The sequence below is a fragment of the Chenopodium album genome, chromosome 21 (assembly GCF_948465745.1).
Source record: "Chenopodium album chromosome 21, dcCheAlbu1.1, whole genome shotgun sequence".
NCBI classification, from domain to species: domain Eukaryota; kingdom Viridiplantae; phylum Streptophyta; class Magnoliopsida; order Caryophyllales; family Amaranthaceae; genus Chenopodium; species Chenopodium album.
The window spans coordinates 32,120,629-32,249,826 of record NC_137854.1 but is presented as its reverse complement, the minus strand read 5'-3'; the positions used below and the strand labels follow the sequence as shown (position 1 = coordinate 32,249,826).

The 129,198-nt window shown below is 35.6% G+C and overlaps 8 protein-coding genes across 9 annotated transcripts in view; 3 read left to right on the top strand and 5 right to left on the bottom strand.

The window, feature by feature from the left end:
- Positions 1–10,173: 10,173 nt before the first annotated feature.
- LOC145603131 (uncharacterized) lies at positions 10,174–11,775 on the bottom strand. Its single transcript, XM_081659264.1, has 2 exons — positions 10,887–11,775; positions 10,174–10,599 (listed from the first exon to the last, which is right to left on the bottom strand). The coding sequence occupies exons 1-2, from the start codon at positions 11,746–11,748 to the stop codon at positions 10,565–10,567; spliced, it is 897 nt and encodes a 298-aa protein (XP_081515390.1). The 5' UTR covers positions 11,749–11,775; the 3' UTR covers positions 10,174–10,564.
- Positions 11,776–12,621: 846 nt separating this feature from the next.
- Positions 12,622–19,167, top strand: LOC145600661 (beta-glucosidase 24-like). Its single transcript, XM_081656544.1, has 11 exons — positions 12,622–12,930; positions 15,558–15,662; positions 16,638–16,713; positions 16,962–17,042; positions 17,248–17,335; positions 17,549–17,765; positions 17,907–18,022; positions 18,202–18,413; positions 18,513–18,650; positions 18,740–18,884; positions 18,984–19,167. Exons 1-11 carry the CDS (start codon positions 12,622–12,624, stop codon positions 19,165–19,167), a joined length of 1,671 nt encoding a protein of 556 aa, XP_081512670.1.
- A 13,115-nt stretch (positions 19,168–32,282) lies between these two features.
- Positions 32,283–43,756, top strand: LOC145602831 (beta-glucosidase 24-like). Its single transcript, XM_081658990.1, has 11 exons — positions 32,283–32,594; positions 35,202–35,306; positions 39,611–39,686; positions 41,378–41,458; positions 41,653–41,740; positions 42,006–42,219; positions 42,346–42,461; positions 42,741–42,952; positions 43,055–43,192; positions 43,301–43,445; positions 43,573–43,756. Exons 1-11 carry the CDS (start codon positions 32,283–32,285, stop codon positions 43,754–43,756), a joined length of 1,671 nt encoding a protein of 556 aa, XP_081515116.1.
- A 3,270-nt stretch (positions 43,757–47,026) lies between these two features.
- LOC145602830 (cation/H(+) antiporter 2-like) lies at positions 47,027–50,110 on the bottom strand. The gene is made up of 4 exons (XM_081658989.1): positions 49,958–50,110; positions 48,528–49,529; positions 47,437–48,353; positions 47,027–47,294 (listed from the first exon to the last, which is right to left on the bottom strand). Exons 1-4 carry the CDS (start codon positions 50,108–50,110, stop codon positions 47,027–47,029), a joined length of 2,340 nt encoding a protein of 779 aa, XP_081515115.1.
- A 7,236-nt stretch (positions 50,111–57,346) lies between these two features.
- Positions 57,347–68,775, top strand: LOC145601172 (protein S-acyltransferase 10-like). Its single transcript, XM_081657123.1, has 11 exons — positions 57,347–57,653; positions 57,738–57,855; positions 59,824–59,898; positions 59,987–60,055; positions 60,304–60,441; positions 60,871–60,904; positions 61,772–61,881; positions 63,275–63,361; positions 63,691–63,774; positions 64,739–64,804; positions 68,037–68,775. Exons 1-11 carry the CDS (start codon positions 57,566–57,568, stop codon positions 68,209–68,211), a joined length of 1,044 nt encoding a protein of 347 aa, XP_081513249.1. The 5' UTR covers positions 57,347–57,565; the 3' UTR covers positions 68,212–68,775.
- Positions 68,776–69,308: 533 nt separating this feature from the next.
- Positions 69,309–84,676, bottom strand: LOC145600109 (ribonuclease E/G-like protein, chloroplastic). Of its 2 annotated transcripts, XM_081655993.1 has the most exons (12): positions 84,506–84,676; positions 83,717–83,954; positions 82,308–83,629; positions 81,841–82,158; positions 81,622–81,663; positions 80,909–81,033; positions 77,468–77,615; positions 75,894–75,966; positions 74,387–74,499; positions 73,441–73,560; positions 73,023–73,178; positions 69,310–70,225 (listed from the first exon to the last, which is right to left on the bottom strand). In XM_081655993.1, exons 2-12 carry the CDS (start codon positions 83,952–83,954, stop codon positions 70,046–70,048), a joined length of 2,835 nt encoding a protein of 944 aa, XP_081512119.1. In that variant the 5' UTR covers positions 84,506–84,676; the 3' UTR covers positions 69,310–70,045. The 2 variants fall into 2 exon arrangements, with proteins under 2 accessions (XP_081512120.1, XP_081512119.1); XM_081655994.1 differs by lacking the exon at positions 84,506–84,676 and having other exon boundaries at positions 69,309–70,225; positions 82,308–83,640; positions 83,717–83,856.
- Positions 84,677–109,111: 24,435 nt separating this feature from the next.
- On the bottom strand, positions 109,112–120,404 carry LOC145602473 (uncharacterized). Its single transcript, XM_081658662.1, has 7 exons — positions 120,099–120,404; positions 119,853–119,985; positions 112,493–112,596; positions 112,237–112,408; positions 111,788–111,928; positions 109,975–110,066; positions 109,112–109,874 (listed from the first exon to the last, which is right to left on the bottom strand). Exons 1-7 carry the CDS (start codon positions 120,185–120,187, stop codon positions 109,370–109,372), a joined length of 1,236 nt encoding a protein of 411 aa, XP_081514788.1. The 5' UTR covers positions 120,188–120,404; the 3' UTR covers positions 109,112–109,369.
- A 7,192-nt stretch (positions 120,405–127,596) lies between these two features.
- Positions 127,597–129,198, bottom strand: part of LOC145602930 (uncharacterized) — a 1,776-nt gene continuing 174 nt past the window's right edge. The window contains exon 2 of the mRNA XM_081659074.1: positions 127,597–128,565. Within this exon, the coding sequence (XP_081515200.1) occupies positions 127,736–128,565 (830 nt within the window). The 3' untranslated portion in view covers positions 127,597–127,735. The remainder of the gene's footprint in view (positions 128,566–129,198) is intronic.

The following is a 129,198-nucleotide window of genomic DNA, read 5'->3' as shown; positions in this document are numbered from 1 at the left end:
TTGGGGGAATTAGAGAAGGATGCTATTGCGTTCCTGAAGCTGGTTCAGGCGTTCGCTAAGACTCAGGATATTGGTGCTCGTGCGGCAGCTCACATCTTCAGCAGGATCGGATTCGCTATAGCTAGAGGGGTGGGGGCCCAGATTGTATCTCGGCTCCCCACTAATTCTTGTAAATTGATTGACTTTGTAGGTTTTTTTTTATAATAATAATAATAATAATGATAATGATAATAAAAATAAAAATAATAATAATAATATGTAATTTATATCTCTTAAAAATTAAAAATATTTTTAAAAAAAATCAAATTAAGTTGTCAAACCAATCAGAAAATGACACATGTTCCACATACCTATAGGTCATAACTTGTTTAAAGCAGATACCCATCAAAGTTAGTATCATTTTGAAAAAATCGCAAGTTCGACTTGTGTTTAGCGGAAGGATGAAAGTTTGTATTATTTTTGTCAATTTTTCATATATGAATAGCTTTTACGATATTTAACTTATTTCTCTTTATTAGTGGACCCAATAGAATTATGTTTTACTCCCTCCGTCCCTAAATTACATTCCTTTTTGGAAATTTACATGGGAATTAAAGAGGGAAAAATAAGAAAAATAACAATAATTAGATAATGCAATGGGAAATACAAAATTGATTAGTTATTACTCATGACAAGTCATTAATCCTTTGCAAAAAAAAGGACCAATCACATGCTCCTAATTAAAAATTTTTAACCAATCATATTCATTGTAATTTGGCACAAGGATTATGAGTGAGATTAGGTAAGGATGAGTGAGAAAGCATTAAATATAAAACAAAAAAGAGAGTTGATTTACTAAAAAAAAACTTACCAAAAATAAAAAGGAGGAATGTAATTTTAGAATACCAAAAATAGAAAGGAAGAATGTAATTTAAGGACGGAGTGAGTATTACCTTTAGATTTTGTCTCTTCTAATTTACCTTCCACCAATCCCACTACCTCATATTTTATTATTTTCTCCAATTTTTTCTAAAACTCCGCGTACGAAAAAATGGAGCAAGTATTAAATCGGAGAGGGTATTCAACCATTAGATTGGTGGTGATAATTTGAGTAGTAACGCAATAATTGAATACTCCGTAATTTAGATCTTATTGCATTTACTAAAATTTAAATTATACAAGTATCTGACATCTAATCAGACAAGAAAATAATTGGTAAGATTAGACTACCGGCAAATTCAGGTTAATCTCTTTGATTGCTATAAGATGTTAATCTAGGGGCTCTATAGGTATTTCAACCTGTTTAATGGAGGACAGAATTGTAACTTCTTGCTCGTGACATGTACAAGTAGCCACGTATAAGGTGACTACTCAGCAAACCTGACTAACGGCTTTAAACCTTGATGTAACGCCATCTCTTGGCTGTAAATTATCTCTACATTAACATCTCAACCTCCAAAGTCCAAACATCTTTCTCTGATTCTCTCTCCTTCGAAATTCTCAAGCTTCACCTGATAATGGGGCAAATTGATTTGATAATGGGACATTCTCAAGCTTTACCTTGACCATCTTGCGGCCAGAACTCTCCGATCTCGACCACCGCGCGCCCAGAACCCCCCGACCTCGATTACCGCTCCGTTCAGGTTAATCCACCATTGATGAGTTGCTCAAACTTTTCCTGTTTCAATGGAGATTGGAGAAAGATATTTGAGTTTTTCGGGGGAGGAGTTTGGGGGATTTGATTTTGGAGCTATGGACAGTGATGCTCCGATGATTTGGGGTCGTCGGAGGCCGACAGCGAAGGGGGAGGGGAATAGGTTGGCTGACTGGTGCAAGTGGTGGTGTGGGTGGCTGGTTGGTGGCTATTATTTATTGAAGTGTTTTTCTTTTTTTTTTTAAATTTATTTATTGAACTCTTTTTTAAAAAAATTAAGTATTAAATGAAATAGCTTTAATCTTTCAAAAAAAAAAAAAAAAGAAATAGCTTTAAAATATATATATATATATATATATATATATATATATATATATATATATATATATATATATATATATATATATATATATTAAATGAGGTCATCATTTAAGGATTGATGAACCTATTAGACATAAAGTATCGAAAAAAACATCACCAAAATAAAGTACACAAAAAAAATAAAAAAAATAAAAAAAAATGAAACACAATATTGAAACAAAGATAATTGAATAAATTAAAAGTGAAAACAATCAAACAAAGCTATCAATTAAATTGAAGTTGAAACACATTCGAACAAAGCGTGTTGAATCTATTTAAATTCAAATGCATTCTAAGTGAATTAAATAAAAGGCTAATCTTCTATACTATATACTAAATAATCACCATATATATTTCCAAAAATACTATATACTAAATAATCACCATATATATTTCCAAAGTACACGTGTCGTATTTGTATTAAAAAAAATATCCTACCCAAATTTTTTTTTTCTTTTTCTTAAAAAATAACGTTTTTTTATATTTTTTTATTATTATTTTTTTATGAATAACAACTTATTTACAATAATTTATATATTTAAAAAAAAAAAAAACTATTCTAAACAATGTATATCTAACAAGAGAGTTTTAAGGATAGACATTAAATGATTCAAATTTCAAATAAAAAAATGGTATATATAAGTCTGTTCATTTAAACTAAATCCATTTTAATTGTTATTATTTTCAAGTCTTATTATAAATCCGTGCATTTACGCAAGGCAAAAACTAGTTGAACATAAAGAAACTCATAACATTCAAACAAAACAAATTGAATAAAATGAAAGTCAAATGCATCTAAAAAATCAAATTGACTTATTATAAAAGTCAAATTCATTCAACAAAGCTAACTAAATCAAATGGAAGTGAAATACATTAAAGAAAACTAAAATAATCAAATGAAAGTCTGACACTTTCAAACAAAGGTAATGAAAGTCAAATAAATTCAATAAAGCTAATTAAATCATATGAAAGTTAAAAACACTATACTCATTGTATCAATTTGGTTTCGGTATTTCTTGTTTTATGGTGTTTTTTTTAGTTCATATTATTGGTCAAGTACATACAATCCGAGTTTATATGACGAGTTTGAGTTTGGGGTGGATCTAATCCACTCGTAAACGTATTGATTTGAGCTGTAACGGGTTTAGTTTTGACCGAGTCAATATCGAGTAGATTGTTCTTTTTCCCACTTTTTCTCTTTAACTTTTGTATATATATATAGTGTACTTTTCACCTTTTGTTTTAATGTAATTCATGCACTTTCTCCTCCCATTTCTTAAATACTCCTTTTATTCTACAATGATGTTCATATTTGGAATCTTTTCCTTTTAAAAAATAAGAGAGAATCTTCTAAATTTATCTCAATCTATAAGAACAAATATAGTCCTATAGGATCTTATTTGATTTGTCTTGGTGAGTACATTGTTACGGAGTACTATCTTAACTTTTATTCCCTTTGTGTTTTAATAAGTGTTACACTTTCACTGACACATAATTTTAGACAAATTAATTGACTTAAATAAAATAAGAGGTAAGTGAGGTAGTTAGAGTATTAAAAAAAAAATTGTAAAAGAAAGATAGTGAGGTAAAGTGGTAGTGGATTTAGGTGAGAATCATAGGAGAAGAGAAATATAATATTAAAATGTAGGTTTTTGTCAAAGAAGAAAATGTAACACCTATTAATCCTGATTGCATTTACTAAGACACTTTTCTGTTCACCTTATTTTTACTTATTTTAAGAAAAATAAGTTTAGATAAGTTCAGATTAGGGTTAATAAGTTCAAATAAGATAAGTTCAGGAAAAATAAATTTAGATAAGTTAATATAAGTTGTGATAAGGGTTAATCAAGGCTACTCAAGTTCAATTTATAACTAAAATAAGTTCTAATAATTTCAATAAGTTTAGATAAGATCAGATAAGTTCAAATAAGTAAAAATTAGGTGAATAGAACACACTTTAAATGTAGCACTTATTAGAACATAAAAGATGTATGTATAATTTTTTCTAGTGTGAAATTAAAGATATTTACGACCAAAGATGGATAAAAACTTGCATCGATTTATGTAAATAGGAACATCATTTTGAAACGAAGGAGTATGAAAAAACATAAATATAAACTATAATGAAAAAAAGAAGATAAAAATAAAAGTCATCATTATTAGCTAATGTATCATGTATGTGTTGCAGAAAAAAAAATTAAAAAGAAATACTAGCTTTCACATAGGAGAGTGGGACTGTGGGAACTGGGAGAGCAGTAGGTAGTAGTAATATTTAAAGTATTTTTATCAAAAAAAAAAAAAAAAAATTAAAGTTTAAATTTTTTTTTAATTTATAAAATTTTTTATTAGCTGGCAACAATTACGTCTTCTTCCTATTCTCTTTCCTCTCACGCTACAGCCCGTAACACAAACCAGAAGACCACCAATGTCGGTGATATATAACTATGGCTGGAGAATATCAGAATACATCGACCGACTCACATGACTTAGGCGAGAAAAGCCCCTATATATTTGGGCTTCGTAGATGTCTCATGAATCTCTAACTGCAGATTGAGGGATTTTTTTTGGTTTCGTAGATGTCTCATAAATCTCATATCAACGAACGACGGGATCCTTAAAGCAACCCAACTCGGAGATGAACAGTTCAAGAAATACGATTTTGTTATTTTTTATCTCTAGAAAAGGAAAGCAGATGTAATCGCTACCAACACCATATTCACAGTATACTTGGAACAAATGAGGTAAATTCAACCCTTCATTAAATTCACACAACAACTACCAAGTACGGAATAATTAATAATCGCTACCGAAATATCGTAACCCAAAACTAACGTCGTCTACCAGGTTAATAGATGGTGTTGTGACGGTAGAGTACACTTAATTTGCATTCATAGTGACTTGGCAGATGACTATGATTACTTTTGTGCTGGCAATATTTAATGTTCACCAATATTACGAAATGTGCCATTAGATTAACAACTCTCGTTGATCAAAAAGATCAACTGGGGCTGCCCCACTTAGACGGCCCGAAATCTTAATGGGTGCCAACCTATCCATCCAAGTCTCCAAGCTAAGGTTCATGTAATGGTTTCGTGAAAATATGGTTATAATAGGAGGCAATTAATACTTAAAATATAATTGTTATCATTAAAGCCATTTGATCTTTTATATTAATTAATGTCTTTGCCAAGTTGAGGTTGCTTTATGGCTCAGTTTTCTTAATATAACAGGGCTTTAATCAATGTTCATTGTTGAAAATTTGAAAGGATATGTTACAGAAAAATGACATGGTAAGGTGTTTTTCAATTTTCATGGTTGTCATTGTGTCGACGGCCTTACTAGAATAGGCGTGTGATAGTGTAAATGTGTGATACACATACACCGTAGTCGCAGCCTCATAGGTGTATAGCAGAGGGTTAGTTTATGGGGATGGTAGTTTTTGGTTACTAGCAGGATCTCGATACATTAGCTCAGTCCAAAATTTTCACATACGACACTTGATCGATCTAAACTCTAAAGTGCTCGCTGTTGCACGTATTCTGTTTTTTTAGTTGACGCATTTTTATTATTACGCTTGTCAATTTATGTTTTTTTATTGACAAGTAATATCTTTAATTATTAACATTATAAAATTATAAAAAGTGGATAGTTAATAAAATAAACATCAGACGATTTAAACAAGATCCCACGTGATTATATTTAATCTTTATCCATAAATCACAAAAGCTAATCAAAGTGTAGTGTATGAATAACGTAAAAGCCAAATAAAAACGGAGGAAGTATATGGCTATATGGTAACTTTTGGTCTAAAGTCAGATACTACCTCCGGTTCGATTTACTCACAACATATTCCATTTTGGGGTGGTTCAAATTACTCGCAACAAATTTTTTTCTTTCCTTTTTTAAGTATGTTTTTGGGTGGTAATTGACCAATATACCCTTACTTTTTTTTTAAACAACCTTATTAAATTACAAATCTGATTATATTATATTAAAACCCAAGCTTAATTAATTAAACCCTCATCCCCTTTAATTTTCTCTCTCCTCCTCCAACCCCATTTTCATGGTGGCTTTGTGGTGTTAAGAGCGGCGCCGTCATGAGATCGGAGGCGTTGTGGGTTTGAATCGTGGGTCGGGTTGCTGGTGGTCGGGTTTCCTGGGTTTTGGTTTCGTGGGTAGGCGTCGTTGGTTTCGTGAGTTGGTGGGTCGACGTTGCTGGCCTGGGTTCATGGTTGCAGATCGATGGTGCTGGGTTCGTGGTTGCAGATCGGCGGTGCTGGGTTCGTGGATTGCTGGGTGAGTAGGGTGGTGGTGGGTCGACGGGCTCCTGGCCTCCTGGGTTTGTGGGGTGGCTGGGTTCTTGGGTTGCTGGTGGTGGGTTGGTGGGTTGCTGAGTGCGTGATGAGTTGGTGGTGGTGCGTCGACGGTGCTGGGTGTTGGTGTGTGGTTTGGGTGATGGTTAGTGGTGGTGGGTTATTTAATTTAATTAAAGTTGCTTTTTTTTTATTTTATTTTTTTTAAAGGTTGGATTAATAGTTAAGCATATACCCTTATTTTTCCATTATCAAGTTTTCAATCTTTTGCCTTGGTTTCCGAAAAGTTGTACTTTGTTGCGAGTAAATCGAATTAGAGGTAGTACTAGTATTATGTTTGAAAGTGCTCAATGTTACAAGTATGTGCTAAGTTGGATGGAACTCAAGGAAGCATCAGGCGTAGATTAATGTCAAGAATGTGTATTCTCGTGTTTGTATTGATTGTTAATGTGGTATATATACACAACCTAAGCAAGGGCCTTAAACTAAGCCCATAACTAAATACAATAAATTATATACGGGCTCAACACCCCCCCTCAAGTTGGAGCATGCAAATCACAAATGCCCAACTTGCCAAGTAAATACAAAAATTGGTTCTTGCTTAATGCTTTTGTGAAGATGTCCGCTAGTTGATCAGTCGTCTTCACATAAGAAGGTCTAATAACCCCCTCCTGAATGGCATCACGAACATAATGACAATCAACCTCAATGTGCTTAGTGCGCTCATGAAAGACCGGATTCTGCGCAATATACAACGCAGATTGACTATCACAAAATAAACTCATCGCCTGCGGATGCGAAACTCCTAAGCTGTCAAGAAGAGCCTTCAACCATTTCAACTCATCGGTGGCCTTAGACATTGTACGGTACTCGGATTCTGCAGAAGATTTAGCAACAGTATCCTGCTTCTTAGTCTTCCAAGAAATAGGAGAATTTCCAAGAAACACCAAATAACCTGTAATCGATCGTCTCGTAAGAGGGCAACTAGCCCAATCCGCGTCACACCTAGGGGTGAGCAAACCGGGTACCCGGTCAAAATTTTAGGACCCGGACTTGGAATTGGTTGGAACCGGGTCCTAAAATTCGGAACCGGAATTGGAATTGGTTTAACCGGGTCCTAAAGTTTAGGAATTGGAATTGGAACCACCGGGTACCGGTTCCGGTTCCAGGTACCCACTTATGTATGTAATTGTTAAAATATAATACAAATTACAATTCTTATTTTAATTAGGTTCATTTTTAGCGTTTAATACTTATATTTATGATGCATTAAGCTATTTGTATTTATGTTAGGTATTAACAATACTTTTTTATTTTACAAATTATATGCATTCAACATATTTTAATTATTTAAAATTTATTTAGTTTATAATATATTGGGTAACCGGGTACCCAACCGGTTCCGGTTCCAAAAAGTTGAGAATTGGAATTGGAATTGGTTATAACCGGGTCCTTAATTTACTACCCGGAATTGGAACCACCGGGTCCAATTTCAGTTCCGGACCCGCCAGTTCCTAACCGGTTCCAATTCCAATTCCGGGTACCCAGAATTTTTGCTCACCCCTAGTCACACCAACCTGTCAACTGTAAATCACAATCTGTGCGCAATAAAATTCCCTGACCAGGACTACCCTTCAAGTAGCGTACCGTTCGAAGAGCGGCCTCCCAATGATCACGACGGGGCTGGTGCATAAATTGGGACAGAATATGAACTGTGTATGCTAAATCAGGTCTAGTGAAAGACAAATAGATCAAACGTCCAACAAGACGCCGATACATCTCGGGGTCATCAATAAAAGGTGCCTCTGATTTTGCCAGAGTATGATTTTGCTCAATCGGAGTACCCGCCGGACGTGCCCCTAATAAACCAGACTCTGTAATAATATCAAGAGTATATTTCCGTTGGCACAAAAATATGCCTTCCGGACTACGAGCAACCTCAATACCCAGAAAATATTTCAACACCCCCAAATCTTTCATATGAAAACAATCACTCAGATATGCCTTAAAAGCAGAAATCGCAGAAGTAGAGTTGCCAGAAATCAATAAATCATCGACATACACCAGAACACTAAGATGGACATTCCCTTGATTCAGAGTAAATAGAGAATAATCAGAGTACGACTGTTTGAAGCCATACCTTGTGAGTGATCCGGCTAGTTTGGCAAACCAACAACGGGGTGCCTGTCGAAGACCATAGAGCGACTTTTGAAGACGAAATACCATTCCTGGTTTGCTACCATGGAACCCGGGAGGTGGCTTCATGTATACCTCCTCATCAAGGTCACCGTGGAGAAATGCATTGTGGACATCCATTTGATGCAATTCCCAATTCTTCGCAGCAGCTACAGCTAAGAAAGTCCGAACTGTGACCATTTTAGCCACGGGAGCGAACGTCTCATTATAGTCAATGCCTTCAACCTGATGATTACCAAATATGACCAGACGAGCTTTTAATCGTTCAACAGTGCCATCAGAATGATACTTGATTTTATAAACCCATCTGCACCCTAAGGCCTTTTTCCCTGGAGGTAACGGTTCCATTACCCAAGTCTGATTGTCTTCCAATGCTGCAATTTCTTTTTGCATTGCCTCTCTCCACCCTGCATCTTTCATAGCCTCTTTGAAATTACGGGGTTCAGTGCCTGCAAGTACAGCTGCAAGAAATATACGATGTCGTGCGGAAAAATGATCACAATTCACATAGTGTGCTATAGGATAAGGAGTACCTGAGGAGCTTGGAGTAGGTGAACTAGGAGTACTCGTTGCTTGTACAGTATGTGCCACATAATCTTTATGCCAACCCGGTGGACGTCGCACACGACCCCCACGATCAATGTCAAGTGAAGAAGAGCCACCCCCGCTGCTAGCAGCCCCTGCCCCCTGCCCAAGGCCGCTGCCAGCAGCTTCTGCTTGCTGCACAAAGCTGCTGCCGTGGCCAGCAGCTGCTGTCTGCTGCTCAAGACTGCTGCCACGGCCAGCAGCTTCTGCTTGGTGCTGAAGGCTGCTGCTAGCAGCGTCTGGATGCTGCCCAAGACTGCTGCCAGCAGCAGCGTTGCTGTCCAGACCAGCAGAGCCAGCCACAGCCTGGCTGCTGCCAGTGCCACCTGCCACAGGTGGGTTGTGGACTGTACTGCTAGCAGCAGCAGTCCCTGTCCTGACCTCGGCAGTGGTCTGATATTCTCTGTCACGGCTTACTTCACTCACCTCTAAAACCGCTTCCAAGTCATCCAAAAAATCAAGATCGACTCCCACACCATCCGCATTCGAATTTTCTTTGACAAAATTAGTTTCGGAGCCAGCATTCAAGGTTTTGTCACAAGCGAAAGGAAATTCGTTCTCAAAGAACTTCACATCACGTGACACAAAAATCTCACCCGTTTCAAGGTCGTATAATTTCCAACCCTTCTTACCATGAGGATATCCTAAAAACACACACCGCCGACTTCTAGGAGCAAACTTATCCCCCTTGGATTTTTGATTATGTGCAAAGCAAAGGGAGCCAAAAACACGTAACTCATCAAAACTAGGTTCTTTGTCAAATAGAATCTCATATGGTGTTTTGTTTTGTAGCAAACGAGAAGGAGTACGATTAATCAAATAAACCGCCCCAAGAATGCACTCCCCCCAAAAACCAATAGGCAAATTCCCTTGAAACATTAATGCACGTCCCACATTCAAAATATGTTGATGTTTGCGTTCAACACGTCCATTTTGTTGGGGTGTCCCAACACAAGATGTTTGAAATAAAATGCCATGTTCCGTAAAGTACGGAACCATACAATTGAACTCAGTGCCATTGTCACTTCTCACCAATTTCACAGACACACCAAATTGACGATCAATCATAGCAAAGAAAGAACAAAATGCGGAATAAACCTCGGTTTTATTATTTAATAAATAAACCCAAACACCTCTAGAATAATCATCAACCAAAGTCAAAAAATAATGTGCACCACAAGTAGAGGGAGTTTTATACGGTCCCCATAAATCACAATGAATTAATTCAAAGATACGAGTAGCTTTGCTATCACTATTTGGAAAACTATCCCTATGTTGTTTGGCTTGAGGACACACACCACAAGCTTTAGTCAAAAATTTATTTGCAGAACTACTACTAAGAGGTGGAAGCAACTTAACCACTCTATCCGACGGATGCCCAAGTCTTCTATGCCACAACTCAAATTCTGACACCGCAGGAGCTTGAACCGCACATACTGTAGGAATACGCCGAAAAAAGTAGAGTCCGTCCCTCCGTTCACCGGCTCCAATCAGGCTCCCCGAACGTTGGTCCTGTATAGCACACAAAGAATCAGTGAATCGTACAAAACAATTTGATTGATCAATCAATTTAGACACCGATATTAAATTGCATTGTAAATTGGGAACAAATAAGACATGCTCCAATGTTATAGTGTCTGCCAAAAGAACTCGACCCTCCTTCAAGGCCATAGCTTGTTCCCCATTCGGAAGTCCCACAGGTGAAGGAGAAATCAAATGAACATCCACCAAGCAATGTTCATTTCCGGTAACATGATGCGATGCCCCCGTATCAATAATCCAAGAAGACAAACACTCACCTTGCATACGGTCTTGTTGAAGAGAAGCCATATTAAGTAAAACCCGAATGTCCTCGGGTTTGAGATCTTGTAGGGAAAGATTATCCCCACTGCCAGAGGCTGCCCCTGTCGAAGCAACAACCCCTGTCACAGCATTGGCACGAGCAGACCCCTTCCCGGAAGCCGTGTTAGAAGAAGTAGCAGCAGGAGGTGTGGAAGAAGAACGAGCAGACCCCTTCCCACGCTTGAGTTCATGCCACCAGTCAGGATACCCATGAAGAACAAAGCAGCCCTCCACATCGTGCCCTGTTTTCTTGCAATGCGAGCAAAATAGCTTGGATTTATCTCGACGATCGGGTCCCTTCGAACGCCCAGCAGAGACAGCAAAAGCATGAGCATCTCTTGCTGCCTCGGTTTGTGCTCTGCCTTGAGCTATGCCCCGTGATTCTTCTTCTTGAAGCAGTGCTTGATAAGCACGAGTCAAGTCAATGGGTGGCTGCTGCGATAACAAATTGGTTCGCACAGCCGCATACTTCGAGTCATCCAAGCCAATTAGAAATTGATGCAGCACTTCCTCCTCCCTGTCTTTTGCGAATTTGCCCGCAACATTGCAAGTACAAAGCCCACATTCACAGCCATGTAAGGGTTTGAGTCTCGTGAGATCATCAAACAAGCACATCAAAGTAGTGTAATAGTCCTCAACCGACATACTACCAGTTTGTCGACAATCAGTAATTTTCGACCGTAGTTGTTGCAACCTTGGTCCATTAGAAACACAAAACCGTTGCTCCAAGTAAGTCCACAAGAGTTTTGCTTCTTCAAAATAAGGCAGTGATGCCGCTAATTTAGGTTCCATAGACCTCAAAATCCACGAGACGATCATTGAATTAACCGTCTCCCAGTCCAAGAGCTTCTTCTTTTCTGGGGGTTTCGTGATTGTACCATCAACGAATCCAAATTTTCGACAAGATCGGAGAGACAACGTGATTGCCCTCGACCAAGCCAAGTAGTTGTCGCCTTTCAAAATCACGTGAGTGATGAGGTTTCCCGGTTGATCTCCAGCACCGAGATAGAAAGGAGATGAAGGATCAAGCTTCCCGTCTTCCATGGTTGATGCGTGAGCAAGAGAAGAAAGAAAGCAAGGGTTTTAATTTTAGGTTAGGCCTGATACCATGTCAAGAATGTGTATTCTCGTGTTTGTATTGATTGTTAATGTGGTATATATACACAACCTAAGCAAGGGCCTTAAACTAAGCCCATAACTAAATACAATAAATTATATACGGGCTCAACAATTAAAAATCAATAAATCATGAAGTACAATATACAAGCAAGTGAAGCAACTAAGCAAGTAGAACAAAAACGAATAAAAGAAGTATTTTCCCTATTTTCCTCAATCGCTTTCCCTAAGATAACAGGTTCAATACAATTAAGTTTATGACAACCATTTCTCCGGTAAAATTATTTAATACTCGTATTGAATTAGGTAAAAGGAAACAATTATATGGAGCAATTTGCATCATAAAGAAGTCAAGAAAATACATGATCGACCCACTAATCTAGCTAAGATAAATAATTAATAAATAATTAAATATGTATTGTAATAGTGTATTAACCAAATGAACATGAAAACACGTGATTGCAATTAAATCATTTTCCAATAACAACTCATACTATTATTTTAGTTGACCAAATTTGGCTATAAATAGAAACCTTTCTCAATCTCCTAAACACACAAAAGCATACACTAAACAAAATGGCCCTTTCTTATTCAGTAGCATCAATGTGTGCTGCACCATGCAATTACCAAAGGAATACTAAGTTTCCTACATTATTAGGGGCTAACAAGTTTTACACTAATCAAATAAATGTGCTTGCTAATAGAGGGTCACAATATAGGGTGGCCTCACCTTCTTCTCTCACTGTGATTAGTAAGAAGGTGGAACCAATGAAGGTTGTCTTGGTTGATGGTTTCGAACCGGCGTCCATCGATCCACCTAAAGACTTGAAACGATCTGACTTTCCTCCTTGCTTCAAATTTGGCGCCTCCACTTCCGCTATTCAGGTTTTTTATTTTTTTATTTTTTTTTTCTCTCTCTCTCTCAAGACCTCATTTAACTGCCTCAGCATCATAGGAATACTGTATTATTTTTTGCAAAACTTAATGTATATATAATAAAATCATTAGCTTAATCATTTACCTTTGTTAATCTATTTTATTTTATTTATTTATAATTAATTAATTTATTATTATTTATATACGGAGTATTAAAAAGTGTTTCTTATACATAATATATGCCATATGGCACCCTTCATATGTATTAAAAATTTGTCACAAAATCCTAGTAATAATATGCCACATCATCCATTCTACTATGTATAAACATGTGCCAATGACAATAAAAATGTTTATCCTAAAGTTTGAACACAAAACTAATTAGAAATGAAATAAATTTCTTATTGTCTTTACTATCTTTTAATTATGTTTTTATTCAATTATAACCTATACTAAATACTTCATATAAAACATCAATTTGAGAACTTATTTAGTTTCATTGGTTATTATTATTGGTTTTTTTAATAGTAGTTTATTATTTATAGCCCAAATAATAATTATTAATATTCAAAGTCAAACTCGGTGCATAGCCAGGGTCACACGCTAGTTGCTTTCTTAAAATATGTGCGATAATCAATTTTAGTAGTAGCAAAAAATGGCAAAATTATGAATAGTGGTAGACGGTCAAAATATAGCTTCACTTCATAAATAGGTATCCCTATTCCTACTGCACTTTATTTTATTTATTACTCCGTATAAAAGTTTGAGGCATATGACTCTAAAGAATATTATTTAGACAATTATATCCTTTGAAATATATATACTTATTTATTGAAATTAATTGTCTCTTTTACAAAACTTTTAAGAATAATGTGATGATATTTATACCTCTAAAAATAATTTATTTACATATTTTCCCTAATTAAAGTTGTCAACAATTATTGTTTCAAAAAAAAAAAAAAGTTGTAGCTATGGTTATGAAAGGGATAAATCACTTGATATTTTCAACATTGTAAAGAGACTAGTATTGTTTAAATCCTTAAAATTTCATTTAATTACGTTACAATATATTATTATTTTCTAAAATTAACGAAACATGTACTTTTTGAACAAGTTGTTTCCTGTTAGCTTCTAGCAATCTTTGACTTTTTTTTTTCTTTTTTATGTTGAAATGACGGATACATTAAAAAATTCTCAAACTTTTATATGTTGTTGAGTTGTTGACCGTACATCATGTAGCCAGCCATCATGAGCATTACTTCGTTAGTTACTCAATCAGTGTGACAGTGTTACATGGGTTAACTAGATTCAGTGCCCGTGCGTGGACGCAGGCAGTAATATATATTTTTTTTTACATAATATATGTGTGACATAATATAAAAATGGTTCAACTCATATGGAATAAACAAATGCAATGCATATAAGAAAAATGAAATTTTAAGGCAAAAATTATTAAAGCTACGACAATTGAGAAAAAAATACATTATATTTACATTAATAATGCATGTTATTCCCAATAAAACTACACAATATAGAAGAAAAAAAAAATGCAACTCATGTGGAATAAACAAATGCAATGCAAAAATTATTGTTGATTAGCTGTGTTGAAAATATTTAAAAGCATTACATTGTATTGCATTAATAATGCATGTTATTCCCAATAAAAAAATACAATACAGATGTCGTATTTTTTTATTAATAAATTTATTTGGTTAAAAAAAAAATCTATATACTGTACTTCTAAAAAATAAGCTAATTAAATAGCTAGAATAATTTTCTTAAAAAAAAAAACATAAACCTAACATCAAATATTATATTGGTTGGAAATTTTTTAATCATAGTTTGACATATGTCCAAAAATGATCGATGTAGGCTTAGCCTGTTTAGTAAAAGTTAATAGATTTTTTAAAACTAACTCATTATATTGGTTCATAAGATTTCAAATCAACACCATAAATATAAATATTTTTTCCCCTATTGAACCCACAATTCTACAACTATATATATAATGGTAATTTAAATAATAATATTGTATTTTTGGTTTCGTTATTTTATACTCGTCACCATATTTCAACCTTCTAATTTATAGCTTATTCTCCCTTAATTAAAAGGTCTCAAAATATTGTGTAACTATTTTAAGTAAATAATAGAGCACGAAATAAAAAGGAATACAATTATTATGAAGATGATATATAAGATTAAATTAGGAATAATATTATTACAGTTGATTATACAAATTTCCAAAAAAAAAATAAAATATTTTTGCTAAAAAGTGAGGGGGGGAGTTTTGGAGGGAAAAAACAGCACCAGGAAGTGACACGTGTCATTCCTGGTGTCTGTTTTAGAATTATGTTATTATTATTGATTTGTTAGTGTAATAGGAATTTCTCAGCTAGTGCCTAGTGTTTTCACTTTTATGGGTTATTCGACCAGTGTTACAGAGATTACTCACTCTGTGTTATATATGTTAATTTATTCTTTTGCAAGTGCACATATGATGTGGCCAGTCATATACAAAACGCTCGATAAATTTTAATTTATGTTTTTTTTTTTTTAAAAAAAAACAAGATTATTATCTAAAATGTTATATATATATATATATATATATATATATATATTTTTTTTTTTCGTAATAGACGGAGGGATCAGGCACTGAAGGTGGAAGAGGAAAAAGCACGTGGGACTTTATGATTCAAGCAGACCAAGGAAGGAAAGCAGTGGATTCTTACCATATGTATTTGGTAATTTTTTTTAAATATTTTTATTTTATTTTATTTTTTTGGAATAGTTTTACACCATATGTATTTGGTAATTTTTTAAAAAATTTTATTTTATTTTTTTGGAATAGTTTTACTACGTATATGTGGTCGTGCGGCTTTATTTGTTTACAATGGTAATTCTAATTTATGTACGAGTACTTGGTAATCAAGAGCTTAGTACAAGAATCATGTTCACATTTCAAAAAAAATAAAAATAAATAAATAAATAAATAAATAAATAATAATAGTAATAGTAATAGTAATAGTAATAACAATTGAACTAAATAACACACCACATATTACAATTAATATAAATATCCAATTAATTAACAACATAATTTTACTATATATATATGTATATGTGTATGTGTATGTGTATATGTATGTGTATTGGGATCGATTCTCACCTCCGCCCTTCTGGCTCTCTAAACACCAAAAAAAAAAAAAAAAAAAAAAAGGTCTAGCGGACATAGAAATTTGTTTTACATAAATTAACTTTGTAAAGTCCACAATTCATTATTTTCTCAACACCGGATAGTTCTCTTACTCTAATGAATACTATAATGCCAAATGTACCTTCAAAATGTGTATTTATATACATAATAATCTCATTAGTATGTACATGTTATTTTTAATGAATAGTGTTTGAACAGTTATACCCTCTAAAATATTTATGTATTTTTATGCTTTTATTAATATTAGTTGTCTTGGACATTCATACCACCTAAACATGGTTGTTTACATATTTTCTCTTATTGTTTTTTTTAAAACCTATTTTTACTTATTGTTAATTTAACTAAATTTGTGATTTAGAGGTCAAACTAAAAGAGCTTCTAGATATGACTAGCTATGACACACGCATCGCGCGCATTAGCTCCCTTAGTATAAATGTTAAGTAACACTTATGTGTATCTTGCTTGCATCTTGCCTTATTACATTTGTATTTGTACATTGCAGGAAGATGTAAAGCTATTAAAAGCAATGGGAATGAATTCTTATCGTTTTTCCATCGCTTGGCCCAGGATTCTCCCTAGTACTTTTCCTTCTCACCTATTTATTTAATTATTTTGTTGGTAACTTTTTTTTGAAGGTTAAACAATCTCTAGCTAGATACATACCCCGTATAGAGTTGCACATTTAGTTTAAGAAAATGTTGTGACGAATCAAGCTATTCGTTGCTATACGAAGAGCCAGTAATTAATAATGTACAACCATAATTATTTGAAATGTAAAATACCTATTAATTAAATATAATCATAAGTTATGTTTAATTATATTCAGAGGGTTCTGAAGAAGATGGTCCAATCAACCAAGAGGGAATTGATTTCTACAACAAATTCATTGATGCTTTGATAGCAGAAGGTATCATAACCTCTATGTATTTATTTATATAAATTATTTTCTATTGATTGATTCATTTAACATAGATATCTAGACCAGTTTATTCAAATAAAAAAGATGTATTGACCAATCTCTTTGGTAATACACCTAATGTTACGAACTTATATCAATACTCATTACAATATATAGGGTATCTAACTTTACAAATTATTTTTAACATTCATAGGAATCGAGCCTGTCGTTACATTATTCCACTTCGATCTTCCTGTTGCTCTTCAGGACAAGTATCATGGCTTTATGAACACTCAGATCGTGTAAGTTCTCATTTCAATATTGATCAAATTAAACATATGTTGATAGCATGATTGCCACATAACTATCTTCGCTTGGATTTAGTTGTCAAGCCACATGTTTAAATTATACTAACATCGTGACAATTGATTCAAAGTTAAGATAGTAATCCTTTCTTTTAAATCCACCCATCTTATTTACCACGACTAACATGTTATGTCATATCATATAAACAGAGAGGACTTCAAGAAGTATGCTGATATATGCTTTGCTAATTTTGGTGATCGAGTAAAGTTTTGGTCAACAATTAATGAACCATATGTGTTTGGGTCATTTGGGTACAAAATGGGGTTGCCTAATGATGGTAAGAGTGATCTTGGCCCATTCGTCGCCACTCACAATATTATCTTAGCTCATGCTGCAGCTGCTCAAATCTACCATGACAAGTACCAGGTACTTATAATTTTTACTTTGCTTCTTCATATGTCATGCCTTTCCTTCCTTCAAATAATATATGATAATATATGATATGATATATATTATTGTATATATATATATATCTCTAATTTTGTTTAACTTTCTATGTTTGAGTAGCAAAAGCAAAAAGGCAAAATTGGAATTTCACTACCATGTAAATGGTATGAGCCTCAGTCAACAAATCCTACGGATGTTTTTGCTGCTCAAATGCATTTGGACTTCATGTTGGGTTGGTAAGTTGCATATAAAACACCCTAACGTAAATATTAGTATAAGAGAATCAAGGAGTGGAGACTGGAGAGATGGTTTATCTCTCCATCTCTCCTAGGAGTGACCTGGTTTCGATCTTCACCCCATCCCACCCCTCCTGTGATAGGAGGAGTCTAATATTTCTCTTTAATAATGGATTAAGGTACATGGACCCATTTGTTAACGGCGATTATCCAGATTCTATGAAAGATTCTGTAAGAGAACTCCCTAAATTTACCAGGGAACAGAGGAAGATGGTGAAGAACTCATGTGATTTCATTGGTGTCAATTATTACACAGCGAGGTTTGCCAAGCAAATCACTACGGTAGATCCACAAAAAGGGAAGATCATTGTCGAGTACAACGAAGAATTAGGTCATTCACCTTTTGCTATGTCTTCCTCTTATCTCTTTGAACGAACATCAAAAGTTTCTTGTATTTTATTAAATTCATTATCATGTACTGTTAATGTAGTGAATGCTAATGGAACTATAATTGGAGAACAAGCGGAAGGACAAGCCGATATCTATGTAAATCCTGCCGGTCTAAGGAATTTGCTTCTTTACATCACACAAAAATATGATAAGCCTGAACTTTATGTAACTGAAAATGGTGAGTTTAGCTGCCATAAGTACAATAATACCCACTCTTATGAATAAATTCATGTATGTTAACCTATTTAATTTATATATCACTTACAGGTATTCCTGCAAAGCCTACGATCACAGGTTCTGTTATGGATTTAATCAAGCAAGGAAATGTTACAGAGTTGAAAGCTGCGTTTTTCGATGACAAGAGAGTCTCACATGTCGAAGATCACCTTACTGCAATTCGTGAGGCTAGAAGGTGAGAACTACACTTTCTCTTCTATTGTTTTTTGTCACATACAAATGCAAACAAAATTCGAAAGCAATAACTAAAGATTACTTATATGTTCGAGTGCAGGCAAGGGGCAAATGTGGGAGGATACTTTGTATGGTCACTTATGGACAATATGGAAGTGGGAGCAGGGTATGATGTTCGCTTTGGTCTCAACTACACAGATTACTATGACAACCTCAAAAGATACCCGAAGAAGTCTGCAAAATGGTTTACTAATTTCCTCGCGACACCTCCCAAGAAGAACTAACTCTGATCTAGAGCTATCTTGGTGTTGTTATTTGCAGTTGCCTTGTGCTGGAATGATCTTAATCGTCTGGATCATATATTCTTTTACGCTGCATAAATTATTTACTGAATTCAATTGTTTAGAAAGCTATTTGGTGATAATGTTGCAAATGTTTTGTTCTAAACTGATCTCAATTGTTTAGATCGTATTTATTTCCTTTTAAGGTTTATTGTTAATTAATCCGATCCTTTTGGCTTTCCTTATGTACATGGGACTATGGGAGTCTAAGATACTCATCTAAGTAGCAAAGGATACAGTGCTCTTACTACAACTTTATTCATTTTCATCTACCTTTACATTCATGTGTGCTTTCATTTCTACCTAGTTACATATTTCCATTATTGTTAGACTTGTGATTTTTTATACAAATATATGCGTATACTTTTGTATTGTACAGTGTTATTCTACCGCTTGAAATGTTTTTATTTTTATATAGATGGAATTATTTTTTTTAACATATAATAAGTAGTGTTTTAAAATAAATTTGTAAAGTCTTATCCTGGCCTTAAAAAAGTACTCTGTAACAAACTTTTCCATACAGGAAAATCATTTATTTGACATTTGTAGATGGACAATCCAAAATCAATTCATCTTCTAAGGAGAGCAGTTCATTTTTAGGGTTTCTAGAGGAAGTTTTACGAGAAGCTATGGGGGAGGGGGGGAGGGGAGAGGCGGTGAAGGGTGGAGGAGGTGCAGCAAAGGGTGGGGGATGGAGGAGCAGTAGTGTGGTGGACGGGTTTTTCCGGTGGTGAGGGTAGGCAATGGTGGTACGGTGGTGGCGGCTAAGTAATGGGAATGAAAATACCTAGGGGGTGCGTGGGAAATCAAATTTGAAGTATTTGGGGGAATGAAGAGGGTAAAGGGAATAGGAAAAATGGTCTAACAAACAATGGCAAAGAAAATAAGGGTAGTTAATTCCCTTTCCTTTTGATGAATACCCCCAACCAAATGGTCCCTAATTCCCAAAGTAGTAATAATGTAATATCATGCATAGATCTAAAATCTATGGCAGAATAAAGTACATATCCTAGTAACTGTAATTGGATCCTAACTAAACTACATTGACCTATTTGATATCTAGCTAATGTCTAAACAAACATATTCTCTATTTGAGCTAAGATATCTCCAAAACCTTATAGTGTACTTGAGTTCCATTTTTAAGTACTAAGAATGTGCCTCCTTCCGATCCATTTCTAGCACCCCAACTTTCAAATTACAACAACTAAACCAAGAAATCCTTCACCAAACTTGGAAATCCACCACTACCCAAATCACCAATCAAGTCAATCACCAATGACACAATTAGACCACCAACGTAACCAACGATTATGTAACGATGAACTCAACACCGACCTTGGAATCATCAATACCGTATTCCGATCCCCCCCCCCCCTAAGCTTAGAAGGGTAGAAAACTATTCAAAGCTTGAAGATGGATAGACAACTTACAAAACTACAAATGGAATATACGACAATAAACTGCATTGTATACGTACAAGTTTAACAAGTTAATTAAGAGCCTTGACTGAACTGAACTGAACTTATTGGAGCTGAACTGAACTGAACTGAATATTTTAAGAGAGAAGGAAATTAAGATAAGAACTGAACTTAACTAAACTGAACTTATTGAAGCTGAAGTGAACTGAACTAAAGTGAAAATAAGCTGAAGAGAACATACCCTAATATAAAATGTAGGTACTTGGGTTCTCATATTTGGGATGTTGCAAACTGGGTATCAAACTTTGCCCTTGCCTGAATTTCAACCTCTAATAACAAGTTACCAAGCATTAATAACTTTTTTTTTTTTTTTTTTTAAAAAAAAAAAAAAAAATCTTCAACAAAATTTTTTGAAACCATCTTAAACTAAATTAATTATCCAAAATTCATCTTCATTCATCTTTCGGTATTCTTTCCCCATATTTTCTCTCTCCTCTTTAACCTCTTTTAGCTCTTCTTTCTTTCTCTTCAACCTTGAAGAAACTTATTCAAGGTGGGTTTATTTCGTCAGATTTGTGGGGTTTTCGTAGTCGTTTCCGTCGAATTTTTGGAGGATTTCGTGGATGGGTTTCGTGATGATGGTGGTATGGGTTTTGTGAGGCTGGTTGGAATTATGAGGGTGTTTTCGCGAAGGTGTTAGCCTAGTTTTTGTGAGGGTGGTAGCCTTGGTTCGTGAGGGTGGTTGGATTTTTGAGGGCTTTCGTGGGGGTTGTTGAATCTGTGGGTTTCTCGTGAGGGTGGTCGGATCTATGGGCGTGGGTTTCATGGAGGTGGGTTCGTGGGCGTAGGAAATTTGTAAGGGTGGTGGCCTAAGGTTTTGTGAAGGTGGAAATTTCGTGGGGGTGTGGATGCATTGCTGGTAGTGAAGGCGGTGTGGGTGGTTGGGTGATAGTGGGTTGGGTGGTGGTGGTTAGATATTTTCGGAAGGGAGTTATTATAATTTTTTAACAAAAAGAAAAAATGTCATCATATTGCAGTGCAATTTCTTTCAAATAAAAATTTCCATAAGCTTGCAAATTACTGCTTGTAGCAAGTTTCTCACCGGAAAAGTAAACTCGGGCAGGTAATGTAATACCCCGTATTTTTATACGTATTTTATTTAAAATATGTATTTTGTGAAGTATTTAAATAATTTGAAATGTTTTTAATTAAGATATTTTAATTATTTGATTTAATAAGTTTGGAATATTTTATAAAAGGAAAGTTTATTTAATTAAATTTGGGGTTTATTTTAGGAAAGTTTTATTTTAACAAAGTTTTATTAGAAAAGGGATTAGGAAAGAGTAAAGAAGGAAAGTTTAGGTAAGGAGGGTTTCTAGAGAAAAAGGGTATAAATATTCAACACTTGAGGCAAATCAAACTTTGCCTAGAGTGGAGAAAACCCAAGGTAAAGTTTCTCTCCCTTCTCCTTTATTTTCTTTTCTTTTTCATTCTTTCTTTTTCCCCTTAGCTTCCCCTTCCTTTTTGGCACGGCCGGCCACGACCATCACACCACCGGCCACCACTACAGGCCATCGGTGCACGGCCAGCAGCCGCGGTAGCAGCCCAGCCGTGCCGTGGTGGCTGCTGCTGGCCGGTTTCCCCAAAAAAAAATTAATTTTTGTTTTAAATTCTTAATTAGTCTTGAATCTAATTTCTAATTATGGGTTTTGTGATTTATATTATGATTTTTTATTATGATTAATATGTAATTTAATTTTCAGATTTTAATTCTAATTAAAAAGCCCCAATTTTGAAACTCTAGATTCATAAATTGTTGATAATTGAAAGAATATGGTTTAGGGTGATTCAAACTTTTAATTTAAGTGTTCTAAAGTATACAACAAGTTTTCACTAATATATAATGCTGTAATTTTTGGTAGTATGCTAAAAGTTAAAGGAATTTTAATTACCCATTATTTGGAATTAAAGTATGAGGTTTAAAATAAAATTTCAGCATGTTTTTAATTAATTTTTGGTGGTTTTAAAAGAGTATATATTGCTGGGAATTTGTGAGGAGTAGATATTAATGCCTTCTTATGATTTTGGTTTGTAGGAAAATTCCAATTAAGTGATTTCACTTAGTCGTGGCGATTTTAAGATCATATTCAAGGTACGTTCGCGTACTTAGCATATTTATGGGTGACATAGTAGCATGCTAGGTTTGATTAATTGAATTACAAGTAGTATCATGCTAAGATTTATGTTTGGAATTGTAGATTGTTGATGTTGGTGATTGAATTGTGAAGCATGATTTATTTGTGATGAGATATGGATTGGAAATTATTGTTTGGCATGTTTTGTATAAACCACACTTTTATTTATGGCATGTTAGAATGCATGTTCAATTAAACTACATGTTTAATTTGGTTTGGAATATTAAAAGAGGATTTTATTATGGTTCATATAATTTTTATTGATGCTTTAAGCATGAGAAAATAGCTATTTAAGTGTCTATGTACACGAGGAATAAATTGAATGTTGGTGCCTTAGTGCACTTGAGGTTTTTTTAACACCAAGGGATAAGATTTGCGGTGCTTTATGCGTTTAAGGTGTCTTTGACAACACTGAGGTAGATTTAAAAATGGTTCAACATTAAATATTACGTGATCACTAATTATTCAAGAATTAAATTGGTATGTTTGATTGTTTTGAATAATTATTGTTGATTGAGTAATTGTGAATGAGAGTGATCACCAAGTCTAATAATCTGTTAATAACGTAAAGTGAAAGAGATTACGCACCAAAACTCTTGGAACGTATATACCTTGAGTATGAACACATGGGGGGGAGTTCTGGGGTTTTATATTTAACCATATATAACTTCTACTGGAGTACAGGACGCTGTACATTCCTTTTATTTATTATTATGCGCAGGAATTCCGCCACTTACGAGTGGTTATTTTTTTATGCTAGCACGGTTAGCTCCCGTGCTAGAAACCCTAATTATTGGGGGAGGTTGGTTGGGAAACTCTTTCTATGCGTAATCAATGCTAAATAAATTATTTAGTATCTAGTTGAAAAGTTTTGTTGAATGTTGTGTGCTTGTATACAGGTGCATTGAGGTAAGTGTGTGTTGATAGGTGAAAGCATGTTAGTGGGTTTAAATACGCTTATGTACTCAGCTTTGCTGATTGTGTGTTTTGTGAGTTTAATGACCTTGTCTTTACCTTGGCCTTATGATAACCCATTTTTAATGGAGAGTGGTGGAAATGAGTAGAGAAAAGCTTTTCAGGTGATTAAAGCATATTCATGACGGGGCATGAGTGAATAGCGAATCATGCTAGTTTCTAATAGTTTATGATATGTTTAATGCTTTTATTATTTATGATATTATTATTGTGTAGGACTAACGCAAAGTTTTGGATTTGGGTTTGGTTTTTAATAAGGGCCTACAATGGTTCCAAGTTGTAGGTTGATTTTATTTGACTTCGTTTGACTTTGGTTTTGACTTTACTTTCGTTTGGTTGACTTTTTAAGTTGACTTGTTTTGAATGGTTTTGAAATTTGTCTTCCGCTGTGTGTCTTTGATAGTTGCCTTAGTCGTTTTCACGGTGGCAGTAATGTCTTAGATTTTCCTAATTCGAGTTTTAAAGAGTAAAGCAGGTATTTTAAAGGAAATGAATTTCTAGGGTGTTACAAGTAAGATTACCCAATTTGCCATAACCCAAACATTGGTATCCAATTCGCAACAATCATAGAAGTTCATCAATACCTACATTTTATATTAACTCCAAGTGTAACTTAGTTTGTTTGGTTGACTATTATTCTATGTTTTTTTTAGGAATTTTTTTTTGTTTAGACAAACGGTGCTTAATATTAACATATCGAGGTTTTTCAGTGCGGCAGGCCACATGGTGCAGCAGGGGTTACTTGTAGGGTGTTACTTGTATTCTGGGGTTACTTGTATAGGTTACTTGTATTATGAGGTTATTTGTATGTGTTACTTGTATTATGGGATTACTTGTATTCTAGGGTTAATTGTATGGGTTTGAAAATAGTATAGTGCACCCGGGTGCACCATGCGCATGGTGCACCCGGAAAGAACATTAGACATATTTTAAAGAACATGGACAAAAAAAAGAACATGCTAGTCTTTGAAAAAGAACATACCTGTGTTTGGCAAAAGAACATGTTTGTGTTTGACAAGAACATGACATTACAAAGAACATAAAGTGTTTACAAAAAGAACATGTTATTTTTCATGGTTATTTGGGTGGTTAAACGTGTTTGAAAAAGAACATCATATTTGACAAAAAAGAACATGTTCGTATTTGACAAACATATAGGTGATCATTGGACGGACCGGGCCAAGGTTAAAAAATCAGCTCACTTCTCGAGTCCGGCCAAGTTTTGGCTGAAGTTTTTGTGCCCAAACTTGCCCAAAATGGTCCGGCCGTGCGGGCTTTTCGTGTTGAGTATAAAAAATCAACTAAAATGCATAATAATGCAATCCCAAATCCGCCCAAAAAGTAAAATTTACGGGCCGGGTCCGACCGAATTAGGGGGTGAAATTTTTTTGCCCAAACCCGTCCAAAATCAAGCCGGGTCGGTCTAACTTTGATCACCTCTAACCAAATAACATAAAGTCTTTACAAAAAGAACATAATAATACAATAAAGAACATGTTCTTTTTTCTAGTTACTCGGGTGATTGATTTTTTTTTTTTTTTTAATATACATACATTAAAGAACATATAGTTCAAACTCAAAGAACATATTAATCAAATTTAAAGAACATATTATGCTTACGTTCTTTATAAATATCTATAATGTTCTTTTTTTCGCCCATGTTCTTTTAAATATACCTAATGTTCTTTCTGGGTGCACCATGCGCATGGTGCACCCGGGTGCACCAACCATACATTAGTATGGGTTACTTGTATTCTGGGGTTACTAGTAGGCTTTAATTGTATTCTAAGTAACCCTTATAAGTAACCCCATACCAAACCAGTAACACCCTACAAGTAACCCATGACAAAAACCAGTAACACCCATACAACTATACAAGTAACCCCATAATACAAGTAACACCTGATAAAACCAGTAACACCCTAAAAGTAACCCATGCCGCACCACGTGGCTAGCCGCATACAAAAATTTGTGTAATATTAATTAATGGACGATTTTTTTAGGAAATTTTATTATGAGTTACTATGTAACCACAACCTAAATACGAGTAGTTTCTTACGAGTTTTAATTTTTCCTTTTTTGTCCTTTGTTATCCCTAATTTGAAAGCATCGCCGCCACTCATTGCATTGTGTGTGTGTGTATATATATATGTGTATATATACACACACACACACACACACACACACACACATATATACACACACACACACATACACACATACACACACACACACACACACACACACACACACACACATATATACACTACTAAAATTCGGTCAAATTGCGACCGTTTTTTTACGACCGTCATTAAAACGGTCACTATATAATATTTGCGACCGTTTTTAAGGCGGTCGCAGATTTGCGACCGTTTTTAAGGCGGTCGCAGATTTGCGACCGTTTTTAGGCTATTTAACAGTCGCAAAGGTATTTAAAATTTTTTAAAAAAATAATATACATGTTAAACATAATTCTAAATAAAAACAATTCTATTGCGACCGCCAAAAACGGTCGCAAATTGCGACCATTGCGACTGTCATAGAAACGGTCGCAATTTGCGAACATTTGCGACCGTTTTTGAGGCGGTCGTAATTAGTTTTTTGTTTTTTTTTTAAAAAAAGTGGTATAAAAAAGGATCCCACTCACCCCTAACCCTAATAATAGTTCACTCAGCCGTTTTCTTTCATTTTCATTTCTCTCTCTTCTCTTTCTTTCTCCTTTCTCTCTCCTCTCTACGCATCCCTCCATCATCTTCCTCTTCTCCATTTTTTCTTTATCTCTTCCATTTTTCCTTCTCTCCTTCATTTATTCTCTGACTTTACTTGCTGCAAATGAGAATGCTTTGCGAATTCTGTCACCGACACCAACCTTCAACCGTCACCTCCATTACCACCACCATCACAAGCACGAGCCCACTGCACCGCCACGATCTCCACCGTCACAAGCTCATGCTTAAACAAGTTAATGGTTTTTAGGGTCAAATTCGACCATGAAAAGGCTAGATCTAGACTTTTCATGGTCGAATTTGGCCTTATAAACCAAATTCGAGGTGAAATTCAAAGTCCATTCGGGGTTTGTGGTATGTTTTCGTTTTTATATATTTTTTTTTCTTGTTTGATTTTTCCGAATTTGAATTGGTTTGATTTTTTTTTTTCGAATTTTCATGTTCGAATGTTTGATAATTATGGTAGAATGTTTGATAATTATTTTTAATTTATGTTCGTTTTGATTTTTTGTTAATTTTTGGGTTTTATTTTTGTTAATTTTAGTTTTATTTTCGTTTTGATTTTGGGTTTGAGGTATGTTTTGCTAATTTTGATTTTGTGGTTTGATTTTGTGGTTTATTTTTGCTGGGTAATTTTGTGGGGTTTTTATTGTTAATTTTAATTTAAATTTTGTATTTTGGTTTAGTTTCAGGTTGTTTGGGTTAAGATTGGCGGTGGTGGTGCGTGGGTAGAGGTGGTTTTGGGAGGTTGGCAGTGGTGGTGCGTGGGTACGGTGTGAATGCAGGCTGGGTTGCATTTGTTTCTGTTTTTTTTTTATTTTTTTATAATTAATTAGCGACCGCCTTAAGCCGTCGCAAATATCGATTTTTGCGACCGCTGCTCTACCGGTCGCAATTTTTCATATTTGCGACCGTCGTAGTACTTGTCGTTGAAAATAGAATAAACGGTCGCAATATTTTTGCGACCGTCAACCGGTCGCAATTTTATTTTTTTGCGACCATCGAAATTGCAACCACCGCTTTGCGACCGTCGACGGTCGCAATAGTTTTTTGCGACCGTTTTTGATGTTTTTGCGACCGTTTGTGGCGGTCGCAAAAACCTTAATTTTTAGTAGTGATATATATATATATATATATATATATATATATATATATATATATATATATATATATATATATATATATATATATATATATATATGTTTAAATCAAATCTAAATTAATAAGTTTAGATATATTTTATCAATATGTGTATGATTTTTAATCGTTAAATATCTTTAGTTTTGAGATTAAAAAAATTATGAAAAGGTTTTACTTGATAAATAAATTTTTTCCACTAAAAAATGCTATAAAAAAGTTTATTCATGTAATTATGATAACAAGTGCCACCTCATAATAAAAATCTCTTTCTCTTTTGCTGTTGTAAAAAAAAATAATAAAATAAAATAAAATAAATCTCTCGCCTCTCCTGTCCTCTTCTTTCCTCCTCCGTTCAAGGGTTTCTCCAAAACCTTGGCCGTTTAGGCCGGAAGTATAGTCTAATTTCTTCGAAAATTATACTTTTTCTGACCCTTTTTCCTAAATTTTATTTAGTTTTGCTATTTAGGTTTCAATCAATCTACACAAGTAGTGTACATATTCGTCTGTCTCCCTATGGTGGATTGGTTAGTTTTTGTTAGTTTAGTTGTTTGTTAATGTTTGTTTAGGGTTTGTTAGTGTGTTAGGGTTTATCAAAAAGGTAATATCTTTTGCCCTATTGTCAGTTCTTTGGTAAAGATTTGTTCGGGATCGCAACGGTTGTCAAGTTTTCAAATGCGTTTAGGCGAATCAGATGAGAATCATCCTTACGCCTACAACAAATCGTTAGACTATCTCTTCGAACAGGTTGTATATTCCAGCGATGTGCGCGAGAGATGTACTACTTTATTTATCAGAATCGCGATCCGGATCGTAAAATTGCAAATACACCCAGTCGATCTGGATCGTCCATAAAATCGTTCTGTAGGATCAGCCATAGGATCGGTAGAATCGTATAGGATCGGTAGGATCGATAACGATTCTACGATCCTATGGTCGATTCTACCGATTCTACAAAATAAGCTTAAAAGGAACATTTTTATTTTAGTGGACTTAAGTATGGGCTTGCTCATCTGGTTTCTTTCCAATTTATTGTTTTTTCTTTATTTTTTTCCCCTTAATTTTTATTTATTTAATTAATTTTGTTTAAAATAAGCTAAATTGTGGGCCTATCATTGTTCTTGGTTGGTAGATACCGTGGTTCCAACCCTGTCCGATTTCACTCGAATTTCACTTGATTTATGTAGCTGATTATGTTACAATTAATTTAATTATCTAATTTCAATGCAAGCATGTAAAATTTATATAAAACTTTTAATAATCTTTATTCTTTAGTGAGTGGAAGCTAATTTCTTTGGATTTTGTAAATGTAAAGCATCATTTTTTTTCTCCTTTTTTTTTTCTTTTTTTAAATTTTTTTTTATTATATAGAGGTTAACTTTTTTTTTTTTTTTTATTAGAATTAGAATATAAAATTAACAAGTAGTATTATAAATTTAGATGGTGTATCTATACACTATTGTCATGTAATGTATTTAAGGAAATAACTTTTTTAAAAATAGATATATTATTATATACTTTATTTAGTTTAAATATGAATAAATATTTGATACAGTTTAGTAAAATTTTATGTTTGTTGCAATTTTTGTAGGATCGGTCGATCCTACGATCCGATTTTACGACTCGATCCTACCCCCATCTTCCGATCCAAAGTAGAATCCCGATCCTGATAACATTGTGTACTACAGTGCAAGATCTTTTCAACACCCTAATTTGATTCAGTTTTATGTATTTGTTAATTTAGATTTTATTTCTAGATGCTGGATGACTTTTTATTAATGAATTGATTTGTTTAAAATAAATAGATAAATAAATAAAAATGTGAACAAGTCATATTAATTGACATCCCTAATTAAATATTGATAAAATGTCCCTCGAGGTACACGAGAATAGCAATCTTTCATTTTTCATCTATTCATTTTTTTCTATCGCAACAATTTTGTTTATTGTTTATTGCCCATTTTTCTAGTTGACGCACGGGTCTATGAATTCCTTTTCCTCTTAGGTTCCTTATCTTTGTTCTAGCCTTCTAGGTATCCGTTTACCATAATTTAAAAATTTTCCCTTTCTCCGGTTTTCCGCTTTCTCGAGTAAAGCTACGAGTATAAAAATACTACCAGTTTATAAAGAACTATGCTAGAACCCGTGCGATGCACGATTTATATAAAGCTTATTTTAATTTGTATATTTTAATAATAAATCGCTATTATACATGAATATAAATAAAAATTACGTATATTTTGTAATTTTAAATTTTTTTATTTTAATTAAAATTATGATATAGTATCGGTTCAACGTTGTCTAATTCATAATTCAATGTTAGAGATCATTTATTAGTGTGATTTTTAAAATTGTTTTAATTTTCAACGATAAATTGATAGATTTTAGTTGTAATGTAGAAGCTTCCAATATTTAAATTTCAAAAATGTTAAATATGGTGGCTTTCCCAAAAAAAAGAAAAAAAGGAAAAAAAAGATGACATCAGCATTGCACTTAGGCAGGAAATTTTTTATTGAAAAAGCGACACGTGGGCAATGATGATGTCAGCGACTTCTGCTTTAGTAATAGTTAATAGATAGATTAAAGATGGTTACATTTCAAAGTTCGACACTGATTTCAAATTCCACTTTGACCTTTTGGTGACGCATTTACTTTGTAATGACTGTGTTTAACTTAAAATTATTCTAGGTTAGGTCCGTGTCATTCACGGTAATTTTACGACATCTAATAAAAATATACTTCCTCCGTTCAATTAATATTGCAATAAGGAGGAAATTACGCATCCCAGTGCACATTTTATATGCTAAATATCTATAATTGTGTCAGAGTAAAAATTATAAAAAGTTGATATTGTGAAAGTATTTTATGAGATGAATCCAACAAGATCACACGTGACTATATTTTGCTTAACGTATAAATCATATTATATGGTCAAACAAGAGTGATGAATAGTGCAAAAAGTCCATTGTTGCAATATTAACAGAATGGAGGAAGTACTAGATTACATCCCATGCTATGTACGGTATGAGTTAATTAGACAATGACTGAAAAGAGTGTATTAATATTACATCTTAATTAGACCACAGTGTTCAAAAAATTCGACGATAAATTTGTGCATTTATATACTTTGTGATAGTGAAAAACATAAATAAGTACTCCGTAATACATGAATAGTTGGGAATTAAAAAAAATAGAATTAGAATATTTTGAAATTTCTTAATGGAAAATATTAGAAGAATAAAATAAACAAATATTATTATAGTTATGTAAAAAAAAATATTATTATAGTTATGTAGTACCAATCATCTTACAATAAAGTGAATTTATGAAGTCACTTAGAGCATGTACACTTCAGCTTAATTCAGTTTATTTCAGCTCCAATCAGTTTAGTTCAGTTCAGTTCAGCTCCAATCAGTTCAGTTCAAATCATTTCAGTTCAACTCCTAATTTTCTTCTCTCATAAAATATTCATTTTAGCTCTATTCACTTCATTTCAGTTCAGTTCAGCTCAGCTCAGTGTAATAAATGTGAACAGGCCCTTTAGTTAAATAGATTTTTTTTTCTGTGAATTTTTCATTATAATTTTCCTACTTAAAAAGAAGAGTGTTCATCAAGAATATCTAAAAATGATTTGATATTAGAAAAAACCTAATTTGACTTTAAAATAATATTGATTCTAAAATGGTATTTATAATTGATTTAATTTTAATTTGTTTAACTCTAACGGTCTAACCTATTCATGAAAGAATTAATTATAATATGTGATTTGGCATACTTTTATTTTATTTATTTATTTATTTATTTATGTATTTATTTATTTTTATTTTTTGAGGGGGAATTTGGCATACTTTATATAAGAGGAAATATGTATTTAGAATTTTTATTTTTATAATAATAAATAAGGGAAGGGATTTGGAGGAAAAAAAATAGTCGTGATGAAAAGCTAGGTCGCTTATTTTTTTTTTTTTTTTTTGGAATTTTACAGCTAATGGCTAGTCAACAACTACTTACCAAATACTCATACTTAATTATTTATTTTCATAGCTAACAGCTACCTCTACAACTACATACATTTTGCCAAACACGCCCTAAGTTTTTCGTATTAATAACTATAATTAGCAAATATGGTCATTGAAGCTGATGCAATATATAAGTGCATAGGAAGAATTTTGTTCAAATCACCACCTTGTATATGGTAAAATTGTTTAACGTTGAATTAGGTGAAAGGAAATAGTTATAGGAGCAATTTGTATCATTTTTTTTTCCCAGCTTGTAAGATACGGGGGTGCCCCTCCTATCGCATGAGAATTGGGGTGAGGATCAAACCCTGGTCATTCCTAGAGGAGATGGAAAGAAGTCAAGAAAATACATAATCCACCCACAAATCTAGCTAAAATAAATAATCAATACATGTGTATCGCACTAACCAAATGAACATGAAAACACATGATTGTAAATTTGAAATTAGATCATTTCCCTATAAGAAGTTAACAACTCACCCTATTATTTTAATTGACCAATTTTGGCTATAAATGGAAACCTTTCTCAATCTCTTAAACACACATAAACAAACCCATTTTCTTTACACAAAACACTACTCACACAAAATGGCCCTCTCTAATGCAGTAGCACCAATACGTGCTGCACCATCCAATTACCAAAGGAATAACAAGTTTCCCACATTATTATTAGGGGCTAACAAGTTTTACACCAATCAAATAAATGTGCTTGCTAATAGAGGGTCACACTATAAGGCGGCCTCACCTTCTTCTCTCACTGTGATTAGTAAGAAGGTGGAACCATCAAAGGTTGTCTTGGTTGATGGTTTCGAACCGGCGTCCATCAACCCACCTAAAGACTTAAAACGATCTGACTTCCCTCCTTACTTCAAATTTGGCGCCTCCATTTCAGCTCTTCAGGTCTTTTTCTCTCCTTTTCTCACTCCGACTCATTTAACTGCCCCAACATCAGTAGTTGTATTATTGTATATAATATGTCCCTTTCGTTCCTAAAGTCAAATTAATCTCACTTCACATCTTGACACTATTCTTTTCTTTTTTTATTTTCGGGGTTTTTTTTTTCAACATTGTCTCAAACTCTCAACTCTAAAGTGATACATATTGTGGGATTCAAATATACAATATCAACAAATAAATTTGTTAAAATTTTACCTAACATCTTACCCCGGTGGCGGATCTAGAAATTTTAGCTTATGGGTTGAAAATTTCAAACGTAGCCAATTTGTAATACTAGTAAAAAAAAATTAATACAAGTAAATACATTTTTTTTTAAGTTCAAATCCAATCTCTTTCAATCATGTTACTGCTCACAATTACTTAGAAAAGAAAATGTTACTGCTCACAATTTAAAATAGATGAGTTTCTTTTTATATTTAGAAATTGAGCTTTGTGTGTCAAAAAAAAAAAAAAAAAAAAAAGAAATTGAGCTTTGTACCATTATTAGTTCTATTTGTTTGTACTTGAAACATCTTGACTTTTATAATATCGATTCCACTCTCATTTGACTGGATTTATTTTTGTGGTTTATAGCAGTATATTAGTAAATATTTATAGCAGTGTATTCTACAATATTAAATACTGTCAAAGTGTCAGCATTTACATATTCACATAAAAAACTAAACAAGTCAAGTATAGAAAAGCAGTGAATCAAATAAATCTACGATGTATGTAGTTTTAAGGTGTATGTTTGTGTGACTACATTTTATTCTTCTTTTCTTCTTATCCCAAAAAAAAAAAAAAAAAAAAAAAAAAAAAAGAAAGTTGAATGTTTCTGATAAAATTAAAAAATGGTAGGATGACAAGTTTTTGATAATTAGCATTTTTTTTTTTTTTAAGAAAAGATAGCTAGCAATTTGAAAGGCTAAAAAATAAAGGAAAATCTCACAGGTTTCCAACTCGTCCCACACCAAGTCAGTAATAAAAAAACAAAAATTACTTGGAATTGCCATCGATCTTGTCCAATGATTCTTGATTTTAGGATATTGTTAATCAATGCTCCGGGCGTTAGATAAGCATTTAAAATACTACTCCCTCCGTCTAAAAAAGAACGACCCATTTGGGTTGATTACGCGGGTTTTAAGGAAGTTAAGTAAAAAGAAGTAAAAGTATATTGGAAAGATAAATTTACATAGGGTTTGTAAAAAAATAAAGAGAGAAAGTAATAAAATAACATAGAAGATCAAATTTTTATATGGGGAAGCTAATTTTGCACAAATATTGTAGCAAATTGGTGGGTGTTTTAATGCAAATAGGTCATTCTTTTTGGGACAAAGTTTTGGCCAAATGGGTCGTTCTTTTTGGGACGGAGGGAGTAGTTTTTAAAGTGGTATTAATTTGAAAATGTATAGCAAAATGAATACAATATATTAATTTCCCCGGAGATACTACTTATTAGCTTTTGTCTTTTAATTAATATGAGAGAAAATGAATACAATATATTAGTTTTTCTTTTCTATAAATTTTGCAATTTTTCTCAAATTCCGCACTAAACCCATACTGGATCCGCCAGTTTTATCCTTACACTTTTAATTCAAATATTTTCTCTATTTTTTTAGTTGCATCACTTTATTTTTTTTACTCTGTATCTCTTACCACATGGGCCCCATTTATTTTTTCTCTCCAACTCTCTCTCCTCCAAAAATTGCCTAAAAGTTCATGAAAACAAAAGTGATGCAACTATAATAAAAACAGAGGAAATAATAGATTTTCCTAAAAAAAAAAAAAACACCATTGACCCATTGTAGTGTTAGCTAACTAAATAATATATTACCTAAAATAGTATTTATATTAAGTTTGCAATGCATATCAAATTATGCTTTTATACGTGCTATAACTTTTATTTTATATTAATATTTTCAATTTTAATTTTTCTTATTTAACACCTCATAACACTTATTAGCTTTTGCCTTAAGTAATTTATACATGGAGTAATATTAATCGTTACCTTTGTTAGTTGCTTCTTTAAATTGTGTGCCACAATCAATTCTAGAAATAAGAGAAAATGGTGAAAATATAAAGAGTGATAGACATCTCTATCTTACAATTAAACGTTACAATGTTTTCTGAAATTAACAGAACATGTAATTGTATATTTTTCTTATCTTATTAGTTATTAACAGCTAGTTGAGTGTTTATTTGACATTGTTGTGGTTTTCTATTTTTTGGTTTTTGTTTTTTAAAAGTATGTTACATATGTCACATAATAAATCAAAAATTATTTAGACTTATTAAAATCAGGATAATTTTAAAAACTGACAATAGAAAAGTGAAAACACCTTTTTCTTGTTTTTGGTTTTTTAGTTTTCAAAAAAACAACAAACTGAAAACCAACAATAATGTCAAACAAGCCCTGAACAAGTTGTTTCTTGTTAGTTTTAAGCAATCTTTGAAGGGACTAATAACGTATTTTTAATTTAATGTTTTTCTTTTTGTTCATTTTTTTTAAATATGATTATTAATTTATTATCCTTTACAATGTAAGCAAAATTTTTTTTTTGTGCGTAATAGACCGAGGGATCAGGCACTGAAGGTGGAAGAGGAAAAAGCACGTGGGACTTTATGATTCAAGCAGACCGAGGAGGGAAAGGAGTGGATTCTTACAATATGTACTTGGTAATTTTTTATATTTTTATTTTTTTGGATTGGGTTTATGTGTCGTATACTCGTACGGTAGACTTGGCAATCCTGACCCAATCCTGATGACCCGGCACATGACCCTAAATCGACCGAAAAACATCGACCTGAAACCCGAAATTGACCCAACCCGACCCATATCCGATTCGAAAATGGATTTGACCCAATCTTGACTTGACACCCGATTGTCCCCCACCGATTGTTCCCGACCTAAAGTTGACCAGATTCTCGAAATTGACCCGACCAAAAGTTGACTTGAAGTTTGACTCGAACAGACCCGATACTCGAAATGTCTTAAACTAAAAATACCTTATAATTTATAACTAAACTAAAAATCTTTCACTACTACATAAACGAGCAAATCCAACCCCTAAAACCCGTTACAATAGGGCAAAAAACCGTTGTTATAGACCTATTGCAACGGTTAAAGGACCGTAGCATTTGCGGCCATTGCATTAGGTTTAATGCAACGGTTCAATTTACCTGACGCAACGGTCTTATACGATCAACCATGGACCGTTGCATCAGGACCTAAAGCAACGGTTGATAAAACCTAATGCAACGGTTCTTTAGATTTCCTACAGACCGTTGCAACAGCCCTAATGCAATGGTCTTTTAGTTCTAGTGCAACACCAATTACTTTCTATAGAACCGTTGCATTATCATTATTATTATTTTTATTATTATTATTATTATTATGATTATTATTATGATTATTATTATTATTATTTATTATTATTTAATGCTTGCAGTAAATAAAACAATTCAAAAACTACAAAGAACAAATAATCTAAACGAAATTATATAACAACCATTTTATTTTTCCCTTGAAATATGTATATATATACATTAAGTAATTTTACATTGATATTTGACTTTGCAAAAAATTCCATAAAATAATAATAATATTGTCACAATAATCCCATCATCATTCTTGCTTCCTCCTCGATTTACATCATGTTGTTCTTCATCACATCACCATGTACCTATATATATAAAACAAACAAATAAATTACATTAGAGAATAAAATCTTTTAATCACATCACTCTACATTAAAAAAAAGTTGGTTTAAATTCTTATTAGATAAATTTGTTAGAAAAGGTAATAATACATATTTGTCATAATACAATGATATGTTGATACCAAGGAAGCTTATGTTGTAATTAATTTAAATGTCAAAAAAATTAAATAGAACCACAAACCCAAAAATAACATTTAAATTTAGAAACACCCATAAATAATAATCTAAAAACTAGATGAGGAAATTACATAAAATTCCCAAGAGAAAAATAAACTAAAAACATAATTAATAGAAGTAGAAGAGTTTAATGAAATAATAATTAAGAACTTGAAAAGAACTATATATCATGAACAACATAAATTAACTATAAAATTATTCAATACAACAAGGCATTAGCTAAATAATCATTGATTTGTAATAGCTAATTATAAACAAAAATTAAGTAAAATTGTACTACACACATTAATTAATACTTAATTTATGAAAAAATTTAAAGAAATAAAATTCACATCATAAAAACTTACAAAGAAGATGATAATGGAAAGTATTGAAGCTTGATGTTGGAAGTTTGGAACTTGAAGAGAGAGAGAGAGACAAGATAGATATAGAGAGAGAAAGAGAGTAGAGGATAAACAATAAGAGTATGTACATGATAAGAATTTATTTCAAAAATAATGATGTCCCGCCGATTAACGATTTTAAATTTTCGAAAAATGATGGGAGCGGGAAACAAGATGCGTTTTTGAATTTTCTCATTTTAACACCTAGTGCAACGGTCATTTTTGGACCGTTGCAGTAGCTTAAAATTCCGTTGCATTTGATAGGCTGATGCAACGGTTATGTTAGGACCGTTGTAATAGCCTACAAATACGTTGCATTAGCTTTATCCGTTGCTTTGACTCGTTGCATTAACTATCACCATTGCATCAGACCGTTGTACTAGTTTTAACCGTTGCATTTGACCATTGCTTTTGCTCGTTTATGTTGTAGTGTTTGTTGCCAAAAATGACCCAAAATGTTCGTCTCCGATCCAACCATAGCGAACCTAATAAACTGAATTGATAGTTCTTATTATACTAATAATAATATATTAAATGATCGATTTGAGCTTGATCCACAAATGGAACAACGAACATAACCCGACACGAATATGATCCGAATATTCTAGACCTGAGAATGGTATGACCCAAACATACCCGACCCAAATTCGATCCGATATCTAATGACCTAAGTCATTGGAAACCTAAATTGACCCGACCTGACCCGTACTTAGGCCAACCTGAATGTTAGCTGACCCAGAATGATCTGACCGGCCCGAAAGTGACTGTACCTAGATCCAAAATGACCTAACTTGACCCAAAATGACCCGACCCGGAGAAGTAATAATCTTGGAACAACCTGAATATGACCAGACCCAAAATGACCCAGACCCGAAAGTCACCCGACCCTAATCACTGAATAAGTAATTATCCTTTCAATATACAATCACTTGAATAAGTAACAACCTTATCAGAATGTTAATCTGAGTACAAAAATAATACAATGTCCACCCATACTTCAATTAGGATCATACTAATAAGGACCCTAAGGCGTAAGAAACAAATTAAAAAATTTTCTAAAATAGTATGCGGCGGAAAAGACTCGGCATTCAGGCGAGCCGCCTGATTTATCTTAATTTTAGAATGTATATCAAAATCACACATTGATCGGTGTAAATATTGTTTATTAATTTAATATATATACTTTTAGTCATCTTATATAACGCCCTAACACCCCCTGGTGGTTCTTTAGCCTACTCTTTCATCTCATTGCCTCTCTATAATAAAATCATATAAAAAGTAACCTAAAAAGATTAAAAGTTACCTTAAATTGGCTAAAAATTACCAGACTAAACTTGTTTAATCAATCAATACTATATACTAAAAGACACACCAGCAATGACACGTGTCATCTCCTGGTGTGTCCTTAGTTATTTTTTTTTCTTTTTACTAAAAAAAAAAATTCAATTAAGGAAACAAATCACTTACAAAAATCATATTATTTATTTTATTTTTTTTTAACATATTCCATATTAACATGTAGTAATTATTATATTTAAAATAAAAGATTTATTCACAAATCTTTCTAAAAAAAATAATCAATTATATACCAAAAATCAAAATTTTAAAATAATCTTACAATAAGAAAAAATATTGCTCAGATTTTTGCCTACTTTTGTTTTAGTTGTGTATTGGAAGCTACAATTAAATTTGCAAATACCAAATTAACATATTTCATACTTTTATTATTTCTCGACTAATTTATGATTATACTGAGTACAGTAATACTTCTCAATCAATACTATATAACTATATATATAACTAAAGATCACCGTGCATGGCACGGGATCTAACCTAGTTTATACTAATATTATCATAAACCTAGTGTATACAGCATTTTCTAATCCATATGTACAATTTTTTTATTTTTCCGTGAACGATAATTGTCACTCTTAGAGCAACTCCAATAGTTTGCTAATTGTCGAATTAGCATGCCATGCCACATAAGCTTTTAAGCTAATTGTCATTTTAGCTAATTTGAGCTTCAATGACTAGCTATTAGCTTAATATTTAAATTAACCACACCTCCTTAATTTATGTTTTTTATTTTCATTTTATTTATTCTAATTTGTTTTATTTTAGCAAGTTTTTCCCAAGCTAATTTGCTTTACCAAGCTAATTGCATTTTCTAGCTCCAATGGTCAAGCTAGTAGCTAGAGATTATTTAATATAGCAAGCAAGTCCCTAGCTACAACCATTGGAGTTGCTCTTATAGTTTTATACTAGGTTAGACCCCGTGCCATGCACGAAAACTTTTAATAATTAATTTTAAATTAACATTATGTAAAAGTAAATTTACGTATGTAAATATTATAATGGATTATAAAAATAGCCTACTTGCCAAACAAATATTTAAAAACATGCATTTTACTATATACTATACGTCGTCTGTACTGTTGAAGGATATAAATAAAAAAAAATTTATTTATGTAAACTAGAAATTTTGTTTTATACTTAAGTTTATAGCTAGCAATAGATATAAAGAGGCATCAAATCTTTTATATATGTATAAAATTTGTTTTTTATATGGAATTTTTTTTTTTAAAAAAAAAATTAAAAATATAAGGGGTCGGACACACCAGAAAATAACACGTGTCATTGCTGGTGTGTCTAGTATATAAGTATTGATGTATCTTGACCTTCTAATATTTGTACATTGCAGGAAGACATTAAGCTATTGAAAGAAATGGGAATGGATTCGTATCGTTTTTCCATCGCTTGGCCTAGGATACTCCCTAGTAATTATCCTCACCTTTTTTTTTAAAAATTTTTATTTTTGGCAACTTTTTATTATTTTTTTTTTAACAAGGTTGACCAATCGATCTTAAGCATCGCTTGGTCTAGGATACTCCCTAGTAGTTTAAGAATATGTTGTGACGAATTAAGCAATACTGTATTTGTTGCTATACGAAGAACATGTAAAATGTATGTTGACCATTAGCACTGTCAAAACGGTTTGACAATTTGGCTTCGGTTCGGTTTGAAATCGGTTCGGTATTCAATCGGGTCGGTTTGGAATCGGTTTAATTGTCTCACGGGTCGGTTTTGGTTCGGTTTAAATAGTTATCGGTTCGATTCGGTTTCGGTTTATTGTTAAGCGGTTTTAATTCGGTTCGGGTTGTAAACAATCCGAGTAGTAAACGGTTCGGTGCAGACGGGTTGCGGTTTGTTAACGGTGCGGTGCAAACGGTTTTTATCCCGGTTCAAACAGTTTCGGTTGGAAACGGTTTCAGGTTAATCGGTTCTTTTTTGGTTCAGTTTATAACTGGTTCGGTTCTTTTTCGGTTCAGTTTTTAACTGGTTCGGTTCTTTTTCGGTTCAGTTTATAACTGGTTCGGTTTTTCGATGGTTTAACCACTTTAACGTTATTCATATCGGTTCCATTTCAAGTTTACTAAATTACGGTTCTGGTCGGTTTTCGGTTTCAAAAAATAAAATGTTTATCGAGTTGTTTGGATTCGGGCAGTTAAATGGTTTTGGTTTGAAATTTGATAGTACTTGCTAACCTTTTGCGTTCACAAGTTTTATATAAAGTCGCGAATCATTTCATATTTACTATTTAGGCATCATATTATAAACAAATTCTCATTGATTTTATAATTACATATTATGTTCTGTTTCAAGTTTAGTCATACTGATCTTACTAGTTTATTACGAAGTAGATTATAAGAGTTAGTGTATTAATGTATTACTGTGTTTACAATTAGGTTATTATATGCTTCTTATTTAATCATTTATATACATGACTAGAGGCAGTAGTGTTGCTAATAGTTTGAGGCAGGGCCTAAGCCTGCTTGTTTTGCTCTTGTTTGTGAACACTGATTATCCTTAATGAATGATTTGCCTTGCTATTTTAAAAAAAATATTCTAAGATTTCTAATATTTAATCCATTTAATTATATTCCCGTCAAAAAAAAAAAAAATCCATTTAATTATATAAAAAAGTTTGTAAACGGTTCGATTTAGAAGCGGTTTGAATCATAAACGGTTCGGTTTATAACTAGTTCGATTTACAAACAGTTCGGTTTTTAAATGGTTCGGTGCAAACGGGTAGCAGTTTGCTAACGGTTCGGTGTAAGCGGTTTTTTTGCCAGTTTAAACGGTTTCGGGTTAGATACGGTTCGGTTCTTTTTCGGTTCGGTTTTCTTTCAGTTCGGTTTATATTTGGTTTGGTTTGTTAACGGGTTCGGTTCTTATACGGTTTAACATTATTCGGGTTGATTCGGTTTCGGGTTTACTAAAATACGGTTCGGGTCGGTTTTCGGTTTCAAAAAAATCGGTTTTTAATCGGTTCGGTTCTCATTTGGGTCGGTCGGTTTCGGGCAGTTAAACGGTTTCGGTTTGAAATTTGACAGCACTATTGACCATATATTATTTGAAGTTATAATACCTATTTATATAATCATAAGCTATGTTTAATTTTATTCAGAGGGTTCCGAAGAAAATGGTCCAATTAATCAAGAAGGAATTGATTTCTACAACAAATTCATTGATGCTTTGATAGCAGAAGGTAATTACAAGATTAAGATCTGCTATATATCTTTTTCTTACGATCATTTTTTTCCTTTGATTTATTCATCGAAAATTGATGTCTTGAATAATCTCTTCAGTAATGCACCTAATGCTACGAACTTATATCAATACTCATTATGAATTCCGGAGTATCTATCTTACTTTACAAATTCTTTTTACCAACATTTACAGGAATCGAGCCTGTCGTCACATTATTCCACTTCGACCTTCCTGCTGCTCTTCAGGACAAGTATCATGGCTTCATGAACAGTCAAATAGTGTAAGTTATCGTTCCAATATGTATTGACCAGATTAAAACGTACAATTGTTAATGGCGTGTTTAATTTGCCACATTATTACTATCTTCACTAGTTGTCATGCATGCATGTCACGTGTTTAAACTTTAAATTATATTGTAAACGTGACAACTGATTTAAAGTTGAGATAGTAGTCTTTTTTTTTTTGACCCGTTAATCATATTTACCATTAGATTGCTATGTTTTTTTTTTTTTTTTTTTTTTTTTTTTTTTTTTTTTTTTTGACAGGGAGGATTTCAAGAAGTATGCTGATATTTGTTTTGCCAACTTTGGTGATCGAGTAAAGTTCTGGTCAACAATTAATGAACCCTATGTGTTTGCGTCGTTTGGGTACAACCAGGGTTTGCCTGATAAAAAGAGTGATCTTGGCCCATTCGTCGCTACTCACAATATTATTTTAGCTCATGCTGCTGCTGCTCAAATCTACCATGACAAGTATCAGGTACCTATTACTTAGCTTTTTCATGTGTCGCGCCTTTCCTTATATGCTAAACGATATGATACAGAGCATGATATAATTCGTATATTTCTAGCTAATTGCATTTGATTATCTTGTTTGAGTACGTAGCAAAAGCAAAAAGGCAAAATTGGAATTTCACTACCATGTCAATGGTTTGAGCCTCACTCAACCAATCCTACAGATGCGGCTGCTGCCCGGATACAGTTGGACTTTATGTTGGGTTGGTAAGTGACTAAGTTACATACTTCCTCCGTTTTTTTTTTAGACTTACAGGACTACTTACAGCAGTTCGACTTTTACACTATTCATGTTTTTCACTTTAATTAGGTTTGATGTTATACTTAAGCAATAGTCATGTGAAATCTTGTTAGATTCATTCAACTTATACTGTACTATTTTAATACTCCGTATCAAATATTTATAATTTTTACATAATCGTTACCTTGGTATATTATTGAAAGTAATAAGTCCCTAATATATGCTCTTCTTAAATATAAATAAAGGTACATGGATCCATTTGTTAGTGGCGATTATCCAGAGTCTATGAAGGACTCTATAAGAGAACTCCCTAAGTTTACAAAGGAGCAAAGGAAGATGCTGAAAAATTCATGCGATTTCATTGGTATCAATTATTACACGGCGAGATTTGGCAAGCAAACTACCACAGTAGATTTAATGAAAGGGACGATCGATATCAAGTACACTTCAGAAATAGGTGCTTAAAAATTTGCTACATCTGCCTCTTATCTCTTCGAAGATTAAAAAAGGTTTCTTGTAATAAAGTCATTAACTCATTATCATGTTACTCTTAATGCAGTGAACGCAGATGGAACTCTAATTGGAGAAGAAGCGCAAGGACAGAAGGGTATCCATGTAAACCCTGTCGGTCTAAGGAATTTGCTACTTTACATTACAGAAAAATATGATAAGCCCGAACTTTATGTAACTGAGAATGGTGAGTTTAGTTGACTAGTATATGCTAACATACCAGTGAATAAATTGGGTATTAAATTGAGAACATACTTGTGTATGCTAACATGTTAGTCATATATAACACTTACAGGTGTTCCTGAAAAGCCTAAAATCACATATTCTGTTCTGAATTCAATCAAGAAAGGAAACATTGGAGAGTTGAAAGCTGCACTTTTCGATGACAAGAGAGTCTCACACGTCGAAGATCACCTTACTGCAATTCGTGAGGCTAGAAAGTGAGCAATTAATGTTTTCTATTTCATTGTTTTTAACATAAGTACCAAGTATTAGTTTGAGTTTAATTGGTACAAAATAAAGTCGAAAGCAATGACTAAAGACTGCATATATATGTTTTGAGTGCAGAAAAGGGGCAAATGTAAGAGGATTCTTTGTATGGACACTTATGGATAATATGGAAGTGGGAGCAGGGTATGATGCTCGCTTTGGTCTCAACTTCACAGATTACTATGACAACCTCAAAAGATACCCGAAGAAGTCTGCAAAATGGTTTACTAATTTCCTCGCGACACCTCCCAAGAAGAACTAACTCTGATCTAGAGCTATTTTGGTTCTGATATTTGCAGTTGTCTTGTGCTGAAATGATCTTAATCGTCTGGATCATATATTCTTTTACGCTGCATAAATTATTTACTGATTTCCTCACAATATCACTCATTAAGAAAGCTTTTTGGTGATACTGTTGCAATTGTTTTGTTCTGAACTGATCTAAATTGTTTAGATCTTATTTACGTCCTTTTTAGGTTTATTAGTTGTTAGCTTAGCTCTTTCTTTATTAATCCTGATCATTTTGTCTTACCTTCCATGTATGGGAATCTAAGGTACTCATCTACGTAGAGCAAAGGATACAATGCTCTAACTATGACTATAATCATTTTCAGCTACCTTTGCATTCATGATTGCTTGCATTTCTACACTAGTTATATATTTATATTTTTTAAAAAGAAATTCTACCTAGTTAATTATTTCTTTCCATTATATTATTGTTAGAATTCTTGTGATTTTTGATACAAGTATATACATATACTTTAGTATTGTGTTATTTTACCACTTGAAATTTTTATATAGATGGAATCTTGGAATTAATATATTTTTAACATATAAATAGTGTGTTAAAATAAATTTGTAAAGTTTGATCATAGCCTTGAAAAGTAGTAAACTTTTACAAATAGTAAAATAATTTATTTCACATTTGTAGATGGACAATCCAAAATCAATTCATCTTCTAAATGAGCTGAGGGAGATGAGTTTTTAGGGTTTTGCGGAGCTGGAAGAAGTTTTTCGGGGGTGGGGAAAGCTTTGTAGGGGGAGGAGGAGGAGGGGAGGGGCGACGAGGGGCGGGGGAGGTACCGCGAAGGGTGGAGCGAGGAGCGGCGGTGAGGTGGCTGGGTTTTTTTGGTGGTGAGGGTAGGTAGGAGGGTGGTGGTGTGGTGGTGGCTAAGGAATGGGAATGGAAATACCTATGGGGATGGGGAATCAACTTGGAGTGATTTGGGGGAATAGAGAGGCTAGAAAAATGGCCTAACAAATAAAAATAAAGGGAAATTCTCTTTAGTAACACTGTAGTTTTTTTTTCCCCTCAGTGGTAAATTGTAGATGTTAAATTATCTTTGGTAAATTTTAATCATTTATAATTATTCAACGTTGAACTTAATGAAACAATATAGTGAATGCTTGACTATGGTTAACATTTTATTTAAATAAAAAAAATAAAAATTCCTAAAATGTACTCACTTAATATACTCAAAATTCCTTAAATGCCCTTACTTAAACCCAACATGTCATCATCATGATTATCATCTTCATCCTCCTCTATTTCTTCCTCGTGAATTACCTTTCTCACTTTCGGAACAAGCTAAGCTCCCACCCAATTGTCACCAACCAGCCAACTATCCCGCCTTCACCCACGATGGCGCCCGTGTCTAGCCCCTCCCCCGCCAGTGTGTCGGCCTCCTTCACCATAGCCGCGCCTCTCCTTCCCCTTGAACTACCACCCCTCCTGAAACAATCCCTCAAATACTCAATTTCTGCAATTTCTCCTCCAAATTGTCCTAATATTGTTGATGTTGTTAAAATTGTTGGTGTAATTGATTTTTGCAAATCTGCTAACATGAATTGCTAAAGAGAGCTTTCAGAGATCGAGATTTTCTTTGCTTCGCATAAAAAACGAAGAAGACTGAAAATGTAAATCTTGTTTTCTTTTGAAAGAAGGGATTGAGCTTATTGTTGGCCTGGTGATTTAGAACCAACAATTGGCTGCCAGATTTCGTCCCATTGATTTTTGCAATTCTCCTTCAAATTGATTTTTACATCCTTTACTTTGGGTTTGCAGAATTTTGCTAGCATTAATTGATTTTTTCAATTTTCGTAATTAATCTTCAAGTTGCAAAAATCAAATTGTTAGCTTAGTCCACTGATCTTCTTGTAGTTACTATTGTTTTTGTACTTAGTGTTGAATTTGGGGTAAATTACTAAATTATTGTCCTACAAATAAATCAGACCATCAAATCTATAAATTTGAAAAAGATTCTTGTATTTAGATTAGGGGAAAATAGGTTGATAATCAATTGAATTGAGGGAAATTGCAGAAATCAGAGATCCAACAAAGAAGAAGCTAGGATCGACGTTTTTTTTTTCTAATGAGATTCGTTAAAGAAAGACAAAAGTTGAGGGAAGGGGAGGGGCAGGGAAATCCCGCGAGGGTATGGGAAGGGGTTGTCGATGTAAGGGCTTGGTCACAGGCTGATGGGGAGGGTTTTGGGTGTTCACGGAGGGGTGGTTTTAAGGGAGCTGAGGATAGGTTTTTTCGGGTGGGTTTCGGATGATTTGGGTGGGCGGTAAAGTTGGGTTGGTTGATGGTGTTGGCGTTGACGGTTGGACAGTGCTTCTGGTGGTGATGGCGATGGCAGCTAGGCGGCGGCGATGGTTGCTTGGTAGTAGTTTTTGGGTTGAAGACTTTTGGAGGGATAGCTAGAATTAAGAATTAGGGTTAAATTAATCATTAAGTTTTTTTTACTAGAGTCATTAAGTCTTTAGTTAACTAGGATTAAGCTTATGATTTTATTAAGTTCACCATTGAATAATAATAACTAATTAAAGTTTACCAAGGGTAATAATAAGTATATTTACAATGTACTAGTGAGAAAATAAAAAAAAAATTACAGTGTAACCAAAGAGAATTTCCCAAACAAAGAGAATAAGGGTACTTGATTCATTTTCTCTTTGATGAATACCCCCAACTAAACGACCCCTAATTTCAATGCTACTTCATGCTCAATAGATCGTAGAAAGTAAATTAAAAGATTAAACAATTGGTAATTTGGTATAGAGAATTGATGACAATCAATTTAACATTTTACATAAAATTTGATTCAAGAAAAGAAATACTCATAATACTTACAATTATTACAGGCTACCTATAATGACATCATTTCTTACACAAAGTTCTACAAGGTATCGAAAGTTCCAAGCTAGTAATAATGTAGTACTAAGCATAGATCTAAAATCTAAGGCAAAAAAAGTACACAAACTAGCAACTTTAATTGGATCCTAACTAAACTACATAGACCTATCTGATATCTAGCTGATGTCTAAAGAAACATATTCTCATCCTTGGAAAAACCAAGACAACAACACCATAGGTAAAAGATTGGCTGAATCATTCACCACATAGTCAACAGATGGTTGTTAGACTATGGTGAGTCAAGATATGAACGAATGTACACCTCAGTGACTTGGAGGCTTTACTTGGACATGAAAAGTAATAAATCTTCATCATAAGACATACACAAGTTGTCAGTCAGTCTAATGGAGGCTTATATTGTTGGATAATCAATATTGAGCAATTCGGGTCAAATTCTGATGAAGCCAATAGATCGCCCACATTGCCAAGTTCCGGGCATTCTTCCCAATCACTCATCCCGGTAGTTATAGGTGAATTCCGACGTCCTCCATTTCCAACTACAAACAATTGGTACATATCTATAATGTCTCTTAAGGCAGTCGCTGTTTGGGCTCCATTCTTCACACGCTTCTCTATGTATGCGACTTGACCGGAAGTTACATACCTAAAAATAATCAATCATGTTAAAATAAATAGTCAATCACCTTCATGCTTTAAATTTAAGTATATGGGTCATTTATCTATAATGAAGGTCATACCATGATGAATAAGTTGAAAAAAAATCAAAAAGCTTCTACACACAATACCTGTTGTAGAAATTTTCAAGAAAGGCATCATCTGCTTCATCTTGAGCCCCACGACTTGGCATTGCCATTAATATTTGCTCATTATCATGTGATGCAATATTGATCCTCTCTGGAGTATTATCATTTGAAGATGTTTGGAGAAACCTAATGACAGTAAGGTTCATACCGAGATGCATTGCAATGTATGTACTAAGAGACAATGCTTCACGATCATCAGGTCCACCAAAAAACAAAGCTGCAACATGTGGCTCTGAGTTTAAATTAGCTGATTGTGAGGACCCCATAAGTCCTCGGTCAACAAGGATGGCAACCGTGCAAGGGGCATGACGGAGAACTCTTTGATTAGTTGTTCGTATACCCTCCTTACCACTTTCCATTTTTCCATCTATTCTCTGATGCTTATGAAAAGGGAGGATTAAAATTGATGCTCGCAAATCTTCAGCTATGTCACACACATCCTCAAACATTTTTGATATGGATGAGACAACCTTTAACTGGCGAATAAATATTCCTGTCTCATGTATGAAGTCATCTACACCATCATTGATCTCCACTGCATCATTTCCACCATAGGTATCATCATCACTTAGTTCATCCTCCTCTAACTGGTGATACATCTTACTTGTTCTCTTCTTTGGAAGAAGCTCAACCAAGTGCATAAGGTAAGCACATAATGGTAAATCTTTTGACCAATTTAACCATCCGATAACTTTGACCATAGTTGAAACATTACGAGGACCATGAACACATGCCAGCACCCGTAGTTCTATTTCTGGATTTTGTTGCTCAAGGGGTACTGCCCTATAAGCAAAGGTATGGTTGTCCTTCAAAACAATGAAAGTAATGGCAATTCCTGAAATCAGCGTATTCAAGACTATTGTTACTAACATTACCTCAACGAAGCTATTATTCCAATCCTGCAACATAGTCAAAGTGAAGATCAATTAGGTGTAACATTAATATTTGATTTACAAGAAATCTAAGAAACTTATAACAATTTTGCCAAACCGATATTTTTGTAATTTGTAGTGCTAGGATACATGTACATTATGAGTGTAAGTACAATTTGTCTTAAGAGCATGTAGGCTTACCGCTTTCATTCTGATAGCGCTTAAGATAATGACGTCAAAATGACCTTTAAGATTAAGTAGCAAACCAAGAACAACCCCTTCTTTCAATGGAATCTTCAACCGATGACAAGCAATAAGAGTGCCCGAAATCTTGCCACCAATGCTTAACAATAAAACCACCACAATGCCTATCAAATTCTTAACTATAGCAGCATCTTCGAAGTTAGCTTGAAAACCAGTGTAGCCAAAGTAAATAGGCAGCACGAAGGTATACACACTATAAGATAGCTTGTGACTCATTGTTCGAGCAGTTTTTCCTTTTCGAGGGAAAGTCATTCCAAGAACCAATGCGGCTAACAAACTATTAGCAGATCCCCATCTATCTATAACACTTGCACTAAGAAGGACTAAAAGAAACAAAGGGGCAATTTGGGTATTTTTTAGATATTGACTATCAGGACTTAGCTTGTTAAGTAAAATTGCTATATGTCTCACTACGAAACTAACAATGGCTGTGAAAAGCAAAGACCAAATCCATTCACCCCACTTAAATCCACGACCGTCTTCAACAGTCTTCATAACCAGACCCCCGCATAATATACTTGCAATATCATTAACCAATGAAGCACATATAGCTAAACGTCCAAAGTCAGAAGTTCCTAGCTTTAATTCGGCTATAAAGCGGATAACAAGAGGAGAGGCTGAGTTAGCTACCGCTATCATAAAAAGAAACATAAACGACGAAAAACTTTCATGTTTCTTTATAAAAAACTGAAACATGAAGTATGAGATAGCTCCAGCAATAAGAATGCATGGTAATGCAGCAGCAAATGCAACAATACTCGCAGCACGTAGATGACGTTTCATGTAAGATATATCTAGCTCAAGACCAATCAAAAATACAACACATGTTCTACCAAAAAACGCCAACACGTTATAGTAGTCAGCTGAGTTCGAACGAAGGAGGTACTTTTCAAATGGCTTTATCTTAGCCAAAAGCGATTGGTTAATCAACAACCCGGCCTGTTTAAGAAATTTAACATTAATCATTCTTAGAATCAATAGTTACTACTAAAAATACCTATTATTTTTATATAACAACATCCAATACCAAAAAAAAAATTAATAGTTGCCACTAGCCCACTAACGAAAACGTTAAGTAGTAGCAAAAGATATATTTTTGTGTGTTATGCTGATTGTAAAAATAAAAAAAAAAAAAAATTATTTTTTGATAGGTAGCAAAAATTGAAGTTAGGTATTTTTAGTGTTTTCATGAAATTGCAACAATTCAACCCACATACAAGCTTGGACCACATCTTTTTACTAATATGATCGATCATTTAAAATGTTTTTATATCAAACCAAAAAAATGTATAAATTCAATGTATCAATTATAAAAAATTCACAAATTTAATATGATTAAAATATAAAAAGAAATAGTTAGGACGTACAGTAATTTGAGGAATAGGCGTTGGAATGCCAATAGACTTGACACCAATTTGAAGAAGGTGAGAAACAGAAAGAAGTAAAGATGCCTGCAAACCCATCGCTATTACTGGGTTAAATAAGTCATTCCCACATAATACTTTTCGTGTAACATCCATTTTCTCTTCTTTTTTTTCTCACAATTTATCAATCTTTTACTAATTTTTAATTTTTTTTTTATTAATGATGCATACAAATGGTTATAAAATTGAATTTGTAACAACAATGCTTAAAGTTGATGACAGTATCGGGAATCCCTTTTCTCCCATCTCCTAATATAATTCCGTGATGGCCCAATGTGTAGATAAATTTTGAAACGTATGATAATTTTAGGTGTTTTTGACATTGAAGATGGGGTGAGTTGAAGAGAGAAAGGTTTGGTTTGCATGCTTATTTTTCTTTTCATTATTTTCTATTTTTCTATTCAATTGTTTGTTTTTGTTTTTTTTGTGTATCTTTGATGGAAGGCCTTCCTTCTAGGAGTTTATTTAGGAAAACCCTTCAAAATTAACTTATTTTCCACTTATACACTTTTAATTTCTTGCATTTTTTTGTTATGATATAGACAACTCATAATCACATTAAATATATTCCAAAAAAAATTATAATATTGTTAAAATATGTTGATCAATGCTTCAATATTCATACTCAATCTACACAATTTTTTTTCTTCAATATCTTAGTCCCTATTTATTTGACAAATTTTTTTCGATGCTTATATATAGAGCGGCAAGGGTGAATAATGAGAATCGATCCCAAGATCTCCTAAAATCGGGAGGGGGGCTTTAACCACTCGAGCTATCCCTTATTTTTTTTATTTGAAAATTGAAACCGATGATATTTTAACATTTGTGGCAAGATATTAAAAGTTGTCTGATATTGTTATAAAATGCTTCCCCTTCCCTACCGACTCGCTTTATATATGTTTCTCATTTCTCTATTTTAAAGAAAATTAGGGATTCCAACACACACGTTGCGTGTAGTATGGATAGAGCTTTAAGAAAAATTATTATTGGTGTCCTTCATGATAATTTGATATAACAATCTAGACGATAAATGTCTTGGATGTTTGTAGCTGTGCAATGTTTAAAACTTTAAATAGAGCTACTTGATTTAGCGTGAGAACGATAAAAAATACCGAGTTCTAGAAATATAAATGTCTAAAAAATTAAAATTACTTAGGCCCTGTTCTTTTGAGCTTCTGGGCAGAGCAGAGCAGAGCAGAGCAGATTTCAGCAGAGCAGAGCAAAGCAGAGCAGATTTCAGCAGAGCCGAGCCGAGCAGAGCAGAGCCGAGCAGATTTCATTATTATTATTATTTATTATTAGTTATAATTATTATTATTACTATTATTATCATTATTATTAAATATTATTTAATATTATGTTATTATTAATTATTAATTATTATTATTAAATATTAATTTTTAATAATATTATTATTTAATATTAATTATTATTAAATATTAATTATTATTATTATTATTAAAGATTAATTATTTATTATTATTAAATATTAATTATTATTATTAAATATTAAATAATTATTATTATTATTATTAAATATTAATTAATATCATTATTATTATTATTATTAAATATTAAATATTTATTATTATTAAATATTATTTATTATTATTATTATTATTAAATATTAATTATTACTATTATAATAATTCAATATTAAGTATTAATTTTAAGCAGAGCAGAGCAGAGTAGGGCAGAGCAGAGCAAAGCAGATTGAAGCAGAGCAGAGCAGAGCAAAGCAGATTTCAGCAGAGCAGAGCAAAGCAGAGCAGATTTCAGCAGAGCAGAGCAAAGCAAAGCAGAGCAGAGCAGCTCTAAAGAACGGGGCCTTAGTATGTCAAATTGAATAAATGATAAAAGACATCACACAATTATATAAATCTTGTACTCCATAACTCCATATATATTTACATTAATTTAAAGTCTTTTAAATAGTTTGTATTTTTTTGTCAATAAATAATTTGTACTGAATAGCCCTTAAATTACAAATAGGAAAAAGGAAAAGGAATTAAGAGAGTAAAAGATGTCTTTACATATTGAAATAAACACAAAATTGTATTTACAAAAAATTAATCAAACTAGGGGATTTTAAGACTTTTGAAATCAAATGGGTGGCAAATATATATGTAAGATCACATTTGAAGGATACAATCTTCCATGCACTATTAATAAGTTGTTAAACATTTATTAGGTAGGAATTAAGGATATTGAGGGCTGGGGTAATGTAATACGAATATTATATAGGACAAAAGTTTGTAACAAAAATATTACTTACTAACATACAGACCCCTCGTACTTTATTAATTATACTAAGGCGAGAAAACGCCCGCAATAATGAGGGTAAATATGTAAACAATTATTCTTAGGATTATAAAATGCCCACACACTATTCTTTTGAGTTAAAAAAAAGTGGCAATTAATATTAATGAGGACAATAAGTAAATAAATATTAGGGTATAATTGTCCAATCACTATTCATATATAAGAGTTATCTCAAACTATTTAAAATGTAGGGATACTTCCTCCACCCTTACTTAGTTGACATACTACTTTAAATTGTACAAAATTTTAGGTTTTACATGCCTTTTTTATTTTATTGTGTAATATAAAGTAGTTAGCTTGATAATGAGAATACACATACATTAATCAAGGGACAAAGCGTTTGAGAGTACAAAATAGGGAGAAACATCCATAAAAAATTGATTTTCGAATATGTATTCAACTCCTAACGACACTAATTTAGCAAGATGATGTGTAATAAAACTATCATCTCTTTTAACATTAGACCGTATCAACGAATTGAAAAAGCTACTAAGAGAAAAATATCTTCTAAGATAATGTCAAACTCTAAGAAATTGATGGCCGCTTTGGGCATGCGATTGATGAGCACTTAGAGCATCAATAATGGCAGTATCTTAGGTAGTTCTTAAGGAGAGAGAGAGAGAGAGAGAGAGAGAGAGAGAGAGAGAGAGAGAGAGAGAGAGAGAGAGAGAGAGAGAGAGAGAGAGAGAGAGAGAGAGAGAGAGAGAGAGAGAGAGAGAGAGAGAGAGAGAGAGAGAGAGAGAGAGAGAGAGAGAGAGAGAGAGAGAGAGAGAGAGAGAGAGAGAGAGAGAGATTTTTATTTAGCACTAGGTTAGACCTTGTGCCATGCACGGAAATTTATAATATCTAATTTTAAATTAACATTGTATAAGTAAAATACTATTATAATGGATTATAAAATAGCCTATTTGTCAAACATATCTTTTAAAATATGCATTTGATTGTGGAAGGATACATGCATACATCAAATATTTTATTTATGTAAATAAGAAAATTGTTATATACTCTCTCAGTTTTTAAATACTTGCTCTATTTCCTTATTTAGAAAACTTTTACTTATTTAATTCATTTTAATCACCTAATGAACCCACCATGAATCTTATTTTATTAATTTCATATTCTCTCTCCTCCAATTCTCTCCACCACTTTTGCTTTTTACAATTTTTTATTTTTTCACCTACTCTACTACCTTCATATTTTATTACTTTCTCCAAATTCTCCTAAAACTCCGTGCATAAAGAAATGGAGCAAGTATTTAAAAATGTAGGGAGTACCTAAGTTTATAATTGGCAAATAAATATTAGGACGGATCAAATCTTTTATTTATGTATTTGTTTTTAAATGGAATTTTTTTTTAAAAAAAATTAAAAATATAACTGACACACACGTGTCATTGTTGGTGTGTCTTTTAGTATATAGTACTTGATTAAGTCCCGTGACACGCACAGTTTTTACAAAATTTATAACGAATTGTATTGTTAATCAAAATCTACCAAAAAAAAATTATATTTATATTTTTGAATGAAGTTTAAAAAGTTTGAATCTTAATTTATATCCAGAACTGAACCCCAATCCGGATTAGCCCAAAGCGTGAACCGATGTAATTTGTTATATACACACGGGTACACCTTACACCCAACTAATCCAAGGTTAGTTTTTGCTCTTCATTTTGATGATTAAATGAAAAGCAAACATCAAAATGAGTTTAAATTCTCATGGGTGTACATTGCACTCGTGTATATAACAATCTCTAGTGAACTGGGTGAACTACCAAAAACAAAAAAGAAGTGAAAGATATACAATAATATTTTATACAGTAAAAAGACATGGAAAATGTGTGAATATTTTATGTAGGAAGTGAGTCACAATTAAATGATTTGGTGAATATATTTTTGTAAGGAAGTGAATTAAAAAAAAAAAAAAAAAAAAAAAAAAAAAAAAAAAAAAAAAATTGGAGGGGAAAAACCAACACCAAGAAATGACACATGTCATTCTTGGTGTCTGTTTTAATATTATGTTATTGATTATTGATTGATTGATTGTAGTTGGGAGTTATGAAATAAGAAATATCTCTTGTAAATAAGAGCTATGCTAACTAAGCACAAAATAACAAATCAATATAACTATTGCTATATTTTGCATATAATTGTTTATTAAAAAAAAAAAATTGAAAAGCTGTACAAAATTACAAAAGAAATTTTAAATAAGAGTTGGTTTCCGTCGCACCTCCCCCACCTCTCCCCTCGAAAGTATCTCCCCTCCTCGGAAAACCGTCCACCACCCACGCAAAAACCCTAGAAACACTATCCCTCCCCTGAAAAATGTCGACCGACCAGTGGAATATCCTTCATTAGCAGCCCTCATTGCTAACACATCTATCCCTCCCCTGAAACACGTAATTTTTAAATAAAATAACAAATAGAATACAAGTAAGAAATCACTCTATCTAGGTCCCAAAATTGTATGTCTCACTAACACATCTTTTATGTACCTCTACTCACTTAGTTGCTTATGTTAAATTTAAGCACAAAAACAAAACCGGGATGATTACAATCACAATGGGACAATAGTATAACAGAAAGCCATGCCATTAAGCAGGTGGGTGGTGAACCGTTTTCCGAGGAGGGGAGGGGGAGGTGCGCCGAGAGCCGAAGTTGGCTGGGCGGTGGGGTGGCTCGTGGTGGCTGGAAAAGTGGAGAAAAGGGGCTGTGTGGTGGTGGTGGTGATTCCCTTTGTTTTTTGAAAACAAACAACATACTACTTGGAAAGGGTTTCATTCCATTCTCCTACATTCCCTTTGTTAATTCCAATCCGATTCCCCCGCGCGAACCAAACACCCCCTAAGCACTTAGCAATCTAGTTTCTAATACACTAATGCCCACAATCAATTCCAAAAAGTCAATATCATACAAATTTTCTTTTTTTGAATTTTTTTATTAGTACAATTGCTGTAGTGTATGACTGAATGAACTCAAAAAAGGTAAAAAGTTTAGGCCTTCAAGAATCGAACAGTAGACTTTAAATCTTCAATCAACCTAAAGTAAGGAAAGATTTGCCGCCAAGCTGTGCTTCTACATCTTGTTTAGCTTCACCCATATATTTATTTAACACTGTTTTAATTAATTTTTTTTTTTACAAAAAAAAAAAAAACAAATTTTTTTCCAAAAAATCAGTGGGTTCAATGAACCCATTGAACCCACCCTAGATACGCTACTGCCACTATTGACGCTCTTAACAATATGACTTGAGAATTACATTCTCAAACCTATAATATCCAACTAGCTTTGCCATGATGAAAAGAGCTCTACCCAATGTTTAATTTGATCGTACTTGCCGGTGGGGTGCCCACTTTGAGGGCCTTTTCTTCCTTTGCATCACAATGGGCTTGTAGATCATATTGTAGTACTTTCTATACTTTTCATTTAACCTTTTTAGTCTTGAGAGTAGCACACTATTAGGTCAAGTAGTTGTTTTCTAGTCAATTTTGGTTCACAAGTTAGGTCATTAGAGTCAAGTAATTGGGTTCGAGTCAGGGTTGTCAGGTCTATAACCACATATGAAGTACCACACTTGTGTGTCTTCATGTTTGAGGCTCGAGGCTTCTTTCTTCAATTTACATGCAATTTTTAAGTTTTTATGCTTATGACTTCGTGATTAGGGGACTTCATTGTTGAATTTTCCCTTTAGTAGCCTAGCTCATTGTTCAAAGCTTCAACTTTTGATAGCATCTTTGTTCATACAAAGTTTACAATCTTGTGTTACAAAATTTTATCACACTACTTTCAATAAATTAAAGCAAGTACAGTGAATTTCTTAAACCATCAAATGATGCTCTCAATAAAGGCAACCCTATGTAGAACAACGATCGATTTTCTTTGTGATAGAAGTTATCTTTATGTGAATATCTTGCCTAAATATACACTTCACCTATATTAGAGATCCATGTTTTTTAATTAAGTTTTTGAGTACTCATGGCAGTGGTTTACTGGTTTGACTATATTGAAGTATCAATAAAGAAAGAATTGATTTTTGCTATAAGTTATTGTTGACTTGAATTTTTAAATTAGTCTTACGTTATCACGTGACGATAATACACCAAAATCTACCTCTATGGTGTGATAATTATACGTATTATACTAGTATTTTCTTAGAGGGTGTTACAACCAATTATGATAAGCACAACACGAAACTTAACCAAAATAAAAAAAAATTATGATATGAATAGAAATCTCCAACATCAAAAGACCCGTAATCTAACTAAAATCAAAATGATTCGAATTAAGATTGGCTTGAATTGGAATTACTCGGCTAAAAAATCAAAACCGAAATGATTCGGACTGAGATTGAGTTAATAATCAAAATAACGCGATTCATATTTTAACTGAAATCGAAATGATCCTAGCTAAAATTGAACTGAATATGTAATGACTCGATCCAAAGTCTACATCTTAACCCATTTTAACTCAATTAAACTAGTTTAGATCTTAATCCGGGTTCATCTGAACTCGATATGACCTGGCCTAAAAATGTCTTGACCCAAATTTGATTGTACCCGTCCATAATTAGACTTAACTTTTACTCGAAACTAAGTACACGTGACTCGACTTGATTTGGTTTGTCAAATTAAAATGACTCGTCATTACTCAATTCAACTAGCCCCAACTCGTCACGAGTCAACCTTAACTCCTGACTACCTAATTGAAGATGCCCCTCCTATCACAGAAGGGACGGGGTGAGGAACGAACCTTGGTCAAACCGGAGAGAGATGGAGGGACTAACCATCCCTCCACTCCTTGATCCTCGTGTTTTACCCAATAAAAACCAATTTGAATTCGTTATTGAGTAGATAACTTCTAAAAAGTAAATTTGCTGTATTTTTCTTAAAAAAAAAAAAAAAAAAAAAAAAGTACACAATTGTGACTCAATAAATAATTTGTAGTTTTAATATAGAAAAAAATCTTGGTAATTTACTTTTCAATCAATGCATACGGATATCTATTGGGCTCAATCAAACCACTCAACTCAACTACAATAGTAAACACTGAACAGAAGAAGCGCGACTTTCATCCCAATTCACCATTATCAAACCTCCAAATTCCAATTTCCCTCTTTATATTTTATAAACCCTAGATTAGAATTTCAATTTCCCCATTTTCAAATTGAATGCTACAGTACTTCATCCCTGCTATGTGACAATATTTATTCATCATCTTCTACTGTAAATACATGAAAATGGCGGTTTCCTTTTGCCGGCAATATCGCGATCAATTATCTGATCGTTGCTTAAACTGGTTTCCATGTCTTTCTGATCCAGGTACTTTTCTTCTTTCTCTCTCCTCTTTTTTCTCCGCTTTTAATGGGAATTCTCAATGGTTTGACTTTGTTCTTCTTTTTTCAGGTCGAAGATCGTCAATATGTTTGAAGGTTGCTTTGGTTATGATTCATCTCATTTATCTGGGTGTTTTGTTGATTGCTGATACAGATAATCTCATCCAAACTGCCAAGAAAAATCCTTGGTAATTTTTTTTGTGAATTGGATTTATTTTCATTAATTTATTTTTATGGGTTGGTTTAATTTTGCTTGAATTTTGGGTTATTAGAAATTGTTGGAGTATTTAAGATGTTTATTTGCTAGCTGTGGGAGAGTACAACGCATTTTAGCTTTTTGGTGCTTTTTCCGAATTTTGGGTTATTAGAATTGTATAATCATAGATTCATAGATTGTTCGATTTTGATTTTTAAAACAAAGTTATAAAATTTGGGATTAATACAAAGTTATAAAATTTGAGATTACAACTGCAATTATATCTGGTTAATTGGGTATTAAACTTTCAAAGGGTCAAAGGTTAGAAGTCAATGCTGTATCAAGTATCGGGCTACTGAGATAGTAAAATCTAAAGTTTGTTTTCGAGGGAGGTGCAAAAGGGTAGGGGGGAGGGGATTGTATCTCTGTGGACTTGAATTGTACTGGTATTGTTGAAGCAATCATTGGTTCACACATATATAGTGAACTTTAATCTATTCATTTTATTTGAAATCGTATACAACAAGTATTCCTATATGGCAAAAGAGGAGTAAAAATGTTCATCGTATTTTAAGAAAATTATCCGACAAATGAATAAATATTTGTTTGTAAATACCAATTCCAAGTTATGTAATCCAATAATTGATAAATAAAAATCTATTACCTTATCATAATGTTAAATAATTAGACTTTAAACAATTTGATGATAAATATATATGGAGGGATTTGGATTACATTCGAAAAAAATAAACTTGGATTAAACAGAACTTTCTATAATCAATCTTATTATTACAAATGTACTACGTATATATAAATAAAATTTTAAAGTTATTTATACATAGTTAATAAATGGTAATCTATTAATTAAAAACATCAAAAAAAAATTAAAAAAAAAAACCGATAGCAGATAGAATTTAATCATACTGTATGAACTATGAAGTAACTCATTAATAATCACAATTGACCAAGTAGTATACTAGTACTTGATTGAATAGTTAAATGAAAATAGTTAAGAAATAGGGGAAAAAAAAAAGAGGTTGTTGAACATTAGAGTAATCAGAAAACAATAAAAAGTAGGAGGAAAAAAAAGTTAAAAAGGCTGTTGAACATTAGAGTAATCAGAAAACAATAAAAGAAAAAAAAACCTATGCAAGTGTCATATATAGGATTCGAACCTAGATCTAAGAGTAAACCTTAGTCACAACTCAACCATCTAACCATTTTCTTTTTTTTTGTCATTAACTGCATGGGTAATGTATTTATACCTTGTTACAGAATTGTTTTAAAGCAAAAAAAAAAAAAAAAAAAAAAAAGAATTAGAAAATGGGAGGACAGCTGTCCCCCCATGTTATTCATGTTCTGTTGCCTACCACTTTAGATTGTTAAAGGATATTTTATGGTGTAATTACATACTTCCTCCGTTTTCTTTTATTTGCAACACTTCCCTAAAAAGAAAATGTCACAATACTTGCAATACACTATAAAAAGCAAGTTGCTTTAGTGAAAAACTATACTATATCCCTTATTTAAAGCACATGGCCCACTAAAGTACACTCCTAACAACCACGCTTCCTATTTTAAAGTTTATTATATCATGTAAACCCCACCTTTCTTAATTACCGCGCTAAAGGGTGTGTTGCATCTAAAAGAAAATGGAGGAAGTACATATATTTTTTAATTTCTTAAAATTAGTTTATTGTAAACTTGGCCAAGGGTCTTCTCCTTATTTAAGGTGTTCTGGTGTGAATCTTTTGGTAAGGAGATAAGAAAGGGTTGATACATGTGGTTTTTTTCTTTTGTGTCCTTGCCATGTGATGGAATTGCTCGCCTTGTACTACTATGTCAAATCCAATTTGCTGGAAACCAATGATTTGTGATACTTGCCTTCATTTGTTATTGTTGAACATATATGTATTTTTAATATCCTTTATGCATGATTTCTTGTGGTACTTTTTTCCAGGTACATTGGACTATATCTTTTGCTTTTTGTAGCAACCTTGATACAGTATTTTGTCACTTCTGGTTCTTCTCCTGGGTAACTTGCTAAGTCCAATTGCTCTATTGTCTTTATAATATGTCAAATTGAGGAATCTAAACTATTTTTTCTAAACATATTTTTCAAGGTATGTGATTGATGCAATGAGGGCTGCTAATGAAGGATATTCCTCTAGGGTACCCCGTATAAACTCAAAGTAAGTGCCAAACCAATTTCAAGCCACCTGCTTAATGGCTTTCTGTTATACTATTGTCCCATTGTGATTGTAATCATCCTGGTTTTGTTTTTGTGCTTAAATTTAACATAAGCAACTAAGTGAGTAGAGGTACATAAAAGATGTGTTAGTGAGACATACAATTTTGGGACCTAGATAGAGTGATTTCTAACTTGTATTCTATTTGTTATTTTATTTAAAAATTACTCATTTATGATGATCAAGCAAAGACAGCCTGCTACGAGTAATAATGGGAATATAGTTATTCCTGTGGATGCCAATATTATGGGGAGAAGCTTCCTTGGAAGTAATGCACCACCTTGGACCCAGCTAGTGATGGAGATGTATCCTCCTGGAACCTCTACGAGGTATGCCTATTTTATTTATTTATTTATTTATTTTTTTCTGTCCATTTCCTGTGATTTTATCTGTAATTTCATGTACTGTGTTTGTGCTTATGGTCTTAAGTGGTAATTATTATTTAACATTAATGGACGGCTTTGTTGTTTATATTGCAATACAAAAATACAGTACAATTTGTTTCCATGCTGTCAGAAGTTATAGAGGGCTGCCCAATGCTCTGTCTCAATTAATTTTTTTTGTTTATTTTTTGTTTTATGAAACTCCACCGTTATTTGTCATATCGAAATAATTCAATCGTAATTGGACCCCTGAAAATTGTTTATCTGCTAAGTTATGTATTATCTGCATTTCTATAAGCTCTATATATGAAACTTAGTGTAATGTATTTTATGTGTGTTGATATTTGTTCTTATTTTGTGTTTTTTCCTTGGCAGACAGTTGACCTGCTCATATTGTAATGTTTTACAGGTAAATATTGTCTTGTTCTGCTAGTCTGTATACGTTACATAAGTTGATATTAGAAAATTTGAAATTCTTAGATTTTATTTCTTTCCGCTTTTATTTCGGGATTGTTCTTGTGAATGGTGTTAAGAAGTAAAGTAGTTAGCTGTCTCCTAAATAAGTCTCTGGAAATTGACTTTAAAATTATGCTTAGCACATGATTGATCTCAGCACAGCTTAAGGGCCCGTTCACATTTACTTAATTTCAGTTCAGTTCAGTTCAGCTCCAATCAGTTCAGTTCAGCTCTTAATTTCCCTCTCACATAAAATATTCATTTCAGCTCAATTCAATTCAAGTCAGCTCAGTTCCAATCAGTTCAGTTCAGCTCCAATCAGTTCAGTTCAGTTCAGTAAATTTGAACAGGCCCTAAGTTGTAGTTTTGAATAATCGGAAGCGCCATTGACTTAGTCAATGTTAACTAGCTTAGCTGGCGAGATCTTTAGGTGGTGGTACTTGCGGTCTGAGTTTCAGATTTGAATATTTTATATTGCCCAGTTCCATTTATACTTTTATAATTTTTCTGCTTGTGTAAGAGTTTTATAGTTTTTGGGTTAGTTGTGGAGCTGGGTGCCTACTTGTTGCTAATTGGCCAAGATCATTAAACAATCAAGAACCTCCAATCTGAAGTTGTAAATAAGTCAGATTTGAATGCTATGCATAGGCTGGAAAAATAGGGTTAGATATCAATTTAGTTAGCTCTACATTAATTGCTTTAGTGTAATTGCAGAATCTGCAATGTGTTTCATTATATATATATATATTTTTGCTACTTGTACAGACAAATTTCTATTATTGGTATGGTTGACTCTTATTGTTGTGGAACATATATGCAGCCTCCTCGAGCAAAGCATTGCCATGATTGTGATAAGTGTGTTCTTCAGTTTGACCATCATTGTGTTTGGCTTGGAACATGCATTGGCCAGGGTAATCATTGTCGTTTTTGGTGAGTAAAAGGTCTATTTTCAATCAATCAATCAAAGCTTTAATCCCATGAAGGTCTATATTATGTATTCAATGTTTGTGGTCTGTGTTACAGATATCTGGGAATACCTGTTTTTATTTTATTTTTAATTCGATCTATGATATGAATTTTGCTGCTTGCAAGAAAAAAACAATGTTGGTTGATTATTGTTGTCAAGGTTATTCATTTAAAAGACTTACATTTTTGTTAGTATAAGTGAATAAATTAAAGGGAATGGTATTAAGGTTGCAAGAGTTTTGAAAATTGAAATTCAAGGTTTTGCATCCCCACTTATTTTATGCACTCTCTCTGTCCCTGATTCCCTGAATATTTTTCTCACTTATTATGGCACAGAGTGTTAGGTGATAAGTTGGTGTTTGGTAAACTCATGTTATATTGATAAACAAGTAGATGTGATCTGAGCTAGTTGAGTATTTTATTTATAAATGTCAGAGGGTTTGAGACCTTGATTCTAATTGGGAAGCAAAAGGTAATAATAAAAAAGGTTGTCCATTGCAATCTTTAGTACTGTGCAAATTAATTTGGAAAAAAAAGGAAAGTAAGGAAAACAATTTTAGGACGGAGTGAATATTGTTCATTAATTTACTTGGAGATGAGTATGAGTAACACACGTTTGCTTGTGGGGATGAATTACCTATGTGGGATACTCCTTTCGAATGACTCACAAAATCATGTCGTTCTGTCTTACTTCTTACCTTTTTCCAAATTAGCTGCTAGGAACTTGTCTTGGCTTGTGGAAAACATCATGTAGAATTTTGGCTCTCATAATCAGATGTTTATCCCCCGTAGCTGGGATCATTCTACCATGTCTTTTTAATCTAATCCCTTTTTACTGTAATTAAATGGCGTCAACTTGTTGACATGCATGACATCAGTCCTCATCCAGGTGCTGCTGCCATCATAATATGCTTTATTTATGTTAGAAAAAGGGTTTAACATGTAAGATTATATACTGTTTGGTATTTTTGAGGTGATTGGATGTATAAGTTGTCAAACTGTCAAAGGGCAGCTTGTAATTTACTTCTTACACAAGGGAAAAGTATATGTATTTTCTATCTTAGCAAAAATAAATTAATTTAGTTTTAGTTATATTCTTTTTCTTATCCCACATAGTCCGTCAATTTTTTATAACATTATACTTGCTGTACTGAGAAATTTTTGTTAGAGTTTTAAATTTAATTGATTAAAGGTTACGGTTGAACAAATGTTGTGACAAACAACATGAGTGTTGTTTCCTTTACTTCATCATTTGCCAATGTTGACAAGTTTTGTGACAGAATGCATTTTACTTTTTCATATTCTGTATGTGGGACTTTCTACTATGTTCTCGACCTTATGTTTGTTACTATTGTAGGTGGTACATTTGCGAAGAGACAGCATTATGCCTTTGGACTGGCATTTTGTACGCCTCGTATCTCAAGGCTAACATATCTAGATCTTGGTATCAAATTTTTTCTTTACTACCTTTGGATATTTTTGCTGAAATTAAATACTCGCTCTGCCGCAGAACACTTTCTATTTTCATTTGTCCCACACTCCCACAACTGTTTGAATACATCCTTTATGATATGATCCTACCAATTATCTATTATTTTCACCTTTGTTTTGGACTCACTGTATCCTTTTACATCTGCTTTTATATTACAAAACAATGTAAAAGTATGTGAATAGTGTAGAAGTCGCATTGTTGCGATTTAAGGGAAACATATGAAGTTTAATTCTGTGCTTTAGTTCATTTTTCTCTATATGATTTTATCAATCTTTTGTCAGGTGGATGGATGCAATCATGATAGTATTGCTCATCACTTTGTTAATATCTTTGATCTTTCTGGTGCTTTTGCTTTTATTTCACAGGTATGTACTATGTAATTGCTGGCATTTCTTCCTTATTTTTGTGTTTTTACTTTATACTTATTCTTGATACTTCCATTCTGTTCATTTCGACATGCTCTCTTTTGATACTTCTACTTAAAATATATTGTCTTCTAATCCTGGTTCCGTCCTTGTGCAGCATGCTATTGTAATGCTTTGTGCAAGTAGAAAATTTTGAATTAGGTTTTTGAAGGATGATAGTGGAAGTTATTTATTTGAAGTTTTAATAGCATAATGTTGTGATCTGAGTATTAATGAAGTAGTTACTAAAAAGCAATTCAAGTGTTCTTTATCCAAATAATGTTTCTAGGAAAGGGTGGGGGGAATATTTGTGTATATTGTGTTTTAAAGCATCCCTTGCTGAAGCTGGATTTCTTTCCTTAGTTAACCTAAGTCGTTTAGGAAAGACTTGTCATTATTATGTGTTTTTATATTTAATTTTTCTTTTCCATCATGGGCTTATATCCAATGTTTCCAATCTGAAATTTCATGTCTCCAGTTTTCTAGGCTCTTAGATGAATGAGTTGGCCAGAAGAGTTCTGTCTTCTGAGGCAAACAAGGATAAAAGACATTGTTTCCAAAAAAAAAAAAAAGGCATAAAAGACATTAGGCTCGGTGTATCAATGATTATGTCACTTTGTTGCATGTCTATTACTCTTATCTAATAATTGTCTATAATATTTTTAGTATGGGATATATGGAGCATGTGTATAATGGATGTCTCATAAATGTACTGTGTTCTATCAAATTTTTATTGTATTTTCAACTGTATCCAAGATATTATCCAATAATCTGGTGTTTTTTTTACTATATTCTTGTTTATTTTTGAGAGGCATCTCCTGGAAGCATTAACCCCTATTAATTATTTGTTAATGATTATTTTGGCTATCAGGTTATTTTTTTTAGTAGTTTCTGATATTGCATTATGATGACATTATTTCTGCAGTTACCTTGCTTTAACAAATCAAACTACATATGAGCTTGTAAGACGTAGACGAATCCCATACATGCGGTCAGTGCACTTTTCGTTTAAATAGTCTATATTTATTTTAATTGAATGATTGTTTACATTGTCAAAGCTCTATTTGGTTTTAACTTATTTTGTCTAAATAAATTATATTATTTTGCCGTCAAAAAAAAAAAAAAATTTATATTATTTGAATTCATCAGAGCTTGATTTGTTTGGCTTGAGACATCATGAAATTTGATAAGTCGAAACTAACATACCCTAAACGCTACTATGATATTTGCGTGAGAAAACAAATAATTTGTATGTTTACTATTTACATTTACTACTATACTATTTTTTATTTTTTTTGTCATTTATTATCCCCTTCGCTCCTTTGTGCTTTCTAGCATGATGAGCTGTAGCTAGGTAGTTGCTGTGATCTTGTGATATCCCCTTCCCCCCCTATGGCTGATAAACTTATGGAAGAAGTAAGGAGAAATTAACAGCTTAACCTTGTTTGTTTGTTTGTTTTTTTTTTTTTTTTTTTTTTTTTAAACTTTTTCTTTTTATCCCCCTTGCCCTGTTGTTCTTGTTAGCTGACCTTGTTGTTGTAGTAGTAAGAATACTCCCTTTGTCCCAGAAGCTCTCTTTACTTAATTTTTTTGGTATGCTATGAATTAACATCTCTTTGAACAGAATTTAGAAATTAAATGAGAAGGATTAAGGAAGAAGATGGAGATAATCATTTATAATATTAAAAAAAAAAAACACACACAGGATAAGTTCTTCTAGAGTTTTGCTCCTTCCCAAGATGTACACCAAACTATTGTAACTGCTCACTGATGTTCAGCATGATAACCTCTCCCTAATCTATTCTTATATATTGCATTACTCCTCTAATTAACTCATCTTCCTCCTCAAGATACAACTAACATAAGTATATTGCACTACCTTTTTTGCCCCTCCCAAAATACCACTTCATAGCAAGGTGATGAATAGTCCTTTGATTGTTGATTTGTCATTTTGCTGATAAAGTGGGTTTTGCTTGGCGTTAGTGGAATTCAATTTTTTTATCATTTCTGTATGAGGGCGTGGAGGTCAAGCTTGGTTGTGGGAAAAGAAAAGTGTTAAAATCTAAAAGGGGTCATTCCTTGAAAAGAACCTTGACTGAAAACGAAAGTATGAATCAAATTATAAGATGGGGCCATGGGGGGAGTATAAAAAAGGATATTATGTTAATATTATACCACGAGGCCTCTTGTAGCAAGTCAACAAACTTAATGAGGCTGTCAATTTACCACCAAGCTGTGTTTCAATTGTTGATTTTGAGCTACTAAAAACTTTTTTCAGCGCCTTCTAACAATTGCTAAAAATAATTAGTGCTACTAGCATCATGTTTAGTTGCTCCTTGACCTTTGTAGGGTTGATAGCAAAGAAAGAAAAAGGAAATCCTCAATGTTAGCTTCTTGTTTTTGCTACCCTGATTAACCCTGGCCTGTTTTTGAAATTCATAAATTAACCCTAAAAGCAAATTTTTTTTTTTTTTTTTGTTCCCAACCCTAAAAGCAAATTTAATCTCACCTGTGGCATTAATGATGCCTAATTGAGTTAATTTTCCATTTAAATGTTAACCATGGTTAAGATAACTAAGTAAATTCCTTAAATGCCCTTGCTTCCCTTTCCCTCTTGCGATTATTCTGTGTTACAAATTGCTGTCTTGAACAACCATGCCCGCTTCCGTACCAAACTACACTTAATTGCTGGGGAAGCACCGCAGGCTGCCCCCCTTCCTTTCCCTTTCTCATTATCTCCTTTCTTCTGCCCTTTGTGGCTGCAAGGGCTGCTTTTCTCTAAATTGTCTTCTCAATCTCCTTTCTTCGTCCTATGCCACCCACTCCTTCCTAAAACCCCAACGTCTGTCTCCGTCGCCTACTCCATGACTATGTTCACATCCCACCATGTAGTACCCACCATGATGGTGCACCCCTTACCCGTAGCCAACTAAAAAACCAAGCAAGGTTTGTGCAACCACAACTTGCTGGAAAATTGCGCCTTTAACCCTGATTTTTTTGGATGGAACACGCTACAATAGTAGGTGTATTATACATGGGAACATGTAATTGCAGAATTTAAACAAATACTATTAGGAACATGAAGCGCAGGAGAGATTTTTATGAGGAGTCTCTTTGAGGGGATTCAACTAACACTATTCTCTATATTAAAGCAGTAACAACATGGTTACAAACCTATTAGTTACTATGTCTAAGTTGATTACTTCTAAGAACTCAAGCTCCCACCTCCATCATTAGCAGATATATTGCAGTGATTTATTGATTAGTACCTTGCAGAACAGATAAGCTAATGACTTGATGCTTCTAACCTTCACATCTATCCCTTAGAAGATGAGTAGTTTGTCTTGTTAAGCCAATTACCTGCTAAATTTCTTTTTAATTTATTCATAGTTACAACCGTTCCTCTTTTTATTATCAAACAAATATTTACTGGGTCATTAAGACCCTTGATATTCCAACTATGTATAATCAGGTAGTTGATGTGTAAAAAAAACTTAATCATCCTCCTTCATTTTTCTTTCTTCTATGTCGATACCCATAGGTCTTTTAACCTTCCATTATCTGCTTTGTAAATTAGTTATGACAGAATTTTCAGGGTTTGGTTTTGGTTTGAACACAGCTCTAATAGATAATCACAATTAATTCCTACTTGCATACACTTATGAAAGAATGGAGGAGTTTTGTAATATGCATTCCCATCCTGATTTCCAACATTAAAGACTCAATCTGAGGCTTTGTTATATCAATTTCAACAAGAATTCCAGCAAATGAAATTCTCAATTGTCTAGTTGTACACCCGCCAGCACAAATTAGCACCCTAACAATTTAGAGGAAGGTTAGCTAGCTTCACCCATAGAGGAACTGCTCTGAAGGATTTCATACGTAATCAAAATTAGGACCCCATGATTGGTAGATATAGGTTTATCCCCGTTAACCCTAGACTACTTAAGTTGGTTATTAGGGTGTGTGCATACCTTATGTGCTCTATTTAATTTGGTGTATAGAGAGCCTCATAGGGCAAATGTTGTAGGCAGGATTTAATTTGTGATATTTGGTGATATCATATTATTTTTAGATTTGAATGTGTAATAAATGGTGTGCTGAAAAAATTGTGCCAATATATCAGTCATTGCTACATTTTTTTTAAAAAAATTTTTCTTGTTAAATTTTTTTTTTCTTTCAATAATGTGACACTCATTAGAGAATATTTAAATGAATTGCAGAGCGATTCCTGAAAGAGTATATCCTTTCAGCAACGGCATGTGCCAAAACTTTTACAACTTCTGCTGTGCTCAAATTAGCATATATAATCTGGAACGTTTGCCAACAGCTAGAGAACTTGAAGTCAAGAGCCAATCTCTTGCATGTTCTGATATTTTATGCTGCCGCTGTTGTTGACACTGTGCCTGTAGTGCTCAAGAATCATAGTATCAATTCGTTAGTTTGGCCACATTGTAAAGGTCCATGGACATGTGGTTTTTGCCTGGCTTAGAAATTACAATCACCGTATGCCAGAAATGACATTGTGTGCCCTTTCTGGTGTTTCCCGATATTTTGATGGGATTGAGTTGCATTGCTCTTGCTTGGATCAAAATGGTGTCAACACTAGTAAAGTAATGCGCAAAATTATTCTTGGTATTGATGAATCAGGGTAGTCTTGCAATTTCTCACCGGAAGATGATTTTGGCACACTAAAAAAAGATTTAGGCACGCCCATTATGAGAGCACACTTTTCTACATTCCTCACTTAAAGATGTGCTAAACTCAATAATAGATGTGCCAAAATCAGCATCCTTTCTCAAAGGCTATACTTTGGAAATTAGTGTGATTGGAAATATCCAAAATGATTGTTGATTTGATTTTTTTTTTTTTTTTGAACCACGGTTTGATTGGTTATTAGGTCTCATGTAAGACATTCAATTCATGGAATAAGATACTCTATCATGCTCACCTATTTTCTTAGTATAAGGTTGAATCCCAAGCCCTTATAATTGTTTTTGTCCAGTATTTGTGCCCTAGATATTTGGAAGTTAAAGGATTGTCAGATTTGTCACTTTCGAGTACTCTCACTTGGTAGGATTCAAGCTTGAATCTAAGGAAAAAAACTATACCAAGTATACCAAGTTTTAAATAGTAGGATTTTTTTTTACAATAATTTTGACAGGATAATTTCAACTAAAGTCCCAAAGTCCCAATACAAATAAGCCAGTTACTTATAACTAGCCTTATATACAATGAGTTAAAAAGGAAAAAAACGTGTAACATTAATTACATTGATTTGGACATGATATTGTCATGCATTAATAAATTAATACCATTCTAAGCCCTATGGGTTAAATTTAGCATTATCCAAAAAAATTATAATTTTGTTGATTGCTGCACATGTCTGTATATGTTTAACATATAAGAGTAAGACATAAAGTACTGTAATAATAAGTAATAATGGTTAAACCCAAAAAAGTACTGTAATAAGTTAATATATGAAAAATGAATACAAATTTAAGTTAAATAGCCGTAAAATAAAAATAAAAAATTAATACTCAATGAATAAAAGTTGGCACAGTAAAATATCTTATTCACACAAGACTTTCTTTGAGTCATACCTCTACTACAGAGAGTACCACTCAAAATCTTATCAAGTCACTATTATTTTAGTTCGAAAATTACATTAATTTACATGTAAACAACAAAATCATAGCCTCGTCACAAAAAAAAAAAAAAAAAAAAAAAAAAAAAAAAAAAAAAAAAAAAAAAAAAAAAAAAAAAAAAATCATAGCCAACCAGTGAGCCACCCTTTGCATGCCCTATATTTCATGGTTTCACTACATAACTCAAAATTCAAGATTTAGCTTGGACTCGTAGGCTGTAGCAGTTATTTAAGAATCATTGGCTGCTCTGATCTTCGCGAAGCTACAAATTCAAATACATTGGCTAAAATCCCATATAAACCCTGAATGCCAAACAAGTGCAACGACAGGAGATTCAAGGTTATAATTTCCTCAGATTTTTCACTTCATAGTTTCGATATATGTTCATCCAACCTGTCTTGCATGCTTGAGTTCACCACACCAGCAATGGCTACCCATCATTTGGAAAATCTTCTTTCACCAAAATTTGATGCTCTATAATGTTCATTAGATATTATTTTGAATCTCAAGTTATGTCGCTAGCCTTTTTTTTCCTTCTCATCTTTCAACTTATAACTGAGAACAACTTCGATAAAAATCCATGGTCATAATTTTCTTCCTGCCTTCCATCTCTTCACAGGGAACAACTTAGTTCTCTTGGTGGGTATAAAAGTAGAAGCTTCAGCTGATTGAGTGGCCCCACCAACTTGTTGCTGGTTCGTTATTTCCTTTTCATCAGCAAGTAGTCGGACCTCAAATGCACCCCTCGAAAAATTTCTTGCTACCTGGTAAAGTGATGCATGCAGGAGATGATCAAATCAAGAGGCAACAATTATATGTAGTATAACTAGTTTATCCTTGGTAATGTTAAGAAAAAGAAAAGAAAAAATAAATACTCAGACAAAAATTATATTCCAGTTTCATATACGAAGTATATTTCAATTTAGGTTCAAAGACATGAAAACTATGGACAACATATAAAGTTAAGGACCTTAAAAATTTCAAGATCCATGGACTTATCACTTATGGATGATAACTACAGGAGGTCAGGAACAAAGACGTAGCATATTGGATGGATTGGAGATATGGGACTCATTTTTAATTCAGTCAGTCAAGTTTAGCAATGGTTTAGTTGAGGTGGGTCATAGCTAGTGTTTTGCTGCACTTCCTGGTCAGTCGTTAACATACAGAATGGGGAAAAATTCGAATCTACACTAACACATACATATGACCTTCATAGTTAAGAACATGCATATGCTATTCTTCAGTATTTAGGGGAGGGGCACTTTAGATGGAATCAACATAATGATGTTATCGGTAGCTGTAGAAGAAAAAATATATTTACGTGTTGAATATTGATAAGGGTACATGGAGAAATTGTTGCTCGGAGAGCACCAACCTCCAGAATGTGCAATTGGTGACTCCCACCATGACTATCATCAGTACGATCATGTCAATCAAGCTTTCCCCTAGTCTAATTGCCAAATTATTAACAATTTTTCTTAACCTTCTTAATACCCTATAATTTAATGATATAACATTAATATGCAAGAACAACCTTTTACCCGGATCTATGCAATTTATGAATGACAGTTATTTGGGCTTTCAACCCAATTCGTTTGTTGATTCAAAGGATGGCATAGGTGTGACCCAATAGGTTCAGTCAAGAGAGTAGACTTAGCTAACTCTAATAGTTGATTCTTCTCATTAATTAGAAGCGGCCTCAAGCTAGACATTCCAAGCTTTCTATTCTAGTGTAGAATATTAAACTTGGCTGAAGAACACATTTACTTCATGGAGGGTATCCACAGGATTTGGTGGTTTAGATTTGTACCCGTCATGGGGAGCAGTTAGGGGGTGGCATGAAATAATTAGGTGAGAAGGATGTGTAGAAACAGACTCCTGTCCTGCTCTCCTTCATTGACATCTCTAAATTTCCTTCCATCATATGTGGCTTATTATTTAGAGACAGACTGAAGGAAACCTTATTTTAGAGTGTAATAAATCAAGTATGAAGACTGCATGCAAGTGAGTAATAGGGTGTCAAATGTATAAAATAGGGGGGTTAAAGTAGTTTTATCAAAAAAAAATATCAGGAGAAAATAGAGCAGATTGCTGCCCCAAGTTCAGAATTAGTAACCAAGGATGAGATCATGCCTCTAATCTCGATTGCTAAGTTAATGGAAACCTAATAGGAAATCTCCTACATAACAGCTATGCAGGGTAAGTGTCAGATATTTTTCATTACTGTGTCAGTCAGCCATCACAAATTCACAATTTGACATGGTAATGTTTTTAGCTCTGAATTGTTGTTTACAATAGTTTTAAAGATTATATTCTAAAATTATACTTCCTCTACTTACAACACACCTTGGCACGCTATCTGAGGAAGAGATTAGAAAAGGTAAACGGACAAAGTAAACTTAATAAATTAAACCGCAATAATTTAATACTTTCTTCTTATTGGTGGTGATGTTATTACTATCTCTGTTTCATATTTTTTGCAACTTTGGGGTATTTGTGAGATATAAAATATTCCAAAGTTGCAAAAAATATTAAACGGAGGTAATATAATTAATTTGTTCGCTAATTGTGACGAACTCGGTGAACCTGGTGGCCACACACCCGAACCTCTAATATAGGTCTACACTCGAAGGAGTAAATAACTTGAGATACATGACAAAGGAGGAAGAGACAAGCAACAGCAGGCCCGCAGCAAGGGGAAAAGGTGGATAATATGGCAGATGTGGACACAAATAATCAATGAAACACCAACACTTTGTTTGAATAGATGGAAATGGAATGAAAAGAATAGAAGAGAAATGGAGGACAATTTAGTTTGGGTAAAGAATTAGAAGGGAGGGGAAGGAGAGGGGGAGATCCATTTGTCCTCTCTTTAATAAGCATAATCCCTCCAAAGTTGGAGAGATTTGGAGAGAAAATAGAGCTCACCTTTCCCCTCCCTTTCTCTTCCTTCCCCTTCTTCCTCTTTTCCTCCCCTCCTTTCCTTCTTTCTTTGCTACAAAAAGTAAGGAAGGGAGCAACATGATTTCTGCAGAAATGATATTCTGATTGTGTAGTGACAAATATAATTAATGTTAGGTTAACTTGTAAAAGTGCTTAAATATAAATAGGATGTGGCAAAGTAGTAGAAACCTCAAGGTGCTAAACTAGAGATTAATAGCCTCAAACTATCTTGTGAACCTTAAGGCCATCTCCAATCAAATATCAAGCTTCTATCATTATTTATTCTCTTGACAATTTTCAATTACATAGTCTGAAATATCAGTCCATTACCTATTCTAATATCTTTGTCAATTTTTCTTCAAAAAATAAAAATAATAATAAAAAGAAAAATAAATAAATAAATTGCGTGCCAAAATGGTTTGTTGCAAGTAAAAAGAAAAGTATATGTATTTAATGAAATTTCATCTCAAACCTGTGTATACCTGCAGCTTAAGATATTTGGTTCCTAAAGCGCATTTATAAATTAAAACAAGTTCCTCCGCAACAGTCAGGTGTCAATGACCAATCTATCTTTTCAACAGTCAGTATGACCAAATAATAGGAAATCAGCCATACCTTTAAAAGAATCCAAACTTTCAAAGAGCTACTCAAAGTTGCTAGCCTTGTCCTTTTCCCTGATGTCAAATAGTCAGACATGTAACTATCAACTCTCAACAGCAATCTGGGCCAGGACTTCGGGGTCTCAGGATCAGCTTTCTGGTCCACTGTTGCCTGATAGAAAGAAAGGCAACGAATTAGACTAAAAATGGATATAAGAAAAGGTTGCAAATTAAAGTAGATGAAAGGAGTTAGAGTTTATCCTCTCCTCCGAACTGACTAATGAGGATGTGAATTAACAGCTTAGACAATCCTTTGTAGCAAGTTATATGAAGGAAAACTCAGATTTGAGTCCAACACCAAATGGACCTACTTGGACGTTTGCCTTTACAGGGTGAAGCAAAGGAAGAAATCTTAAAAAAAAACCTTTACTTACTAGCAAGCGGCATATTTCATGCTCAATCTTTGAGAAGGAAGTTTCTAGAGCCTCAATTCTCCCAGTACCATGACAGCAAGTGCATGGTTCACTTACCATAAATGTCACACTTGGGCGTACCTGTTTAAATTATGTTAAGAATGTAACAGTTAGATAATAAAGTAACTTTTAAACTCCAGCATTCATGACTGAATTTTTGAGCTGCATTCATTGTAACTTAGTCGATGACTACACGGAATAATCACTTATGGGATTAAGGCTTTGATTGATTGATCCACTATACAAACAATAATATTTTTCTCTCACTTAATCTTCCAAGATCACCACCATATTGACCGTTTTTGATTAAACTTTCACCAGTAGTTTACCAACAGAGAAAAAAAATCGTGGGAACCCTATCAACACCTACTTTATATACAGCATTATTTTTCTTTTTGAAAAGAAAGAATCTCCTAAAAAGGTTTCTCATAAATGACTTCATGACATTTTTTTTCCCTACAACTCAGTATACAACATACACCTTGAAATACCTTATTAGACCCTTCTCACTAGTCACACTATACAGTATACACCTTGAAATTGACCACTAAATATAGTAAGCATCTTGCTCTTAATTGACAAAATGATATTAAACTTAAGGTACAACACAATAATGTAGTTCTAAGTTTTTGTGACAAAAGATCCTTGAATAAAATTCTATAAGATAATGTTATAAAACGATTTACCTAGACGAGCCTAAAAATATAAATCAATTTAAGCTTTAAAAAATGTTTCATTCAAAAAAAAAAAAAAAAAAAAAAAAAAAAAAAAAAAAAAAAAAAAAAAATCAGACACAATGGAGTAATAAGATAAAGAACGTACACTGAACCTTTAACACAAAGCCAACCTAATGCATTTTTTGGATCAAGGATACATGAGGAATGAAGCATTAACATTCAATACATACCCTCTTTCTGGTAATCTCCATAAGTCCATGCTTGGACAATTCAGAAACCTTAACGATTGAACGGTCCCTCTCAACTGCTTTCTTCACTTCTTCATAGACTAATCTTTTGTTTGCTGGAAAGAAGGCATCAGCCAGAAAAAAGAAAAAAATCAAGGGAAAGATAAAAGGAAATACATTGGCAAGTTCTGATTCTCAAGCAGGATTCCCTTTATATTAAGTCTTATTGTCTAACCATGTTTTCCAGGACTTAAGAGAGGTGATATTTTGTCTAACTATTATAATGGAGGGATAATCAAAGCAAACAACAGGCCACCAGAACTGAAAAGTAATTTAAAGCCAGGCTCGAATTGTAAATTTTGCAAACACATCACCAAAGTGTGAAGTTTACTTGTATTTTTACATTATAGAGTAAAGTAAGAACAATAATCAAGTGTAACGGTGTTTACCTAACAGCTCAATCAATAATTTACAAAACCAAAAAATACAGGGTAAGTCTTGTATGTGGCTAGCCACACGGTGTGGCCACATTGGTTTATAAGAGTAATATTTATTTATATGTATGAGTAATCTCATTTTTTCATAAGAGTAACTCCATGTTATCCATAAAAGTATCCCAAATTCATTATACGGGTAAAATCAAGTAATTTAGAAATAAGTAACCCCATTTGTTCATTCGAGTAACCTCTATTCTTTTGTTTTAAAAAATGAAAGAATAATTTCACTTATTTAAGAGAGTAATCCCTTTTTCTCATTTAAGTAACTTACATACGTTAAGGTAACCCCATTTGCTCATCACCGTAACCCCCTATTACCTAACTAATTACCTTCTATGTGATTATGTGAAGTGGCCACACCATGTGGCTAGCCACATAAGAATTTGTGAAAAAGGGGATAAAAGGTTGACAAACATACTTATATAATAAAAATAAACACTATTATTTTGTTTTCCCTGAATTTAGAAGTGGGATCATCAACAAAAGATCAACAAGTTGTAATGAATAAAAAATGATTTTCAAGAGTTCAAAGGATAAGGAATAGAAGGCAGAGAACCTCAGTGATTTAATAATTTTTGTAAATTGGTGTCAAGAATAAAGTGTCTTGACTCTATTATGTTCAAAGCTGAAAGAGTTCATAAGACAAACAAGTTCCATTAAGATTGCTACAAATTCACCCCTCTTGTGAAAAGCATTGCAATATAGATGACAAAGAGCTGCCACGGAAGTAGGATTCTCATTGTCTGCTGGTCTCGTTATAATCAATTGGAAAAGATTAAGACAACATGATTATACTTTTCAAGAACTGAGGCTAATAACTTAATATTGCCTATTGAGAAATGACTTAATCAACAAAGCACATAGTTATCAATATGTTTATTCGTCCCTGCATTCTGAATCTGCTTAAAGTATGCATAATTTCACACCTTTATACTATTGCCAAGAAAATAACAAAATGAAAACACACATCAGGAACATATGGAGGGAAGAAATCATAGCAGAGGTTTACTCACAATCATCCATCATATCAATAAAATCTACCACGATGATGCCACCAATATCCCTGAGACGCAATTCCCTAGCAATCTAGGAATAAAATGCTGTTAGAAGTATTCTTTCTTACAAAGAATAGTAATTTTTACATCTAACTGATTCTCTTCCCTTTCACCAATAAAACAAAAGAAGATCATTAAATATTTTAAAATAATGCAGTTTTCAAGTCTAACAGTGTACTGTAACTAATTATCTGAAGATATTCTGTAACACTATTGATAAAGGAAAACTGATTCTAGTATCCCTTTCACCAATGACACAAAAGAATAACACTTTTGATGAAGGAAAAGTGATTCTTGTTTAGTTATGCAAACATGAATAGCATTATACTCCAAGAGCTTTAAAAATAGAAAAAGAAACATCTGGAGACAATAAACTGTCGCATAAAAATAAGGAGATATATGCAGCCCTTAAGCTAAAAGAAGAAAGAATCAAAAAATATATAAACAAAAAAAAGGTTAAAATAAGAAAGATAAAAGAATTATCAAACAAACACAGTTGACATGTAATTTATTCATAGATTCCTAAAGTAATTCCAATACCCGAAACATATTTAATGCGTATAGTGAGCCATTAGGGCTTCAAGTATTAAATTGTAAACTTAATCAACAAAAGGATAAGTCAGCTATAATCACACACTATGATAAAGAGTCCCACACTAAGATAAACACATTGATGTATAAGATACCATCATAAATTTAGAAATTTACATAGGGGGTATTTGGTTAGGAGCTTTTTGGAGCAAAAAGAGATGTTTGACCATTTCATAAAGCTCTTTGGAGTGTTTGTTTAATAGTTTTGTTAAAGAGCTTGAACCAAAAAGCTCTAAGCTCAAATGAAGAGATTTTTTAAAGAGCTTTTGGCTTTTTGGTTGTTTTATACTCTAAAACAACTAATTACTACCAACTATTTACCAAACAATTTTACACACAACTAATTACAATCGACTAGTCAAAACAACTAATAGCTATTAGCTGGTCAAAGCAGCTAAAAGCTACTCCCTTCACTCCTGAAAGAGGGTTACGTTTGACCTTTTTGGCATTCCCCTTTAATGATTACGTTTCAATTATTTCTTAAAGTTAATATATATATATATTTTTTTTCACACATTTCCTTCGTATATACATATCTTCCATGCAACTATCCCATTTATAAAAAAAAATTTACATACTCCCAATGCAACTGTTCTTATTTACTAAATTATTTACCTACTCCCAATGCAAATATTCCTATTTTCAAAGTTAATTTGATGCCTTAATACTTAATGTGTGTGATAGCTAATCATTGTTTTCCAATATCCTATTTTCTTTATTAACCATGCAAACCCACCAAACGTAACCTTCTTTTGGGTTTGGATGAAGAAGCTGCCAAATAGGGCCATAATCAATGAAGTGAAATCAGCGATATAAATTTGGTTTTCATTTAATTTTGTTTAACAAAAAATGCAATATTTCCTTTTCAAGCACAAAGCACTTGTGAGTAAACTTATTAGCACAAAAGTACATTGGGGTCATAGGGTGTCAGAGTGTCTCACTTGTTTTGCAGCAGCAAGGTTGACATCAACAATAGCTTTCTCTTGTGAAGCCCCTTGACCAAACATCCCATGTCCTCCATTCACATCAATAGAGACTAATGCTTCAGTTTGTTCGATTACCAAAGATCCTCCATTTGGAAGAGAGACCCTGACAACAAGATGCAATCAGCAAAATTTAAAGTATGTTCCTTACTGATTCAAAGATAACAAACACATAGAATGTTTTAACTTGTTTAGAAGGAAACCAATATTGTGAGAGCGCAATTTCGGATGCATGCATAAGTCAGAAATACATGGAGTTTGACTATCTCCTAACATTTGCAAGTATGTAGCTTCTTCAGAGTTGGCACATACCCTGGCATTTGTGTGAGGCCATGAAAGTAAGAAGATAGAAAGTTGAACATTGTGAGAACCACACATGCCAATTTTGGATAATTCCCTCTAGTCACCATTTTGTCCTCTTTTTCTCCCAAGTATTACCAAGTGAAAACAATGGGGCAAACCAATGAAGTGACTATCATTTACCATTATATTGCTTGACAGGCCTAATGATCTTCTTAAAAGTAATTTCAGCCACGAACAATTAGTTGTGCAAATTACTGTCAAACCTAGCGGGAGATTGTTAAGACTAACAGAAGAAAAACAAATATGAACAAACCAAATATAAAGAGAATGACAAACACGGATTACATGGAAAACTGCAAAAAGAGAGAAAAACCACCATTTCATTAGAGTTATCATAAATTAATTTATTGAGCAATGGCTCACTATAATGATCTTTCAACCAACTCACACAATCTCCCTAAATTGTGTATTACAAATCCCTCACTCAACTAAGCTTTCAAGGTGTTCATATTCCTTTCACCAGATTTCAGGGTACTATAACAAACAGAGCCCACCCTCTTTAGATTTTGCTAGGAAGTTTACCCTTTCTCCTTTAGACTCTTATCCTAAGTATTAGGAAGCATATGATTAATCCTAAATTAATAATAATTAAATAGGATCTAAATAATTTACAATCCTTATATAACCAAGCTAAGGAATAAATATATTGAGAAAGAAAATATTTTGAAGTCTTCCATGGATCAGGTATTGCCACAATCAAGCCACAAAAGAGCTTTGCACATGACACTTGACATAGGCTCTCATTCCCTCGATCACTATGGAATTTCAGTCAACTTTTTCTTGCTTTGTCACTGTTCCTCCCTGACAACCCAAAATATCGCCTGAATCTACTACGGGTTTGGGTTTTGTGCTTGTAAACTAATGGAAATAAGTTACACTGACTCCTATTATATGGTAGTGCCAACACAATTATTATTTATAGCTTTTCTATTGTCAATTTTAGTAGTTCTTTAGCTATACATGCTCAAGGAAATTTACAGATAGGCATGGATTTAGTTACGTTTTGGGACCCATCACAATATCACATACAAAATTTATTAGGAGCAAACAGTTTGACTTAGAGGCATTTGTTGTTCATCACAACTAATGCAATGTCCTGATACAGTTCTTTTTTTTTTTTTTTTTTTTTTTTTTTTTAATAACATATACATTTAATTCTCCAACAATAACTCAAGCACTTTCCTATGACAACACACAAATCAATCCATCACATCACAGAGCTATTAGTATCAGAAATTCCAGACTACCAGAGTTGTCGTCTAGGGAATATATTACCTCCATCTCTTTTTAGTTGCAATAAAGGATTTTTTTATCTCACATATATTTGCCCTTTGTTGCAACTAAAAAGAAACAGAGGTAGAGGTAGTATGTAAGCTGGTGTATGAATTATTAATTGGAAAATAAAAAGATTAATTATACCTTCTTTCTTCAATCACTCATAATTTTCTACTTAGAGTACTTTCAACATCAACCACTCGTAGAAGTATCCGTATATTGCCACTCTCTTGCTATTCTCTTTTTCTTCAATGAGAATACCTCCAACTCTTTTTCTTTATAAGAAAAATTTGCAAATTGCAGCCATTTAAAGTTTGTATTTTGCAAATTGCAGCTATTTAAAAAATAAAAAAAAAAAAAATTCGCAAATTGCAGCCCAAAAGTTCGTATAAATTGAAAATTGCAGCCTAATTCAACTTTTTCATCGGCTTACATGTTGAAAAATCTTCGGTTAAGGTTTTAGGGTTTATTTTAGTCTTTAGGGACTCGAATTGAGCTCGGAATTAGAAAAAAAATAACGTAAGTGTCTCATTTTTACAGTTTACCACAAAATCGATACATTTTTGTTACGCAAAACGAGGCACTTACGTTATTTTTTTGATAATTCTGAGTTCAATTCGGACTCCTAAGGACTAAAATGGACCCTAAAACCTCAACCGAAGATTTTTTTGACATGTAAACCGATGAAAAAGTTAAATCGGGCTGCAATTTACAATTTATATGAACTTTTGGGCTGCAATTTGCAATTTTGTTTCTAAATGGCTGCAATTTGCAAAATAAGAACTTTAAATGGGTGCAATTTGCAAATTTTCCTCTTTATAATAATCAAGTTTTTTTTTTTTTTGGTTGTTGTTATGTTTTCTCCATCCATGAGAGTTTTCTTCCCAATTTTTTGGATTATTTTTCTTCTTTTTTGGGGGGTTTGTATTCTCATCCACAGATTTTTTTTTTTTTCTTTCTTTTTTCCAGTGGGTTGTGATTTGGGTTCATATGGGCTTAGGTCTTGTCAACAACTCCTCAATTAGAACATTAGTCTAAATTGTGAAGGTCTCTACTTGGAAAGATGCAAAGATTTCTCACTGCTTGCGTCAAGCTTTTATTGGTGGAATATGAAGTGTGCCGAGAATGCAAAAATAAAAATGTTAATCGTTATTTTAAATTTATGTTCTTTTCCCTGAATATGTGGTTTAAAGATCTATATTATTATTTTAGATGTTGTGCGGCTAATTATTAATGATATTATTCAACGAAATATCAACCACTCATTTAGATGGGGAACATACAGAGAAATTGGCAGAGATGATCAGAATTTAATTTGGTCTTCACCAAGACCCATCTGAATTTTGGTCATCATTCTCTCATTCCTTCTTTCTCACTACTTTTCTTATTTTTTATTTTTTTTGAAATTCTTTTTCACTACTTTTCTCCTCCATAATGCCCAATAGAGTTTTTTTTTTTTTTTTTATAATTCTATGAAAAATTTGCTAATTTGTTTATGACAATGCTTTAAAATTATATTGACATAAACCAAGGGCATAAGTACATAACAATGGCAACAAGATCAATTCAAAATCCCCCTACTTGCAGTTTAACCCTAACAAGACAATACCAGTAAAACGGTAGTTCAGATTGAACCTACTAATATAAGCATTCTAAAAAGCACACTTGGAGGAGTAAGATCAAGTCCAACTACTAGATGTAAATAAACACAAAAATTACAACAAACCACACCTTTGGAAAATTGACTCTGGGCATCCTCACCTTTTATTAAGAATATTATTGATCTCCTCTTCAATGTTGAATTCATCAAAAAGAGGAACATTTTTCCTGTGTAGCTCAACTCTATCACAGAGCTCCGGAGCAATATCCTGCAGATAATTGGTCACCTGGAAAGAACATCATATAAGAACAAAGTCCGACACACCTTAACATGTGTAGATTATCAAGATACATGGATAACATATTACAACAATGATGATCAAGAATTTATTTCTACACTATATTAGGCAAATAAGCTGTTTCAGAACAGCTTAAAAAACCTCTTCATTTTTACCTGAAGAATCGAACGAGTAAGTCAATAAGCCTAACTAATATGCATTCTGAAAGAACCAGTGTTCACAAACAGGTTTTTCTTTTCTTTTCTTTTTTCATCTGGATGGTAGAGGATCAAAAGCTTGGAAAGATAAGATGAATGATTAATGATTGACCTGCAGATCAAATTCAAATTCTATTGCCCAAAGAAAAAAAAGAGATCTACTAAATCTACTAAACTGCTATAACAGCTACATGGTCTACATCCAGGAAACATATAAAGTCGATTATATATGCAAATCTTCAATAATAGGGCTATCAATTTTAAAACTTTGAGCTTGTCCACCACACACCTTTAGACTGGGGTGTAATATAGCCACAACAACTAAAACATATGTAAAGGGGCAACTAAATAAATTCGAAGGGTGAGTTTCATTTCATACCTCATGGTATGTTCTTGGGGAGTCTACTACCATTCTCTTAACCTGAACAGAATAAAAAAGATAAGACAATAAGGCAGGTAATATTTAATTATAAAATAACGGTTTGCAGCATACAAGTCCATTGAAATACTAGGAATTGGACTCCCAGAAAAGCATTTCAAAATGTCTGTATGAATATAAAAGGTAAAATTATAGGGAATTGTATCAGAGGCAGCAAACCTTCTCATTAAAATAATCCTGGACAACAGATAGTGTCTGCCCCATTGCCTGGTGCAAAATAACTGGTACAGCACCTTCAACACCTTCATCTGCTGCAAGTGCTGCAGATTTTGCATGTTCAACAATATTTCTCCATGTTGCAAGCAACCCTTCCAAGTCCTTTCGCAATTCTTCTACAGAATGACCAGCAGCAACAGTTCGGATGGTCACACCAAAACCAGGGGGCTGCAAAGATTTTGCTATGACTCTCAAGCGTGTGCGTTCAACCCCAGAAATTTTCTTTGATACTCCAATACTCTTGCACCGGGTGATCAACACCTAACAGTGAAAGGAAAGAAGTTCCACAAATTTCAAAAAGAGCACACAGATTTATGCATTTATCCACCTTAACCAATTGATAATTGAAAACGAAAATACGTCAACAAAGAGAAACCTTGGGTTTAAAATGTATCTTTTGCAGTTCTTACCCAGAATCTGCTCCTAAGCTTTGGATAAGCAGTCAATGTCGGACCTTTTTTACCCAACCCCTCTTTTACAACTTGCACAAGTATCTTAGTGCCTTTGCGAACATTAGCCCACATTTCTTCCGCACTGTGGATGTCACTGGTGCTCCTATGTTTATTCACCACAGAACGATGGGTATCAGTTTGAATTTTTAGATGGTTCCCATTCCCATCCAGCTGAAATTCAAAGTTCCCAGGGTTTGAGCCAGTTCCATTACTGTTAATCTGAATAAGATTTCCCGTTTGAACTTTATCGAAATCCATAGTATCTTCATTTACATGTCCCTCAAATTCTTCATCCTCAAAATCAACCTCCACATCATCATCAGCAAGTTCATCATCTTCTTCCAAAAATGCTTGTTTAAAATGACTGATGTCTAAGTTCTTCTCAAGCACGGATGATGGAGGGCAAGTTACATCATATTCCTTTGAAGTATCAAAGAGTGGAAATATAAAAGGTTCCTTATAATGCTTAATGTCCATAAGAGAGGGTCTGGAGCTCCCTATATTTACAAATGCACCACCCATATGAGGAACAAGTTTTGTAACTACTCCCAGGTAAACACTATCACATTGCACATTACTTTTGACAGGTTCTAATAGCAACTCAACTAGATTTCCATCTTCAAGTACAGCTATCCTTTGCATGGTACAGATAGAGCAGTTGATTAATATCTCAGTAGAAACTAAACCCACTGGTGGAAGCAGATTACTCTCTGTTCCAGAAAGCAGCTTTTCTGAAATAATATGGTGCTGTTCCTGCAGTTCTTGAAGACGTGCCTCATCTTGAGTAGGCTCCTCAATGATGGGAGTTTCAGAAACTAAGCTGTCATTAGTTTCTGGAAAATCAAGCATCGGATATAGGAGCCAGGGATCCTCAACAGGATGGTCTCTCTCAGAGAAAGACCAGGTAGAATTGAAGTCACCATCAACTTGATGATACATTTTTTCACTTTCAATGAAGTACTCACCTCCGTATCTGAAATTATTAGGCGATGACTGTGACATATCGTGATCATTTGGAAAGTTTTTCAAAGTTCCTTCTCGGTCATAGGAATTAATGTGAGCATCGAAGTCTTTTTCAGCATATTGAGAGGTAGCACATGGCTGCATCAACCAGGGCTCCTCCAAAGGTTGATTTCTTTCAGTAAAGTCGGTCGCTTCATCATTTAGACTATCTGAGTCTTCACTTCTAAAATAGTATCCATTGGTAACTACAAGATCATCTAAAAAGGGCTTTTCTCGTAGGGAATCACTGTCAAAGTATTCCATAATGTCTTCTTGATCTGTCAAAGCACTGAAAGCATTAAGTGTTCAGAAGCTTACCTAAAGAAGAAATTTCATATGTCCAAATACAAACATGCCCATAATACCTTTAGAAAAAGCAGTTAATGAAGGCTGGACAGGAAGGTGTTTTTCCTGGATTAAAGAACCTTGTAAATGAGTGTTAGGCCTCGTCTTGTATAATCTTGCCAAAGTCACCCCATAATGTCTTTCATGTAAATTATTTGCCAAAGGAAATCGAGGTTTCACCCTCCAGATTGCATCATAACAGGTCCATCTACCGTCTCTTATAAAACAATTGTAATGACAATTCACTGGACAAACCATCTGTTAAGATACATTGAAACAATAATTTGGTAAGGAAGCTAGAATCCAACAAACTCTAAGACTCACCCCCTGAGCCAGGGCAGAAGGCGCAGCCGCCCTCGGCCCAGGGAAAAAAATTCCATTTTCCTAGCTCCATCCTAACATTAATAAAATACATACAAAACCCTGCAACACATTAGCAACTAAATTTGACTCAATTATCAAAGTATATTTGAAAATTCCCATTAAATTCTTCTCGCTTATAATTATGAATAGCATAATTCTAGTAACTTTCACAGCTTTAGTAATTATAACCAGTAGTTCAATAATCCACCATAGAATAACCCAAAATTCATGTACTCCCAGTCACCATTAAATTAACAATAACTTGTATATTGTGAAATAGTTAGAATACCCAAAGTAGCATTAACTCTTAGAGTCATTCATTTTATCAAACAGATAATGTGCAAAGTATCAAATTGAGCAATTGAAGCTGATTAATTCACCAAAAAAGAATATAAATAATACCCATTAGAAATAGAATGGTGGGGAGAGAGAAGAAGAGGAATTACATTGAATGGTGAAGATAGAGAATGAGATTCCTGCTTGTTTAGCTACACATAGCAAAGAAAAAATGGCTGCTTTTGTTTGGGTCTGTCGTCGCCTACCGTCAGGCGTTTGCTATAGCAGAAGTAAGATAAGGCCCATAAGGGAGGGAAGCGGAGAAGATGAAAAGGGAAAGGGGCATAGTTTCGTAAAATTTACCTCTTGGGACTTGCGAATTTACCTCAAGTTTAATTCCCAATCTTTCTTCCGATACCTTGGCCCTGTTTGGGAGAAAGCTGAAAGCTGAAACTAATTGAGTTAGCTGATTTTGATTAGCTGATTTTATTAACTGATTTGACTAAATTATTGTATCAACTGATTATTTAAAGTGTTTGGTAAATAGCTGATTGCTTAAAGGTGATTGAGTATGTGAAATGACCAATAAGCTAATAGTGGGGTAGGTAATTTAGATAGGATTTTAAATTAAATGAGGTTATAAGTGTCATTTCACAATAATTAATGAATAAACTAATTGAAAAAGCTCCTAAAATGAGCTTTTTCAAAAAGAGTTTATTTAGTTGAATAAGCTTTTTCAATAAGCTTACTACGAAACACTTGCATTAACTTGTTTGACTAGTCAAATAAGTTAATATACCCCCAATAAGCTTACTACCAAACAGTGCCCTTAAGAATTCCTCTTATGAGATCCTCATTAGAGGTAGACCTAGCAAATGAGTCATTCGGGTCGAGTCTAGGTCGGTTCACATTCAGGTCGGGTATAGGTCGGATCGGATCGATTCGTGTTTCGGCTATGACTCGGGTGAGATATCAGGTCGTGTTTGGGTTGGGTCAATTTCAGGTCACTATGTTCGGTTCATATTCAGGACATGTCAAAACCCGATCGGGTCATGTTTGGGTTGTTTCATGAGTGGATCAAGCTCAACTCAATATTTTTATACGAAATACATTTTTTTTTATAACTATCAATTCGGTTTATGAGCTTGGCTACGATTGAAGATGAACAAGTTAAGTTATTTTTTGGCACAAGACATTTTTAGTTCAATTATAAGGTAATTTTAGTTCGGGATATTTTGGGTATCAGATCTGTTCAGGTCAATTTTGGGTATCCGAATTGTCTGGGTCAAACACTTCGGGTCGGGTCAACTTCGGGTCGGGTCAGTCGGGTGTCTGGTCAACTCGCTTTTCTAGTTAGGTATGGATCGGGTCGGGTCAATTTCGGGTTTCGGGTCATTTTCAGGTCGATTTTTTGGGTCATGGGTCAGGTCATCGGGTTTGGGTCAAGATTGTCAAGTCTAAAACTCCTAATGCTATTTCTTTTTCTTACCTATATGAAAAAAAAATTATAATATATAGGAAAATTTAACAAAAATAATCTAACCTTTGGATTAACCCTGAATTATCCTAGTATCCTACCTTTGATACTTCATATTTTCTCTTACCGAGCCTATATAGGCTTGACAATCCTAACCCGGCCTGAATAACTTTTGATCTGAAATCATTGACCTGAAAATGACTCGAACCCCAACTAATTCGACCCGAAATGGAATTGACCCGAACGTGACCCGATGCTCGAAATGACACGAACCAAATGACCCAATTCGAAATTGACCCGAGACCCAAAAGTTGACCTGACCCAAAGTGACCCGATTTGACCCTACCCGAAGTGACCCGACTCGAAATGACTTGATAGGTACTCAAGTTTAGTTTTTTGGTGTATTTTACAGAATTTTACTTTAGTTTCTAATTTTTATATTAAAGTTATTACTATTATTGAACTAAGAGGGAGTGTTCCCACTATCTTTGGCGACCCGACCGAAACTGACCTGATTAGAACTCGCTCGACCTGAACTTGACCCGAAATTAGTCCTGTAAATTGGCTCAACCCGAACTGACTCAATCTGAAATGGCCCGACTTGAAGTTAACACTACTTGAAGTGCTGGCCCAAACCGACCCATACCGTACCCTACCTGAATATTTGCTTACCTAATAGCGATCTGACCTGAAATAGCCCGACCCGAACAACCCATTTGCCAGGTCTACTTGAATATCAAGTATTTTTTTTCCTTTTCTTTTTTTTTCCTCATATTTTCTCCTCCTCTTTATTAGCTAACATGAAACTCCACCCTTCTTTTTTCTCTCTCTCTCTCATGCCCTTTCCATAACCTTCCACCATTACTAGTTTACCACTTCACTTTACCATGATCCACAACCACTACCTCGAAGCACCACGCTCACGACTTCAATCCACCGTCACCTAAACCCCTACACCACCCCAACAAAAAAAATAAAAAAAAATTAAAAATAAACCCACTCACCACCCCACCACAAACCCCAAGCAATCCATGGCCACCATTAACCCAACCAAATTGAATAATCCCTCCGTTTTTTTTATTTGCATCACTTTCCTTTTATGGATGTGTTTTTTTTTAGTTAAGTCTAAAATAGGTGATTCAATTCTTGCAAAATATGGGAAAAAGGGACTCAATTTATTTTATAAGAGGAAGGGGACTGGGCTAGAACGGGCTTGGGTTATCGGTGGGTTTTAATTAATTAAGGGGAAATAATTGAGTTCCCTTGGTTAAACAATTGACTCCCTTTGGTTAACCAATTAAAAAAATATATTTTTTTTTTTAATTTATATATATATATGTGTGTGTGTGTGTGTGTGTGTGTGTGTGTGTGTGTGTGTGTGTGTGTGTGTGTGTGTTTTGGATAACAAATTCTAAAAAAACAAAGCTTTTGTTGTTGCACTCTCTTAATTTCAAATGATTATACTTCAGATCATATAATGCTGCTGTCTCAGGTGGACATGGAGGTGTAAGAGCTGAGTGTGCACTGTGCGGCGAGGGGAGTGCTATCTCGTAATGGAAGAACTCCTACTGATCTAGTTTTTGAAGATATTGATGTTTTGAATGGTGGCTTTAATGCCTTTTCTTGTAGCCACGAGAAGAGAGGGGGGAATGTTGTTGCACACTTAGTTGCTAGGCTAGTTCCTATGGGTGGGGTTGAACAATTGTTTCTGAGTTCTTTTCCGCATAGTGTATCCACTATTGCGGACCTGAATGTAATTTAACTCCTTGATTATTGTAGGCGTCGCTTGAAGTGCGCCTACGTTAAAGCATGTGGTGAAATATGATTGGCACTCATAGGAAGTGAGAATTGATATTACGATAAGGGACAAGGAAAGTAGGGAGCCGCCAACAAGTTTTTAAGGACTTTGTAAACCGTTCACGGATCATTTAAGGCAACCACGATTAAGGGACAACGATAGGCAACAACGATTGACCCGTGAAGGTTACACCCCATTCATAATCCATGATATTACTAACTCTATATGGTTCGGAATCACGAAAGGAGGATCGGGGATGATGGCCTGGTACGTAGTGAGTCATGGAGTCACATTCGCCCTTATTGGCCTCTACTCGATTCTTATAGTGAAAAGTATTCCTGGGATCTCAAAGGTGTTTAGGGGATTTTTACCCTAGACATGTGGATCAATGAGGAAATGCCACGTGTCACAGGGTGTCATGTCATCCTAGACCAACCCCCAGTTGACACGTGGCCTCTCCAGATACACCTTTAGAATTGCGGCCTTCAGGGCCCAATTCCCGAGAAATCCGCCTTTTGGCGGCGCAGCCCATCAATCCTAGGTTAAATAACCTAGGATAGGGCACCTTTCCCAAGGACCCTATAAATAGGGAGATATTCCCCCAAAATGGGGGACATTCAGAAATTCACCCAACATTTATTACATCCTATTTTCTCTCTCATCAGAGAACACCTGAGCTTGGAATCCAAGCAGATCCCCACCTTAAATTCCGCACTTATTACTCTCCTTCAAGTTACTAACTTGAGCGTTGGAGGCGGAGCACCACCCCAACCGGTGTCTCCGTTGGTTTTGCAAGTACAGAAGCTTTCAGGACCAATCTTCGAGCTGTAACTCTCCCAAGGGACAAAAACACCCAAAACATTTGGCGTCGTCTGTGGGGAGAGTACCTCAAGATGGTTCAAAATTCTGTACCAAATCTCAATTCTACCTCTCTACGTTCGGGTACTCAGACGGGTAGCCCGGAAGACTTACAGCCGGTTATTCAGCCGGTGGGATTCGAAATCCCTCGGCCTCCACCTCAGCCTCAGCCAGAGGTATTCACTGAGGAGGAGGATGAGGAAGAAGACAATGATGTTGAGACCTACATCTCTAAGGATGGTTCTCTCATCTCTAAATCCATCCGTTCCAGAGATCAGCTGGAACGAAATCTGGATCAGGCGGGCCCTAGTAGCCGGCCCCCTGGGAGGTCAGACGGGGAAACCCGGAAGGCCAGAGGAGAAGCTCCAGTCACCCGGAATGAGCTCATGACGTTCATGAACTCCTTCAAGGGTGAGATCAAGGATATGATCAACAACAAGGCAGGCTCTTCCAAGAGTCAGCCGGCTAAAAAGACTCCCAATAGTGGGAAGAAGAAGAAGCCGGTCAAGGACAGGCAGCCAACTCCTCATCCAAAGGAGAAGGCAGCCGCAAAACTTGACTGGACCAAGATCTTGATGCCCCGGCGACCTCAGCCGGATGGTAAGAAAGCTTCCACCTTTGATGCCCGGGAGGTCATCAATCGTAGGAGGCAGGAGCAGTCTGAGTCAGCTTCTACTTCAAGCTTTCCAGACAGCTTCAAGCAAGCTTCTGCAAGGAAGTCTTTCTCCTTACATGAGAGTCGGACAGGCGGTAAATCCGTCAACACCAAACCTCAGTTAATGATAGGGTCTATGCCATACGCACCCCAGGCGCAGTATGGGCAATATGGCCTCCAATTCATGCAGCCACCCCCATTCGGAGGTCAGGCAGCATATCCCAGTGTCCAGCCACTGGATTGGCAACTCCGGCTGATGAGGCTAGGCGAACAGCCGTCTGCCTTTGCAGCCAATATAACCGAGGCGGCTCAGCCGGCCAAGGTTAAGAACATCTTGGTTGGTGCTTATGATGGCACCACCAACCCTGAAGATCACCTGATAGCATACACCAACCTGATGTGTTTACAAGGTTGGGATGATGCTACCTGGTGCCGCTGTTTTCTGGCTACATTGAAGGGCATTGCCAAACAATGGTTTGGCAACCTGCCAGCCGGGTCTATTGATTGCTTCAAGAAGCTAGCCTTCTTGTTTGCCACCAACTTCTCAATGAACATCCCTACTAAGAAGACAAGTTTAGATTTGAGCACTATTAAGCAGGGGGAGAGAGAAGGGCTACGCTCATATGTCAGGCGGTTCAACCTGGTTAGAATTCAAATCCAGGGGCTGTCTGATAAGGTAGCATTTACAGACTTTTTCAAATGTCTGAGAGACGGGTCGGCTTTTAAGTTCGACCTTGTCAGAAAAGGGGCCTTTACGTTACAGGCGGCCCTGAGGGAGGCGGAAAGTTATATACAAGCAACCGACCTCTGCACGCCTGGTAACCAGTCGGACTCCAAGAAGCCTGACAAACAAAAAGAGAGCCGGTCTGCTCAGCCGGCGAAGAAAAAAGAAGAGAGCAAGAAAAGAAAAGAAGTCTGGGCGGTCAGCGACTCTGAGCAGCCGTCTCAGAAAAAGAAAAAAGAGTTTAAACCGTACGTTCCCCGGTACGAGTTTAACAAGGATTGTAACTCCATCCTCATGGAGGTAAAGGACCGGCTGTCTATTGAGAAGCCGAACCCAATGAAGAGTTTCGTTCAATCCCGGAACAAGGGCAAATATTGTCAATTCCATGAGGAAGTTGGCCATGACACCAACGACTGCTTCAGTTTACAGCGGACGTTGGACCGTCTGGCTGACAAAGGGCTTCTGAAGTCCTATATTTCTAAGTCCCCAGCCGGGGCAAAGAAGAAGAACAAGGGTCAGTCCTCTAAGGCTGCCTCTCAGCCGGCAAGTAGTTCGGAGACAGACAAGGATCCGGTCTACACCATTGCAGGCGGGTTCTCTTGTGGTGGCCCTACCATCCGGGGCACCAAAAGCCATCTTCGAAAGATGGATAAGGATGATGAGGAGCAGGCGTCTGCCAGCTCCACTTTTCCGGATGTCCTCATTACTGAGAAGGACAGGGGCAGCGTTCGCCGCCCGCATGACGATCCGGTTGTCATTGAATACAAAGTAGCCAACCAGTTGGTTGGGCGTATCCTTATTGACACCGGCAGCTCGTCAGACATCATCAGTCTCCGGTGCTTACAGAAGCTGAAATACAATTCCAGCAGTATGCATCCGGTCACCCACCCTCTGGTTGGTTTTGGGGGTGGGATGGTCTATCCAGCCGACAGAATTGACTTACCCATCCGGCTGGGCGAGAAGGGCCAAGGACGACACCTGGTCGTCAGGTTCTTGGTCGTTGAGGAGTTGACCGCCTATAACATCATTCTTGGGAGGCCAACCCTCAACGATGCCAAGGCTGTAATCATCCCGTCTCTCATGCTCATCAAGTATGAGAAGGATGACAGTTCTGTTGGTTCCCTGAACGGGGATCAGAAGACGGCTAGGGAATGCTATCTCTCAGCCGTCAAGGATACTGTGGCCGCAGACGGCCAAGGGAAGGAACCAATAGACCTTGACTATGTCAAGGATGCTTCCTCACCTCCACCAACAGCCGGTAAAAAGAGAAAAGCTGCAGAGTTGGTGGTGGTGAAGAAGGAAAAGAAATAGCAATCACTGACCGGTGAACGGTCAGAGGAGCTCCGTCCACAACCGGCTGGGGAAAGTGTTGATATTGTTTTGGATGACAGCCGTCCAGAACGAACTCTTAAGGTTGGGACGGTTGCTAATGCTGTTCTAGGTGCAGACTTGCACCTTCTGCTGAAAGAATTCAAAGATGTGTTTGCCTTTGAAGTGGAAGAGATGTCAGGCATCAGCCCGGATCTCGCTGTCCACAAACTCGCCGTGGATCCAAAAGTGAAGCCCATCCGGCAAAAGAAGAGAAACCACGGTGAGGAAAGAAGCCAGGCGGCAGCTGCCGAAGTAATAAAGCTGTTGGATGCCAAGTTCATTCGGCCTTGTAATTTCCCCGACTGGGTGGCAAACGTTGTTCTTGTAAAGAAGCCGAATGGAACCTGGCGGATGTGTGTAGATTACACAGATCTCAACAAGGCATGTCCAAAAGATAGCTACCCACTTCAAAAAATTGACAGTTTGGTTGATTCAACAGCCGGCCATGCCTTGATGAGTTTCATGGATGCCTATTCCGGCTTCCATCAGATACCCCTGTGGAAAAAAGATCAAGAAAAGACGGCCTTCGTCACTGATCAGGGGTTATTCTGTTACACTGTAATGCCGTTTGGCTTGAAAAATGCGCCGGCTACATTCCAACGGATGATTAATACAGTCTTCATTAATCAAATTGGAAGGAATGTAGAGGCGTATATTGATGACATGATAGTCAAATCCAAGCAGCAGACGGATCATCTTACTGATCTCCGAGAAACCTTCACCACACTCAGGCGGCATAAGGTTATGTTAAATCCTAAGAAATGCGTCTTTGGTGTTGAGTCTGGGAAGTTTCTTGGATTCCTGATTGATCAAAGGGGGATAGAGGCTAACCCTGAGAAGATACAAGCGGTGATTGACATGAAGTCACCCCGCACTGTCAAAGAGGTTCAGAGACTTACTGGTTGCCTGGCCGCCTTGGGGAGGTTCCTCAGCCGGTCAGGTGACAAATGCCTTTATTTCTTCCAAGCAATCCGGAAGAAGACTAGATTTGAATGGGGGGATGATGCTGAGGCGGCATTTCAGAAATTGAAAGAACACTTGCACTCTTTGCCAAGACTTGTTCGTCCTTTGCCAAGAGAGAAGTTATACATGTACCTAGCCGTCTCAGACCATGCTCTCAGTGCCGTTCTCCTTGCTGAACGAGACGGTACGCAGCTCCCGGTATATTTCATTAGTCATGTGTTAAAAAATGCTGAACTCCGGTACCCCATGGTGGAAAAATTTGGTCTTGCTCTATACATGGCCTTCAAAAAGTTGAAGCCATACTTCTTGGCTCATCCGGTAGTGATCTACACCGACCAGCCCCTCAAGCGGCCAATGTCCACCCTGGAGTCATCCGGTAGAATGCTTAAATGGGCTATTGAAATGCAAAGTCTGGAAATGTCTTTCGAACCAAGGAAAGCAGTGAAAGGTCAGGCGTTTGCCGACTTCATTGTTGAAATGACTCGTCCGGCTCCTCCGGATAATACTGATCAGGTTTGGAAGGTGTATGTAGACGGGAGCTCTACGAAGAATGGCTGTGGTGCAGGGATAGTTTGTGAATCTCCGGAAGGAGATAGATATGAGTACGCACTACGATTCAAGTTTCAGGCCTCGAACAACGAGGCGGAGTATGAAGCCCTGCTGGCCGGAATCCGCATGTGTAAGGCAGCAGGGGCAACAAAGATTGACGCCTACTCTGATTCTCAGTTGGTTGTTAGCCAGTATGAGGGCACTTATGAAGCGACCCATCCGGCAATGATCAAATACCTTCAGGCTGTCAAAAATGAGGCTGGGACACTTGAGGAGTTCAAATTGAATCAAGTGCCTCGGTCAGATAACCACCCGGCGGATGCACTTTCAAAATTGGCCTCATCCGCCTGCCATGATACGCCTCGGTCAGTCTTTTGGGAAGTTCTTGAAAAACGAAGTATTTATGAAGAGCCCATTGGAATTCTGGATCGAAGTTCCACTTGGATGGATGGCATCCGGGCGTATCTTGCTGACGGCACGCTCCCTGGTATACCTCAGGAAGCAGCCGTCATGAAAAAGAGGGCAGCAAACTTCGAGTTAAGAAACGGAGAACTCTTCAAGGCTGGTTTTCTCAAGCCCTTGTTGAAATGTGTTACCCCAGAAAAGGGAAAAGAAGTACTCGAAGAGCTGCATGCGGGATTCTGCGCCTCCCATATAGGCGGCAAGTCCCTAGCCGTCAGAGCCAGGCGGCATTACTTTTGGCCTACCCTAGAGGTAGATGCCAAGGAATTTGTGAAGAAATGTGATAAATGCCAAAGGTTTGGCAAGCTAATACATCGCCCGGCTACTGATCTGACGGCAATCCACAGCCCAGTCCCGTTTGCTAAATGGGGGATGGACATATTAGGTCCATATACGCCTGCTCCAGGCGGAAAACGCTATATTTTGGTGGCTGTGGATTATTTCACCAAATGGGTGGAGGCAGAGGCAGTTAAAAACATCAAGACAAAGGATGTCATTTCCTTCATATGGAAGAATATTATCACCCGGTTTGGGGTACCTATGTCTATGGTGTTTGATAATGGCCCCCAGTTTGAAACGCCTCAGCTCAAGACTTGGTTAGGAGATCAAGGCGTCTCAAGCTACTTTGCCTCAGTCGGCCGTCCTCAAGCAAATGGTCAGGTTGAGGCATTCAACAAACTCATCTCAGACGGAATCAAAAAGAAAATTGAAAGAGCCGGTGGTCTATGGGCTGAAGAGTTAATTCATGTGTTATGGGCCATCCAGACAACTGCTAAAGGGTCAACCGGAGAAACCCCGTTTCTCATGGTGTACGGGGCTGAAGCCGTTTTACCCATTGAACACTATGAGCCTACGCTCAGAGTGATGCTCTATGATGAAGAGGCAAATTGGGAGGCCATGCGGCTGGCATTGGACTCCCTCCTGGAACGTAGGGGCAATGCTGCCCTACGACATGAGATATACCGTCTGAGAATGACGAGAGCCTACAACAAAAGAGTGCACAAACGCCCTTTGAAAGTGGACGATTTTGTGTTACGGAAAATGGAGGCAACCGGTAGGGCCAATGAGCTTGGAAAGCTAACTCCTAACTGGGAAGGCCCCTACCGGATCTATGAAGAAGTTAGGGATGGCACATACCTCCTGGAAACCCCAGACGGTAGACGCCTGCCTAGAACCTGGAATGTAGATAACTTAAGAAAGTACTACTTCTAAGTATTGTAAATTTTTTGTAACAAGAAGTATTAATGAGAAATGCTTTTGTTTCATTTATTGTCTTTTTATTTCCGTCTGGGTTTACCCATACTAATGTTGGTAATGATTAAATAACCTGAGGCCAATGGCCAGATAAAAACTAAGTTTAATACTTAGTATATGAAAACAAAAAGTCCATAGTGACAAGAGGCTAACAGCCAGATCCTAACGCTAAGCACAAAACCGTTTAGCAGCTATCAACCGGTCTAAAGACTAGATCTGAGGTCAAGGGCCGGATGGTTATCTATCTTCTCAAAATTCGTCTATTCCAATATGGCTATAGGCGTCCGGCGACACCCCTCCGGGTGCAATCGTCGCAGAGAACAGCCACCATGCTTGTTCTATAAGCCCATACAGGCGGCAACAATTGAGTGGCTAAAGCAGCCAACTCATAGCTGCCTGTGCATATTATTTCTCCCAAGTAATCTTTAATTGAAAATTTTCCGGCTGGTTAAAAGTATCAGCCGGAGAAACATCAAATGTTTTTTACTTAGAGAAATTTTCATCAAGTTGTGTACCTCAGGGGCAAACCCCTATTTTACATAAACAGCTATGAAGTGTACCCAAACGGTTTGACACCGACTGGGGCAGAGGTTGCATGCCTGTTATTTGGTCGGCTGTGTACTCGGTTCGGGGAAATCTCTATTGTGATTGATCCAGCCACACAGCCGCCCAGGGGCAAGGACAGCCGGAAATGCGTCTGCCGCATGCTTTTTATAAGATAGGAAAATTCATGAATGTATGTTGAGTATATACGCAAAAATTGAAAAACAAAACTGAAAATTATGCAAGTATTAGAAAACCGACTGGGTCGGTGTGCTTCATAAAATAATATGGCTCAAAGGCCAGAAATGATTGTTAACCGGATACACATCCGGAGTACAGAGATACAAAAGAGAAATATAAAAAATTACACAGTTACTCGGCGCACAGGCCGGAAAAGCAAGATGGCATACTGCCGGTGAAAAGAAGAGGGAGCTACGCTGCTGGTTCATCCGGCTGGGCTTGGGAGGGAACATCATCCGGAATCTCAACCGCTTCAGGCTGATCTTCCTTCACTACTTTGATGATCTCATCTAGGTCCGGCTCCTCAGTGTCTGGAACCTCAGCTCCGTTCTCCAAAGCCCATTCCTTGAAGCTAGCCGGAGCAGGATCCTGGAGAACCTTGGCATCATACACCTCAGTGGCGTAGTTATACCTCAGTTTGTAGACTTCAAAGTCTACCTCAGGATAGAGAAGCCCCCATGCATAACGCAGGCGGATCTCATTGTCCCGCTCATTCTCTTTTATGAGCCGGGCCTACTCCGCCTGGAGATCCTTAGCATGTTTGCCCTTCAGAGTGGCAAGTTCCCCAATCAGCCGGGACTTGTCAGCTCTGAGGGCAACGTTCTCTTGATCGGCTCCCTCTAATGCCTTGAGGTTGGAGCCGGCAGTTTTCAGTTGCTGCTCTAGGTCCTGGATCTTGGCGTTGGCCTCATCATTGGCAGTCGTCAAGGTCCTTACCAGCTCCTCCTGTTTCAACTCGAGGGCTTTAATCTCAACATCAAAATTTATATATGCATATTCAGCAGAGTTGAGATTAGCTTGAGCCCTTCTTTTGGCATCAGTTACCTCTTCTTGCTTCTTCAGGAAGGGCAACCGGAGACCATCCACCCGGACCATAACCTGAGTAAGGTCATCCGGGAAACCAAATACTTAGCAATTTTTCAAAGAAAAATGAAATAGAAGGAAATGAAAAAGACAAAGGGCCAGTTCCACTTACCTCCGCCAGCTGCCCCAGGATGTGGTCAAAATCGACCTCATGGCGGTTGGGTATGGAGTTCTTCTCCGTCTGGGTGAGGGTTCTCACCATCCGTTTCCCAAACCCAGCCAGGTCTGGGGCAGAAGTAGCATCTGCAGCATAAGAAGGACTTGGTGAGAGACTGGCAGCATATTTGGCATTCATTCTTTGCCGGCTACTCACAGAACCCCCGGAAGGGTCAGTCATAGTCTTGACGCGCATAAAGTCAAGCGGCCAAGGAATTTCTATCTTACCTTTTGAGCCCTTCTTTGCCGGCTCCTCTCCTGCGGCTGCAGCACCACCTGCAGCCTTGGATGGCTCGCCATCCTTCGATGCTCCGCGAGCATCCGGCTTTTTCTTTGACTTCTCTGAGTTTTCACTCAGAGTAGCCATGGCTTCGGGGCCTTTTCCCCCGGTTGTTGGAAATCCTCTGGCATTAACGCCAGAGGATGTTGAGGTTGTTTTCCTCCCGGACTTAGCAGCCGGCTTCTGAAGGTTGTCCTCCCCAGGTCTTTTCAGGACCTTAGTCACGGAGCGGGGAAGAATGCCGGTTGAGGTCTGCAAATGCAATAAAAATGTCACTCATCCGGTATAAGAGGAAACTCAAAAAAAAAAAAAAAAAAAAATCACAAGTAAAGATGGAATATCTTACCCCTCCTTTTTTGGCCTCTTTGGCCTCAATGTTGGCCTTCTTGGCCAGAATATTTTCTTTGCGGAGAAGAGCCGCAAATTTTTGAGGGGTCTTAGCCGGATCGACCATCCTCTTAGCTTCCTCTGCACATAAAACATCAAGTGTTAGAACTAAAACAAGTTCAAAAGCATTAAAGTTAAAGAGCAGGCGGAAGAACGCCGGGTGAGTGAGTTTATCTACCCTTTGGAAACATTGTGCTCAGCCCGCAGGCGGACAAGAATCTCTCGTCCGCAAAGAAATCCGGGTGGGGGATCCAATTTTTGGGAACCACTATCTGAGACCCATCCCCCAAGGGTTCAGTGGTTGTTTTGAAGAATTCCGGCTCTATGATCTGCTCCCGGGCGTTGGCAGTAAGAGCCGGGCGAACAGCCTTTTGGCCTATCAAAGCCGACTCCTTATTGTAGCGCCGGAGAATCCTATTCATCCTTAAACTTGGGGAGGAGACCAAGTACCATTTGTCCTTCCAGCCTCCCCACTTGGACACTTTGTCCAAGGACATCAGATATTCCGGGAGCGTGGAGATGGTGTACCACGCTCCATATCCGCCTGGGGCACTTTTGAGATAGTGCATATGGGCGAAGGCGGTGAAGCTTGGCTCTATATCCTGGAGCTCGCAGGCGGCGATGTAGCTCAGGATATTGACCCAAGAGTTAGGCGTCAGCTGCCATACTCCCAAGTCATACCCCTTCAGGATCTTCCGGATCCCGCGGTGGAGGGGAAAGCGGAGGCCGGCTTCAATCACCGCCTCGTAGCAGACAAAATAGTTGTCTGCATTTTCAATATCATCCCCCCAGGCCAGAACAGCATTAGCCGGAGGGACAATGATGTCCCAGTCCTCCCCAAACGGGTGCTGCTCTTTGAACGCCTCGAAGCCACTTTCAAGGAGAGCTATGTCCCCAGGCTTCATCCGGGTTTTAGTGGGATCCGGGTTCACATCTTTCTTTACCGTCTGGCGATAAGCCTCGGCAAGATCCTCTTTTTCTTCGCCGAATCCCCCTTGTTCCTCAGCTGCTTCGTCAGCTGAGTTATTCTGCTCTGGGGAGGAGGCGGTCTCCTCACCGTCTCCCCCGGAGTTGCTGCTGCTGCTGGAGGTGGACGGGGTATCCTTAGCTGAAGTACTTTGCTCAGCCGCCTCGTAGTCCTCCTCTCTCACTACCTCACTTGCGGGCACTTCCCTAGTGCGCCGCCTCCTGGGCTTGGTAGCCGTTTGTTTGGTTCTGGCCATTGTGTCCTGAACAGACACAGAGAGGGAAGAAGCCGGAGATGAGCAAAGCACTCCAGAAACTCCAGACAAGGCACCCCCGGTTCTAGACTCAGCCGATCCCGGTGACCGGCTGAGTGTCCTAGGCAGTGCCGTGTGTGCAAATGGAGAGTTCATCTTATTTTTGTTTTAATTTTTGAAAATTAATGTATACATCCGGAGTTCGGCGTATACAGGCTCAAGAAAAAGAAAAGAAAAAAGATGGAAAACTTAAAGAAAGGAAACGGATGGTTACCTTACTTTGAGTTCTGAAAAATCTGGAAAGCAACCGGTGACCGGGTGACTTCGAAAGAGCACACGGAAATCTTGAACTTGCTTGAACGCAACCGGGATCAGAGCACTTCTCTCTAAAACTCTCTTTTTTCTCTCTCTCTCTAGAAAAGTCAAATGATTGAAAGTAAAAAGGAGAGAGAAGGGGGGGGGGGTAAAACCCTATTTATAGGGGGTGAAACGGCGTCAGGAACAGTCATGACTGTCAAAAAACGCCCGTTTTTATTGTTCATCCTTCATTGGGTGACGCGTGTCACGGGTCCCACGTGGCCTGCCACGTGGCATCCGTGAGGGGCAAATGTTTAGGGGATTTTTACCCTAGACATGTGGATCAATGAGGAAATGCCACGTGTCACAGGGTGTCATGTTATCCTAGACCAACCCCCAGTTGACACGTGGCCTCTCCAGATACACCTTTAGAATTGCGGTCTTCAGGGCCCAATTCCCGAGAAATCCGCCTTTTGGCGGCGCAGCCCATCAATCCTAGGTTAAATAACCTAGGATAGGGCACCTTTCCCAAGGACCCTATAAATAGGGAGATATTCCCCCAAAATGGGGGACATTCAGAAATTCACCCAACATTTATTACATCCTATTTTCTCTCTCATCAGAGAACACCTGAGCTTGGAATCCAAGCAGATCCCCACCTTAAATTCCGCACTTAGTACTCTCCTTCAAGTTACTAACTTGAGCGTTGGAGGCGGAGCACCACCCCAACCGGTGTCTCCGTTGGTTTTGCAGGTACAGAAGCTTTCAGGACCAATCTTCGAGCTGTAACTCTCCCAAGGGACAAAAACACCCAAAACAAAAGGCATACAACAAAATATTCAATTCGCGCTCCAAACTATTATTTAGCTTAATTGGTTAAATATTAATGCAACACATAATTCTAAAATATTAGTGATCACTTCAATTAATAACAAGATTAAAAAGGAACCTAAACCGGTTGTCTAAATTATCTTATTAGGCGTTATTTCTATTACATATTCCCTTTAACATGCAATACGGTGATCCTAGATAATAATAGAATATACATTAATATTGGAAGCAATTCAACAATAAATCCAACGATATAAAATCGTTAGAAAAATAATAGAAATAAAAGGAGCATTATTCCTTACTTTGATTTTGTTTGCTTGCAACTATAAAAACAATAAACGAATTAGTAACTTAAAGGAAAATTAATAAAACAATAATTAAAATGAAATAAAATAGAATTGATTTGGGGCCAAACCCTCAAACAGTTCTACCTTTCACGTCGTGGTTTAAGGATAGAACCTCGGGTAAAGTACGGACTCCTGGGAGTGCTTAAGAAGGTATTTTGAGAGAAAAGGGTAGGCTACTGTTTAGGCTAGAGCATAGAAGAGAGAATGAGAGAGTTAATTGATGCCCGTACATCATAAATGAGGGGTTATTTATAGGGAAAATGAGCAGGGGAGCACACGGAACCCTAAAATGCGGATAAAAACCCTAAAAATCCCACCGCGACACGGTAGAAGCCACCGTGACACGGGGAATTCCACCGTCAGACGAGACTAATTCCCGTGACACGATGGAGAACTGTGTGGCGCGGGAAATATTTTAGGGTACGGGGAATAAAACATGTGAGGGTTTACGCGGAAAGGACACGAAATTTCCCCGTGTCACAGCAGAGGCATCGTGTCACGGGGAATCCCACCGTGGCACGGCACTGTTTCCCGTGACACGGTGAAAAATTGCCGTGACGCGGGAGCCTGTAGTCCTTTTTTTCGTCTTCATTTTTACCCTAATTTCGTTCAGCATTTTTAAGTGCCGATTGATAATTTTGGGCCATTTCTGATTTATTATTATTAATTGGGCCAAAATAATAACGAAAATTAAATAAAATAAAAGGTTTGGGCCAAAACTAAAAAATGAACTATGCTTTGACTAAACATCAAGACTGTTCCATGGATTATTTTACGAACTGAATTCGATTAAACATGAATTTTAAGCACTCCCGGGATTAAATACTCAACCCGATCAAACAATGGTGGTGAAAGGTTGTTCATCATCGGGTTTGGTTTTGGGGAGACAATTTTAGATGTCTACATACACCAACTATTCGGCATCAGTTGGAAGAGGGCAATGTCGTATTCGTCCAAAATAGTTTGGACGAAGGGGTGAAGGGGAAAACGGAGTCCAACGTCAAAGGCGGCCCTATATACCCTAAAGGACTTTAACGCGGCTTCTCCTCCTCCCAAGCGGCCACATCATGAAATTTTCGTGGAGGCTGAATTTCAAATCCCTCCCCAAGGTGGAGGAATACCTTCTACTTCTCAAACTTGTCATTTAGGTAGCCCAAAGCTGTGCTACCCACCGTACAGGCGTACGGATCCTTAAAGTTATCAATGTTGGCGACATCCTCCTCGGCCGCCGCCTCACCCTCGGCCGTCTCACCTTCGGCCGTATTCTCTACTTCCTCTTCCTTTTGACGAGGAGCCGTTCCAAATTCAGAGGACAACACTCTGTCTAAATCTGCTACCTTGGCCAAGCTTCGGCTCCTAGAGCCCTGACCACCTCCAGCTGAGGGAAAGTCTACATCAATTAAAGGGCCCTTTCCCTTGTCTTTTGCAGCGGCCGCCCGATTTCTCGAAGAAGGGTCACTGCGAGGAGGCAGGTCGGACGGTTCGTTATTAGAAATCCCCACTCTTGGCCTGTCCGACTTGCTATGTTGGAGATGGGGTTGAGGAGTTAGGACGAACGGATCAACAGCGTCCGCCCTAGAAGGGGAAGGACAGTCTTCATGAGATAACAACTCGGCCTCATCCATGACCGAGTTGGCATATTGTGGGAACCTTAAATCTGGAGTTCGCCCGAACGTTCCCACAGCAGAAGAAGCGCCTTGAATCCTTTGGCGTTCTTCGAAAGAAGAGGTAACCTCCACGACTGAGTGATGGGTGCCCGTGGAGGTGGTCGTACGGTTAGTAGACCCGGTCTCTCCATCAGTGCTATTAGGGTCATAAGTAACCCTGGGATAAACCAGACTACCGTCTGGGTTTCTGGCCGCATGAACTTCATGCGTACGCATCTTTCTTGCCATGTTCGACTGCAGGGACTGGGAAGAATAGGTGGAAGTGAGTAGGTACGCATTAGAAATGAACTCACTCCATGAAAGAGACAAATCGTCTCCATCCACTCTAGACTCCTCAATCCCAGGCGAACGGCCGACCTCATGAGGAGAAACGGACGAAGCCGAGTGTTGAGCCAGAATTAAAATAAAGGAAAATAACACAAGTAAAGATTAAGGGAAAAGAAATAGGCGGCGTACCTCTGTACGTTTGAAAGTTTGAGAAGTTCTTAAAGGTCTTGAAGATTGACTGGAAAACTAAAAAATGTGTCCGAAAAATTCAAGTTGCACGGCGGAGCTCTTGAAGATTTAAACGGAATCACTTTCTCTCTCTATTAATGCTCTGACCTCTCTTTAGAATTCTTAAAGGACTAAAGTGCCAAAATGAAGTCAAACCCCTCATATATATAGGTCGAATTTATGGGGGCAAAATGGTAAATCCATCATTCCCGCCAAAGAATTGAAACGGTTATTTTTTGAAAAAGTTAATATATAATTCAAAAAGGTTAAACGATGATTCCGTTAATTTGGACGGAGAAGGAGATGGACGAGTATTGGCTCTTCCAAATAGACGGCTAAGTAAAAGGAATTAAAATTTCCATCTCAACGACTTAGCGTCTGCACTTCCCCCAAAAACCCAAGAGGCATGTTCCGTCCGCCTAAATTTCAGATCCTATCAGTCCGGAGAACGATTCCATGCGTACAGGACACGTCATTTGATCCAAGATGTCCGCCCCTTCAATAAGCGGCACGATCTGTCCACCCCTTTTATGAGAAGACACGATCTGTCCATCCCCATGTACAAACTCAATCTCTGCATACTCGAACGAATTAGAACGAGAAGAGGATCAGAGGAGGCGACCTGTAAGCGTATGAGCCACCCCTTATGAGGAGCAAATGTTTAGGGTAAAAATTACCCCATAAATGTGGTCCAATCCCATAGTGACACGTGGCCCACTCAGAGGGCGACACATGTCCCTATGGGAAGATGACGCGTGTCTGATGCCCCAATGAGCACTTGAAATCGGCAAAAAAGAGACCCTTGTTATATCAGGGCCCAAATCCCGAGAGATACCCTTGAAAGCCGCAAAACGGCGCCCCGTATCACACGTGGCATGCATTCTCTGATTGCGCAGCCAATCATGTCACAGAATTTCAGGGCATAAACCCTAAAGGGGCACAAACTTCCACCCCTATAAATACCCCAATCATTTATGATGGGAGGGGTGGATTGTGACATAACATTAAAAAGAGCATCAAAAAGCTCCAACTTCTCTCTACTTTCTCTCTCTAGATTTTTCGTTTCCCGATCTCTAACTTGATCGTCGGAGGCGAATATTTCGGTAAAGGAATATTCGTTCATTTTACAGGTGTCCGAGTCTCGTTGTTTGAAGAGCGTGACCAGAGGAAATCCAAAAATACCCCGAAACAAACGTGGTAAATGGATGAGTTACAGGTGGAGGAAAGTATGTTAATGAAATGAGGAATTAATCCCACACGAATGAAAGTTATGTTATGTCCAAAACCTGTACTTACATATGATCATATGTAAAGGGAATGATCTTTGCCGACACAACTTTTAATGATAAAGATATTAGATTATTTCTGAACAACTATATATGTATATATGATATTTTCTCAAATGATTTTGAAAGAAAATAAAACTGTTTTACGAGCTAGAGTAATGTTTACTGAGTTTCCACTCATTTTTAGATTTTTCCTGTGTTTTCTCTGTTTTTTATTTTTATGGATAATTGCAGGGATAATGATACCAGAGCTCAAGTTAATCAAAGGCAAAAGGATTAAAGGAATTCACATAGTTAAGGGTTTATGGAATCAAGGCTTATGTATTATGGATCATCGAGAGCTGAGATAGATTGATTATTTTATTACAATGAGGAAGACTGGAGTTGTATTTATTTATTGAATATTCTCATTAAGGAGTATGTTTATTTGTGGGTCCATAACCCACATAAGGTTATGAGATTATCTATAGATTATCTATATAATTGATTCCGCTGCGTATGATGGGTAAAGAAGCTTAATCTATGGTTAATTAATTCTGCTGCGAATGACGGGTTAAGTACGGTCTGGTAACGCCAATTAAAAGTCGGGGCATTACATATGTAATGGTTCTTTATTTCATTAATTATGAATTCTAATTCTAGGGTTTATTTGTTACAGAATTAGGGTTCTTTGTAGAAATTAATACTGGGTTTTTTTTTTCGATATTGTGGGAATTTGTTGATTTTTGTTGTTATTAGGGTTACGAAAATGCTCTTTATGGCTTCTTAATTGTGTGAAAATTTTCAATTACAGTATGTCAAACTCTTTTTTTCATTCAGCTCACCTGAATTCATTGTCGGAAATAAAGGGGCAGTGCTACTCAAACTTTTTGAGTTTATAATACATGCTAGTAGATGTTGACAAAATAAACTATTCAATAGTAGTTGTTGACAATTTTTCCAAAAAAGTGTATAGTGTAAATAAATTTAGTTTAGTAAAAATCAATAAGTTTAAAGATCAATCAATTAACAAATATTTAAAGAAACCACATTGACTCATCAATCCCTTAAATAATCCTATGTGTCCTATCTAGTGCTGTCAAATTTCAAACCGAAACCGTTTAACTGTCCGAAACAATCTGACCCAAATGAGAACCGAACCGATTAAAAACCGCTTTTTTATAACCGAAAACAGAGCCGAACCGTATGTGAATGAACCCGAAACCAAACCGATCCGAATAACGTTACATTGTATAAACCGAACCCGTTAATGAACTGAACCAGTTTTAAACCGAACTGAAATCAAACCGAACCGAAAAAGAATCGAACTTTTTCTAACCCAAAACCGTTTGAACCGGGATAAAGACCGTTTACACCGAACCGTTAACAACTCGCAACCCGTTTGCACTGAACTGTATATAAAACAAACCATTTATAAACCGAACCGCTTGCAAACCGAATTGTCTATGAATCGGATCACTTATAAACGAATCGGCTACAAACTGCTTACTATAGAAAGAATATTAAAATCAAGTAAAAATATGTTTTAAATGAAATTTAATTAGGCACTCATGTTTGCTACCGATCGAGCATTAAAGAACCGAACTAGTTAAAAGTGAACCGAACTAGTTATAAACTAAACCGAAAAAGAACCGAACCAGTTATAAACTGAACCGAAAAAGAACCGTTATAAACTAAATTGAAAAAGAACCGAACTGTTTCTAACCCAAAACCGTTCCCAACCCGAAACAGTTTGAACCGGGATAAAAACCATTTACACCAAACCGTTAACAAAGCGCAACCCGTCTGCACCGAACTGTTTACAACCCAAACTGTTTACTACCCAAACCGAATTAGAACCGTTCAAGAATAAACCGAAACCGAATCGTATCGATAACTATTTAAACCGAACAAAAACCGACCCGCGAAAATCATAAACCGATTTCAAACCGAACCGACATAATACTGAATCGATTTTAAACCGAACCGAGCCCGAACTGTCAAACCGTTTTGACAATGCTAGTCCTATCTCATGAAATTTTTTCTCGCTAAAGCACATTGATGATATCATTTATTATTTTTTACTTTTTAATCTGAGATGCTCTATCTAGATTGATTGGAAATTTGTAATATGATATATGACTACTCCCCCGTGTTTTAATAAATGTTACAATGGTTTTAACTTGACTTGACTAATTACTGATATATAAAAAACATATGTTATTGTACAATACATTGTAAGATTCGTTATAATGTATACATTCATAATATCAATTTTCCTATGATTTAATTAATATATGATTAGATAAATTAGGGAAAAAGCTACACACACATTCAATGTATGTGGCTCCCACATAAATTATGACATGCCATCATTTTATTGGTTGTATTGTTGGGGCCCCAAATCCACTAGATTTAAAATTTCATTCAAATTTGAATGAAATTTCAAATTAACCTAAAAGGTTTGAATTTCAAATTAATTATCATTTCCAATGTAATTAATTAATTTATTTATTATTTATTTATTTTATTTTATTTTTTTTGCATATTTCAATGGTTCTATATAACATCAGCCCTTTATAGTTTATAACTTTATACTTCAGATTATCAAAATGGCAAAGTCAATAATCATACGGTGCATTAGTCATATCAAAGATTAAATGTCTAAATGATGACATAGCATCTCTTAAGACTAACTAATAAAAATTTCAGACAACGAACAATGTAATTAGTTTATTTAGAAAATTAACAGCTTGAAGGTTTGGCTTACGGTAAACAATGGTAATAATCGAAGAAATTTCGAGTTAAATAAGTTTTTGAATTTTTGATTTGGGGGTGTTCAAATAGGATATATTCCAGTTAATTATGTAAATGTGTAGATATTATTTGCTGAATATGTTGTGCTAAATATTTTGTGGTTTAATTGACTTATTCATCCTATATTAATCATCTCCAATTCGTAAGTGAGTATGTTTGCAGAATATACCCATTTTCAATTGAAGTAGTGAAATGGGTCTTCTACTCTTTCTATTGATTTAGATTGTTTGTTGGAATACTATAATTTGTCAAAGGCACAAGTAACCGAGGGCATATTGATTAATAAATAATTAGCAGATTTGAAGGTCGACAACAACAATGGTTGAAAATGGTTTTAAGTCTTCGACAATGGCGGAAAACCCAAAATATTTGAACTATGTTATTAGAAATATTTTTAGTAACACATGAAACTATATTTGGTAAGCACAAATCTGAAAAACGACACAACAAACAATTTTTTAGTATAGTATCCTTAATCACATAATTATATGATATGGTAACAAAAAAATGAAAATATAGTATTTCCAACTATATATTTTATTCATATATGGCATTTTTTTTAGTATGTAACAACCTTTCTTTTAAAAGCAAAAAGTAATAACTTATTATTAAAAAATATGTCGTAAACACATGGGATATTTAGCAATATAAGTGACAATAATTATATTGTATGAAACCAATCATGATTCGATTTAAACACTTAATTATTTTATTTAAATCTTCAAATCTATAAACTAAATCTACTACACTTAGATTGTAACTCTCAAATGCCTCAATAATGTTTCAATTTTGATGTTTACAAGCATATAATTCATCCTCTTAAAAAAAATTATTTTATTAAGACTTTGTATCTAAAACTACTTGTTTTTATTAACATTTTGTATTTATTGATACTATAAGCAAACTAATCTTATTCCACATATTTAATAGGAGTGTTTTTATTTTTTTGAAACATAATATGAGTAAACTAGTATACGTAAATATGATAAAATCAAATAAAAAAATTAAAATAACTTATTTAGTAACGCAAATAAAAAAGATAAGTTATAAACACACGGGAGTATTTAGCGATGCTAAGTGATAATAATTTGTGCGTAACCTTAATTTTTTTTTATTTTATGTTAACTTTCAATTATTTGATAAAAAAACTTTAAGAAATGAATAAAACTCTCCAATGTATGAATTAATCCGTACAACACTTGGTAATTGTATAATTGTAGCTAATACCTATTTAATTTTATATAGTTCCTTATATGTAATAAAAATATAATCTGTACTTTTTTGGTATGTTTGAAATTTTTGTAGTAACAATAATGAAAAATTACTAACACTTCTTTAAAAAAGTTTACAAACATAGTAAGGTTAAAATTGTCCAACTTCATAAATTTTTTGAAAATGTATTGATATGGGTTTCTATAAAAAGATCTTTAAAAAATAATTCCATTGGTTTTTTTATAATATTTTTTTGATTTGTAGTTTGTAAAATATCGTCAAATGAAGTATTATCCGATTCTTATAATAAACTTCTCTCTTCATTAATGACGTTGACTAGGATGCTATTTTCATAGTAACAAAATTGTATATTTTAGTAACCTAAAGTATTTTTTTGGTAACAAGAAAGATTTTTTGGCGCCAATGAAATTTGTCCCGCCTTCTTATGGTAAATGGCGCCCAAAACTCTCAATTTTCCCTCTCAATTTTCCCTCTCATTTTTTAAGCTAATGATGAGTTGTCAATTTTTAATTGGTAATGTATGTAGGGACCACATACATTTAATGTATGTGTATCATTGTCCGATAAATTAGTGGTCGAAGTCGTGTCTTAGCATGCGTATTTGATCAACTTGTAACACTTATTAAGATAAAGAGGGAGTAAAACTTTAAAAAATAAATTTAAATGCTCGTAGATGTTTTTAGCTAGCATTCTTTAATATAACCTGTTTATTGTTGGAAACTGAAACAATTTTGACTGTTGCATGTACTAATTAATGATCTCCTACTCTTCTTGACTTTGAGCACTGGACAATTACCATTAAATAATTCATCTTTTTGACATTAACAATGATTTAAGACGAATTTTCTATTAATAATTTATTAGTAATTTTATTTTGATGAGTAGTTGTTTGCATTGGTCCTCATAGTATATGTAGAGGTCTCAAAATTGACCCGGAAAAACTAAATTTAGATTTCAACTTGTATGGCATGATCGGACATACTAATTTAGCATAATTCAAATTTAAAATAGACCCAATCTGACCTCATAGAACCCATCCCAGACACCAAATTGACACTACAAAGTATGTTCATCTTTTTTAAGATAAAATTTTGTATCGCACGAGGCTAACGTAGTTATAATAAAAATAAGTTTTCTATTCTCTTTACCTCAATAAATAATATTCAATAGAATTAATTTCAATTTAGTAAAAATAGGTTCAATTCAATTAAAATAGTTTCTATTCTTGCTTCAAAAACATAAAAAAAAACTTCCAAAAAAAAAAATTTTCAATTTATCAACGATAATTTCTAATCAGTAATATAAAGAAGAAATATGATAGATAACCAGTATTAATAGTTTCAGTTCAGTATAAAACAATTTCAGGCCAGTACAATTAATTTAGTTTCAATAAAAATAAAATAAGTTCAGCAAAAGTAAATTTAGTTTAATAGTATTTGCTTAAAAAAAAGTTTAATAGATGTAATTTCAATTTAGGAAAAATAAGGTGATAAAAAAGGGACCTAATTAATGAATTAATTTTATTCCATAGTTCAATAAAAATAAATTTAGTTTAATAAAAATAATTTAAATTCAATAATCATAGTTTCACTTTAGTAAAAAGGATTTCAGTCACACTTTAGATCATATATCTGTGCGTTGTCGGGTCTTTCGACTCCAACTCGGATACGACACCTAGACCCGAGTCTTAAAAATATAATTTATCCATTTCTTTTCACGTTTCTTTTGTTACATTTACCAATACACAAGTTTAAACATTAATAATTTTAATTACCGACAAGAAAAATTGTAAATAGTTTATATTTTAAAAATATCTAATCTTGTCGAATCTAACAAGAAAGTTTGTGAATAGTGCTAAAGTCAAACATGTTAACTAAAAAAACAGAGGAAGTAGGAAAAAGTAGTTTAATACGGAGTAACAAAAAAGAAATTACAAAATGTGTTATTTGTATAACATTGTTAATAAATTTATAATGACAAAATAGCCATTGTTTAAAAAACAAAATTACAAAATAGCCAAACAAAAAGGAAACATGTATCTCTATCAATTCAATTTTCTTCTTAAGGAACGACTAATCGACTATATATACCTCCTAAATATCATCATAAACAGAACTTTAATCTTCTACAATCATAGTAATCCACATTGATGCATCACAACATAATAAATTTGTCCAATGAATATTGTTTGAAAAGAATTACTGTAGCTTTATATGTATATATGTAACAAAACAGTAAGATTGCAGCCCCCCATATAATATCAAACCCTTACTGCAGGCTTTTATTTTTTGCGATATTTGAGAGCTTCAAAACGAGCACTGAGAGCATCATAGTCTGGCAACTTGGGATGAACAGAGGGAGTCCCAGGTTTGCCATGCATGCCACTTGGAGGCTGCTGGTTCATCTCGATATCTTCATCACAATCCGATTCATCAAATTTAATATCAGTATGTGTACGACGAACATTGTAGCTGTGCCGTCTTACAACGTTAAAATCCATATCATCTGAGCTCATGTCAGTATAGCTGTGGCAATTATTTGCAGCTCCTCCTAAACTGAAAGATCTGTATTCTCTTCCTTGGGTTCCAAAATTAACCTCTTGGTTGACAGGATGCGATGGTGACTGATTACTTCTTGTGTTGATATCATAAGATGTTTGAGCCAGTTGAGCAGCAGCTTGGGCAGCAGCAACAGCGTCTTTTGCAGAATCAGCAGCTGCTTTTGCTGCTGATGCTGCATCTTGATAATTTGCACTACCCATCCCATTACCACCACCACTTGATAATCTGAAATAAGGCCAGAAAGAGGTATTAAGATCTACAGACCTGAATGTATAGCATTCAGCTTAAACAAGCATTGACAATTTGTACTTGGAAGCTTACGGACCTGGTCGTAGGCTTCTGAGCTTCAGCAGATGGAGGTGTTCTTCCAGGATTCAATGGCAGGCTTCCAGCGCTAACAAATGTTCGTGGTCCCTCCTAATCAGCAAAAGAACATAAACTTGTAAACAAAACAATTTAGAAAGATAAATCAATATAGATGCAAGTTAAATTCTTGGGAAACCATTCCCTATTCTCTTTCTTGATTTATGTTGAATGCTTCAGGACAAAGTTCAAGTTGGAAGAAGGATATGTTTTTCACACAAGGGTGCTAATTAACTATGACTAAAGGACCCAGAATATGTAATTTATATACATTGCTAATTTGAGTCACCATATATAGCGGCTAACCAGCAAAGAATTCAAAAGACTTTTTAGCAACGTTAATTGTCTAGAATTTATAATATATTTCAAATGTGTTAAAACAAGGATTAATTAATATATGAGAAACTCCAACCTAAAGAAAAAAAAAAAAATGAACTTGAGGCCAAAATTCCAATAGCCCTGGGATTAGATTGAAGTAGCCAGAATCACAGTTTAAAAAAAAAAAAAAGAAATAGGAGCATACTCAGTGATATTAATATATAAGCCCAATGTGATAGCAGCTCAAAGCTTAATAAATTCTCTAAGGATCTCCGCATGAAAGTTCGAAATTTGACAGTTAATTTAAGATAATTGGTTTTGAAGGCTGACAGAATATCAGTGATATGGAAGCCTAAAAAGCTTGGCAGCTAGACAAGCTATATTGGCTCAGGAAGCTGAAAAGATTTTGTCATTTACAAGCCAGAACATTGTTTGGCCTGGTTTATAACCTAGGAAAATCCAAGCACAGTGCCAGTACAAAAATGGATGCCACTGATCACTTGGGAAGGTCTAGGTTAAAAAAAAAAAAAAAAAAAATCTTAATTTTAAAAAATTAAGATAATTTTCTGTTTAAATAGGAATATGGAGACTTGTAGCATGGGTAACATTGAAACCTGGAAGTAGCTAGAACACCGAAGCTAGAATGAAACAACAAACTGTACTATTTATGCCATCTTTGATTATTCAAGAAAATTTCATGTCATGAACTGGTATTTGGTATTCTAGATGTCATAGGAGCCAAGCGCTTTGAGCCAAGAAAATATCCAACCATGGAAGCATTAGAACTTGGAAGGAATGCTATGTTCTCGAGAGGGCAGCTTGTCCTATAATTTTTTCTTGTATAATTACAATCATAATAAAATAATAGTAACACAAGCGTTACTTGGAAGGAACAAGCCTTCCCTGGATTCAGCTAGCTATGACTAAAGAAGCAAATTGAAAAATTCACAATTGATTTAGCCAAAGGAGAACAAAGCAAATTAAAATTTACAAGTTTTAAGCTAGCTGCTGCTGACACTTACAATTAGCACACTGATATCTTCTCAGCAGCAAATCAACTAAGGAAAAGGCTAAAGTAACCTTTCTAGCTGTTTAAGCCATTAATTATCTGATTATTAGTTATTGCTTCCTTTCATTAGTTGTCTAATTGGATCTCGTTTGAGCTGTTGAATGAATCTAAGAAGTAAAAGATTTAGATCTTGAATCACTACAACATGGTTTATTTAATTCTGAAAATCAACGGTCTCTAATTCTATGTTTTTGTAACATGAGCTAACTAAGTACATATATTACCTCTAGAAAATAATCAAAATATATCTAGTCCATCTAATCTTTTGTTAATCCAAAAATCAGACCAGAAAGCATTTTATCATGCATTAATTTGTACCAACAAAGAAATTTAAGTGTGGAAGACGACAACAGAGAATTAAAAAGTTGAACGACAAAGACAAACGTACAATGCGCTCCTCTGGAGGCTTGAGAAGCTCTGTCTCTGTTTCAGTTGTATCCCACTCAACCTGGTACTCCTTTGCTATTTCCTTCATGACCTTGAGCTTTAATTCTCCAGGAGGGTTTAAAGCAGAGAGCTTTTCAATTAGCTGCAAACGAAGAGATCAAACATTTATGTATCAAGTACTTAAAGGGGCTAAAAAAAAAATACAGCAGTACAAATCAGTGCAATATATTTTAGGGATGATCATTCTCAAGGCAATTATGGCAAATTCACCACCATCATTGAAATAAAAAAAAAAACTGATGGGCATGATATGCAATTGTAACTGCAACAAAAGATTTATGAAACAAAATCATTGTTATCGAGTAGTCTCATATTAACTAACGACTTAGGCTTGAATTTGTTACTTGAACACATTTTAGTAGCAAAAAGAATTCCAGCAAAATCATATACCAAACGATTTACACCACTATCAGGACGCAAATCTGTAGCTGCATCTACAAAATCTTTTCCATATTTTTTCTGAAATATATCCCGTATTGCCAGAAGTTCTGGAATGTCTGAGCATCTTGGTCCTGCAAATATTAAACTAGAGATGGCTTCCTTCAAGTCCGAAGGGCAGTCCCTACAAGTAAAACAAACAAACTAATTGAAAATGTCTATTTTTTTAATCATTAACACAGGTTCAAATTCATGAATAAGATCGCACCTCTGCTTTGCAACTATAGAAAGTCTTGTAACAAGTCTTTCACAGAAGAGCTCAAGAATCTCATTAGCAGCCATCATATTCTGCTCCCTGATGACATGTTCAACCTACAGCAGAAGATAAATACCCTTCAGCTACTCAACAGTTCAAGCTTCAGATAAAACTGCAACTGAATCAGTGCAATCACATAGATATAACAAGTTTATGGAGGGTAAAAGTGCAGTTAGACACTCTATTTAGGTAAGAGTCCATTTTAAGCAATGGCAATGCCTTCTACTATTACACTGCCCTAAGTTGCATGCGTCAGTGAGCTACTCAATAATTCTTACTTTGCTACTGAAGAGTAATAATATCTATGTTATTGCAAATATAGAGGAAGGCTAAAGGATTGTCGCAGTTTTTTATAGCTTCAGATTGGGAAGCTATAAATAAATTGTACTATGAAGCTGTCCAGTACTTTAAGGTAACGGTCAAGGGCTCTCACTCTACCTTGTTCAAGACATTGAGGCAATGGTCAAATATTGTTTTTAATGTGACAGAAAATTACTTTCCTCTGTTTCTTTAATACTGCAACATTGAGGGGAATTACCAGCAAGTTTAATGACACTCCAACCAAGCAATATAATATGTTCTCTAAGGCCAAGAATTCCCAACAATATCAACATATAAAATGCAACAATATAGCAATTGAACAAGCATAGACAATCAAGCAAATGACACACAATGTTTATGAGGAAAGCCCCTTTAAAAGTAATCACAGGATGATATTCCACCCAATTGCTCTAATTTGTTCAAAAAAAAAAAGAGAATGTTGCACAAATAAGGTACAACAATAATCATAAAGAGCTACTCTACAGAGGTAATAATTAAGATAGATCACAAGAAACAGGATGGTATAGGAGAAACATCTCACAATTACTGGCAACAAACAACAATCATAATGGTGAAGACAAAATCCTTGATGTCCCACACAAGTTGTCAACATTTGAGCAAGATCGGACAACGGATGAGCTATGATTGGAGGTGATTCTTGAGACTGCTTTTTTCAATCAATCAATCAATCAAAGCCTTAATCCCAAAAGTGGGGTCGGCTAACATGAACCAAATTTGATTATTCCGTGTAGTCATCAACATAAATCTTTCTCCTCCATCCCTTACGATCCAAAACTTCATCCTCACGTAAATCCATGCACTTCATATCCTTCCTCACTCCTTCCAACCAAGTCATCTTTGGTCTCCCTCTTCCTCGTTTAATCCCTCCATGGTCCCACTCTTCCACTCTTCGCACCGGTGCACCCTCGGGTCTCCGTCTTACATGTCCAAACCAACGCAGACGATTTTCCCTTAATTTATCTACAATGTCCGCCACACCTACTTTCTTGCGAATAACCTCATTTCTGATTCTATCTCTTAAAGTGTTTCCACACATCCACCTTAACATGCGCATTTCCGTAACCTCCATCTTTTTAATATGCTCTTTCTTAGAAGCCCAACATTCTGTACCATAGAGCAACACTGGTCTTATGGCAGTCCTGTAGAATTTTCCCTTCAACTTTAAGGGAATGCTGCGGTCGCATAACACTCCCGTGGCCGCTCTCCATTTAAGCCACCCTGACTTAATCCTGTGGGTCACGTCTTGATCAATGTCACCATTCTTCTGGATGATCGACCCTAGGTACTTAAAACATTCACTCATGGTCAAATCCTTTCCATCCAAACTCACCACTTCATTGCTTGTCCCCCTCTGAGTGCCAAAACGACATACCAAATATTCAGTCTTACTCCGACTTAGCTTAAACCCTCTAGATTCCAACCTTTGCCTCCATTGCTCCAACTTGACATTAACCCCATCCTTAGTCTCATCCACCAAAACGATATCATCTGCGAACAGCATACACCATGGAACCTCATCTTGAATTGGTCTAGTTAATTCATCTAGAACCGTTGCAAAAAGAAAAGGGCTTAATGCAGACCCTTGATGCAATCCGATTGTAATAGGGAAATCTTTTGTCAACCCTCCGCATGTCCTCACATTTGTTGACACATCCCGATACATATCCTTAACTAGGTCTACATACCTTCGTGGGATACCTTTCTTCAACATTGCCCACCAAAGTATCTCTCTTGGCACCTTGTCATATGCCTTCTCTAAATCAATAAAGACCATATGAAGATCTTTCTTCTTTACCCTATAAAACTCCATCATTTGTCTTATCAAATGGATTGCCTCCATAGTAGATCTCCCAGGCATAAAACCAAATTGGTTATCTGAAATGCTTGTGCATGCCCTCAACCTTTGTTCAATCACCCTTTCCCACAACTTCATAGTATGGCTCATAAGCTTAATTCCTCGATAGTTAGAACAATCTTGAGCGTCTCCTTTGTTTTTATAAACCGGGACCAAGGTGCTCTTCCTCCAATCTTGTGGGATCCTTGTAGCCGTCCATATCTTGTTGAAAAGGTTTGTTAACCAATCAATACCAATCTTACCCAAACACCTCCACACCTCTATCGGTACCCCATCAGGGCCAACCGCCTTCTTAGGTTTCATCTTCCTCAGTGCAATCTCCACCTCTACTCTCCTAATCCTTCGCACATACTCCATGTTGATTTCTTCATCACTCATAGAGGTATCTCCTATCACAACTCCATTACTTCCATTAAATAATTCATCGAAGTACCCCTTCCACCTGTCCTTGATGCCCTCCTCTTGCACTAGGACCATTTGGTTCTTATCTTTGACACACTTCACCATGCCAATATCCTTCCTTGCCTCTTGTCTTCTCTTTGCCATCTTATAAATGATCCTTTCTCCCTCCTTGGAATCAAGCTTTTCATAAACCTCCTGATATGCCTTTTCTTTTGCTTGGCGAACAGCTGCCTTTGCCTTGCTCTTAGCCTCCTTATACGCTGCAAAGGTTTCATCACTCCTACATTTTCCTAAGGCTTGATAGCATTCCCTTTTTTGCTTAATTACTGCTTTCACCTCTTCATTCCACCACGAAGTATCTCTCTGTACCGAAGTTCTTCCCCTTACTTCCCCTAAGACCTCTTTGGCCACTCTTAGGAAACAGTTCTTCATTCGTAACCAAGTCATGTCCGGATCCACCTCTCCATCCCAATCCGCTTCTTCAATTACCTTTTCTGTAAAAACCTTAGCTTTTGCATCCCTTAGGGTCCACCATCTTATCCTTGGTTCTTCTTGTCTAACTTTTTTCTTCGCCTTCTCTTTCAGACGAATAGTCATTACCAATAGCCGGTGTTGGGTGACCACACTCTCCCCTGGGATAACCTTACAGTTTATGCAACTTTGTCTATCTATGCTCCTTGTGAGCAGGAAGTCTATTTGAGTTGCATTTGCTCCATTCCGAAAAGTTATCAAGTGTGAATCCCTCTTCTTAAACCAAGTATTAGCCAAAATTAAATCATATGATTGGGCAAAATCCATAATAGCTTCACCACCGGCGTCCCTCTGCCCATACCCAAAGCCTCCATGGACACTCTCATAGCCATCTCGGCTCGCCCCAACGTGCCCATTTAGATCCCCTCCAATATATAACTTCTCTGAGTGGTGGACACCCTGCACCACCTCGTCTAGGTCCTCCCAAAATTGTCGTTTCTCTTCTGCATCTAAACCCACTTGGGGAGCATAAGCACTGATAACATTCACAATCTCCTTGCCACATAGCAACTTCAGCCTTATCAACCTATCGTTCTTCCGATAGACCTCGATCACCTCTTTTGCCAACCTCTCATCGAGAACCACACCAACTCCGTTCCTAGCTCCACCATTCCTTGTTCTGTGGCTCGTTTCTTGCCCAACATACCATACCTTATACCCCAAAACCAAGCCTCGAGCTCCTTCTCCTGTCCATCTTGTCTCTTGGAGGCACATGATGTTCACGCGTCGTCTTTTCATTACTTCTACCAATTCTGCTGATTTTCCCGTAAGAGACCCCACATTCCAAGAACCAATCCGCAAACTAAATTCTTTTCTCCCACGCTCCCTCCTGATCCCAACTCCAAGCCCTTGATTATTTGACACCACAATTGGGCAATATGGCGCGTCGCTTCTGGGCGACGACCTAGCAACCCTTACATACTTATCACTGCACCCGGGTCTGGGAAGTGCAGCGCGTCGCTCAGTAGGGAACGCCCCAATGGCACGCCCTTGCTCATTTGACACCACACTCGGGCAATGTGGCGCGTCGCTTCTGGGCGACGACCTAGCAACCCTTGCATACTTATCACTACACCCGGGTCTAGGAAGTGCAGCGCGTCGCTGAGTAGGGAACGCCCCCACGAAAATATCTGTTTGGCTCATGAAATTAGATACACCCCTACAACTTTTGTTGCTCCCATAGTACATGGAGAACGCACACCAAAAGTCAAACAAAGAAGCTTTCACAAAGAAGCCTTAGAACTTAAGCTGAAATTCACACAACTTGCCCCAAAAATAACAATTTAGTAAAATAATTTTATTCACATAGGAAAGGACCCGTATTCTAACAAATCTCTCACTCTGAAAATCAAATGACAAGTCTGAAACTTGCCTTTAAGCTGAAATTCACACAACTTGCCCCAAAAATAACAGTTTAGTAAAATAATTTTATTCACAAAGGAAAAGACCCATATTCTAACAAATCTCTCACTATGACAATCAAATGACAAGTCTCAAACTTGCCTCTTGCCGGTGCTTTGTCATCATGTCGGAGTAATTATCATCAATATGAATCTACTCAAGCTCAAGAAATTTAGCATCAAGAACATCTCGTATCCAATGATAGCTCACATCAATGTGTTTTGGCTTTAGGTGAAAGTTAGAATTCTTAGTAAGATGAATAATACTTTGACTATCAACTGTGCATAGTAATTCTTTTATTTTTATTTTTTTTTATTTTTTTTGGAATTTTTTTGTTGAGTAGTTAGAACCAAACCTATAAGGAATAGGCTTCTCGTTAATACCTTGTAGACATCTCATAATGCATTTTGTAGTACAATCCTCTATCCCAAGAGAAAACGACTAACTACACACAAACTATATGTGACATAGTGCAAACCATCAAACTACCCATTGCTAAAGAATATAGAATATGCAACATGCTTTCTCTCTTCCATAGAACTTTGTTAGGAACACAACCTAATATACAAAGCAAGAGGAGCATTCATTGGTTTTCTTACTCCAAAATTACTAAACATATGATTTTTGTGAACATATGTTTTGTGTGAAAACCACAGCCTTCAACCCTTATAATTATGAATCGTGATTGATAATCTTGCCTAAAATGTTATCCTAAAATGTTCGTTGCTAGCCTGAGTTTCATCACAGGCAAAGTCCTACTCTATTGTTGCTTTACATTTTACTCCATAGTAAGCACCTTTGTTAGAAATTTCTTTAAGGAGACATAGATTTCACTAAAGGTCTTCTTATAGCCTTTGTCCCCCCCCCCCCCTAAAGGAGGCAAACTTATGATACCATTGTAATGGAGGTTGCTGTAGGCAATAAAAAATTATCTTGAATTTGCACACATACTCTTCCTTTGCATTGTTTGAATCCCTTCGTTTGTTCCAATTGCTTAATACATATTGGGCTATAAGTCTCTTCTTATGTGGAGAAGACCATTTTACTTGTATTAATTTAGGGCAACTTGCGTAATTTTCAACCTAATACCTAAAACTTCTTTGAGAAGCTTCTTTATATGACTTTTAGAGTGCTTTTGCTATGTTTTGGGGAGCAATACAATAGGAAAATGAGAGATGATAATTAGTTAGGAAATAGAGAAATATACATAATGATGAAAGTGAAGCCATCTTACATTTTTTGAGAGAGCAAGATCCAAACTCATTCATAGTCTGATCTCGCTCACTTTTTTTTCAGACATCAAGGGCTTTCATCTTCATTGTTGTGATTATCTTTGGTGATTGTCAGATATCTCTATTGTACCTCTTTTTTTCTGGTGATTTTTTTCTTCTCCATAGTGTAGCCTTGTATGATTGTTATTGTCAAGTAAATTGAGTATCCATTAGAGCCTTGGAATTGTGTTTGTCTAACATTCTTATCATATTAAGTGCAATTGAGTAGGTTTCCTCATTGTCATGTGATTTTTACTTTTCACTTTAAAGGGGTTATCCATATAAATGTCGTGTGTCCTTTACTCAATTGTTTATGCTTGTCAATTACTATAGTGCTACGTTGTACATGTTGATAATGCTGGAAAATATTGACCCTCACATAACATAATTATATTGCCAAATTTTAGTTAACAAAAGTTGAAATTTATTTTATCCGCGAAATTAACTGCCAAAAATTACCTAAATGTATACTTGGTGCCAAGGCAATTTACAAAATTACAAGTTTAAAATAAAATTTTCGGTTTTTTTTACTACCAATTAATAGGTTAAGCGTGTCGGGTTCGGGTTAGCGGGTTGTCGTTCAACCCATTTATATAATTGGGTTATGCGTGTCGGTTTCGGGTTGAAAATTGCATCCCAAACCTAACCCGTTTAGTTTCGTGTCGGGTTTGTGTCGACCCAATTATGTAAACGGGTTGAGAATACTTGACCCAAACCCGCTAATTTCGTGTCGAGTTATCGTATCGTGTCGTGTTAGCTTTTGACAGGCCTACATTTAGTAAATAAAGTCAAGCTAAATTTTTAAACATTAATCAAAGGTAGCAACTAATTTGGGACTGAAAGAGACGCAATGATACCAACAAGTAACCAAAAAGATTAACATTACTTATTTTGTCAAATTCTCACCAAAATTTTATCCATGATCAAAATTACAGCACCCATAACTCATAAGGTATATTTAGTGCTCATAATATAACCCACTACATCATACTTCCTTCGCTTCATCCAATTTAACATGTTTCCTTAAGCATGTTTGTCAATGCATTATTTTAAAATTGATAAAAAAAACAATAACCGGTGTTTTCGCTTTTCTGTTGTCAGTTTTCATAATTATCATGATTTTACTAAGTTTGATTAATTTTTGATTCATTATGTGACATATATCATATGATTTTGAAAAACAAAAAACCAAAAAACAAAAAATCACAGTGATGCCAAACGAACCCTTAACAAGTGAGTTTGAGAAAATATACATCAGGACGAACCAAACAATAGAGTAAATCACGAAACCTTTGTTAAAGTCAAAACGTGTCTAACAAACAATCAACAAGGAACGGGGGAAGTACAAGCTAATCCATGGCTCAAACCTCTAAACAAACAAACAAATTCCATAAATAGAAAATTCCAATAACACTATCAATAATCAAGAACAACCAACCAAATTCGCAACCCCAAAATTAAACCCACCAAAACCCTCAAAAATAGAAAGTCAAAATTGGTGAAAAATTACCCGAATTCGAGCAGTAGCATCCTGACCCGATTGAAGGAGCAACGCAACATCCCGTCTCATTTGGCGAACAACCGTCTCCCTCTTATTCCGTAGCAGCTTAATTCGAGCCGTCGTCATTCGAGCCCATGTCTTACTGTAATCACCCAAAAACCCAACAATTCAGAACCCAAATTCAATTCAATCAAATCAGAAAAAAAAAAAAAAAAAAACAGAGAAAAATAAACAAAAGGGGTAAACACTAAATACCATTTGGAAGAATTGAAGTCTCTTCGAAAATAAGCACCCAATTTAGCGAGTTTCTTGCAATGGGTTCTCACTGCATAAGCAACTGGCATTGTTTTCTCTCTCCTACTCTAAATCCTACTCACTCACTGAGTCACTGACTCGGTTTTGCAGTGAACGGAGAGAAGATGAGTAGAGTAAAGAAGAGAGAGAAAAATGGGAGGATTTGAAGAGAGTCAGTCGATTGAATTTTTTAACGGTTAGTTTTGTTGGGGTGTGTTGTCTCAAAGGAAAGGAAATGGAAAATTGGAAATGAATTGTCCGACCTTAAAGCTGGAGTGCAATGGGGAGAGGCGCTGAGAGTGTGATCTTAGAAAAAAGAGCCGTTATGTTGTGATGGGGAAATGTGGGTAAAAGGGACTTTTTTTGCCGACTCTATCGGGTTATGGGATCCTATGTGGTTTTTTTTCCTTCTAGTACAAGGTTTCCTATGTACCGTATTTGCTTATTTTGGATAAACTTTCTCCCTTTTTTTTTCAGGAAAAATTGTAAATAACAATCTCAACTTTGCTACAGAGGATTTTTTGTAAATAACCGCCCCAAAATGTATTGTATATTGAACTAACCACCCGTTTTTTTCGAAATTAAAAAAAACCACCCATTAATGTCAAAATTAGTAGATTTCACCACCCTTCTCCAAATCCGACCATTTTTCGAACTTAGTCCGACCAGTTTTCCGACTAAGGAAGCCACAAAATATAAAATCAAAATCAAATTATAGAAAAAAAAAACCCAAACCCACCGCTGCCACTTTCTGTAGGCAGCAGCTCTGCCACCTCTTGCACCACCTCCGCTTTCCCATTTCTGTTTTCGACACTCCTTACCTTCGCCGTCCTCGTCCCCGCTCCAACAATCTCCTCCACTCCTCAATCTCACCACCACCTTCACAACAACCACAATTCACCTCTTCTATCCATCGTCACCACTGTTAATCCATATCTCAAGAGAAATCAACAGCTCTCTAAATCTCCTTCTCTTCCTCTTTCTCTCTCTTCTTCAGTAATCAATTAAAAACTCAAGAAGTTTTGTACATTCTTCAAATCCATTTTTGGTTGAATTGATTCAACAATCTTATCAAACCAACAAATCAAAACCCTGAAAAACAGAAAATTCAATTAAAAAAAAAAATTAAAGAGTGCAACCTTGGAATGAGCAGAGAAAGCGACGATGTGGGGGTTTCGTGAAGAAACAGCGACATGGGTAGGGGTTTTGTGAGGAAGCGACGAAATGGGTAGGGTTTTGTGTGGAAGCGGCGACATGGGGGCTAGGTGGGGTTTCGCAAGCAAGGGTTGGGCTTGGTGAGGTTCGTCAGCAGGAATAGTGGCTGGTTGGGGTGATGGTGGTCCGGCAGGTGGTTGATGTGAGTGGGGTGGCAGGAGATGGGGGAGCTGCCAGGGGCTAGAATTAAGGGAATTTTTTTTTTAATTTTTATTTATTTTTAATTTTTTTGTTATTTTTGAGGAATTTCGTGTGGAAGGGTGGTGAAATTAAAGTTTTTGACATTAATGGGTGGTATTTTTTAATTTCAAAAGAAACGTGTGGTTAGTTCAATACAGGGTACATTTTGGGGTGGTTATTTACAAAAGAATCATACAGAGTACTTTGTTTCAATAATCCCAAATTTGGATGATTTTGAAATAATCTCAACTTTGAAGGGTGTTGATTTTCTTCGATCCCTAACCGGTGTAAAATTCAATGCCCTATTATATTAAGTCATTTAACACGTGCCAAACCCTATTTTTTTTTTAAAAAAAAAAAAGAAAAGAAAAAAACCAAAAATCACCAAACCATAGTCAGCCTCCCCTTCTCCCACCGGCCCAAGTAAAAGATGGGCAACGGGCCGTGCCGTGCCGCCGCGGGCAGTGCCACGGTGATGGGCGTGTCGTGCCGTGCTGTGCCTAAATTTGGCACACCCCAGCCCACGGTACGGCACGGCCCACGTGCCGGGCCGCAGGCCAAACCGTGCCACTTTTTTTTTTATAATAAATGTAAACAAAAAACGATATATATATATATATTTTTTAGTACAACTTAATTTTATATAAATAATGTTATTAGTTTATGTTAATGTTGATACATTTTGTTTTAAACAACTTTATTTTAGTTAAGGTTACATAAATTATTTATCTATTTATGTTTAAGTTTATATAAATTTTTTTATTAATTTAGCAAAAAACAATATTGCATATAATAAAAAAAATTAGGAGTGTCGTGCCGGGCCATGCCCGATCGTGCCACGTGCCGTGCCCTCGTGCCACGTGTCGTGCCAGCGTGCCAACCCACGAGTCGGCCACCGTGCCTCATGTTTTGCCCGTGCCGATTCCCATATTTGTGTTCACAGCACGGCCCCTGGCCCACAGGTGGGCCGCCGGGTCCGTGCCGCCCGTGCCGGCAAGACCCGTGCCCATCTTTAGGCCCAACCAAATCTATGCCTCACTATCCATCCTGCCCTACCCGAAACACCCTCCCATTCCCTACGAAACCACCAATGAAACCCCTCTCCACTGCCAAAAACCCCAAATCGTTCCTCCTACCACCCCGAAATCCTAAGCACCTAGGGTTTTCGATGGTTGGGGAGGAGTTTTCAAGAGTGGGAGAGATGATTATAAATGATTTTCGAGTGGAGGAAGAGGTTCCCAGCTAGGGAGGTTGGAGGTTTTTGATTGAGAAGGGTAGCCAGAAAACGGGAAATGGAGATAAGGAGGGAGGTTGGGGGTTTCCGGTCGAGAAAGCTAGCGGGGAAAGAAAGACCAGCGTGCAATTACTATATATGCAAATTTCTAAAAAGTAAAATAGCGCAATTTTAAAAAATGGAGGCAATATATGATATGACTATGACTTAGGGCCTGTTCTCATTGACTGAACTCAGCTGAACTGAACTGAACTGAACTCAGCTGAACTGAACTGAACTGAACTCAGCTGAATTGAACTGAACTGAAATGAATATTTTATAAGAGAAGGAAATTAGGAGCTGAACTGAATTGAACGGAACTGAACTGAATTGAGCTGAACTTAACTGAACTGAACTCAGCTGAACTGAACTGAACTCAGCTGAACTGAACTAAACTGAACTGAACTAAATTTCAACTTTAGAGAACAGGCCCTTAGCGTGGTTAACAACTAGGGATGGCAACAGGTCGGATTTGGACCGGGTCCGGATGGACCTGGATTCAGATTCGATTTTGTATCTAAGATCCAGATGCGACCCGAATCCGTCGAGTCTGGAAAATAGAGACTCAGATCCAGATCCAACGGGTCCAACGGATCCGGGTCCAAAACGGGTCCAATATATTTTGCCTAATTTTTTGCAAAAAATGTAATGTTTGGTTCAAAAAAATGCATTTAAACTTCCGTCGGGGTTATTAAGTTCAACCTAAATTAAATTTATACAACTAATCTAAAAACACAAAGTAACCAACTTATACACTTGTATTTTGAAATGAAATTATAAACAATGAAAAAAGTACGATGTTACAAATGAGCAAGTGAAAAAACAACGATGATGTTTCCAATATGAGCATCCAAAATCGATCTCTTGAATGGGCTATCTTTATCACTACTAACATCATCAACATTTTTAATAAAGAAACAAATAATTTTAGTTTTTTTAGTAGGAAAATTAAAAAATGGGTAAACGGATCTGGATATGGGTCTAGGGGCCAGACCCGGATCTAGATCCATTTTTTTTCAGAAGGACCCAAATCTGTCGAGTCCAAAATTTGAAGACCCAAATCCGTGAAAGACGTAGCTGGATCCACGAATCCGGGTCGGGTCCAGATCCACTATTCCATTTCTATTAACAACATTTTTAAACAATTTGAAAAAACCTCAATTATTTGAGGAGAGTGCCACATGGCACTTAAGCATGTTTAGGAACTTTTTTTTAAAATACTTATTCTGTTTTCTTTAAGTGCAACGCTACTCATTAAATTACACGCTTATTTATTAAATGCATTATTTCAACGATTAACCTCTCTTTTATTAATTATATATATGTAAAAATTAAAATATATTATATTAAAAAGTACGAATAAATCGAGACAAAGCTAACAAAACACCACGACATGACTAGGTTTTTCATCATCAATTATAAATAGTGCTGTCAAATTTCAAACCGAAACCGTTTAACTGCCCGAAACTGACCGACCCAAATGAGAACCGAACCGATTAAAAACCGAATTTTTTGGAATCGAAAACCGACCCGAACCGTATTTTAGTAAACCCGAAACTGAATCGACCCGAGTAATGGTAAACCGTTTAAGAACCGAACCCGTTAACAAACCGAACCAAATATAAACCGAACTGAATGAAAACCGAACCGAAAAGGAACCGAACCGTATCTAAACCGAAACCGATTCCAACCCGAAACCGTTTAAACTGGCAAAAAAACCGATTACACCGAACCGTTAGCAAACTGCTACCCGTTTGCACCGAACCATTTAAAAACCGAACTGATTGTAAACCGAACTGGTTATAAACCGAACCGTTTATGAACCAAACCGGTTCTAAATCGAACTATTTGCAAACCGTTAGTAATCAAAACTTCACTTACAAACCGTATTCAAGTATAATAGTAGCACAAAACCTCCCTCATTCGAATAGTTTCCATTGGTTCACAGTTAAGTTTGACATAAAAGTTTTAACATTTACCCTCCCTCCTTCACATAAATTAAACACTGGTCTAAACCTCTAATCTTCCTTTATCTCGTCCATATTTATAATAAAAGTAATCCTAAGTAGGAAAGGATAAGAAAACAAATACAAATTACCTAATTCAGCACCACACAGTACCTGAGAAGTTGCCAACATAGATTTACAGACCAAACTTCCTTCACATCCGCAAAAGGAGACTCAGCCGGTACACACTTCCAAAGGGTAAAAGGACTACATAAAGACCAATTGCAAATGCCACATTGAGAAACACAAATTCACATTAAGCAAATTTCAAATGCTTCAAACAGAAGGGGGTAAAAAAAAAATAAAAAAAAATACATATTAAGGGCACATCCATAACACCAGATTTGATAAAATTAACCAAAGATAGTCAAGTTACTCAGAGCAAACACCGTGAATGAGAGGCGCCGTGAGACGGAGAGGCGATGAAACGGAGAGGCGCTTAGCCGTGAGAAGAAGAGGCGCCGTGAGGATGAGTGGTAAAGTGAGAGTGAGAGTGAGAGTGACAGGGTTTCAAAAGGGTGAGAGTGGTTTCATGTAAATCTAACCATTGATTTTTTAATCTATGGTTCAGATTGGTGATCCATGTGTGTTGTGGGAGAAAGAATCTAACCATTGATTTTTTTAATCTATGGTTGAGAATGGTGATCCATGTGTGTTGTGGGAGAAAGAATCTAACCGTTGATTTTTTAATCTATGGTTGAGAGTGGTGATCCGTGTGTGTTTGTGTGTTGTACATTCATCTACAAAAATATTATTCCCTCAATTCTTTAGTATTTTTTTGCCCCAGTTGATCGGGATCAGTGCCTAAGACACGTATTAAAACATGTACTAGTATATCTTTATTTTCATACACGTAAAAATTATAAAAACATATATTAATAAAATGTATAAATAGATTAATTTAAAAAGATCACTAATGAGCTATAACTTTGTGCTAATACATACGAATAACGATGATACGAATATTTATCTATGAGATATTGAGATGGTTAGATACCACGTATTAATAATGTGTACATATGATCGATTGAACTAATCAATATGACCTTGTTAATTAGTCATTAGTGTTTTCTTTCATTATACAAATCAAAGCACTTTGTAATATCTTCATAATTTCATGAAAATATATAATGATAAATGAGTCATAATTATCAGTCTTGTTGACTAATCAAGTATCGAATTACCAAATTGCAAATTTCCATTCCACAAGAACTCATCAAGTCATGATTATGATTGTATGCGTAGTATATAAATGATTAAATAAGAAGCATATAATAACCTAATTGTATAACAATAATACATTAATACACTAACTCTTATAATCTACTTCGTAATAAACTAGTAAAATCAGTATGACTAAACTTGAAACAGAACATAATATGTATTTATAAAATAAATGAGAATTTGCTTATAATATGTTGCCTAAATATGAAATGATTCGCGACTTGTCGACTTTATTTAAAACTTGTGAACGCAAAAAGGTTAGCAAGTACTATCAAATTTCAAACCAAAGCCATTTAACTGCCCGAATCCAAACAACTCGATAAACAATTTATTTTTTGAAACCGAAAACCGACCCGAACCGTAATTTAGCAAACTTGAAATGGAACCAATATGAATAACGTTAAAGTGGTTAAACCTTCGAAGAACCGAACCAATTATAAATTGAACCGAAAAAGAACCGAACCAGTTAAAAACTGAACCGAAAAGATCCGAATCAATTATAAACTGAACCAAAAAAGAACCGAACTGTTTCTAACCCGAAACCGTTTCCAACCCGAAACTGTTTGAACCGGGATAAAAACCGTTTACACCGCACCGTTAACAAACCGCAACCCGCCTGCACCGAACCGTTTACTACCCGGACTGTTTACAACCCGAACCGAATTAACACCGCTTAAGAATAAACCGAAACCGAATCGAACCGATAACTATTTAAACCGAACCAAAACCGACCCGCGAGACAATTAAACCGATTCCAAACCGACCCGATTAACTACCGAACCGATTTCAAACCGAACCGAAACCGAACTGTCAAACCGTTTTGACAGTGCTAATTATAAATCATCAAAACTAGTCAAATTGAAGTATATAAATATTGTAAAACTGAAAGTGTTGTATATATTTAAAAGAAAACAAAGGGAGTATATAGTGTAGATTTTATTATTGAGTCCGGACACCTCTTGTAATTACTGAAAAAAATCTTGTGTTAAATTTTTGATGTCCTAGCTTGTTGATATTAATACCATGAATATTCTAGCTAGATATTATTGTAATTAACATGGGATTAAAAAAAAGGGAAGTTTGAAGGAAAGTTTGAGTTCAAACACCCTTTGCAATTACTGAAAAAAAATCAAGTATTGCCATATTATTGACCTTGTTCGTTGATATTATTATATTGTGAATATTATTGTCAAAATTGAAGCAAACATGGGATGAAGAAGATGAAAGATTGAAGGAAAGTTGAAAAGTGATAACAAAATAACTACTGACTAAATAGAAATTGGGACATTTAATTTGATGGTACGCCATTTGTGAGATAGAAGATTTGTACCTGTTTAGGAGTGAGAAAGTAGGTAGACAGAATACAGAGTACAATATTAGACCATATATAGCAAATATAAGGGATAAAATGAGCTGAATTACTTAAAATTCCAACAAACGTAACTCATACACAACTGAAATATAATTAAGAAGTGTAACTTCATCACCAAGACACCTAATGTATCAAGTTGTCTTCATTTCTTCCCTCTCATGCTAAAATTTTAGGATGTTACAGAATTAAAAACTTATACACGCATTATTTTCATAGCAACCATAGTACACTACTAATACAATGTTGCATGCAATGCTTTCCATCATAAAGCACAACACCTACCAAACGGATATCAAATTGCATGATAAGGCAGTGAACACTAATAATCTTAGTTATTGACTTGTTCCTTTGGTGGATAGTGGCCGCCATGACCGTGACCGTGACCGTGACCTCCATGACCGTAACCATAACCTCCATGGCCATAACCATAGCCCTCTGGGTTCACATTACTTTCCTCTTTCTTTGGCTGATAATGACCATGTCCATGGCCATGACCATGATGATATCCGTAACCTTCAGGGTTAACTTCATCCTTCTCTAAAAGACCGTGACCGTGACCATGGCCATGGCCATGACCATGACCATAACCTTCAGGGTTAACATCATCCTTCTCTGAGAGACCATGACCACCATGACCGTAACCGTGATGACCGTGATCATGATGATATCCATAACCTTCAGGGTTAACCTCTTCCTTCTCCAGGAGACCATGACCATGGCCATGCCCGTGACCATGATGATATCCATATCCTTCAGGGTTAACTTCTTCATTCTCTAAAAGACCGTGACCGTGACCATGTCCGTGACTGTGACCATGACCATAACCTTCAGGGTTAGCTTCTTCACTCTCTAAGAGACCATGACCGTGACCATGTCCGTGGTCGTGACCATGACCATGACCATAACCTTCAGGATTAACTTCTTCATTCTCTAAGAGACCATGACCGTGACCATGTCCGTGGCCATGACCATGACCATAGCCTTCAGGGTTAACTTCTTCCTTCCCTGGGAGACCATGACCATGATGACCGTGATCATGATGACCATGGTGATAACCATAACCTTCAGTGTTAACTTCTTTCTCATCTTCTATAGGCCCGTGACCATGGCCATGACCATGACCGTGTCCTCCATGATACCCATCTGTAGATTTTACTTCTGCGCGCACACATGAAATACGAAGTAAATAAGAAACATAATTAAACACAAATCAATGCATGCTTAACACTTCGTTTGGATAGGAAGAAATGGAAGGAAAAGAAGAGAAGAGAAATGGAGGGAGACAAATTCTCTTAGCTTGTTTGGGTTATAGATTGGGGGAAGGAAGGGGAAGGAGAGGGAAAAAGTGGAGAGATTTGGAGGAAAAATGGAGCTCACCCCCCTCTCCCTTTCTTTTCCCTTCCCTTCCTCCATTTTCCCTTCCTTTCTTTTCCTTCCTTCTTTGCTATCCAAACAAAGCGTAAATTTAATATTTACATGAGTGAGAGATTTTTTTTGCATCCATTAATTCGTCACACAACATGAAGCTCAGGAAGAGAAATGCATGAATGATATATTGCATTTCAAAAAAAAAAAAAAAAAAAAAAAAAAAAAAAAAAAAAAAAAAAAAGACAGAATTAATAATAAATGAAAGATGACGCATTAAATATATAGTTCACTTTTTCCCTATGATTTAGTACAGTAGAAAGCTTATTGGACATAAAGACGTATAAAATAATTTGCATACGCAATGTCGCCTACTTTGTCTTAGAGCTGAGTATGTAATCTAACTTTTAACTAGACAACTAAATC

What these genes read in the sequence shown, in the direction of transcription:
- LOC145603131 (XM_081659264.1), bottom strand. Translation starts at nt 11,748, where the DNA reads ATGATCGTCTCGTGGATTTTGAGGTCTATGGAACCTAAATTAGCGGCA. An exon ending in TCAACAAGACCGTATGCAAG is followed by an intron (nt 10,600 to 10,886) that starts GTGAGTGTTTGT and finishes TGTGCTATACAG; the next exon opens with GACCAACGTTCGGGGAGCCT.
- LOC145600661 (XM_081656544.1), top strand. Translation starts at nt 12,622, where the DNA reads ATGGCCCTTTCTTATTCAGTAGCATCAATGTGTGCTGCACCATGCAAT. An exon ending in TGATGCTTTGATAGCAGAAG is followed by an intron (nt 17,043 to 17,247) that starts GTATCATAACCT and finishes TAACATTCATAG; the next exon opens with GAATCGAGCCTGTCGTTACA. An exon ending in CGAGTACAACGAAGAATTAG is followed by an intron (nt 18,414 to 18,512) that starts GTCATTCACCTT and finishes CTGTTAATGTAG; the next exon opens with TGAATGCTAATGGAACTATA.
- LOC145602831 (XM_081658990.1), top strand. Translation starts at nt 32,283, where the DNA reads ATGGCCCTCTCTAATGCAGTAGCACCAATACGTGCTGCACCATCCAAT. An exon ending in TTGGCCTAGGATACTCCCTA is followed by an intron (nt 39,687 to 41,377) that starts GTAATTATCCTC and finishes AATTTTATTCAG; the next exon opens with AGGGTTCCGAAGAAAATGGT. An exon ending in TTGGACTTTATGTTGGGTTG is followed by an intron (nt 42,462 to 42,740) that starts GTAAGTGACTAA and finishes ATATAAATAAAG; the next exon opens with GTACATGGATCCATTTGTTA.
- LOC145602830 (XM_081658989.1), bottom strand. Translation starts at nt 50,110, where the DNA reads ATGGATGTTACACGAAAAGTATTATGTGGGAATGACTTATTTAACCCA. An exon ending in GCGCTATCAGAATGAAAGCG is followed by an intron (nt 48,354 to 48,527) that starts GTAAGCCTACAT and finishes ACTATGTTGCAG; the next exon opens with GATTGGAATAATAGCTTCGT. An exon ending in CTTGAAAATTTCTACAACAG is followed by an intron (nt 47,295 to 47,436) that starts GTATTGTGTGTA and finishes GATTATTTTTAG; the next exon opens with GTATGTAACTTCCGGTCAAG.
- LOC145601172 (XM_081657123.1), top strand. Translation starts at nt 57,566, where the DNA reads ATGAAAATGGCGGTTTCCTTTTGCCGGCAATATCGCGATCAATTATCT. An exon ending in CATATTGTAATGTTTTACAG is followed by an intron (nt 60,905 to 61,771) that starts GTAAATATTGTC and finishes ACATATATGCAG; the next exon opens with CCTCCTCGAGCAAAGCATTG. An exon ending in AGACGAATCCCATACATGCG is followed by an intron (nt 64,805 to 68,036) that starts GTCAGTGCACTT and finishes AATGAATTGCAG; the next exon opens with AGCGATTCCTGAAAGAGTAT.
- LOC145600109 (XM_081655993.1), bottom strand. Translation starts at nt 83,954, where the DNA reads ATGGTTTGTCCAGTGAATTGTCATTACAATTGTTTTATAAGAGACGGT. An exon ending in ATTAACTGCTTTTTCTAAAG is followed by an intron (nt 83,630 to 83,716) that starts GTATTATGGGCA and finishes GTGCTTTGACAG; the next exon opens with ATCAAGAAGACATTATGGAA. An exon ending in ATGAAATATGCCGCTTGCTA is followed by an intron (nt 73,179 to 73,440) that starts GTAAGTAAAGGT and finishes TCTTTCTATCAG; the next exon opens with GCAACAGTGGACCAGAAAGC.
- LOC145602473 (XM_081658662.1), bottom strand. Translation starts at nt 120,187, where the DNA reads ATGCCAGTTGCTTATGCAGTGAGAACCCATTGCAAGAAACTCGCTAAA. An exon ending in GACTTCAATTCTTCCAAATG is followed by an intron (nt 119,986 to 120,098) that starts GTATTTAGTGTT and finishes GGGTGATTACAG; the next exon opens with TAAGACATGGGCTCGAATGA. An exon ending in ATAGTGGTGTAAATCGTTTG is followed by an intron (nt 111,929 to 112,236) that starts GTATATGATTTT and finishes CTTCGTTTGCAG; the next exon opens with CTAATTGAAAAGCTCTCTGC.